This window comes from Camellia sinensis, chromosome 6, assembly GCF_055761805.1.
Source record: "Camellia sinensis isolate YWXY chromosome 6, ASM5576180v1, whole genome shotgun sequence".
In the NCBI taxonomy this organism is placed as follows: domain Eukaryota; kingdom Viridiplantae; phylum Streptophyta; class Magnoliopsida; order Ericales; family Theaceae; genus Camellia; species Camellia sinensis.
The window spans coordinates 148,147,742-148,291,920 of record NC_138966.1 but is presented as its reverse complement, the minus strand read 5'-3'; the positions used below and the strand labels follow the sequence as shown (position 1 = coordinate 148,291,920).

At 39.0% G+C, this 144,179-nt stretch overlaps 2 protein-coding genes, 1 long non-coding RNA gene and 1 pseudogene across 5 annotated transcripts; all 4 read left to right on the top strand.

Annotated features, from left to right (window-relative positions):
* The first annotated feature begins 20,938 nt into the window (after positions 1 to 20,938).
* On the top strand, positions 20,939 to 22,418 carry LOC145792424 (uncharacterized). The gene is made up of 3 exons (XM_082873135.1): positions 20,939 to 21,526; positions 21,609 to 21,707; positions 21,918 to 22,418. The coding sequence occupies exons 1-3, from the start codon at positions 21,122 to 21,124 to the stop codon at positions 22,338 to 22,340; spliced, it is 927 nt and encodes a 308-aa protein (XP_082729261.1). The 5' UTR covers positions 20,939 to 21,121; the 3' UTR covers positions 22,341 to 22,418.
* Positions 22,419 to 38,936: 16,518 nt separating this feature from the next.
* LOC145793687 (uncharacterized) lies at positions 38,937 to 123,090 on the top strand (annotated as a pseudogene). Its single transcript, XR_014333913.1, has 5 exons — positions 38,937 to 39,215; positions 40,776 to 41,393; positions 51,747 to 51,902; positions 52,079 to 52,441; positions 122,774 to 123,090. The product of XR_014333913.1 is annotated as an uncharacterized LOC145793687 (transcript).
* On the top strand, positions 56,092 to 59,942 carry LOC145792961 (disease resistance protein RPM1-like). Of its 2 annotated transcripts, none has more exons than XM_082875080.1 (2): positions 56,092 to 56,331; positions 56,879 to 59,942. In XM_082875080.1, the coding sequence occupies exon 2, from the start codon at positions 56,893 to 56,895 to the stop codon at positions 59,755 to 59,757; it is 2,865 nt and encodes a 954-aa protein (XP_082731206.1). In that variant the 5' UTR covers positions 56,092 to 56,331; positions 56,879 to 56,892; the 3' UTR covers positions 59,758 to 59,942. The 2 variants fall into 2 exon arrangements, with proteins under 2 accessions (XP_082731206.1, XP_082731207.1); XM_082875081.1 differs by having other exon boundaries at positions 56,107 to 56,331; positions 56,884 to 59,942.
* On the top strand, positions 93,916 to 98,517 carry LOC145792423 (uncharacterized). Its single transcript, XR_014331828.1, has 3 exons — positions 93,916 to 94,074; positions 97,761 to 97,913; positions 97,997 to 98,517. It is a non-coding gene; the product is annotated as an uncharacterized LOC145792423 (long non-coding RNA).
* Positions 123,091 to 144,179: the final 21,089 nt, after the last annotated feature.

The following is a 144,179-nucleotide window of genomic DNA, read 5'->3' as shown; positions in this document are numbered from 1 at the left end:
TAATTTTCTTTGTTAAACTAACTTAGAATGGAAAAGAGTGAATTAGAATGGATTTAAGTTATGTATTTTGAATGGATTTAATTCATGTTATTTCAAGTTACACAGTGATGAACAAATTTTGTTCGGACATACAGTGCTGACAGGATCATTATTGTTCGACAAAACAGTTATGAACAAAATACATTTTTTCGGCTACACAGTGGTGAACAAATTGTTTTGGGCTACATTCAGAATTTTGATGGCAATTCAGACGATGATTATGTTTTTCCTCATCTTGCAAACGGTTATGCAAATCCCGTAGAGATTGGAGTATCTTCGATCGATCTCGGCGATGACGAAGATACAAAAAGCAACGAAGAAGATGATGATGAGAGGACAAGAGTTGTCAGAATGCTTCGTTGACGGTCGAGATGACGACAAGAGTGATGGAGGGTTGGGGTCCAAGAATTCTACACTGGACCAAAGCTCCAAACTCTGAAGATTGAGTGAGTCAAGGAAAGAGAGAGATGAAAAATTAGGTGGGTGTGCATTTCGTTGTGAAAATATTATGAATATGGATAGATTTGGTAATAAGTGGGGTGCTCAAAAAAATATTATTAAAATTTAGGGTTTAGGATTGGGGTCCAAAGAAATGGGGAGTCTAAATAATTTTGGTAAGTGCTAATAGCAGCACTCTAATTTTTCATTAAGTGTGTGTACTGAAATAAGTAAGTGTGTGTAAATAGATTTTTTTTTTTGTGAGAGAAGAAAGTGGATTAAAAGTTGGGAAATGACTTTTAACTCACTTCCCAAAATAGGCCTTAGTGATTTGTCCACAGTGAGGTAAGATTTTGAAATTTGATTGAGTTTGCTTTTCAATTTAAATTTTGGCAATTATAACATCTTGTGGCCAGCGACAAACTTCACTGCGAGTGAATATTAGTTGATGTGCACGTTAAACTGGCAGGACACCTCGTGGGAAATTACAGAAAATAAAAGAAAAAACTCAAATAAAAGAACATTATCAAAGTGTACATAACAAAGGAAAATCTTTCGTAACTTGAATTGAGCTGTTTCGAATGGGTCAAATCACTATTTACTGGTCAACCAGTCAGACAATTACTCAAACGGCCAAGTAAAATATTTTTTTATCGCGATTGTTATTTTATCAATTATGACTAGCAGCATTTTTACCGAACGATCGGTCAAACGACCGACTAAATGACTAACTAAATGGTTGAAATTTTAACCATTCAAGGACAGCACAAATTCGAACTAAACAGCCAAGCTCTAGTAAATAATAAAAAATGTGTGACCAAAATTAGTAAAGTGAAATCACATCTAGGCAATTCACCCTCACTCGTGTCGCGCCCATATAATCGGCGAGTTGAACCAACCAACCAGTGCATATCTCTCTCTCTCTCGTTCTCACAATCCCTCTCTGTTCTTTGTGATCTTAAGAGGTAGATCGTCCAAATCGCTACGAATTTTGAGTAAGTTTCTTTCTTTTATTGATTCAATTCATTGCAAGGTAGCTGATTTTTTAATTCAAGGTCTGTTTGTTTCTGAGGAAAATATATTCCCGGAAAATTTCCACCTCTCGTACTCAATTGACATAGATGGTGTCTTTGAAAGAAAGTTTCTTTGTAGATGGATTGAAGATACATAGCAAATTCTGGAATTTTGTTTTTGTCTTTCTCATTAATTCATGGCACAGCATTGAATGTGAAACCCTAAAGATCGGATGTGTATATGTTAAAAATATGGTGATTGGTTGGGCTATTCATGTAAAACTTGTCGTTTGGCTTGGTAATGCTTGTGGGTCTTATATAATTTGAGGTTATTAGGGCTTATACGAGTCCAACTTTGTGTTTTTGTTTGCACCAATCTCGTATGATAATTCTTTGAGGTCTTACAAATCTATATTTTCTTGATTTGCTAAGCTTTATTTTCCCTCTCTGTCTCATAATGTTTTTGCTCAATTCATTTTTTGTTTTTGCTTGGAAATTTGTGGTTCCTAGGGATTTGAATGTATTTACTCTGTCTGGTTGGTGGGAGCAAGATAGAACTCCAACTTTCGATTGTGATTTATATTTTCATATGCTTTTCTGAACACAATATCTGGAATTTTTTGGTAAATTTTGTAAGTGGAATTTCATATGGGCGGGGAAAGTCACTGTAGTTTTAAAAAATTGAAAAATGCAAGAAGAAAAATTCAAAGTTTTTCAATCATAAAGTTCAGTGTTAGTGACTGAATAAGATGGAAACCTCTCCACTAGGCCTAGCAAGATTGTGTTTTATTATCTGAGCAATTTAAAATTGTGTTGAGTTTATGCGGTCCATTAAAAATCAAAACAACATAAAGAATTGAAAGTTTGGATGCGGGAGTTGGCCCAAACTCTGATCACAATCCACAGAATAAAAAAATAATCTGCGGAAAGTAAAATAAAGCAATCAAACCAACTACCACAGGTCTGTTACAAAAAAAAAAAAACCAACTACCACAGGAACTCACAGATTTACATGGAAACCTTGAAGAAAACTATCTCTGCGGTAAAACGGCAAGCACCTTTTTAGCAAGTCAATCCATTATTTTTTTGAGTAGGTAAGGAGTCTCGGACTTGAGTATATTTGAGGAATGTGACCTAAACCGTTACAATTATCCCTAGGGAGTGACAAGTCAATCCACTATAATAAGCGATATTACATGACTTGTAAGTCGATTTATACCTAACCCCAGACACGCTTATTCTATCCATGAACACTCGTTTGATCTCCACTCCAGTAGTGGCTCCAACCTATCCTTAAGTTTTGGCTATAGAAATTGCCATCCTAAAACTGGTAAACATGTCTATATCTTACAATATTTTCATTTCCTTGGTCTTTTCCTGCAATCAAACGGGGGTTAGGGGTTAGGGGTTATTACGATCTTGTCAACAATGGAAAGATACTTGTGTCTGATAGCTCATTTGAACCTCAAAGGTTCTCTAAAGGTGAAGCCATACATAGGCTGAAGAATGAAGGTTAAATTGAATGAAGCTCAGCAAGATAAATATTTTAAAGATTGACTCAACGGTGACTGTTGATACAAAGGTCTTCACCTGGATGACAAAGTTAATGAGATTTCACTCAGTTCAAAATGTTTTTGTAGGCTTTCGTTTGTTAAAGGAAGGTGAATTGATTTTTTTTCCCCTTGTGCTTTGTAGTGCTCATTCTTTTTTTGGTTTTCTTGATGAATTTAGGTTTCTTTTCTTTTCGTAGAATATTTTGTGTATAACATGCTTATTAGTGATGCCGCAAAATTCTCACGTGGATAATTTTTATTAATGATAAGGAAACAAAATATATTAGGTATTACTCATAGTTGGAATTTATGATTGATAAATGTAATCATTGAATGACTGCTTTTATTGCAGTGGATTTTGAGGTTGATAGTGATGCCAATGGTGAAGTGGTGGGTAATTCTGTTGATGTGGAATACAGAGCTGGTGATGAAAATGGAATGGGTGGAAATTCTGTAGAAGAGTTATTTCATCAAAATCAGGATGATAAGGTGACTCAAGTTCTTTCTGGGAAGGAAATGATTCCAGTTGATGAGACCCAAGCTCCAGTAGACGAGCCCTATCTGAACCAGGAGTTTGAATCCGTGATAAGAATACAGTTCTGCTGCACCTGCAAGACCAAGAAAACAAAGATGAGTCAAAGATGAGTTAGCTATGAGTTAGCTATTGCACCATCACAGCAGAACAGAGTACACGCAGCACCAGATTAATTCTCATCCATCATAACTACCTACTAACCACTTACTGTTACAGAAGTTAGTTTCTTAGTTAGGATCATAGTTATGTTAACCGTAGTTGAGTTAACAGTTGTAACCATCTTCTCTATAAATTGTAATAGTTTCATATGAATTCTGTGTGAAATAAAAAAGATTCAAATTCAAAATTTTCTTTATGGTATCAGAGCTACGAATGCTCTAGCGAGCTCAAAGGTCCTTCCATGGCTTCCATGGATTCTTCATTTCAACTTCCTGCAAATCTAAAACTTTTGGTTTCAAACCTGAGTGCATTTGTCACTGTAAAGCTTGATGTTAGCAATTTCATTGTATGGAAAAATCAACTCTTCAATATTCTTCGTGCTACTGGATTGCTTGGATATGTGAATGGATCTCTTGTTCCTCCTTCTGAAATGATCACTGACAAAGAAGGTGTGAGTGTTCTGAATCCTGAATTTGCACATTGGCACACTGTTGATGCTCATCTCTTGAGTTGTATCACTGCAACTCTTTCTCCTTCAATCTTTACTTCTGTATGCCATTGTAAAACAAGTTTTGAAGTTTGGTATAATCTTGAGAAGCGATTCACCTCTCTCTCAAGATCACACATTCATCAGCTTAAGAATAAGCTGCATAACATCACCAAAACTTCTTCCTCAATGGAGGAATATCTTGCACAAATCAAGGATATCGCTGATCAATTGGCTTTGGCTGGATCTGCTGTTGATGATGAGGATTTAGTTCTCTTGACTCTCAATGGTTTGCCAACAGAATACGGTGCATTCAACACTACAATTAGAGCCAAAATAGATCCAATTTCAATGGATGTTTTATCTTCGCTTCTCTGTTCTGAGGCTATTCATATTGAAAGTACTTCTAAAGCTTCTTCTAGTTCACACATGGCTTACTCTGCTTCCAATACTACTTCTTCACAGTCTCGGAATTCTGGTTCTCGAACTACTTATCGAACCAACTTTCACAGAGGAGAGCGCACTGATTCACGAGGTGGTAGGTTTTCTTCTCGTGGTCGCAGAGGTGGCCGCTCAAATTTTACTTCTGTCATCTGTCAAATTTGTGGCAAGAATAATCATAGTGCTTTCAATTGTTGGCACCGATTGGACTCTTGTTTTCAGCCATCTGCTTCTTCAATGCCTTTTCATCATTCATCCGATGGATCAAATAAAGCCTATGTTGCTTCTACATCACATCCTCCTGAGAACTGGTATTTGGATTCTGCTGCTTCCAGTCATATCACGCATGATCTTCAGAACTTGAATATGTATCAACCCTACGAAGGTCATGATCAGGTAATGGTTGGTGATGGTGTTTCTCTTCCCATTCAGCATAAGGGTAATGGTCTTCTCCCTACTCCTTCTTCTTCTTTCCAGCTTCATAATATCCTTCATGTTCCACAAATTTCAGCCAATTTGATTTCAGTTCATCAATTGGTTAATGATAATAATTGTACTATAACATTTGATGTTGATCATTTCATTATTCAGGACAAGACAAGTAAGGCTGTCTTGTACAAAGGTGTTTCCTCTCAAGGCCTTTATCATCTTCCAGCTGCTCTTCCTAAATCTCTTCCTCGTCAAGCATGCTTCAGAACTACTACTTCTTCTCATGACATATGGCACTCTAGACTTGGTCATCCATCTACTTACAAATTTAGAGTTCTTTGTAATAGGTTTCAGTTGTCTGTACCTAGTAATAAAACTTCTGATGTTTGCTCACCTTGTTGTGTTGCAAAGAGTCACAGGCTGCCTTTTAGCCTTTCTACTACTGCTGTTAATAAACCATTTGCTTTGATTCACAGTGATGTTTGGGGACCATTTACAGTTTCTTCTTCTCCTTCTCCATACAGATTTTATGTCTTGTTTGTTGATGAATATAGCAAATTTACATGGATATTTCCTTTGCATTATAAAAGTGAGGTTTTTTCCAAATTTATGGAGTTTAAGGCTTTTGTGGAAAATCAATTTGAGGTTTCTCTTAAAATTTTGCGCACTGATAATGGTTCTGAATTTCTTAGCACTGCATTTCAAAATTTTCTCAAGAAATTTGGTATTGATCATCAATTAGCTTGTCCCTATACACCAGCCCAAAATGGTGTTGCCGAGCGTAAGCATCGTCATATTGTGGAAACTGCTGTTGCTCTTCTGCATCAATCCTCTGTTCCACTCACCTATTGGTTTGACGCAGTTGCTACTTCTGTTTTTCTTATAAATCGCATGCCTAGTTCCAAGTTACACGATCTCACTCCTTTTGAAAAATTATTTCATAAGTGTCCTGATTTTTCTTTACTTCGTGTTTTCGGCTGTCTTTGTTATCCTTGGTTGCGTCCTTATTCTGTTCATAAACTTCAACCCCGGTCTGCTCCTTGTGTTTTCTTAGGCTATGTTCCTGCAACTAAGGGATATCGGTGTCTCGACCCTTCTTCCCACAAAATATATATATCTCGTCATGTCACTTTTCATGAACACATTTTTCCTTTTTCTTCATTGTCTTCTTCCCCATCTGTTTCACCACCTGGTTCTTCCTCCTCATCTTTCTTTTGGCCAGCTTCTGTTCCTCCTACCAGATCTGGTGTGTCATCAAAGTCTATCTCTTCCTCTGTGTCTGCTTCGTCCAGTTCTGTTCCATCTATTGCTACTCCTACTACATCTCCTATCTCTGCTGGTTCCTCTTCTGTCTCTCCTCATTCTGCTCCCTCTTTATGTGTTGATTTCTCATCTTATTCTCTTCCTCATCCTTCTTCTCCTTCTGCCAATGTTCATCCTATGACTACTCGCTCTAAAGCTGCCTCTCTTACTACTCCTCTGTCCTTTGCTGCTATTTCTTCTGATCTTCATGAGCCTTCCACTTTTAAGGCTGCTTCTCTTTCTCCTGCTTGGTCTGCTGCTATGGATGCTGAATTTCAAGCTCTTCAGCAGCAGCATACTTGGTCCTTAGTCTCTCTTCCTTCTGGCAAGCAGGCTATTGGATGTAAATGGGTCTATCGGCTTAAAAAGAATTCTTATGGTTCGGTTGCTCGGCATAAGGCTCGTTTGGTTGCTAAGGGTTATCTTCAAGAGGAAGGTTTGGATTATCATGAGACATTCAGTCCAGTTGCCAAGCAGCCTACCATTCGGGTTTTGCTTTGTCTGGCTTTACATTTTCAGTGGCCTATTAAACAAATGGATATTTCAAATGCATTCCTTCATGGTATTTTAGATGAAGAAGTGTACATGACCCAACCTCAGGGGTATGTTGATCCTAAGAATCCTCAGTTGGTTTGTCATTTACACAAAGCCTTGTATGGACTTAAGCAAGCCCCAAGGGCTTGGTATTCTACATTCTCTAAATTTCTTCTCTCCACTGGCTTTGTCATTAGTTCTTCTGATTCTTCTCTCTTTATTCAACATACTTCTGATACTATTACAGTCCTTCTTGTCTATGTTGATGACATTTTATTAACGGGCAACAATCCTTCTCATCTTGCTGCTCTTATTACTTCCATGCACACTTCCTTTTCCATGAAGGAGTTAGGAGATATTACCTATTTTTTAGGCATTTCAGTTGTCCATTCTTCTGCAGGCTACTTCTTATCTCAGTCTAAGTATGCTCTTGACATTCTTGATAAAGCTGGCTTAACCAACTGTAAACCTTGTGCTGCTCCTATGTCTGTTAAACCCTCTTCTACTGCTTCTCCTTCAGTTCCTTTTTCTCAGCCATCTCTCTATCGGAGTCTTGTGGGCGCTCTGCAGTATCTTACCATCACCCGACCTGACATTGCTTTTGCTGTTAATCATGCTTGCCAGGCCATGCAGTCTCCTTCTGAGGCTGATTTTGCTGCTGTTAAACATCTTCTTCGATATTTGAAGGGGTCTCTTTCCCACGGCTTGCAGTTTGCTTCGGGTTCTCTTGATCTTTTTGCCTTTTCTGATTCAGATTGGGCTGGCTGTGTAGTTGATCGTCGGTCTACTACGGGGTATTGTGTCTTTTTGGGCCCCAATCTGATCTCTTGGTCCGCTAAAAAACAACCCACCGTCTCGCGTTCATCCACTGAAGCTGAGTATCGTGCTTTAGCCCAGGTGGCTGCTGAGCTTTGTTGGCTTCAAATGCTTTTATCTGAGCTCAAGGTTCCTTCTTGCTGTCCTATTATTTGGTGTGACAATTTATCTGCTATCTCTCTCAGTTCTAATCCGGTGTTTCATGCTCGTTCTAAGCATATTGCTGTGGACTATCATTATATTCGTGAACGTGTTGCTGCTAAACAGGTTGTTGTTCGTCATATTTCTTCTTCTGATCAGCTGGCTGATCTTTTTACTAAGCCTCTCCCTGTGTCTCGCTTTCAATTTCTTCTCTCCAAGCTCTTGCCGTCGTCCCCTCCTCTGAGCTTGCGGGGGCATGATAAGAATACAGTTCTGCTGCACCTGCAAGACCAAGAAAACAAAGATGAGTCAAAGATGAGTTAGCTATGAGTTAGCTATTGCACCATCACAGCAGAACAGAGTACACGCAGCACCAGATTAATTCTCATCCATCATAACTACCTACTAACCACTTACTGTTACAGAAGTTAGTTTCTTAGTTAGGATCATAGTTATGTTAACCGTAGTTGAGTTAACAGTTGTAACCATCTTCTCTATAAATTGTAATAGTTTCATATGAATTCTGTGTGAAATAAAAAAGATTCAAATTCAAAATTTTCTTTAATCCGAAGCAGAAGTTCATGCATTTTATAATTCTTATGCAACAAGAGTGGGTTTTGTCATCCGTGTGAGCAAGCTCTCTCGATCAAGGCATGATGGATCTGCCATAGGTAGGGCACTTGTCTGTAATAAAGAGGGATTTCGCATGCCAGACAAGCGTGAAAAAATTGTACGACAAAGGACTGAAACAAGGGTTGGTTGCAGAGCAATGATTTTAGTTAGGAAAGTAAGCTCTGGGAAATGGGCTGTTACGAAGTTTGTAAAGGAGCACACTCATCCTTTGACTCCTGGAAAAGGTCGAAGGGACTTGGTCTATGATCAATGTCCGGTTAGTTCTTGCTTCTTCATTATAAAATTTTGTTCATAATATTGTTAAATTTTCTTTATATTATCTTGCTGAAAATACTGTCATAAATCAGCTTTGAAGATTCACAATTATTGTGGTCATCTATGTGGAACTGGGGGAAACCTGGGTAAGCTCGTGCAAAGTTTCTTTTAAGGCCAGTATCTTCTGCGAAGATACACTATATAAAATACAAGCAACAAACAAGTCAAGAAGCTACTCTATGTAAAAAAAATTAAAAAAATTAAAAATAAATAACAATAATAATAATCTATGAGAGAAAAACTTATACTATTTAATAATCTCCTAATTTGTCATTATCTGAAATTCCCAAGTGTTAAATAATCTCATGTTGAATGGCAAAGAGGAATTAAATTCTTTGTTTAATCTAGGTTTGCTCTTCAATTGTAATAACGTCAATTAATATTGTTGGCCTATATTTGTATTGCATCTTACTTTCTTGTGCATCTTGTTTTACAGAATGAACGCAATAAAATTCGGGAACTGTCCCAACAGCTGGCCATTGAGAAAAAGTGAGCTGCAACATATAAAAGGCACTTGGAGATGGTCTTTGAGCACATTGAAGAGCACAATCAGAGTCTCTCAAAGAAGATCCAAGGCATAGTAGACAGTGTAAGGGAGATGGAGTCCAAAGAACAATAAGCCTCCGTTTGGCAAGGGCTTTTTCAGGCTTTTTTGGCTATTTTAGCCACAAAAAACAAAATAGACTATTTTAGCCATAACAAACAAAACATCACATCCAACTTATAATCATTACATTCTTCTCTCACAAAAAAAATAAAAAAAACCAAAAAGCCAAAAAGCCCTTCCCAAACCAAGCTTTTTAGCCCAGGCTAAAATAGTCAAAAAAGCCAAAAAGCTAAAAAGCCAACCCACTTCCCAAACGGAGTCTAAGTCATTGATAGTTTTCTACATTATTTAGGTTTTTGTTTTCAATCTTATTTTTATATGGTAAACAAAACAAGGAAAAAAGCATGGGAAAGGCTATTGGATAAGGTGTACATTACTATGATCATGGTTTTGATGTTACTATTTTTCCAGCTTTGTTCTGGCTTTTGTTAGAGTGGAATATTCTCTGTATAATTATGCTCTTTTTAGGAAAATAGGTGGTAAATGTATATTCAATTGAGCTGATCCCGGCACCAATTGTTCCATGAAATTGGATAATTTACATGGTTTTTGATGGAAAAGTTGAAATAAGCCTTTCCAGTTTTTTTCCCCATTGTATTTACATGATTTTATTTGTTCTTAGTAGCTTTTCATATTCATTTAGGCAAATGTTCTAAAGATTGTTGAATACACAGTTTTTTCTTGTCTTTGTTTCTTTGGGTCTCTAAGAAAACCACACAGGTTGCTAGATTTTGCTCTTTAAAGTTGTTTTTGTTTCATATATATATATATATATCATCTTTGTTTCATATTTATTTATTTGTTTATTTTTGCCCTCAAATTCACAAGTTTCACTTGCTGTGGAGAAACAGGGTTTGAAGACTTCTATATATTAGGAAAGAACTAAAAAATTGGACCTGATGATTGGATCAATTTTTTTTAAAAAAATTTAAGAATACAAAAATTAACACCAATTGAATATATGCTTTGTTACGTGAAGTGGGTCTTATGTTTTTATGAATTTCACACGCATGTGTGAGGAGGCTGTGTCCAATTGTGATTAATTTATGTGTAAATAGGATAATTGACTCTGTTCGGTGTGATTTTTAGAATTTATTTTTATTTTTTATTTTAAAATGATTAAAGAAAATTTGGTGAAAAAAAGTCATATATGATTTTATTTTTTTGAGAGAGAAAACAATTTTAAAAATATTTTTTAATTTTTATTTTGGTAAAATTAGCTTTTTTTAAAAAAAAATTGAAAAAATAAAATTCTTTGTGGGTTTTTTAAGCTTCCGTTTGTTTCGATGTAATATATATATATATATATATATATTTTCTAGCATTTGGTTAACACTTGAAACTAAAAGAATTTATTGCCAAAAAGAGAAACTTTAATTCAATAAAGTGTCATTCCTGACTTTTTAGTGAGTTAAGATATTTATTTAAAAATGCTAAATGCATTGAAAAAGTAGTAAGTAACAGTCAGCTTTGCAAAAATTGATTTACAAAAATTTTAAAAGTAAGCCATCTTTGAAAAAATGATGTAAAAATATTTTTTTAAAAAAATATTTTACTTAATTTTTGTTCAACCAAATAACAAAAAATGAGTAAAATATTTTTGATCAAAACAATCGGAGCCTTAGTTTTGAAATATTCAAACTGGAAGAGACTGTGGAAAACACTATGGTGTATATGTGGCGTAACTAAAGAACTCATCCTGATAACTAAAATAATGTTATAATTAAATAAAAAAATTGATCATGACTATATGGTATACCCTTTTTAAATGGTGTGAGAAGGGAACCCAACAAGTTTAATACTCTATCCATACCAAAATTTTATGTAGCATTTGATAGAGTTTTAAAATTATGATTTGAGCATATAGTTGTATTTTGAGTTTGTGAGTTTTGAAATTATGATTTGAGTGTGAAAAATTTGTTTGGTTATGAGTTTTGAAATTTTTTTTGAATTGAGTTTGAAATTTTTGATGTAACATATTGTAGACGTCCCCCGAACGCCCCGGGAGGGTTTAGGTCCCGTTCTGTTCATTTAGGGTCACTACAGCTCGGACTCTCGAAATGTCACGGTTCTAAGTCTGAACCAAAGAGTCCAAATCCGGCAAATCGTTTTAGGAAAACAGATTTTTGAAAGAAGTGCCAAACATGGACTGCTTTGCCAGATACAGAGTCGCCACCTAAATATTTTATTTTGGGAAATTTAGGAAACCCTGACTCGGTGCCAAAAGGCCACGTGTCCGTCATCACCAAAGTTGCCTCGGCTCGGGAACTTGGGTACGATTGGGGAAGGTCACTTCGTGAGCACCCCCGCTCGCCCGGTCATAGACCGGCCTCTACTAACCATGATATCAATTTTTGAAAACATTGTGAGTTCTTATACTGGTTATTAGCCTAGGTTACTATGTGACGCGCACAGCATATAAGTATAGACCGGGTCGTCCGAATTGGAACGAAACATTTCATGCTTGTTTTTTAAAAATGGTTTGTTACCCGCAGGTAGGCTTGAAACATTTTGATGATTCATTCCAATTCAGATAACCCAACCTTCACCCACAGGCATTCAGGCAGATATATCAGATAAGCACATAGCCTCATGGTAAGCATGCTATCATGACATTCACTCACACGCATGCAAGGATGCTAAAGCATAAAGCTTACCGAGTACTCCAAGCCAAAAACAGAAACTACATTAGAAATCATGCATGATCCTAAGTATACAAAAATGCTTAATGCAACACATGCAAAATGCAACTATAGTAGGCTCGGCTATTCTAAGATGGCATATGAAATGCTACAATTAACATGTATTCAACTTTGAAATTGAAAGTACAATGCAGTTAGTATGATGCGCCGAGCCCGGTGCATGCAATACAGATGAATGAATGCAAACATGCTGTCATACTGTATGCCAATTTAAATATGCCCTAATCTAACCATCGTAAGCGGATAAATAAAAGGGAGAAAGACGTGGGGTTGGAAGACATACATCACACTCACGCACACTTATTACAGTTGTGCCCTCACTCGGAGGGTCCGAATAAATAATACAGTCCAAATATTACAGTCCCCAAAATAAAAGAATATTACAGTCCAAAATATTACAGAATTCTAATTAATTAATGAATTAACTAGAAAGCAAATAAACTGGCGTGCAAGCCAGGGACTGTCTTGCTTCTGGTGGATGATGCATGTCCGGGTTGTCTTGCGCGGAAATCCACCGGAATGCCCCAATTAGCCTCTGTTTACATCTGTTCTTGAAATGCGTGCCAAGTCCTGAAAAATTACTGATTCTTCGTCTTGCTGCAACAGAGAGCAGGAAAGGGGCATAGCAATGTATTTGCACAGATATATGCATGTCTCGATCCTCGTGCCACCAATCACGCATACCGAGGCATAATGGCCGAGGAGTCGAAATGCACAACTCAATATAGGATGAATGCACATGAAATTACAGCTAAAACCTAACTCCATCATGGATAATCCGGAGTGTCGGTGACTGGGGGAATTGAGACACATTCCGTCACTCGGAGTACGAAATGTACCTCGTTTCCCGTGCCCGGGCTAACTCCTATTCCGGACACGATGCAATATGCATGATATGCATGAAAGGCAACTAAGATATAACCCTAACATACACAATGCTATGGAATGACATGCCTCGAAATGCGTGTCCACGGGCACGCGAATCGAGAAAATGACAGAATGCTGAAAATGAAGTGCCTCGAAGTGCGTGCACACGGGCACGTAAACCGAGGCGATGATAGATACAATGAAAATGAGATGCCTCGAAGTACGTGCACACGGGCACGCAAACCGAGGTGATGATAAACATGATGAAAATGAGATGCCTCGAAATGCGTGCACACGGGCACGCAAACCGAGGCGATGGCAAATACAATAAAAATGAGATGCCTCGAAGTACGTGCACACGGGCACGCAAACCGAGGTGATGATAAATATGATGAAAATGAGATGCCTCGAAATGCGTGCACACGGGCACGCAAATCGAGGCGATGACAGATATGATGAAAATGAGATGCCTCGAAGTACGTGCACACGGGCACGCAAACCGAGGTGATGATAAGTATGATGAAAATGAGATGCCTCGAAATGCGTGCACACGGGCACGCAAATCGAGGCGATGACAGATATGATGAAAATGAGATGCCTCGAAGTACGTGCACACGGGCACGCAAACCGAGGTGATGATAAGTATGATGAAAATAAGATGCCTCGAAATGCGTGCACACGGGCACGCAAATCGAGGCGATGACAGATATGATGAAAATGAGATGCCTCGAAGTACGTGCACACGGGCACGCAAACCGAGGTGATGATAAATATGATGAAAATGAGATGCCTCGAAATGCGTGCACACGGGCACGCAAATCGAGGCGATGACAGATATGATGAAAATGAGATGCCTCGAAGTACGTGCACACGGGCACGCAAACCGAGGTGATGATAAGTATGATGAAAATGAGATGCCTCGAAATGCGTGCACACGGGCACGCAAATCGAGGCGATGACAGATATGATGAAAATGAGATGCCTCGAAGTACGTGCACACGGGCACGCAAACCGAGGTGATGATAAAATGACACGGAAATGACAAATGGGCTTATTCCAACATGAGTGAGCCTCGGCCACACTCACATCGGATGCCGATGGCAGAAAATGAAGTGCCTCGAAATGCGTGCACACGGGCACGCAAACCGAGGCAATGCATACGCAATGCAAATGACATGGAAAATGACAAATGGGCTTATACCAACACGAGTGAGCCTCAGCCACACTCACATCGGATGCCGATGGCAGAAAATGAAGTGCCTCGAAATGCGTGCACACGGGCACGCAAACCGAGGCAATGCATACGCAATGCAAATGACATGGAAAATGACAAATGGGCTTATACCAACACGAGTGAGCCTCAGCCACACTCACATCGGATGCCGATGGCAGAAAATGAAGTGCCTCGAAATGCGTGCACACGGGCACGCAAACCGAGGCAATGCTAAAATGACATGCAACATGGCAAAAATGATATGCAAGCATACTAACAGAATTTCAGCAACAAAATGTGGGGAAAAACAGTCCCGAAATGTAGCGAAATGATATCGAATGCACGAAATTGTCCCGAAATGCAACATTAAGCACCCGAAATGGCCTATAGCCATGCCAAACATGCACAATATGGACATGCAATGCAAAGACAGAAGCTAGACAGTCCCAAAAGACGCACTTTCACGGTTATAAACATGGCCAAACAGCAAGCGTAGATAAGGGAAACATAGCATGCAAGAATAGGGGCCAAAAGAGAGGTAATGAAGCAAGTGGTATAAGCAAAACTCAAAATGAAAAATTTCCTTCTATAACATTGAAGATGGACCAAAAATATGAACATTTACAGTATATGACAGCCTCAAAATCAGTATACAAACATGCTAAAAATATGATGCAAAATAAGGCTCAAAAGGTGCTAAAACATGAAGTGTATAAAATAATCACCAAACAGAAAAAAAGTGTGAATGAAACATGAAGTATAGGCCAAAATAAGACCACTTTCAGTTTGGACCAAGGTCCAAAAACAGAAGCAAAGAGGGCTATCAATTTATACAAAAAATGGGGCCAAACAAGAGATTGAACTACAAGTGCCACATGGAAACACCAAACAATGTTGAGCCCTTCTCCAATGTTGAAGAGGGGCTCAAAATATGCCTCATATCAGTTTACAACATGCTCGAAAATAAATTTCTCATAGGTCAAAAAAAGCATACAAAATCATGACATACAACATGGTCAATGAAGCAAGTATATTATGGAGGGCTCAAACAAGGTTGAGCCCTCAATGAGAAGTGAAGATGAGCTCAAAATATGGCCCTTTTCAGTTAGGACCGAAGCTTGAAACCAAAAAGAAATGAGGCTTAGAAATAGATCAAAGGAAAGGGTCAAAAGGATCAAAGTGTAACTTACCCTTGAAGATCTAGACTTTGGTTGCTTTTTGGATGGATTTGCTGCTCCTTTGGCCTTCAAGAACCCTTCCTAGCTGCTGGAAATGAGATAGTGGTGGTAGAGCTTGGTGGTATAGAAGGAATGGAGGTTAATGGACTTAGGGTTTTTGAAGAATTGAAGAAGATGGAGATGGAATTGGCTATGGAGTTCTTAAGATCAATTTTTCTAACCCCCTAGAAGAAGGTCCTCAGCTGGTTATAAGGTCAAGAAAGGGGGTGTAAAAGGGGGGTGCAAAGGAGAGCAAAACTCTCTCCCAAAATATCCCCCGGATACAGAAAATATCTGGGGGATATTGCCTCACAGCTGGAAGGGACACAGTGAGGGGAGCACGGCCGGCCGCTTACTTTTGCTGGAGGTGGCCGGCCGGCCACACCCCCTAGCCGGCCGGCTAGGGGTCAAAAGGGTCAACCATCTTTTCTGGCCGGCCAGGTATTGGGGAGGTAGGCCTTTGTGTGTACAACACAACCATGTAATTGAAATTCCAAGAAAGTGGGCCCAAGGGGTTCAACAGTGGCTCGGAAAGAGGGGTTCAAAAGGGTCAAGTGACCTTAATGGCCGGCCATGAACTTTTAGTGGCCTCTCAGGTGTGTACATCACAGATATGTGGTTGAAAGTTGGAGAAAAAGGGTCCAAGGGGTTCAACATTAGCCCGGAAGAAAGGGGTCAAAAGGGTCAGGTGACCTTAATGGCCGGCCATGAACTTTTAGGGGCCTCTCAGATGTGTAGATCACAGATATGTGGTTGAAAGTTGGCAACGCTAGCTCTAAGGTATTCAACATTAGCCCGGAAGTTGGAAAAACGGGCGCCGGGAGGCTCGGGAGGAGAGATAACTGGCTGTCGCAACAATTGCTGGCCTCCCACCCTTCAGTGACCTTCCCTGTGATAAAACAGAGGTACCTGCCAAAAACGAGCGAAAACCGTTGCAAAACGAATGTTCCGGAGCCAAAACACGCAGTTCGGGGTCCCGGAAATGGGCTGTTAAGCACCGAAAATTGTATTCGACCTCGAAGTGGGTTTCTCAGCCCCCAGTGTCCCTCAAAATGGATGAAATAGGATGTATGCCGAAAATCAGAGCAAACGGAGGTGGTTAGGCGGTCCCGAACCGAGGCACACGGCTCCGAAAACCGGGAACCGGACTCCGAAATGGGAAAAATGGCCTACGGCCACCAAATGTAGCCTACGAACATTGAGAGATGGTCTACGGGACCTCTCTCTCCCCTCAGGAAAAGAAACAGGGAAAACCGAGTCTGGTTCGCAAACCGAGACAAGGCACAGAAAAGGGTTAGGGAGTCCGGAGGCAGGGCTCACGGCCGCGACTCTGAAACTTCTGAACAAGCACATTATGCAACATCACCAAGCGCTCAATCGGTGACGTCTGAGTCTTAAGGTCGGTCAAAAATGGGGTGTCTACAGTTGCCCCTCTTTGACAGAACTCGGAAGTCACAAGTGACGGGAGTGAATGTCAAAGCCAAAAGACGACCCATTTTTGACAAGGCCGAAGACTTAGACAAACATACAGGATAGACAGAAATGTGCCCGCAGGCATGCCCGCAGGCAGGGGGCAAAATGCAAATGATATGCAAGAAGCCGAAGGTAGCCCAATGATCGTGCAAATGCAGCTAGCTGTAATGAGGCAAGTATTCGCAAATAGATGCAACAATTTTAAGCAAGAATGCAAAGCGACAACTACATTTCATGTAGTTAAGAACGCGGAGGATTATTCAATCCCCGCCATGTCTCACACGGAGAAGATACAATACCTGCGCGATTTGCCTGGTCGCACCAGCCTCAATTGAACCGTACATACAATATCGTGCCTGCAAGAGAGAAATTGCAACAAGCACAATATGCTAACAACATATATTCAATGTGATTTCGAAAGTTTGACAGATGGAGTGCTGGTGAGTGGATGCATCGTAATGCAAGAATGAGATATGTGTGACGACGCATGCTGAAACACAGAGGTATACAAATATCGAGAAATGTACATGACAATGCGAGTATGTCTATGAGAATGCAAGATAGTACAAAACGAGCATGAAACAGGGTGTTCATTTGTCATGAAACAACGAGTACGGAAACGCGTATTTCGGCGAAGGTAACTCGATCACGACCTCTGATCTGCTTCTTTGAAAGGTTATAGCTCATTCAAAAAGGATACACTTTGATTTCGATGAATGATGATGAGACACATGTCAGCACTCGAAACCGAAGTCCCGACGGAGCAATTTCGCGACCGGAAGTGTACTTTTCTTCAACTTTTTTCAGGTCCCGGGAACTCCGATCTTCCTCAAAATTTGCAGAGAGCTAGGTGAGCATGTGGGGAGCATGGCCGGCCGTTTATCTTCCCAAGGGGGGGTGTCCAACCGTTTTCCAAAAAAGCTAATGGCTGGCCGGCCATTTCTGCAAAAAGCAGATGGCTGGCCAGCTATTTTTTGAGGCCGGCCGGCCGTGCCCTTTTCCCAGGGGCATTTTCGTCTTTTTGCCTCCTTTTTGCATGCATTTCATCCAAGGCTTGAAGCCTATAAATGGCAGCCGAACCCCATTTCATTCCTTGCCTCTTTCAACACTTTTCTCTCCAGTTTTGAGTTTTACGCGCGTTTTCCAACGCCTCGCGCAAATTGTTTTCGTAAAAACACTTAGTTTTAAACACTTTGGAGCGATTAAATTCCGGCTTCGGAGCTTCTTTTTGCATTTTCAACACTTGAGGTAAGTTCATCTTAAAATTCAGAATATTTTCCCGGGAGTTGACTTTTGTTGACTTTTTCCAATTTCTGCTCATTTTGCTCATTTTTGCTCCCCTTTTGCAGATTTCTGAAAATGGCGGGTACTTCTTCCCATGGTGGCGGTTTTTCAGGTGCTGGGGGGGATTTCGATCCCACGACTCTACCTCCGAGGACCCGACCTTTTATGCCTGAGAGGTACCGTCCAGCAGTGCACGTCCTCCCTCGTGCCGTTTTCCGTCATTTTACCAGTTTCGACGAGAGAGCACCCGCAGATCTGCTTCTTAGAGAGCCAGAGCAGCATCTCTCTCATGAGGCTCGAGAGGTATTTACCTCATCTTCTGTATTTTACATTTTGCGTCCTTGCCATGTTTAAACAATTAGCTTGTGACATAGTACTTTCCTTACATCTTTGAACATGTAGTTTCAACACTCAAACTCCTGAACACTCGGTTCATTAATTCATTGCGAACACACAGCCCACATTAAAACACATGGCTCAAACACTGATTTGTTGAACACACAGCCCGAATTCGAAGGTGAACACACAGCCCACACTTTAAATGGAAGTTGAACACGCAGCCCAAACTTCAAATTTTCTGAACACACAGCCCACACTTTAAATGGAAGTTGAACACGCAGCCCAAACTTCAAATTTTCTGAACACACAGCCCAGATAGATAGTGAACACGCAGCCCACAATTCAAATGCTCTGAACACGCAGCCCAAGTAGATAGTGAACACGCAGCCCACAAATTAACTGAAAGTTGAACACGCAACCCAAAATTCAAATTCTCTGAACACGCAGCCCAGGTAGATAGTGAACACGCAGCCCACAATTCAAATGCTCTGAACACGCAGCCCAAGTAGATAGTGAACACGCAGCCCACAAATTAACTGAAAGTTGAACACGCAGCCCAAAATTCAAATTCTCTGAACACGCAGCCCAGGTAGATAGTGAACACGCAGCCCACAAATTAACTGAAAGTTGAACACGCAGCCCAAAATTCAAATTCTCTGAACACGCAGCCCAGGTAGATAGTGAACACGCAGCCCACAAATTAACTGAAAGTTGAACACGCAGCCCAAAATTCAAATTCTCTGAACACGCAGCCCAGGTAGATAGTGAACACGCAGCCCATAAATTAACTGAAAGTTGAACACGCAGCCCAAAATTCAAATTCTCTGAACACGCAGCCCAGGTAAATAGTGAACACGCAGCCTACAAATAAACTGAAAGTTGAACACGCAGCCCAAAATTCAAATTCTCTGAACACGCAGCCCAGGTAAATAGTGAACACGCAGCCCACAAATAAACTGAAAGTTGAACACGCAGCCCAAAATTCAAATTCTCTGAACACGCAGCCCAGGTAGATAGTGAACACGCAGCCCACAAATTAACTGAAAGTTGAACACGCAGCCCAAAATTCAAACTCTCTGAACACACAGCCCAGGTAGATAGTGAACACGCAGCCCACAAATTAACTGAAAGTTGATCACGCAGCCCAAAATTCAAATTCTCTGAACACGCAGCCCAGGTAGATAGATTTTCTGACAGCTTATACATCACACCTTGAACATACAACTCACGCATTCTGCTGGCACGCAGCCTATTTGTTTTATTGGCACATAGCCCAAATTTCTGTTGGCATACAACTCATTCATTTCATTGGCACACAGCCCATTCACTTTATACTGACGTATGTATTCATTCTGAATGCAGGGTGGTTCCCGCAGCGTGCGAGGATATGGTTCTACCATGGCACGAGATTGGTATGCAGAGCTCCCGGAGGGCGTCAGGGATTTGGTAGACTTGGCAGGGTTTGGGCCTTTCTGCACCGGGTTGTCACGCTGTCCTGCCCGGAGGACCTTGATGGCAGCTTTGGTAGAGAGATGGTGGGACACCACCAATTCCTTTCATTTCTCTGCTACCGGGGACATGACTATGACCCCTTTTGATTTTGCTGTATTGACCGGCCTTGATGTCGGAGGTTGGGCCATCCCATATGATGAGGATATGGGCGAGTGGGAGGCCGCCTGGATGTATTTGTTGGGGGCTCGCCCACCCGTTGACAGGGTCTCTGGGAGAGTCCGTTATACTTGGTTTTCCTCCCATTTTCGGCGGGCTGAGATGATGCCCGAGACTCCTGAGGAGACAGAGCAGTATACTCGTGGCTTCCTGATGTTCCTCTTCGGGACTACCCTGTTTGCCGACAGAGGGAACACCATTGGGCTATATTTGTTGAGCGCTCTGGTTGACCTATCACAGGTCAGTAGATATGATTGGGGTGGCGCTGGCCTGGCTACCCTCTACTTTTACATGAGCGCGACCTCCCGCGGGCGGGGCGATTTGCTTGGCGGCTACTGGAGAGCTTGGGAGGTACTTTCTGTCTCCTTGATTTACATTTCTGCTCTTTATTACTTGTACATTGCACATACAGCACACTTTTACAGTCTGCATTTTGCTCTCATCATTTCGTACTTACGTTCTGCACCGCTTTTCTCAGCTATGGGCTTATGTATACTTTCCATCATTAGCCCCAGTGCTGGAGGTGGTGGGGATCCCTGTGACCCCATATTCATTGATATTTGAGGGCCCGCACCGGGCGAGGCCTCGAGAGACCCTGGTTCGCCTACGACAGTACTTCGACACTGTGCGACACTCAGAGGTACTTCAGAAGTTTCAGTCCTTTTCATTTTTGATTTGCTCTGTATATTCTTGTTCTCTGATTGGTTTATACATTTATCATCCGCAGATTACTTGGCAGCCTTGGGCACCTCTGGGTGATGATCTCTTACTTCAGTATACCGGAGCATCAGGCATCTCCCGGTATAGGGTCCTGCTTGAAGGGCCAGTCGGCAGAGTCTGGTTCCTGGGGGAGCGCTTTCTATGCCAGGTACGGGGGTATCTTTCCCAGGATGTTCCCGCGGTACCTCCGGCTAGTATGCGGACCGCTGACAGGCTCTCTTACTCAGAGGTAGTCGGCGCCATGCTAGGCAGCGATGCTTTGTTATATGTTGCGGAGGGGGACTACGCCACCTATCGTCACATATATTTGATGCCTCCATTGACAGAGGCTCGTATTCCGATGATGAGACCTGCCGGCATGTCATCCTCGGATCAGGCTCAGGCTCGGGCTACAGACATCCCTTCTTCTAGCAGGGCTGGCACATCTAGGGGTGGGAGTAGACCGTTTCCTCCGAACCCGTCGATTCATCCTCATCTAGGATGGCCAGATATGCCTACTGAGTTGATGGCGTGGCAGTATGGGACTAGCTCTCCGATTCCAGTTCCACTAGAGCCTCGGATGCCCAGTGATCGATATGCCATTGATCCGGACTCACCGCCGGTACGCTCCACTTTCGTCATTCATCATTTCAGATGTTTAGATACTCATTTGTTCACTGATGATTATGAACTCATTTTTGCAGCCATCGCGAGGGTACATGGAGGAGATGGTTGAGCTGGTGGCCACACTCGAGGGCATGGTCCTACGCAGGGAGGCACAGTTGTCTGTTGCGGGCATTCAGGTACCCTTCAGTTTTTCCTGGCATTTATCATACTTCTGATGACATGCTGATTTCTACTGCATTGATAGACTACCTGTGTAGAGCACATCTGACACACACATCACTTGTACACTGTATTTACACGCACCCATTTCATGTAGCTTTTGCTCGTATCTGTATCCGATGTACATATTTGGACTGATGTATTTGATTTGAACTCCTTGTTTTCAGATGCCTACATGGTCCGGTCAGCCGCAGGCCAGGCCACCTGGGCCTCATTGGGGAGCTGGGCCATCCGGGCCTTATCAAGGAGCTGGGCCATCCGGGCCTTATCAGGGGGAGGGGCCATCTCGGCCTTCCCGAGGAGCCGGGCCATCTAGGCCTTATCGAGGAGCTCGAGGAGGACCGGTCCGCAGGCGCAGGGCTCATGTCGTGGAGGTGGAGCCTGATGAGGAGGAGGAGGAGGAGGAGGAGGCTACCGACCGCCAGTTCGAGACATCTGTCGAGGAGGGAGGCTCCGGTTTTGGCTCGGGGAACAGAGGCGAGGCTGAGGAGGATCCTGAGGATGACAGCTCCGACTCTGACGATGGTGTGGAGGTTGTCCCGCAAAAGAGGACTAGGCGTGCTTCTCGTTCCCGCTCCCGAGGATTTTGATGCTGCTATTTCCATGCTTTATTTTTCTTTTTACTAGTAGTTTGTAGCACTTTGCACATTGTTAGGCAGTTTTATTTTTGTAAAACCTGTACCTTTATTTGTTGTAAAGTATGATGAAATGAAATAGCTTTTGGAAAAGTGTTTGTATTTTTAGCATCGTATCGCATCAATTGTTTTGCACAAGAAATGAAATTGAATGGTAATGCGCATTGTAATCACCAAATCAGGTAGTGAACCGACGCAACAAACTAAACAACCCAACTTACTAAGATATAACAGGATCTTTAGCAAGTTTACAACTCGATAAGCAAAAAGCAACAATGCAAACAAACAAGACTTTAACAAAACTTGCTTAAACAGAGAGCAAGGACTCAAAACACAAAACACGTCCGCTCGACAAACAACTCGATAAGCAGAGTACAACAACTCGATAAGCAAAACTCAACAACAAAAGGTGTACTTCTGACGATCTGGGCATCGGCACGCGTCTGAAATGAAGGCCTTCGGCTCTCCTGTTGTATGGTAATGTTTGGAGTTCTCCTTCGAAGAGCAAAACAGGGCCGAGAAGACACACTGCAACATTGCCAGTCATCCTTGGGAGCTGGCCGGCCAGAGATATGCCACGGCATGGAGGACTAGAGAGTTTCTGGCCCCTGCTTCAACCTTCAGTTGCACTTTGTTAGATGAATGTGTGGATTGGCTCAAAGAGGAGGTACAAGTTGGGCCCAGCTTGGCATCAGATATCCCGTCCAGCTCTGGAGGGGGACACGGAGATACTTGATTCAACTATGCCCCTAATTTATTGCTTATTAGTATTTTCAAGTTTTCTTTATGATTGTACTAAAAAGCAACCTCGATTGTAATGCAAGAGCAGGAGAACTCCATTTTGAAATCAATGAAATTGAAAGTTATGGTACTGAAAATTTTCCACTTTTGGTCCAAAATGGTCTTAGTCGTAAAAAGATTGATTTGAACAAAGTCAACTTTTATTAAAACTTTTCAAAACTATTTTCGATGTGGATCAGAATTGGACACGCCGAAAGTCTGTCACTGAAATGCACAACCCCAGATCCCTGCAACTGGAAAGTTGCCCCTAGTTTGAAGAACAATGCGGCATTCCAAAGCAACGGAAAGTTGCCCCTAGTTTGAACAGCACTGTACCGGGGATCGTGATAAATGCTGATGGATAAAGATGACTGAGATGATTAATATGGACAGAGTTGATCGGGGAAAAGTTTATGACTGAACTTCAGGACGAAGCTGCCTACGTATCCCAAAGATGGGAATCAAGTCTTACGTAGTTCAGGCTTAGGTTCGCTCGAGTATTTTCACTCTCCTTTTGCGCTCTAACTTTTGCCAAGGCCGCCCTTTGCGGGTTTTCAACCTTGCGAGCTCTGTTTTTATATTTTCTAATTTTTTTGTGCCCTAAATCTTGCCTAGGTCGCCCTTTCGGGTTTTCGGCCTAGCGAGCCTCTCAAGGATAGTATTTCTTCAACTTGTCCATATTGATCGGTTGTGAGAACTCCAAGCCATCTAGATCCATCAGAACCACAGCCCCACCTGACCAGATAGCTTTGATGATGTAAGGACCAGTCCAATTAGGTTTGAACTTGCCCCTTGGGTCGTGGATGGGAGCTCGGTTGTCTTTGAGCACCAAATCTCCTTCTTTCAGATTCCTGGACTTAACCTTCTTGTTGAAAGCCCGGGCAATTCTGCGTTGATAGCCTTGGATGTGGTACAGTGCTTTCAGTCTTCTTTCATCAAAGAGCATGAGTTCTTCGAATCTGCTTTGCTGCCAATCTGCCTCGGCTATCTGGCATTCAGCCAATACTCGTAATGATGGGACCTCAATCTCAATGGGTAGAACAGCCTCCATTCCATAGACCAATGAATACGGAGTTGCTCCAGTAGAAGTTCTGATTGAAGTCCTGTAGCCCCATAGGGCAAATGGCAGCTTGTCTGGCCAATCTCGATAGGTTTCCACCATCTTCTGTAGTATATGCTTGATATTCTTGTTGGCGGCCTCAACTGCTCCGTTGGTCTGCGGCCTGTATGTAGATGACTTACGGAAAACCACATTGTATTTCTCCAATAAGTCTATCACTTCTTTCTTGAAGTGGGAACCATTATCTGAAATTATCTCGTTTGGCACCCCGTAGCGACAGATGATATTGTTCCTGATGAACTTTGCGACATGCGACGCCTTCAACACTGCGTATGATTGGGCCTCGACCCACTTTGTAAAATAATCTATCGCTACCAGGATAAACTCATGCCCGTTTGACCCCTTCGGGGTAACAGCTCCGATCACATCAATTCCCCAGACTGAAAAAGGCCACGGCGAAGTCATGTTATATAGTTTTGACGGTGGGATGTTCATGCGATTTGCATGAATTTGACATTTGTGGCATCGCCGAACAAAACCAATGCAATCTTCCTCCATGGTTGACCAGTAGTAGCCCTGTCTGAGGATCTTTCTGGCCAGCATTACTCCATTCATGTGTGCACCGCACTCCCCCCCGTGGATGGCTTCCATCAGGCGTTTTGACTCTTCAGCTTCTACACAGAGCTTATGCATTCCCAGATGGCCCCTTTTGTACAAATTTCCCCCGCAGATAATGAACTGAGCAGCCATTCTTCTGACAGCCCTCTTATCCTTGGCATTTGCCCCTAGTGGGTATGTCTCCTTTTCCAAGAAGTTCCAGATGTCGTAATACCAGGGGTTGCCGTCTTGAACCTCATCTATGGCGGAAATCGACTCATATGCCGGCGCAAACTTTTGATCAATAATGACTGGACGCATCCGGACTCCGGACGGGATGTCTATCATAGAAGATAGAGTTGCTAATGAATCTACAAACCTGTTGTTCTCTCTTACGAGGTGGGTGAAATTTAGCTTCTCAAACCGAGGAATTAACAAATCCAAGGTTTGGTGGTAGATTATCATCCTTTCCTCTTTGACCTTGCAATCTCCTTTTGCTTGAGACACAACAAGGTTCGAGTCCCCAATGACGTCCACTCGTCTTGCCCCTAGTTCCAGGGCTGCTTCCAGGCCAGCAATACATGCCTCATACTCTGCTTCATTGTTGGAAACTTTGAACCGGAGCTTGAATGCTAAAGGAATACGGGAATCATCAGGCGCTATCAGCAACACCCCTATCCCATACCCATACTGGTTTGACGCTCCGTCAAAGTACATTGTCCAGGTTTCATCTTTAACGTGCAGAATTGCTTCATCCGGGAATAGATACTCAACCGCTTCATCCCCCTCAACCGGGTGGTCGGCAAGGAACTCCGCTACCGCTCTGCCTTTTACTGACTTGCGCGTTACATACTTCAAATCAAATTCGGAGAGCAACAGCAGCCATCGAGCCAGCCTACCCGTAAGTGCTGGTTTCTCGAAAAGATATTTGATGGGATCCAAACGCGAAACCAACATTACAGAATGAGCTAACAGGTAGTGCCGCAGCTTCCTGGTTGCCCATACCAAGGCCAAACAAGCCTTCTCCAGCGGTGTATAGCGGGTCTCGTAATCCAACATCTTTTTGCTCAGATAGTAGATGGCTCTTTCCACTTTGTCTTCTGACTCCTGCGCGAGCATGCAGCCCATGGTAGTCTCAGTTACCGAAAGGTACAGTATCAACGGTCTCCCCGGCTCTGGCGGTGACAACACGGGTGGGTTCTGTAGATATTCTTTGATCTGCTCAAAAGCTGCTTGACATCGGCCGTCCCATTGGAATTTCTTTCCTTTCTTCAGGAGACCAAAAAGTGGTTCACAAGTTAAGGTTAATTTAGAGATAAACCGTCTTATGAATTGCACTTTACCCAGAAAGCCTCGCACCTCCTTTTCAGTCCTTGGTGGTGGCATTTCTAAGATGGCCTTGATTTTGGAAGGGTCGACCTCGATGCCCCTTTGTGTGATCAGAAACCCTAACATCTTCCCTGCTGTAACACCAAACGTGCATTTCTGGGGGTTCAGTCGCAGCCGAAACTCTTTGATCCTCTGAAAGAATTTTTGTAAGGCGGTGTAGTGGCCCTCTCTATCTTTGGATTTGACAATCATGTCGTCCACGTACACTTCGACCTCCTTATGGATCATATCATGTAATATTGTAGTTGCTGCCCGTTGATACGTAGCTCCAGCGTTTTTCAACCCGAATGGCATCACTCGATAACAATATGTCCCCCACGGGGTAGTGAACGCAGTCTTCTCCCGGTCTTCGGGTGCCATCACTATCTGATTATAGCCTGAGAAACCATCCATAAACGAAAGCAAGGCGTGTCCTGCCGTGAAATCCACCAATTCATCGATGTGCGGCAAGGGGAAGTCGTCCTTCGGACTGGCCTTGTTCAAATCCCTGAAGTCTACACAGACCCGAATTCTGCCGTCCTTCTTTGGCACTGGAACTATGTTGGCCAACCAAGTTGGATATTCAGATACCAACAGGAACCCTGCGTCAATTTGTTTGGTGACCTCTTCCTTAATCTTGAGGGCCCAGTCCGGGCGAATCCTTCTGAGTTTCTGTTTGACAGGGCGGGCCTCTGGATCAAGAGGGATCCGGTGCTGTACAATCTCAGGATCGATTCCAGGCATGTCTTCATAGGACCACGCGAAAACATCTTTGAAATCTTTTAATAAAGCGACTAAGCGCTCGCGCTCCTCTGAAGACAACGTGGACCCGATCTGGACCAGCCGCGGGTCCTTCTCAGTACCAATATTCACAGAAGTGATTTCATCGATTAACGGTTTAACAAATCTTTCCTGCTCTTGATCAATTAATCGTTGCAAAACTGGAGGAATTTCTTCCTCACTATTTTCATCAAAATTTTGAAAATCCTGATTTAAGCAATAAATTAAAGGCACAGAAAAATACTCAGAAACCACATCCACATCATTCTCATTAAATACTTCCAAGCCGTCAGATTCCTCTGTTACAACAGACTCAAAAGAAAATGAAAAAGACGACCTAGACAGGACTGTGGTATCCGGGTTATCACCCCCAGGAATACCGGACTCAGACTCAGTCGAGCTGGAATCTGATTCTGACGCAGAAGATTCGGTAGAATCAGATTCCGGCTCACTACCTGACCCGGAACTGCTAGATAAAAAGCCTTCTTCATACTGCCAAATGAGAGAAGGAGCGATAGATGCATCCAAGATCGGCGCTGGGAAGCCCGCGGCTATTTCATCTCCAATCACAGAAACCGAAGAGTTATCCCCCAAGCACTCTTGGCTGATCGGAGGATCTGATAGTAGACTCGCCAGTGCTACCCCCATTTCCAGCTCTGTACTCTCGGGATCCACTGCTTTACATTGCTCAATCTTGGTTGGTGGGTCTGTCTGCGCCTCGGCAACGTCATCCCCAGATAATTGTATGTCGAAGAAGATTTCAAAACCAGGCACGCGCTCCCCCTTCGCGTTTAGCCATGGCTCCGGGAAGCCGCAGAACGGAAAATCTTCCCCCTCCCGGACGAAGCGTCCGTTTAGGGTACCCCAGATGGGCCTGTGCATTAAATCAAATGGCTTCCCGGCCTTCTTTGCTCTGGCCCTTCCGGCCATTTCTTTCCCTTTCCTCACCCAATCTACCTTGGTGGGCAGATAACCCAGTCCAAAGGCGTGGGGGTTGTGTGGCACTTCGGCCAATACTGAGACGCCTTTCCGGCCGCTTCTCCCTAATCCCATCCCAGGGGTATGTTTTAGCTTGTTCATGAGGTATATGGATTGTGCACTAACGTACATGCCCTCATTCGCAGCCATGACATTCTGCACCACTTGAGCCTCGGCCAAAGTGAACCCCGACAAAAACACATCCTCCGTGCCGTGCTCGATCTCCAAGACAGGTGTAGACACCTCCGGCGGTGGATGGATCGATGAATTTCCAAAAACGATTGCTACCCCTTTCCCGTGAGGGTATTTCAACATTTGATGAAGGGTGGAAGAGACTGCTTTGACCTGGTGCAACCACGGTCGCCCCAAAAGTAAGTTAAAGGTTGCGGGAACGTCCAAGATATGAAATTCGATATTGTGTTGTCCTGGACCAACCTTAGTTTGAATTTTAACAGTCCCCATCACCTCTCTGCTGGTATTGTCATATGCCCTGATCACTTGGGTGGTTGGGACGAAATCTACGGGCTTCAACCCGATTGCATATGCCGTTCTGGTCGGGCAGACGTTAATCGCAGACCCGGTATCAACAAGTACCACCGGTATCCACTTATCTCTACATTCCACAGAGATGTAGAAAGGCTTATTATGATTTGCGCCCTCAGGCGGTAGCTCTTTGTCTGAAAAAGTTAATGCCGGGGAACCTCCTCCCGGAAAAACCAGCCCAACCAGCTGTTCAGGCGTGGTGTCTATAGAAAGTTTCGACTTGTCCATGGCAGATAGGACAGCTTCCCTGTGCACTCGTGATGCCATTAGCAGTCCCCAGATGGAGATGTCTGCTTGTATTTTCTTTAATTGTTTTAGCACAGCTTCCTCTTCAATCTGTTTCTCCTTCTGTCTCTCTGCTTCTCTGTCTTTCCCGGATGCTTCGGGTTGGTCTAGGTGTGGGGGCTTGAAGTACCGCCCACTTCTTGTCATATGGTCCACTTCATCCAGATACCAAGTATCATCCGGTTGGTTATTTCCCCAGTCCTCATCAGTGTGGGCAAGACACAAATCGTCATCTTCCCACCACATTCCACTGGCAGCCAACAGGCACCTGTCTGGCTCCGGTCCAATCGCATTTTCAGTGTTCTCTGTCCATATGTTCGCAGCATTGCTTGTTTTTGTGCGCACAGAATTTTCGGTCCCCTCAGGGCCTTTTGCCTTTCTGGCTCTCTCAGTTTCCTCAAACCTTCCCTGTTCCAACTGCGTCAGTACAGCTGTTTGTTCAATAGTTCCCACATCCGTAATGCCCATGTCCTGAGCGGAATTCTTAACACCGGCGCTCTCCGGCGGTACAACTTGATTTTCGGCCGTTCCGGCCATAACTGATATTTCTGCCCCTGCCGGGCTTTGTTTTGGTTGAGCTTCCCCCACTGCATCCGGTTGATCTTCGAGCCATCCCGTGGCCTCCTCTGATCCCTCATAATCATTCCAGTTAATGGACGCATCCTCCAGCTCCTGATCATCGAGAAATTGTAAGTTAGCAAAGTCCTCTTCTACGGTTGTCAGCTCATCTGCCCATAACTCAGATCCCTCCCCTCGGATCATGCATAGTTCTCCTGTCTCGGGAAATTTTACACTTAGCCTAGTTCGGCTCGTTGATAGGATGTACTTGCTTGGATCATAAGCCCTCTCAGCAAAACTCTGCCCAGTCCCAGATTCAACAGACTCGGTCTCTCCCAAAATCTGCCCTGCCCTGCCTTCGACGGTCACCACCATCGGTTCTGGTTGGGTTTTGGAGGTGTCCACCATGCACAAGAAGTCAGTGCAATCGGGGAGGAGCACCTCTGGCTTGGGTAGGTGGGTGGGGGTAATGTAGATGCTAGGGTCGTAAGATGCGACCCCAGTCTGGATAAAGTTAATTCTTTTGGGAGGAGGAGCTTGGTTATGTGATGGGAGAGGGTTGGTCGTAACATTGGGTTGGTCGGGAGGTGCAATCACCTGTTTGTCAATAAGATCTTGGATCTCATGACGCAGTCTGTAACAACGGTCGGTGTCATGACCGTGTTGTTGGTGGTATGCACAGTATTTTGATGAGTCATATGAGGGGGGAAGTGGATTTGGTAATGGCTTTGGTTCCAGGGGTTTCAAATGATTCTTTCTGATCAGTATTCCTAGAACTTTGGTCAGAGGCATATATAGTGGAGTAAAGGTTCTTTGGCCTCGGGGTTGGAATCGGCTGTTTTGTGAGTTGCTTCCGGACGCGCCGGAGAATGGTGTGGCAGTCGTGGGTCTTGGAGGGGGAGGGGGAGTGGTGGTGACCATACCAACTTCCGAGGCTCTCGTATTTGCAGCGCCGCTCGGGCCTGCGTTGTTGTTGCGATTGAAGGTCCTCCTTGGTTGTTCTCTGTCCTGGTCAAGCAGTCCTTGCCTCATAGCATCTTCTATTTGCACCCCCATATCATGTAAATCTGCGAAAGTAGGGAAGGGGACCACAATCATTCTTTGCATTAACTTGGGGTGGAGATTGCGCACAATCATCCGAATTTGATCTCTGTCAGTGGGCCTTAAAGTCATCGTCGACGCCTTTGCCCTCCATCGGATCACAAAGTCCGAGAAAGATTCCTTAGGCTCTTGCCTGGTTGTTTCTAGATCACGGGTTGTGATCTCGATCTGCGTATTATAGGAATATTGTGTGACAAAGGCCTCAGCCATCTCATCCCAGTTTTTCTTCACCTCATCCGATAATCTTGCGTACCAATGGGAGGCCACACCCGACAGGGTTCGGCCGAATAATGAGAGCTTCTGTTGTCGTGTAAGGCCCATTGGCCGCAAGACATCCGCAAACAGTCGGATATGAACCATGGGGTCACCAGTCCCGTCAAAACGGTCTATTTGTGGCATTTTGAACCTATCGGGGAGTGTCACGGCCTCCTCGGTATATCCATCTCCGATATCCGGCATAGCCTTAGCCCCTTGGGATTTCTTAAAGAGTTTCTCCAATTTGCTCAATTTCAGAGCCGTAGGATCAACCTCGTCCTCAGATGGAGAGTCCGGGTGATTGGATGTATGAGCCTTGGACAGTTGTGGTGGAATTGGGGGTGGGACAGGCCCCGTTGGAAGACTTGTGTCCTCTTGCAAAATTTGGACAGCCGGTACAGTATTCGGGGTGTTGGGAGGGACGTCCTGAATAACAGGAGCCTTCTCGGGTAATGGGGCTCCTGCTGGAGGGGGGATTTGTGAGGCAGACGCTGTGTTCTGTTGTTGTAACCTGGTAATCAACTCAGCCTGTTGGGCCATAACTGTGGCCTGCTGTTTGGAGAATTCTGCTTGACGGGCGGCATCATCGTGCATCTGTTTCATGCTTTCCTGCATTTGGCGCATTAGAGCCTCTATCCCTGATGTATTCTGTTGCTCCATCTGTCTAACTGGTATGTCTATTTCTGCAGCAGTAATTGAGACCTCAGTCCTATAGTCCTCTGATGGAGTAACCCACTGCCTTGACAACCTCTGTTCCGACACACTACGCCTTTTCGGCTTCCTTCTGATAACAGGGGGTAGAGAATAGAACACTGGCTGTCCGTCTATCAGATCCTCAGATCGGTGGAGTCGACGACCTCGTGTCCAAGGTGCTTGGGGAATGCCTGTTGGTTCGGAAGCAATCGTGCTAAAACTGACCCTAGCAAAAGATAAATAAAGCGAAAAGGAAATAAATAAACAGATAAACGGGCAGCATAACAGCTCAAAACAAAATGCAAGACACATAGTCGGGCATAATCAACACACGGTCAATAAGCTGAAATATACACTGTCCTCAAACACTGATTATCATCCCTGTATCACTGTTCCCCAAAACAGAATCTGATATCCGCAGATAAATAGTCCTCAAACACTGGCTGATGCCCACAGGCTTGATACCCGTAATACAAAACTGATGCCCGCAGGCCTGATGTCGACGATACTGAACTGATGCCCGTAGGCCTGATACTGCCAATACCCTGAACCATAGCCCGCAGGCTTGATATTCAATACTCATATACTGATCTGATGCCCGCAGGCTTGATGCTGACAATTCTGAACCGATGCCCGCAGGCCTGATGCCCAAACTCATATACTGATACATGCATTCCTGTAGAGACGCACTCTAAAGCACATAACAGATAAGTGAGAGCCAAAACACCCCTATGTTGGGGTAAGGTTTCCCTGTCCTATTTTGTCAGGAGCTAGGGTTTCACTATGCACACAGCGGTTTCAAACAACTTATAAACGGGTAAGCAGCCTGTCCTAATTTGGAATGGTCACTATGGATCCGAATATGCACTAGGCCGAATGGTCAAAGAGGGTGCCCCGGTAAAACCGGGGTTTGTGTTCCCATACTGGCAGAGCCCACAACCGGTCAGCCTTATGGTCATGCCTTGACAAGACAAGCCTCCGGCAAACCGTTCAGGAATAGCAGATGGCAAACACGGTGTCCTAGGCGCACCAATGCAAATGCAATGCAAAGAAACACACAAGTGTAGTCAAAGACAGATATCATGAGTTCGAGTTAAGTTCTCTAAATCCCCAGCAGAGTCGCCAGAAACTGTAGACGTCCCCCGAACGCCCCGGGAGGGTTTAGGTCCCGTTCTGTTCATTTAGGGTCACTACAGCTCGGACTCTCGAAATGTCACGGTTCTAAGTCTGAACCAAAGAGTCCAAATCCGGCAAATCGTTTTAGGAAAACAGATTTTTGAAAGAAGTGCCAAACATGGACTGCTTTGCCAGATACAGAGTCGCCACCTAAATATTTTATTTTGGGAAATTTAGGAAACCCTGACTCGGTGCCAAAAGGCCACGTGTCCGTCATCACCAAAGTTGCCTCGGCTCGGGAACTTGGGTACGATTGGGGAAGGTCACTTCGTGAGCACCCCCGCTCGCCCGGTCATAGACCGGCCTCTACTAACCATGATATCAATTTTTGAAAACATTGTGAGTTCTTATACTGGTTATTAGCCTAGGTTACTATGTGACGCGCACAGCATATAAGTATAGACCGGGTCGTCCGAATTGGAACGAAACATTTCATGCTTGTTTTTTAAAAATGGTTTGTTACCCGCAGGTAGGCTTGAAACATTTTGATGATTCATTCCAATTCAGATAACCCAACCTTCACCCACAGGCATTCAGGCAGATATATCAGATAAGCACATAGCCTCATGGTAAGCATGCTATCATGACATTCACTCACACGCATGCAAGGATGCTAAAGCATAAAGCTTACCGAGTACTCCAAGCCAAAAACAGAAACTACATTAGAAATCATGCATGATCCTAAGTATACAAAAATGCTTAATGCAACACATGCAAAATGCAACTATAGTAGGCTCGGCTATTCTAAGATGGCATATGAAATGCTACAATTAACATGTATTCAACTTTGAAATTGAAAGTACAATGCAGTTAGTATGATGCGCCGAGCCCGGTGCATGCAATACAGATGAATGAATGCAAACATGCTGTCATACTGTATGCCAATTTAAATATGCCCTAATCTAACCATCGTAAGCGGATAAATAAAAGGGAGAAAGACGTGGGGTTGGAAGACATACATCACACTCACGCACACTTATTACAGTTGTGCCCTCACTCGGAGGGTCCGAATAAATAATACAGTCCAAATATTACAGTCCCCAAAATAAAAGAATATTACAGTCCAAAATATTACAGAATTCTAATTAATTAATGAATTAACTAGAAAGCAAATAAACTGGCGTGCAAGCCAGGGACTGTCTTGCTTCTGGTGGATGATGCATGTCCGGGTTGTCTTGCGCGGAAATCCACCGGAATGCCCCAATTAGCCTCTGTTTACATCTGTTCTTGAAATGCGTGCCAAGTCCTGAAAAATTGCTGATTCTTCGTCTTGCTGCAACAGAGAGCAGGAAAGGGGCATAGCAATGTATTTGCACAGATATATGCATGTCTCGATCCTCGTGCCACCAATCACGCATACCGAGGCATAATGGCCGAGGAGTCGAAATGCACAACTCAATATAGGATGAATGCACATGAAATTACAGCTAAAACCTAACTCCATCATGGATAATCCGGAGTGTCGGTGACTGGGGGAATTGAGACACATTCCGTCACTCGGAGTACGAAATGTACCTCGTTTCCCGTGCCCGGGCTAACTCCTATTCCGGACACGATGCAATATGCATGATATGCATGAAAGGCAACTAAGATATAACCCTAACATACACAATGCTATGGAATGACATGCCTCGAAATGCGTGTCCACGGGCACGCGAATCGAGAAAATGACAGAATGCTGAAAATGAAGTGCCTCGAAGTGCGTGCACACGGGCACGTAAACCGAGGCGATGACAGATACAATGAAAATGAGATGCCTCGAAGTACGTGCACACGGGCACGCAAACCGAGGTGATGATAAACATGATGAAAATGAGATGCCTCGAAATGCGTGCACACGGGCACGCAAACTGAGGCGATGGCAGATACAATGAAAATGAGATGCCTCGAAGTACGTGCACACGGGCACGCAAACCGAGGTGATGATAAATATGATGAAAATGAGATGCCTCAAAATGCGTGCACACGGGCACGCAAATCGAGGCGATGACAGATATGATGAAAATGAGATGCCTCGAAGTACGTGCACACGGGCACGCAAACCGAGGTGATGATAAGTATGATGAAAATGAGATGCCTCGAAATGCGTGCACACGGGCACGCAAATCGAGGCGATGACAGATATGTTGAAAATGAGATGCCTCGAAGTACGTGCACACGGGCACGCAAACCGAGGTAATGATAAGTATGATGAAAATGAGATGCCTCGAAATGCGTGCACACGGGCACGCAAATCGAGGCGATGACAGATATGATGAAAATGAGATGCCTCGAAGTACGTGCACACGGGCACGCAAACCGAGGTGATGATAAATATGATGAAAATGAGATGCCTCGAAATGCGTGCACACGGGCACGCAAATCGAGGCGATGACAGATATGATGAAAATGAGATGCCTCGAAGTACGTGCACACGGGCACGCAAACCGAGGTGATGATAAGTATGATGAAAATGAGATGCCTCGAAATGCGTGCACACGGGCACGCAAATCGAGGCGATGACAGATATGATGAAAATGAGATGCCTCGAAGTACGTGCACACGGGCACGCAAACCGAGGTGATGATAAAATGACACGGAAATGACAAATGGGCTTATACCAACATGAGTGAGCCTCGGCCACACTCACATCGGATGCCGATGGCAGAAAATGAAGTGCCTCGAAATGCGTGCACACGGGCACGCAAACCGAGGCAATGCATACGCAATGCAAATGACATGGAAAATGACAAATGGGCTTATACCAACACGAGTGAGCCTCAGCCACACTCACATCGGATGCCGATGGCAGAAAATGAAGTGCCTCGAAATGCGTGCACACGGGCACGCAAACCGAGGCAATGCATACGCAATGCAAATGACATGGAAAATGACAAATGGGCTTATACCAACACGAGTGAGCCTCAGCCACACTCACATCGGATGCCGATGGCAGAAAATGAAGTGCCTCGAAATGCGTGCACACGGGCACGCAAACCGAGGCAATGCTAAAATGACATGCAACATGGCAAAAATGATATGCAAGCATACTAACAGAATTTCAGCAACAAAATGTGGGGAAAAACAGTCCCGAAATGTAGCGAAATGATATCGAATGCACGAAATTGTCCCGAAATGCAACATTAAGCACCCGAAATGGCCTATAGCCATGCCAAACATGCACAATATGGACATGCAATGCAAAGACAGAAGCTAGACAGTCCCAAAAGACGCACTTTCACGGTTATAAACATGGCCAAACAGCAAGCGTAGATAAGGGAAACATAGCATGCAAGAATAGGGGCCAAAAGAGAGGTAATGAAGCAAGTGGTATAAGCAAAACTCAAACTGAAAAATTTCCTTCTATAACATTGAAGATGGACCAAAAATATGAACATTTACAGTATATGACAGCCTCAAAATCAGTATACAAACATGCTAAAAATATGATGCAAAATAAGGCTCAAAAGGTGCTAAAACATGAAGTGTATAAAATAATCACCAAACAGAAAAAAAGTGTGAATGAAACATGAAGTATAGGCCAAAATAAGACCACTTTCAGTTTGGACCAAGGTCCAAAAACAGAAGCAAAGAGGGCTATCAATTTATACAAAAAATGGGGCCAAACAAGAGATTGAACTACAAGTGCCACATGGAAACACCAAACAATGTTGAGCCCTTCTCCAATGTTGAAGAGGGGCTCAAAATATGCCTCATATCAGTTTACAACATGCTCGAAAATAAATTTCTCATAGGTCAAAAAAAGCATACAAAATCATGACATACAACATGGTCAATGAAGCAAGTATATTATGGAGGGCTCAAACAAGGTTGAGCCCTCAATGAGAAGTGAAGATGAGCTCAAAATATGGCCCTTTTCAGTTAGGACCGAAGCTTGAAACCAAAAAGAAATGAGGCTTAGAAATAGATCAAAGGAAAGGGTCAAAAGGATCAAAGTGTAACTTACCCTTGAAGATCTAGACTTTGGTTGCTTTTTGGATGGATTTGCTGCTCCTTTGGCCTTCAAGAACCCTTCCTAGCTGCTGGAAATGAGATAGTGGTGGTAGAGCTTGGTGGTATAGAAGGAATGGAGGTTAATGGACTTAGGGTTTTTGAAGAATTGAAGAAGATGGAGATGGAATTGGCTATGGAGTTCTTAAGATCAATTTTTCTAACCCCCTAGAAGAAGGTCCTCAGCTGGTTATAAGGTCAAGAAAGGGGGTGTAAAAGGGGGGTGCAAAGGAGAGCAAAACTCTCTCCCAAAATATCCCCCGGATACAGAAAATATCTGGGGGATATTGCCTCACAGCTGGAAGGGACACAGTGAGGGGAGCACGGCCGGCCGCTTACTTTTGCTGGAGGTGGCCGGCCGGCCACACCCCCTAGCCGGCCGGCTAGGGGTCAAAAGGGTCAACCATCTTTTCTGGCCGGCCAGGTATTGGGGAGGTAGGCCTTTGTGTGTACAACACAACCATGTAATTGAAATTCCAAGAAAGTGGGCCCAAGGGGTTCAACAGTGGCTCGGAAAGAGGGGTTCAAAAGGGTCAAGTGACCTTAATGGCCGGCCATGAACTTTTAGTGGCCTCTCAGGTGTGTACATCACAGATATGTGGTTGAAAGTTGGAGAAAAAGGGTCCAAGGGGTTCAACATTAGCCCGGAAGAAAGGGGTCAAAAGGGTCAGGTGACCTTAATGGCCGGCCATGAACTTTTAGGGGCCTCTCAGATGTGTAGATCACAGATATGTGGTTGAAAGTTGGCAACGCTAGCTCTAAGGTATTCAACATTAGCCCGGAAGTTGGAAAAACGGGCGCCGGGAGGCTCGGGAGGAGAGATAACTGGCTGTCGCAACAATTGCTGGCCTCCCACCCTTCAGTGACCTTCCCTGTGATAAAACAGAGGTACCTGCCAAAAACGAGCGAAAACCGTTGCAAAACGAATGTTCCGGAGCCAAAACACGCAGTTCGGGGTCCCGGAAATGGGCTGTTAAGCACCGAAAATTGTATTCGACCTCGAAGTGGGTTTCTCAGCCCCCAGTGTCCCTCAAAATGGATGAAATAGGATGTATGCCGAAAATCAGAGCAAACGGAGGTGGTTAGGCGGTCCCGAACCGAGGCACACGGCCTGACGGCTCCGAAAACCGGGAACCGGACTCCGAAATGGGAAAAATGGCCTACGGCCACCAAATGTAGCCTACGAACATTGAGAGATGGTCTACGGGACCTCTCTCTCCCCTCAGGAAAAGAAACAGGGAAAACCGAGTCTGGTTCGCAAACCGAGACAAGGCACAGAAAAGGGTTAGGGAGTCCGGAGGCAGGGCTCACGGCCGCGACTCTGAAACTTCTGAACAAGCACATTATGCAACATCACCAAGCGCTCAATCGGTGACGTCTGAGTCTTAAGGTCGGTCAAAAATGGGGTGTCTACACATATGATATTTAATTCAAAAACTTACAACTCATAATCAAACACACAATCCAAAATTCTATTCAAAACTCATGATTTTTTTAAAAAAAAGTTCAAAAATATTTGTTATTTGAAATATAAAAATAACCGGTGCTAAAAAAAAAAAAACTATTTTGGTCAACCGACCGGACGTCCGGAGGACATCCGGGAGAATGATCGGGTAGACATATTTTCAAAAGTGGGTGTGGAATCAATATTTAAAAATTCTAACCAAACACGTCACTAAAACCAAAGTGTAGCATTAAGTTTTCAAAACTCCACCAAACACAGCCTGTCATTTTTAAGGAATTTAACATTTTTTTTGTAGTACAATTATTATACTTCAAAAATATTAATTTTTTAAAATTATCCTTTGATTTTTTTTAAAGGATAAATTACAATTATACCTCCTGAGATTTGGATTTCATACATATCATTCATAATATTTGGAAAATCACACTAACTCTCTTGTCATTGTAATTATTTAAACAGAATGAAAACATTGAACTCATGCACTATCTCTTTTCTTGTTTTGCTTTACTTCCTTTTTTTTTTTTTTTTTTTTTTTTTGTTTCTTTCCTTTGATTTACCTTTTTTTTCAATGCAATTTCTTTTATTTTTTTTTACTAAGAGTTGTTGCCTTTTATATAAGTAGGAGAATTGTGAAATGAGACTATTAACTACAAGGGTGAAAATGTAATTTTCAAAATGTCAAAATTGAAATATAATTAGTCCAAATCTCATGAAGTGTCAGTGTAATTTACCCTTTTTGAAAATACCAATCGCCATAATTATACTTTTTGTGTATAAATTTAAAAGAATGACAAAATAAAAAATTTATATTATTTTAATTATTAATTTAAAAAAAAAACTAATATCTAAAGATAATGAAAAATACAACGGGTACTATATTTCGAGAGGACGGAGTAACTCTTTGAATCCCAGCCGTCGATGCATGTTGCCTCCTCTTTCGCGCCTCTCTCGAAGTCCATCACATAGCAGCAGTACAGCATCTCTCTCGCCTCTGTCGTCAAAACTTCACCCTAACCCTAACCTTAACCCCGCCTACACTCTCTTCTCCACTCTCATCCTAGAAACCCTAACCCTCAAGCTCTCGGTGTCACTCTCACTCGCACTCTCCGGCGATTACAGTGAGTTCACGCTCCACACCCATATCAGCCTCAAGCTCAAGCTCTCAGGCAGTGATTGTCTCTCTCTATCTCCGTCGACTACAGTAAGTCCACACTCCACATCCACTGATTGATTCCCTCAAGGCCTTACCTGAAAGAAACCCATAATTTTTTAAACCCTAATTTCTTTAAAAACCATAGTTTTTAGAAAAGCCTTAATTTTTTGAAACCCTAAGCTCAATTTTGTCCGTAAAATTTCCCCAAACTTATCCTCATGAATATATTAAGCAAAAATCAGTGTATCATTGTTTCCAGATGTTGTTCATGCTTTGATTGAACTGTTGATATTTGTTTTGTTTTTGGTAAGTTTAGTTTTTATTGTCTATTGAAAAAACCAACCACACCAAACCAAACCAATCAATTATACAACAAACAGTTGGATATAGTTTTTGAATAATGAAAATTGAAACCTTCCGTTCGGTTTTGATATTTTTTGTTAATTATAAAAATGCCATTGCCACATGATTCAAATAATTTTCCTTTTAGAATTAGCTTGTTCACAAATTAGATAATAAAAAAAGTAGTGGATAAGCTTTCTTTAGATGAACAACAGAGTCTTTAATTAGAAAAGGAAAAGAAAGAGTTATGCTAGGGATCCCAAACAAATTACCAAATTTTCTACCAAATCTCTCACATGAGTGTGGGACCCACACACATTTGGTAATTTGTTTGGGGTCCATAGCATTTTCGGGAAAAGAAATTAAACAATTCTTAATCTAATTGAAGAAGTTAGATTTAGAATCATCTCTTGGAGGCAGGTTCAGAATAACTGGCAACTCTGCCTACCTTGGAACATATGTCTCATGCAAGAATGAAGAACTTGCTATTTCCATTAAGGGGTACCATGACATGTTTATATAATTTTAGTAACCCAATCCTTTTCAATAAAAAAAATATGTAAAATAGGATTTTGCGTTCCATATAGTCTTTTTGTTTTCTAGTTGAGATACTAAAATTTTCATTTACTGTTTTGAAGTCAATCTAGTATACATAAAATAAATAAAAAACAAGGTTTTGATTTAAATAATTTAAGTCATCCTTCAGTTGAATAAAAACAAAGTCACCCTATTCAATTGAATAAAAACTATGTCAAATAGGATTTAGGGGTCAATATAGTCATTGTTTTCTATTTGAGATAGTCTAAAATTTTTATTTACTATTTTGGAGTCAATCTAATAAATAAACATTAAAAAAAAGATATAGTATTTTTAAATTGGAGAAATGGGTTACAGTTTAAATAAAACCATTCATTTGACTCCAAAAATGGAGTCCTCTCAAAAACAAGGGAAAAAAAACATTTCAAATCTTTTAATTGACAATTGATGTTGACAAATTGAAGTTCAACCTTTTCTAAGAAATCATCTCAACAAAAGCCTTCTTTCGCCTTACTTTTGATTCAATTTATTTCCAACATTGAGCCCATTTTATTTTTTTCCACTACAATGCTATTATTGTCTACGTTCATGTTACAACTTCATAATCACTACTGGCACCTCCAATCGTGCAACACACGATGCCTCGCTACTAGTATATATATCTATTCGTGACAGAGTCTCTTAACTATGTATTTTTTCTTCCCAGATAACAGGAATACATAATTTCAGTTAAACTCATCAACCAAATTTGAAGACATTGTTGGATTTGAGTCGGGTATATTATTCTTAAAGCTGAAGAAGATGATAGCTCTAGGGTTTGTGGGGTCAGCCAATAAGATTGGTGTTGGGGTTGTGACCCTTGATGGCTCAATTTTATCAAACCCAAGACACACCTATGTTACCCCACCAGGGCAGGGATTCCTTCCCCGAGAAACTGCCCAACACCATCTCCAACACATCCTGCTGCTTATCAAATCTGCTCTCAAGACTGCGCAGATAACCCCAAATGACATTGACTATCTTTGTTACACTAAAGGACCAGGCATGGGTGCGCCATTACAGGTTGCCGCTGTTGCTGTTCGGGTTCTTTCACCGCTTTGGAAGAAACCCATTGTTGCAGTAAATCATTGTGTTGCTCATATTGAGATGGGAAGGGTTGTCACTGGAGCAGATGACCCTGTTGTGTTATATGTAAGTGGTGGGAACACATAGGTGATTGCATATAGTGAGGGGCGGTATCGGATTTTTGGTGAGACTATAGATATTGCTGTTGGGAATTGCTTGGACCGGTTTGCGAGGGTTCTAACTCTGTCTAATGATCCAAACCCTGGGTACAACATTGAGCAAGTATGCAATTGGAAGCAAGTTTCCTTCACCTATATTAGTGGTAGATTGACATAGAGACTGGCCATTAATAGTCATATCTTTTATATGTTATTGTGTTGAAATGCCTTCAAACTTGAGGAAGACAAAAAAATAAATTGAGCTGCTATTTGTTGTTTTACTTTTTTAATTGTAGAAGTTTGTTGATTTTTTTTTTATAGATCTGTTCTCTGCCGACTGGTTGAGAAAACTTTATTCCTTACTCTGATTTAGTTTTGCATTGTGTTCTAAGAAGCACGAACACAGATATGTGACACGGCATGGATACGCATGGACATGCCGACACGTCAATTTTTCAAAAATGTAGGACACAACATGTGGAAGACACGCACGAAATATATAAGTATATATATTTATTATATGTCATATATATGAACTAGAAATAACCCGTGCTTGAAGGCATGGTCAACAATTTTTTTGGTATCACATCTAGGCACGGTCAACAATTTTTTTGATATCACATCTATTATGGAATTCAATTGTAATAAATTAATTCAAAATAATAATATTATTTCAATTTATAACTTCATAGATAAGAAGTTGAAATTGTTTTTACACATTGAACTGATAAAAATATTCGTAAATCTCAAATAGCAAACTTCAAAAATAAAGTCCAAATAATGAATTCTATATTTCAGTGTAGCATAAGCAAAAGAGTAATCAATTTCAGGTTTAAAAAAAGCACCCCTAGCTTTTTTAAAAAAGGAAGAGATTAATCATCAGGTTTAGAATGAAAGAGCCAACTATCAACACACATAGAAAAACAACACAATTCCATCATTTGTGAGGTGGATTAGTCACCTGCAACAAAATCACTCCAATGCTTGAATTCACTTTAAAAAATCAATTAAAAAAAATCATAACAGGAAAAATCATATTACCTTTGAAAAACTGAGAAACCAATAACTGTGAATGAACAAGAATTGAACATACGATCAAACACCTTTCAATTTAGTTCCCAAGTCTCTTGATTAGTGTATATCATGACTTGTGAGTTCACATGTTGTTGCTTAATGAATATGAATATGAATATGAATTGTATCGGAAAGAAAAAAAAAAAAGAATATGAATTGCTAAGTATAACTCTTCTTTCTTTTCTTTTTTCAATTCAGCACAAAAAATTTAACAATTTAAATAATACACGAAAACAAATGAAAATAAATAATTATATCTAATTTGGAATCCCATTACAGGCAGGCTCATGGCAAAAAGCTTTGCCCAATTAATTATTATACAACAATTTACTCAAGATTCTCATTATCATTGTTTTTCTTTAATATACTCATCATAGCAAAAGAATGCGTAATGAGAAACCCAATAAAAAAATCTAAATACAAAGATGTTACCTTCTGCAATATCATGGACAATTGCCACTTTTATACACCTGAAATTTGAAGGAATAAACAAATTTAAAATTCAAAGTCAAAATATATCACTCTAATCGAGTGCCAAGGATTCACAAAAAACAAAACAATTACATGAGATCGAACAATTTGTGTCATAAATTATTATATTACAATTTACTAGGTAGTGCCTAATGAAACGATTAGAAGGCTTTTTTAAATTCAATAATTAGAAAGCTTAACTATAAAGTGAAAATTACCACCACCTCAATAAGATAAAAAAATTGGAATGATTGAAGAGATCGTACTTGAGTGCTCAAAGTTGTGATTTAAAACATTCCTTACAAAAACCATGCATGTTGTATAAAAAAAACTTGAATGTGTTTCTTTTTTTTTTTTAAAACTTGGAGTGCCATAGGCACAGGTGGTTCTTTTACGATGAAATGTGGTTATTTTATGATGAAATCATGAAACTGTCCTATTTATACTCAAAAGACAGTATAAGTTGATTTTACTATTACCCAATACTATCAATTTAATTGAATTGAATCAATCTGATAAAGACATGAGTTATTGCATATTGTTTTTCTATGCATTTTGTTAGTTTCTTTAGACCAAGAATCAAATCATCTAATTCAAGCAATCAACCAAAACCACACAATAATATAAAATTCTAAACATGTCAATATCAATAATATAAAATTTAAGCTAAAGATGCACTGTTTTATGTCAATATTAATAACCTGCCAATCAATAATACCAAGAACAAAAAGAGATTAGATTCCACAATAAACATAGCTAAATCATTACACTGAAAAAAATGGAATTTGAAAGTAGACTAACAAATAGAAGGCTTTTCTGTTAAATTAACTGGTAATGATGAAATTATAAATAACCAATTAGAGGATTTTATGTAAATAAGTAGACTTTTGTTAATGAGATTAATCAAAGATTGAACAGGAGGATACTACAAATCCAAATAATTAAGTTATGAAATTCAAAACCATTTAACTGAAAAAAAATTCAAATATCTATCATTAACACAAGAAGCCATGAATTTGAATCTTAGTAAATATAAACTCCGACTCAACTTCTATAAGTCTAAAACAAATTAACTCATGAATTTATCTTTTATGTCAATAACTCGTGCCAATTAAACAATATCAATAACTCAATAAACCAAAATTTTATAGATATTGAATTTACATTTGGTTTATTGAATTTACCGTCTTGCTTACATTGGTAAAGTTTCTAATTCCATGGAAATTGAATACATTTGTACTAATTAAACAAAACCAAAATTTTAACTGAGATAGGGGGTGGGAGTGAGTGGGAATCATTCCATTATGAATCTTCAATCTAAAAAAATCCAAACACACGTGGGCTGAACTGGGGGTGTATGATGAGATTACAAATATACATTAAATATTAAGGGGAAAAAACAAAGGTTGCACATTGTTTTTCTATGCATTTTGTTAGTTTCTTTGGACCAAGAATCAATTCATCTAATTCAAGCAATCAATCAAAACCACACACGTAATAATATAAAATTCTAAACCTGCTAATATCAATAATATAAAATTTAAGCTAGAGATGCACTATTTATCTCAATATCAATAGCCTGTCAATCAATAATACCAAGAACAAAAAGAGATTAGATTCCACAATAAACATAGTTAAATCATTACACTATGGAAAAAGATAGAATTTTAAAGTAGACTAACAAATAGAAGGTTTCTCTGTTAAACAAAGTATTGATTCTATTCACAGGTAAATTCAGCACTGACAAAGTATCCTAATTTCTTAAATTTTGGGCTGAAGTAAAACCTCATGAGGAATGAACAAATATAGTCATGTTGAAGAAACAAATGTAGTGATGAGAGCTAACCTATTGAGCATTGAGAAACTGATGATTAAGGCCAAGAAAATCCTCTCCTCCGATTTGTTGTCGCGATGTCGCTGATTTGAACCTACTGATCTAGCAAGGCTAGCACCCAACAAACCCACCGATCTAAGGATAACCTGTGCCTGAAGGCACTGAGAACAAATTTTTTTTGATACGACACGTGCTACGAAATTCAATTATAATGAATCAATTCAAAATGATAATATCACTCCAATTTAAAACTTCATATAGAAAGAGGAACAAAAGATATAAAGAAAATTGAAATAAATAACCAATAAATTTCAAATCTTTTATTTCCTAATGAATTTATCATGAATATAGGCTTCCCACTTCATTCACATAATTCGGGTGGTGCTTTCAAGAGTTCCCACCTCATTCTTTAACATATTTTCAAAATCAACTCTGTTTAAGGAATAGTTCAAATCAGCCTAATAAAACATCAAATATCAATAGGAATAGTTCAAATCCTTCCAACTTTTTCACAGTTTCAACTGACTACTTATAAATAAATGAAATAAAACTAACCCAAGTTACTTTGAAGACTAACGTTATTGTTGATACCAGAATATCATGGATGATACAACAAACCCAAGCTACTTGCACAACCAGCTGTGTTAGAATGTCAGAGGTCCTGAAAAGATAAATGAATTCAGAAACAAACCATGAAAATAGTGCATCAAAATAAATTGGTATTTTTTAATCAAGAAACATAAAATTCATAACCATGATCAGTGTAGTGTAGTGTAGTGTGGTGGGGTGGGGGTGGGGAATTAAGTGGCAACAATACTATAACATCCTCCTCTTTCAACCCACTAATAAATTATTCTTTTTCAATGTAACTCTAACATCCTGCACAATAGACACTAAATTTACACAAAAATCTATGTCTAGCATATGTGACTTCCACCAAAATATGCAAACATACTAAATTAAATTGTTGCAATTAAATTTAGTGAATTTTCAAGGGCACTTTACAGTCCACAATCAATAACCATCCATAAGGTCTAATATTTTACATTGATTAGAGACTTCGCAAAAATATTAGAAATCTATTGAAGTACATATCAATAGGAAGCTTTACAAAAGTGGTTAACATTAAGGATATACTTTACAAAATATTTGTCAACTTTGCAAAATGTATGCCATATAATGTCTTCAAACTTGTTCTTTTACAAAAAAGTACTTGGACGCCTCTAAAGCGCTTGGACGCCATCAAACTTGTTCTCCATCACATTCTGAAATGTCCATGTATCAACTTCTGTGTACTTTTTCCAGTGAGGAGCATGCACAACAATCTAAAAAATAATAACATTAGTATATTGAAACAATAAGAAAAATAGATATTGAAACAATATGGAGTAAGGATACCTTATTACAATTTCATCGGAGTAATGTAGTCTTATTTATCCTCTCCAGCTCCATAGCTTTTTCAACCCAATCCTACAAAAGTTTGACCTGATCATAATTTAAACAAAATTTTAATTAAAATACACTTTAAACTTTAGTTACTTCCCTCTTCTAATTGGAAAATTTTATATCTCTTTGTAAAAGATCCTGCATAATTTTTTCTAGTGTATTATTTTTTAAGGATGCATAATTTAGTTTGGAAATTAGTAATATTAAGGATTAAAAGCACCATGCCCATCTTCGCAAACTTTACAGTAAAAAAAAATTACACAGATTATGCATGCTTCAAAATATCACATTCCCCCATGATTTTTTTTACACATGCTCCAAAACAAACTTGAAACTAACCATACCGCTTGTGTATTTTTTATTCCCTTTCTTGAGTAGTTTTCCTTTCCTTTCCTTTTCCTTTTCCTTTTCCTTTAAGCTTATCATTTTCCTTTGCCCTTACCTTTACCTTTCAAAAAATAAGCAAAAATTATTAAGGAAAAATATGAGAAGCAAATAAGTTTGGTTAGTGAGCTTACCCCACGAATACAGAGGACATTGAAGCCCTGTTCATTATGTATCACACCATTGACATTTCTGTTTTGAAGAAACTGAATTTCTGTATATATAGAAATGCATTTGAAAGGTAAAAGAAAAATTATATTAAGGAATGTAGATTAAAAAAAAAAATTGAGCATAGAGAGCTAATATTACAGTTTCCTCTAACATATCATCCACCTGTAAAGAATAATATGAAAGCATTTGATTATGAGAAAAATTATAAATAATAAGTACGAAATTAAGTCTCGATTTATCAACTGTAAACTAAACATACATAACCAAAAATATGAATGTTGTCTATGATTTGAATTAAAATGAACTCCAAGGTTGTGGAAGAGGTTGAAATACCAGAGACCTGTAGTGAAGAAATAAACTCATTTAATAGTGCTATAAATAGATTGGGTTTAAATAACAATGGGTTGTACAATGACTATTTGATTACTTAATTGTGCCATAAGTTGAGTACAATGAGCTATTTATTTCTCACTATAATTCTAAGTTTTAACAATCAAATAAAAACAAAAGATCACAGAACATTACTTTTGATGTTAAAAAAGGAAACTCAATTCACACATTTATCAAAATCACCGAAATCATTTATCAAAACAGTAATCAAGTGACTTCAATCTCATTTATGTTTTATTTGGTTCACTAGAATGAGATGAAATGAAATGAAATCGTTATTCCTTACACTTCAAGCTGATAAGTTAGTTTGGTCTGCCACAAAATCAGGTGACGGATTGCCACTATGGAATAAATATATTATACATAACCTGATTAGAGAATAATAAATATTGTAGATTTAAATAAAAATAAAAAAGTCCCATCAAGAATAAATATTGTAAATTTAAACAAAAGTCCCATCAAGAATAATAAACAGAGCTTCCTTGGCTAGGGAAAAAGAATAAAAGACATGAAAGAGAATGTGCTCAGACTTCACCATTCAAAAATCCATGCATAACACAATCCTAGTGAAACATAACATGACTAAAGATATAAAGGAAGACATCAGGGAAAGATAACCTGTTTGTGGGTAAATGTTAGCGCCAATTTACACAACCTGTTTGTGGGTAAATTTCATAACACAATCCTAGTGTATAATTAACACCAATTCAAAAATCCTAGGGAAAGAGAATGTTAGCACCAATTCAAAAATCCATGCGTAACACAATCCTACTGTACATAACCTGTTTGTGGGTAAATGTTATCACCAATTTACAAAACTCATCCATGTCATAATGGGTATAATTAACCACTAATCAGGGAAAGATCCATGTAAGAATGATATTGATAGTCAAATTAAACAAAATAGTATAGCAATTTATGTGTTACTGAGATAATATACATGGAAACAATATTTCTAATTAGCCCCCGATAATAAGGACACATCAATGCTAATTGCAGGTATTTCTACAGAGGCCTATTAAAATCTTTAGGTTCTTTTGCTTAAGGCCCAAAACACTGCTTAAGGCCCAAAACACTAAATATTAGCCAGGGAAAAAGAATAAAAGACATGAAAGAGAATGTGCTCAGACTTCACCATTCAACAATCCATGTATAACACAATCCTAGGGAAACAATGTAACGCCCTCAAAATTAACCCATTATATATCATTGACATGCACTATTTAAAGAAGACAAATTATTAATTCATTCATCAGAGTATTACTAAATAAAGCATTACATGTAACATCGAATAAAATGCCCTACAGGCTTACATCTTTCCAAGCCAACACTTGGACACAAAAATACGAGTTCTAACTCAATTACAAATAAAGCCCTAGGCTTGAGTGTTTACATGTACTAACAAATAAAAGCAAACAACTGAAAATAATCTTCAGAATCCAAGTCCTTCCAAGCTAAGTCCTTGGAGGTAGCTTATCGCCTGAACCTGAAAATGATGTTCCCATAAAGGGTGAGCCACAGCCCAGTAGAAATATACTAAACCACATATAAGCAATGAATAAAGCAATAGCATTCAACAGATGGTTAACCAAGGTAATCAATTACTTCATTTACAGTCTCATGACACTATTGCCTAAGATACGTTTTACTTTCCAATTTTATCAACATGGCTCAGAACCTGGCCAAACTTACAACAGTGAATTACATATATCATATTCACATCCTTCCAATATCAACAAACAAATGAGTCTCAAGCTCAAATCAAAACACTTCATACTTCCAGATTGATACACATTTTAGTGCTGTATCAATAAAACACTTCTATATAAATAAGCACACATAAAAGTGATGCTAATGGAGTCCATCCCCTATCTCCTCCCAAACAAAATCCGGTTTAGAGGTCCATCCCCTATCTTCCCCTAAACCGTGGAGTACATCCCCTATCTCCTCCCACACACAAAACAATGTATGCAAATGCAATGCTCAATCAATACACGTATTTTCTGTATCAATGCAATAGTCAAAATTTATGACTTAATCAATGTGATTAGTTTCAGTTATTCCTAATCCACATGCAATGTCTACAACAATCACCACTATCCTCCACCGATAGCCCAAAACAGTTATTTCTACACTGAAAATAACTATGTCTACAATCCAATAGACAAATTATTCAAACTATCCAATTATGCCATTTAATCAATGAATTCCCCAATTCCATGAATTTCTTTTACAAATCAATTCAATAATTCAACTAAGGTTTTTCCCAAAATTTGCCAAAGTATTCCCAACATATTAAAATACCAAAACTTAGAACATAACCTATAAAATGGAGTAGGAAATCCCTACCTCAGAGAAAACAACCCAAATGGTAAAGACAGAGATGAGTGCCCCAAAGACCAAAATGCTCCAAATTGCCAAATGTCCAGATTAAATGAAAGCTCTCGACTCCCTCTATCTTTTAAATAAAGCAACTAGGGTTGAAACACTCTCTAAACAGATCAAACCTAAGAGAGAAGGTGAGTAGGGAGAGAGAGAGGTCGAACCTTAGGGTTTGGAATCAAAAGAATATGAAAAAGACTGATCAAATCCCGCTGCTGTGTATTTAAACTGGACAGGCTCGCTCGAGCGAATACTTGGTCGCTCGAGCGACCAGACACAGAGAATATACGCTCGAGCCAAGGAAGACTTGCTCGAGCGAACAACCCAAAAGCTCGCTCGAGCGAAAGAAAGCTCGATCGAGCGAAGAACTCAAACCCTCAGGTCTGAAACCAGACTCACGCTCGAGCGAAGGAACTATTGCTCGAGCGAAGAACAAACTAACTCGCTCGAGCGAAGAAAATCTCGCTCGAGCCAAGAATGCAAAGCTACAGGTCCATACTGGACGCCACCTCTCGCTCGAGCGACCAACTCCTCGCTCGAGCGAAGAACCAAAAACCTGGACAGCAACATTTGGTTTCTAAACCCAACCAACCTGAGACAAACCTGCCCAACACATCCTATAATTCCAAATGAGAAAATAAGGGACAACAACAACAATTATACAATGACAGAATCTACGGAACCTAAGTCCGGATACAATAATCAAAATGGAAAAAGACCGGGGTCGCTATAAACAAAACTCATTTACAAAACACAATTCTAGTGAAAGATATAAAGGAAGACATTACACCAAGGAAAGATACATGCCTTGTTTGTGTGTAAATGTTAGCACCAATTTACAAAACTCATCCATGTCATAATGGGTATAATTAACCACTAATTAGGGAAAGATACATGCCCTGTTCTTAAAATCTGATTATCTACAAAGGCCTCGTAAATGCTCGGATATGGAAAAACCCTCAAAACCCATATGGAAAAATCCATTACCAGTACTGTAACCCATATGAAAAATAATTCAAATTTTGAACAATTTAAACTAAACAATCAACCAAAATTTCCCAAAATTTCAGCAATTTTTTCATAAAAAAAACACAAACTCTGAAACCCATTTCAAAAAGAACATATCAAAATTCATCACCAAATTCAAGCAAGAACCAAAAATGCACACAGAGTCCAAAATCTCTAAAACCCAATAAAAATCCTCAAAAAATGAACCAAAACCCATGAACAGTACTGTAACCCAAATCCAAGAGGAGAGAAACCTACAAAAATATCATGGATTGCAAATTTGTAAGTTGTAGTTTATCTCTAAATGGTTGTGATGTCATTGCAAGATGAGAGAGGCGAAACAGGAGGGCGAGAGAAGAGAGTCGGTGGTCGAGAGAAGAGAGGACAGCAAGAGGCGAGGAGAGGTGGTCGGTAGTCGGTGAGTAGCGGTGTCGTCGTGAGAGGAGAGGGAGAGAGAGGAGAATATGAAAGAGGGAGGATTTCTCTGAGGCGTTTATTTTTAATCTCAGGCGGGTTTGAGATATGAGAGAGTTAGTGGCAGATGAAAGGGCTAAATTTGCACCATCCAAAGTGAATAACACATTGATCTCAACCATTGAAATGTTCTCGTACAATATTTTCAAACTCTGCCTTGTTTTCAAACTCAACCATTGGATTGAATCAATTTGATGGTGCATATTTTGACAAATAGACAAAAGTCCCATAAAAAATGAAAAACAGAGCTTCCTTGTTGTATAGATTTTATATACAATTCAACTTTTGTGCTTCTTGTTCCATTGTGAGTTTGGTCAGTGAGCAGTAGATATTGGTGAATTTAGTGCAAGGTTCAATTAATTGTTAGTTCTTGTTCGATAAAGGTAATAGAAGCTTTATCTGTCTTTTTTTTGATGTTTCTCCTATATATTTAGTCTACCTTCATCTTATTTGATTAGTTCTTATTATCATATTTTAAAAATGTGTTTAACTACGGGCTTTTATTATATCTTCATCTCTCTGTTTTTGTTTTTCTATATTTTAGCAAAGCACTGCGTTGATATTACATGATTGATGTGTAGTTTTAGATTTTTTGGGTAAGTTGAGATTGTGTCTTTGAGATTCATTACAGCTCTCATTTATGAGGGTTCTCTCTGGGATTTTGGTTTGCTATTTTATGCTTATTTTTTGTTTTGGAGATATTCTAAATTTTTTTAGATAGCCTTTAGCTCCTGTCATGCTGTTATGTGCTATTTTTTCACAAACAAAATGTTCTTGAAATGATGCAATAAATAAATGTTTTCTCTTTCATTTGCCTTTTTTATTTTTTCCCTTCTTCATCAGCTTGCAAAGAAAGGAGAAAAGTTTATAGACCTTCCCTATGTTGTCAAAGGAATGGATGTTTCGTTTAGTGGAATACTGGGTTATCTTGAAGCTACTGCTAAGAAAAAGCTAAAAAATAATGAATGCACCCCTGCAGATTTGTGCTATTCCCTTCAGGTAATCATTTGGAATGCTTCCAATATTTTTTTAAAAAAATGCATATTTTGTGGTGATAAAAAGGTTTTGTAGTTGGTAATTTGGTGTGGCTGTTTTTTGTAAATTGCAAGTATTAGTTAAATATTTACACGATCTAGTTGTGGCTCAATTTCTACATTCAATTTAAATTGTTTTAGGAAACTGTGTTTCCGATGCTTGTGGAGATTACAGAACGGGCAATGGCACACTGTGACAAGAAAGATGTTCTCATTGTTGGTGGTGTGGGCTGCAATGAGCGCTTGCAAGAGATGATGAGAATCATGTGCTCCGAGAGGGGTGGAAGGTTGTTTGCAACTGATGACAGGTACTGTATTGACAATGGGGCAATGATTGCGTATACTGGTCTCCTAGCTTATGCTAATGGGATGTCAACTCCACTGGAGGAATCGACATTCACACAGCGGTTCAGAACTGATGAAGTACTGGCAATCTGGAGAGAAAAAATGGAATCGTCAAATGGTCTCATGGAAAAAAGTGTCTAATTACCTATATGTTTCACGGTATGTGTTTTCTATTCTTTTCCCATCTTTTTTCCGGCAAGATCATGGATTAGTTGCTTCCTAATTTATAGAAGGTATGAGGCCCTTCAGCAAATGATAAATAGGCAAGCTATGGACAATCCATGGTATCTCAAGGCAATTTGCTTTCTCTACCTATCTGCATGGAAGTCCCTGTGTATCCAACCGGGCAAGCTTCGGCCCATGAAATTTGGAGAGCTTCTATTTCCACACGCTAATTTTTCTCAGTGCATACACTTTTTTGGTTCGGATATCATCTTCTGAACAAAATTACATGGTTCGAAATCATTTAGTTTTGTTTTGAAATTGATTAATGGAAGAAAATTGGTGTGTGAATTGAGAGAAAGTGGTATATGGAAATAGTAGCTCCTAGAATCAGCTTCTTGCATTGCTTGGAGAAGCATGAATTGTGGGAACCAGGCTGGATCAGGGTTGGGATTTCGCATTCTGAAGTGCCTGGGTTTTCATGTTAGGAAGTTTGGGAGTTGAGGTAGGTTGAAACCGTATATGTAGTTATATACAACAGTGTTATTCTGTAAAGCAATATGTTCCCATGTATACTTCAGTACTCATTGAAAGGTTTTTAAGACCCATCAAAGTGCGAAGCCCGAAATTGATATGAGAAAGTAGTTGATATTTTGAGAATTTTTTTTTTGATAATGTTATATAAATATTTGTAATGAAACTAATACTAAGAGGAATAAGTTATGTTTTTTCCAAGTAGTAGTAGTTATACAACATCCATTCTTCCTCAACATGGAATTATGCATGTTGGTCCAATTTAATTTTCATCAGTATTCTATTTTTAGTATGTGAATCCTCTTGTTATTTAGTTGTTTCCTTTCCTTGCTCTGTTTCTCTACTATTTCTTGTCCTATTTGTTTTCTATTTTAAATTTTAAACCATGAACTTATGAGTAATGAGTAGAGAGGTCACAACCGCTTGGTTGGGCAAGATGGCAGGGTAACCGTTTCTCTAGTGATGACGGGACTAGGTATTGCATGGAGCGATTTTGTGGATATGGTTTCTTAGTTCTTCAAATCAACTGTTGTCTCTTCATTTCAAACAATCCTAGTATATCTTCTGTGACCTTGTGGGATATCAGTTTAGGCATTTGGATTCCCAATGGGTGTCGGAATAAAAGGAAGTTCGTTGGCATGTGGCTTTGGATATTTTGGTCCCGTAATGCATATTAGTGGTTGAGTTGGCTTCCGTAGACTCAAGAGGTCTGGCATGTGTGCACCTTACCACGTGTCATATCCTCTTGACCTTATGTATTGAAAGATTTGACCCGTTCACATTTACCAATAGTCAATGACAACCAAGTTTAAGAATGTTGACACAAGGATTTGTAATTCTAGTTTTGGTTTTCAATTTATTTGGTTGTTCATCTTTTATCTGTATTTATTGATAATATATTTTACACGATTATTTTGGCTAAAAAGATTTGTTTTATTCTCAGGGCATGCAAATTTAGGGTGGTTATTGGCAACAGAGGGAGTAATTTGCCTGGTAGCAAAGCAATATACATCCAAGAGAGATTGATGAAGAAGATCTGTTGTGAGCTCTCACTATGAGACAAGTTGTGTTCTATTGGTGAAATACTAAAATATGTGTTTCTAAGAAGTTGAATAGTTTTTCCTTGGAAGACATTAGTAGAGACAACTTACACCATTAGGAACAATTATATATATATATAATCTCGAGTACTATTTTGTTGCTTCACTAAAACATGTCTGCCAAACAGGGGGCCAAAGATTAAGTTCTTGGACATGAAATATGCTGATCTGGTGTGACTCGTTGGATTGGCTTATTTATCTGAAGATGACTTAGATGAGTGTAGTTTCTCATCTTCACTTGGTCGATTTTATGGCTCACTTCATAAGAAAACATGTATATATCAACAACAGTTGAATATAAATAGGGCCAACAATTTAGTGGAACGTAGTCTTTAGCACCTTTTTTGTGGTGCGCAATTACGTGGAATGTGTGTAGTGGAAGTAGTGATAGTGGTTGTGATGATAAGAAGGGGGACACTTTTTCGATACACGTGATGATTTGCTTGCTTTTTCTTGTATTTTTGCTTTTATCCTTTTAAAAGCAAGACTTCTGAGACAAAATAAAAATGCTTTTCTCCTTTCTCCTTTTAAATGCAGGTTCATGAGCTGAGTAGTCATTTTATTTTACTTTATTTTCTCCATATTATTCACTCTTTTTTTTTAGTTATTTTTTGGTTATTTAAATTGAAAAAAATAACTGTTTGGGTAATTATTATTATTTTTTGGTTATTTAAGTTAAAATAAGTAACCGTTTGGCTTTGGTTTTTTTAACTAACAATTGAGATATTTTTATTTTATTTAATTTTTTAACAAGATTCAATTTTCTTTGGCAACTGCTAAAACAATTATATATATTTTTGTAGAATTTGTCTTTAGTGAAAATATTGTATTATTAGTTTTTTAAAAAATTTTCAGACCCTTCTAGTCTAGATTAATATATATAGAAGGTTAAAAAAACAGAAGAAAAACAAAATCTAAAAACAGATCACTAAACACCCAAAAATTAAAAATTACAACTTTCCAAATGAAAAAGCCATTTTCTTAGAATTTGTTGAACATATCAACTTTTTTTTACAACTATTTTATCTTAAAAAATAAAAATTTAATAAAAAAGTAATTGTCAAATCCAATTGATGAGTGTAGACCAGATGAGTGTTGCTGAGATGAGAATACTAAAGTAGATGTGTGGCAAAATTAGAAAAGATAAAGTTAGGAATGAGTATATTCTAAAATGGGTAGAAGCAGTATCAATAGAAAATAAGTTGAGAGAGAATAGATTGAGATGGTCAGTAGATGGTAGTGTTAGGGGAAGGGGTAAAATTAGATTGACGTGTAATAGTGTGAAAAATATAATTATTTTTCATGTTTAGTTTACAAATTAGGTAAATTTTTTTTTTTTGATATTAAGATTTTTTTAAGATAAAGGACTTATAATATTTTTCATAATAGTTGGAATTTTTTAACATTTTCACAGAAATTTCAGTATAGAAAAATTTATATTCACAGAAAAAATTTAGCTTTTCAAATAGAAATTTCAACTTCACGGAGAAATTTCAAAAATTTTATAAAGAAATAATAGCTCGTCATAAAGAAAATTCTCTGTAACAAACTGAAATTTCTCTATAAAATATTATTGGGGGACCTTAATTAATAAAAAAAAATATTAAACCTCTCATATTATTAAAATTTAAAGATAGATGTTTCACTAATTTTTTCTAAAACAAATTGTGAGAAATACAACTCTCTAATAATGTCATATTCATTTCTCACCAAAAAAAAAAAAAAAAAAAAGATTTGGTGAGAAATTAATAGAGTCGACTTTGATTTTTTTTTTTTTAGGACTCACAGCAGTAATAATTAATATGGAACCTTATATACATATATATTTAAAATATATATATCAAAAAAAATATGATCAAAAGATTATATGTCCAAAAAATTGTAATAGCCAATTGACTGTATATATATTTTATAATATCAAGATTATCCATCAAAATATAAAATAAAAATAAAAAATCTCACCCATATTTCTCTTTCACTTTTTTTCTTTGTTTTTGTCTTTTTTTAACCATCTTTCAGTTGTCACTCCCCTCCGTTTTCTTTTTTTATCTTTTTCCTCCTAAAATACCCAAGTCGTCTACAAAGTCAAGTCTTTCTTCTCCAAAACGAAGCCTAATTCATTCATAGAGTGAAGCTTTTGCTGAAATCTGACAAAAGCAACAAAAGCAATTCCTAGGGTTTGGTTGAGTGTAGATCTTCATATCCATTTCTTCTCTGCAGAGTTGCTCATCATCGATCTCTGCTTGGTTACTGGTATGTATGTTTCTACAACCCATTACTATCTTTTTCTGTTTTAGATCATGATTTAAGTAACTCATCCACAAATCTCTACTCAAATCTATGTCTTTTCAGAAAATTTATAGAGCTTGTAATTTTTTCAAACTCAGTCGAAATCAATGGGATTTATAGTAATTATTATTAATTTTTCAGTTTGATTGGACCATCTAATTACAAGGTCACATGGCCTGACTTGTTGCCTTAATTATGATTATATTAGACCCTGGGAATGTTGTCGTGCTGGTTTGGTTTGATTTGATTTTCATAATTAATTTTCTGAATTTTTTCCAAACAAATTAAAATAAAAATATAAATATTTTGGTGAAAAATTAAAAAAAAAAAGAAAAAGAAAAAAGGCATCAATGATAATAAAAATGTGGACCAATCATTTTTTTTTTTTTTAAAACTTTATAAATGACTTTACCATATACTTTAGACGACCCAAACTCCATCTAATTTTCTTTCTACGTGGACACAATCACACACTAAGCATAATTGGAACTAATCGTGATGGTGTGTTTAGTGCAGGGATAAGTAATGGCAGAAAGAGCAGTGAGCTCTATTATTCAATATTTGGCACCATTGTTAACTGGAGAAGTAGAGTTGTTGAAGGGTGTTTGCAAGGAAATTGTTAGTATCAAAGCTGAATTGGAGCGCATACACTCTTTCTTAGAAGATGCAGAATCAAGAGCAGAAAAGGGAGATAAAGGCGTGAAAACATGGTTGAAACAAGTAAGGGACGTTTCTTATCGGATAGAAGAAGTTATCGATGAACACATTCTCTTGGTCCTGCCAAAACAACGTGGACTAGTCGGTTCCTTGCGTAAGGTTACTCGAACGATCACTAAGCTAAAGCCACGACATGAGATAGCTTCTCAAATCCAAGACATCAAGACTACAATCCGTGAGATCCAGGAAGGAGCTGTTCGATATGGATTCAGTACTAGTACTTCCTCAGAACATAGCAGCATCACCAAGGACAACATGTGGCGTGACCCTCGACTGGCTTCCCTTTTCATAGGGGATGACGAAGTCGTTGGCATTGAATCTCCCAAATATGAACTGATAAGCAGATTAGTTGGCCAAAATCAATCACAACGAGCAGTGATCTCGGTGGTTGGCATGGGTGGAATTGGCAAGACCACTCTTGCCAAGAAAGTTTATGATAGCCAAGAAGTGGTTGCACACTTCAATTGCAAAGCGTGGATCACTGTCTCTCAATCATACAAGCCAGAGGAGCTCCTTAATAAAATGATAAAGCAGCTATCAGGAAACGATGTTCTACCTGAAGAGGGAATTGAGTCACTCATTGACAAGTTAAGAGGATATTTATCCAAAAAGAGGTACGTCGTTGTGTTTGATGATGCATGGGAAACTGATTTTTGGGGATCCATAAGACATGCTTTACCCAAAAATAGTGACGGCAGTCGGGTAATCATCACCACGCGCAGTGAACAGGTTGCTATATTTTGCAAAGAAACTTCAGTGGATCATGTCCACGAGCTTGAAGCCCTATCCGAAGAGAAGGCTTGGGAACTCTTTTGCAAGAAAGCCTTCCAATTGGACTTTGGGGGTCATTGTCCCCCTGAGTTGGAGGAAGTATCGCATGCAATTGTTAGAAAGTGTCAGGGTTTGCCACTTGCAATTGCAGCTATAGGTGGTCTCTTGTCCACCAAAAACAAGGGTATATATGAATGGCAAAAATTCTATGGTAGTATGCACTCTGAATTGGATAGGAATCCTAATCTTACAAGCATCAAAAAAATTTTGTTGTTTAGTTACAATGATCTGCCTCACTACCTCAAATCTTGCTTCTTGTACTTTGGCATAATGCCGGAGGACCACTCTATCCGTTGTGGAAGACTAATTCGTCTATGGATAGCTGAGGGTTTCATTGAAAAGCAGAATGGAAAAACATTGGAAGAAGTTGCAGAAGAATACTTGACTGAGCTGATCCATAGACGCTTAGTTCAAGTGTCAACAACAAAATTTGATGGAAGAGTAAAAAGGTGTCGGGTACATGATGTAGTGCGTGAGATTATTCTCTCATTGTCTGGGGAGTTTAGTTTGTGTCAAATTTTGGAAAAAGAGAATTCAAGTTTCAATCACACAACTCGGCGGCTATCTATGCATATGCATTTTTGCAACATGGAGAAGGTTATGGAAAGCATTGGCAAATCCCCAGTTCGTTCTGTTTTTCTTTTTCAAGAGGGAGAGCTGCCAAAGAAGCCCTTATTGGGTACAATAGCTGCAAATTTCAAGCTTTTGAAAGTGCTGGATCTTGAGGTTGCTTCTTTGTATCAACTTCATGAAGAAGTGGGAAATCTATTTCTTTTGAGATACCTAAGCATAAAGAGAACATATGTGAAGATAATTCCAAAGTCCATAGGTAAGTTGCATAACCTACAGACTTTGGATCTGCGACATTCCCTTATAAGAGAGCTCCCATTTGATATCAGTAGGCTCCGTAAGTTGCAACATCTTCTTGCCTATTCTCTTAACTATGAATGTGAATACTTGGTGGGTTTTATAGTAGGAGTGAAGATACATGGAGGGATTGGTTGTTTAGAGGAGCTGCGAAATTTGTGGCATGTTGAGACAAATCATGATGATGGGCTTAGCCTAATTAAACAGCTTGAGAAGTTGAGGCAGCTAAGGAAGTTGGGAATTACCAAATTGGAAAGAGGACATGGGAGGGCTCTATGTGCAACCATTGAGAAGATGAAATACCTTCAACATTTGAGTGTAAGGGCCTCAAATGATGATGAGATTCTGGATTTACAGTATATATCGTCATCATCTCCACCTCAATATCTTCAACATCTCGAGTTGGGTGGACGTTTAGAGAAGTTGCCCGATTGGATCCCAAAACTTCAAAATCTAGTTATATTACGTCTAGGGGGTTCAGGTTTGACCAAGAACGATCCACTAAAAGCCCTTCAAGGCTTGCCAAGTTTAGCACGTCTTGTTTTTTGGGATGCATATGATGGGGAGCAGTTGTATTTTAAGGTCGGTAGGTTTCAAAAACTTAAGGAACTACGTCTCATAGGGTTGAAGGGATTGAATTCGGTGATAATAGAGGAAGGAGCATTGCCTCTTCTTGAAGAGCTAACGATTGGGCCTAGCCCGCAACTAAAGGAGGTACCATCTGGCATCCACCACCTCAGAAACGTCAAAAATCTTGATTTTGTTGGTATGCCAGAAGAATTCATAGATAGAATGGAACCCAAACCCAACCAAGGAAAAGACTACTGGATTGTCAAGCATATCCCTCATGTCGTGCTCTGTTCCCGAATCGAAAAACAAAATTTTATTACTATTATCGGCAGTCTTCAAGAATATTTCAGTCGGAAGGTGAAAGAAGCAAGGGTTAGGGAATATAAAAATGAATCTCAAAGTTGAATTCCAGTTCAATTAACTTTCAGTTTGCCCCCAACTGAATTGTTGTGTTTGTTTATTTCAGAGTTAAAAAGAGTAGATTTAGGATAGTAGAGTTTTTTGGATGTGTTATTTGTCATTTTAATTTTGTCATTTTACTTTTTATATTTTAATTTTGTCATTTTACTTTTTATATTGACAATTGTGATAACTAAAATGATGAAATTAAAATTTAAAGGACTAAAATAACAAACAATGCATATTTTAGGGACTAAAAATGTCACGTTTTAAAATAAATTATCATGCTATTGAGGCTTCGTTTGAATAGAAAGAAATAAATGATAGAAAGTAAAAATGAGTGAAAGAAAAGAAAAGGAAAATAAAATAAAATAAAATAAAATTTTTGTATGAATTTGATTAGGATGAAAATTTAAGGGGTTTTTTTTTTTTTTAGGGTCCCTGGTATTAAGATTTTATAGCATCTAAGGTTCCTCAATTTGATCTAGAGAAATTTCATCCAAAGAATTTCTTTGGGCTTCCTCGAGAAATTCTCTCCAACCCAGAGAAATTCTCTGTTTCTCTCTAGAGAAATTTCCAGATTATGTAAAGAACTGACAACTATGATTTTTAACTCAAAAAAAAAAAAAAAAAAGGGGCAAAACAACACCACCACCACCAGCAGCACTGATGCAAAGAGAAATGTGCACACCAGACATATCACATACAAAATTATTGCATTGAGTACAACCAAGAAACAAAATTTCTCTGGACTTTCAAATTTCTCTGACCAACTCTCTAGAGAATTTCTCTAGCCTTTCCTTCTCTCCAGAGAAAATTGAAATTTCTCTGAACAAAATTGTTTGCTTATGTAGAATCCTTTCTTTGGGAAACCAGAGAAAATTCAAAATCTTGTACCAGAGAAAATTGAAACTAGAAAAAATTCCAAATCCTTTACCAATCAAATCCTTTATCAGTTGAATAGAAGAGAAAGAATGTGAAGTGTAATAAATTTACTAATTGTACACAACCAAAGTAAAGTGCTCACTATAGAAAATTCTGGACCAGAGACTGAAACCCAGAGAAAATAGGTCTTCTATTGATTTGAAAAGTTATTGCAAATAAATTGCTCAAATTCATACATTTCGCACTACCAATGCCCTAAATCTAGAGTTCCAAACTTTCCCAAATAGTCAAATTTTCATGTAAACAATAAAAGACCTATTTCACAACCCCACAAGGCATAATATATATATATATACAAATTGAGTAGAGTAATAGAACTTACTCTTTCAATGGAGGACTCAGTGGAGCGAACAGCTGGGTTGCTACTGGGGCTGGCTAGGGCGTAGTTGATGCCCTTGTCAGGGACTTTAGAGGATTGGGAAAAGGGCTTTGACGAAGGATTGGAGGACACAATGGTTTCACATGAGGACGATGATGATGATTCAGGGGATGCTGCTGATGAGCTCTGAGAAGCAAGTAGAGGGGATGACAAGTAGCGTCTGTCTTTTGAGTTGCCGATCGGGGTTGCGATTGTGGTCACCTGGTCTCACAGCGGTGGAGGTGAAGGCGGCGGCCATTGAAGGAGTGAACTGAGGTTTGGATTTAGAGAGAGAGAGAGAGAGAGATGAAATAGAGAAGGTAGAGAGAGAAATGAGGTTTGATAGAATGAAGATTGGAAATAGAGAGAGAGAGAGAGAGTCAAATTTCTCTGATATGATATATAGGTGTGGGATTAGGGACCTTGGACATCAAAAAATAATATTGTGGATCTTTTCCATTACTAAAAATGAGAGAGCGACCTTAGACTAATTTTCTCAAAATTTAACAACAAAATATTAAATCAAATATTAAACAATTCATCATTTTCAATTCATTCAATTATCTCATTATCAATTGAATCAAATATTAAACAATTCATCAAATCCATTTTATTCAGTCTTATGAGATGAATGCATATGCCATGTCATGCTCAAAATATTTTTCTCATCTTTTGAAAATCTTACGCACAATGCCAATTTGAAAACACATTAATCTAACAATTTCAATAAAATTTCAATATGGTAAATACGACTCAGGTAATCCGTAGGCTGGTGTCTGCAAGTAGACTATACAAGTACTACCAATTTGTCATTTTTACCAGTATTAATTGGAAGGCTCGACACCTGTAATTTGTCATTTTTACCAAAATTAACTGGAAGGCTCGACACCTGTAATCTGTCATTTTTACCAGTATTAACTAGAAGGCTCGACACCTATCATTTACACCACCTTTCAAGACTTACCACTGTATTTACCCCAAAATCATTTCATGAAAACTTGTTTCCCAACATTCCTTTCTCAATGCAAAGTTTTCAAATCAAATTTCAAAGCTCATCATTATCAAATGAATTCATATGCCAATGCAATGATTAATAATACAATGCAATTTTTCTTCCACTTTCAATACTTCCACACAATTTTCCCATTGTGATCAAAATTCTCATTTCTCATTTCAATATAATTTCTCAAGATGATTATAAATACTTTTATTCCAATTCATCCATGGGACAACAAAATTCCCACACTTAGAGTAATCTCAACCATTTAGTCACTTCAAGACTATATCAACATTTTGAACAACAATTTTCAAAATTTTAACAATTCTCATATTCCATGAAAACCATCATTTTTATGTAAACAAATAAACAATTTAAATATCAAAAAAATTTCAATAAATACAATCTATTCCACATCTCATCAAATATGAACCACTACACTAGTTTTCATATCACAATCACGTCCGGTAACCTCACAAGGTCTATTTCTAACCGTGTCGATTTTATTTCAGCAGATACATTAAACAAAATAATACCATTAATGCCCAAGAAAACATAATTTTCTTTCCAAAATCATTCCCCAAGCATTTTAATTATGACATACTATTTTGATTAAAAGCCCCAAAAGTTAAACATAATTCCTTTGTTTTCTTTAAAAATGCTCTTTTGGTCACAAACCGGTAAAAATTTCAAAACCGGTCGAGTTGAAGTCCGTTTTTGTTCAAATTTAAAACATAGCTCTTTCATAACCTTACAAACATATTCCAAGTTTACACTTTCGCAATTTGGGCATCAACTCTTTATTTTTCTCAAAATTTCTCTTTTAAGCAAATAAATCACAAATTTTTCAAAAATTCTAATTAAATTATATACAACTCTAAGCTCCCTATAATTAAGTAAAAGTTCATAAAGAAGTATAGGAAAAATCCCTACTTAAGCATTTACTCCATATTCCTCAACATTAATTTATTTTTCTCAAAAATAAATTTCAAATCAAAGAAAAAAAAATTAACTTTATATTTCTCAAAATATATCATCTAATCATAATATGATGTAGATACAATCCATACAACTATTAAATTTTATTTTTGGATTTCTTTGCAAAATTATCAACACAAAATGATTTTTCCAAATCAATCTCAAATGCCAACAGTCTTAACATTTCAACATAAATTTTCTTCCAAAAATTACCAAACAAAAATTTGAATATATATATATATATTGTACGGGGAAGAAATAATTCTCCTCGTATAATCCTGTTGACTAAGTCCACGCTCCTCCGTACGACGTCGCTTTGTCACCTGAAAACAGAAACGTGAGCTAGCCGGCGGGTGTGTGCCGGAAACCTCTCCGATGCCTAAGTCAGAAAACTTGACAAATAGACAAAGCTCAATGTATTCAGGAAGCAAAATTGTATGTTGTGTAATGTTACCTCCTCCAAGGTGATGCTTGTGAGCTTTTATAGGTTTCGAGTGGACCAATCCTAGTAGGACTTTTATTTCTCCATGCAGAGTCCTCCTAGGATTCATGCTCCTAAAAGATAATGCTTATCCTTTTACACCCCTCCCAACTGCTTAAACCAAGTGGGATGGTTTTCACCATGGCTGAACTACCATTTGACCGAAGTAAACTGGCTAAGCTGAGTCACGAGGTAGGCCGAACTATCCTTAGTTCGGCCCTTCCTTTCACTCCTTATCTCGGTTCTCCCATGTATAAACCATGATATGTTGGGACCGAGCTACCGAATAGCAAGGTCTTGACCGACCTATCCAGAATACGTCATGACCGGACTAACTCGGAGACCGGACTAACTCAAGTTGTCCAAACCGAACTAGCTTTACAATTCCTCAGCCGAAGTAACTTCATCTCTTTTGACCGAAGTAACTTTATTTCTCATGGGCCGGAGTAACTTCTCGGCCCATTTTACCTGGTCCTTCGTACTTTGGGGCCATAAAGTCCATTTCATAGCTCGGCCCAATTTTCACCAAAAATTACCCTCTCAATTGCCTCTTAATTCCATCTGCACGGCATGATTGGGATTACCTAGTGACCAGCCGAGCTAACGTCTATAAGCTTTTCTAGCCGAACTAAAAAATCACTTAGCCTCTCCAGCCGAGCTTATTTTACTTCGGCTCTATGCGTTCGGTCAAAACGTCTCTTCAATCACTGACTGTCACGCTTCACTTTCCAATGACACGTGGCAGGCTCTGATAGGCTGTGAGCAGCTGTCACGCCGCCCTCGTACCACGAAAATTTTGAACAGTTCCCGCTTTTTTTTTTTTTTCCCTCTCTCCCTTTTCACAAAACAACTCCTCCAGTCTTGAATCACTCACCCATGCATCTTACCCTTTCCTTTCTTCGTGCTTCTGCTCTTCTAATCCTGAGTTCGTTCTTCTTTTGCTGCAACAGTTTTCATCTTCAGTCCCCTTTTCTTTAATCTGGTAAGCAAATCTACTTTCCCTTCATGTTTTTGCTTTCATATTTGCTCTATGCATCTTGTTTACTGTATTTCCGTAAAACATTTTCCTCCATTTCTGCTTCGCTTCTGTTCTTTCATGAAAAAATTAGTAGAACTCATGCGTGTATGAACTATTCTATAGAAAACTGGTCTTGGATCCAAAATCATGTAGCAACCGAACTAGGATACTGTTTGTCCTATATAGGCAGATCACTTTAGATAATAACCGAACTAGAACTCTAGAAATCAGTACTTTCAGTAGGTTATCAACTTCTGAATAACTCTAGCCGAGATAAGCCCACCGAACGCAGTTTGACTTTAATAAATAAGGAACCTCGGTCTTCAACCGAGCTAAGCTTTTGGGGCTAAGCCAGCTTTCCTAGTTTCTAAACAAAACTCAGAAAGCTACCCCTAGAGGCTCAACCGAAATAACAAAACTCCAAATTCAACCGATTTAGGCCTTTGGGGCTGAGCCAACTTTCTTAGTTTTTTAGACCGAACTCAGAAAGCTGCCCCTAGACTATGAACCGGTCTAACAAAATTGTTTCCAAAGCCAGTATGCCGAGATGCCGCCAAGATTTGGCTAATAAAAACCTTGCTCAAACCGAGCTACCAAGCATTTTGCTGAACCGAGATAGAACCCGTCCATAAAGCCGAAGTAGGACTTTTTAACCTCGCTTTTAATTTGTAGCACGGTCCAATGATCTGTGCTTAACCCGTGTTTTCTACTTTGCAGACTTAGGTTGCCCAGGCACTCCTGCGTGCGCTCAACCGAGCTAATGAGCACAATATTTGCACTGAAATAACTTATTCTTAAATTATACGATAGATGGGGAAGTATAGATACTTAGTAAATACTCCGGGCGGCCTAGCCGAATTCAGGAAAGACTACCAAATACCTGACGACGTCCATCTGGTCCTGGCCGAAAAAGACGTCATTCCCTGGGGCAATGAAGGCTTCGTCCCCTTCACCCTTTTATCCATCATAGAAATCGGACTACGGTTTCCAGTCCAGCCATTGATTTGCGAATTCCTTAGGCAAACCAGGCTACGCCCAACCCAACTATCTACTAACTCCTACCGCATCAATATGGGGATTGCCGAACTGAACCGCCAAGCCGGACTAAACCTTGGCCTGGCCGAAATCTTCCATCAATATTCCATTGGCTTAAAAGAGGATGGGTGGGTTTATTACCTTAGAATACGTCGCCGCCGAGAGAAGATAATTAAATATACACCGGACAAAGACGTAAATGACGATGATTTTTTCTGGGTCTCTGGGAACTTTGAGGATTTTAAAGCCCAAATTCCTGGCCGACCAATAAATTAGAAAAAAGGAGAGCCCGGTAACTTAACTTCGGTCTTCTTCCTTGCATTTTTTTATTTCGGTTTGTTAGTGTATCAATCGAACTAACAGTTCTTCTTTCGCAGATTCTGCCCACCTTTATTCTTTATACGGTTATCCAAACCTTGCAACTTTGCGAGCCGCACTACGATATCCAGGACGTAGCTGGGCCAAATTGCTGCAATTCGAGCCGACCTACCGATACAACGGTCGCTAGAAAGCCAGAGTAACTGACTTTCTTCTTGAAGACGCCCCAGAACCGGACCCCTCCTTGCCTGAGATCAGACTGATCCCTCTGACAGCCGAAGAAGAGATGGTGAAAAAGAACAGAGTCAGGGCTCTTTTAACCGAGACAACCAGGCCCGAAGTAACGCCACCCAGCCAATCGCAACCTGCTGTTGTGGCTCTCCCTTCTCAACAGCCGTCCTCTTCCCGCCGAACCAAGCGCGCCCGGACTGCTGAAACCGAACAAATTTTGGTTGATGAAGCAGAACCTGCACTTCCACCGAGCTTGCCACCGAGCCCCCAACCGGAACCTTCTGACCGAACTACCGGCAGCTGGGCCCCAAAGCTTACTTTCAACGATCGAGACATCCGAGATACAGACTCGGTTGTTGCTGAGAAAGACCGCCTGTTGGCCATCAATCTGGCCAAGAGTGTGTGTCTGCCCAAAGACATGGAGCACCACCACAAACAGTTAAACACCGAACTGAAGGCCATCCGGTCTACGACTAAATCCATGATTCTGGTAAGCAACTTCGGTCGTTTTTCTGTCTACTTTCTTTTTTCAACTTCTACTTCGGCTAAAGGGAAATCTTTGCTTTGTCAGGCCATTCAGAAAAACCAAATCACTCATAGGAAAGTGCTGGAGCTTAGGAAAGTAACCAGGCAAGCAGCGGCAGAAGCTGAGGCAAAAGCGGCCGAGCTGGAGGAGGCCAGAAAGGAAATGGCCGAGCTACGAGGTGAGATCGGCAGACTGACCGGGCTGGTTAGTTCGGCCGAAGCCGAAAAGCAGAAGGCTGCCATTGTTCTGAAGGACAAATACTTGCGCGAGCTGGTAAAGCTTGAAAAGAAGAAAGATGCCGAAATATCCCAGGCGAAGGAGAGCGCAAAAGAGGCCGAAAAGAAAGGCTTTAAAGAGGCAGAGGATATATATGTCAAACAGTATGGGGCGGCCAAGGATCTGTTCTTTAAGTGCGGCTGGAGGGGAGCCGTTGAGAAGCTCGGTCATGATCCACAGACCGAGGTTTTCAACCCTCCAGCCTACTTTATACCGAACTCCCTCATGGAATATGCAAATGCCATGCAGCAGCAGTTTCTTGAGGGCTCAGACTCTGATGAAGACTCTGCCCCTGAGGATATTTCGGTTGCGAATGTAGATCAGGTAGTTCGGTCGGAGCCCACGGTGGAAGATCTAACTATTGAACAACCAGGTGAAACCGTGGTTCCGACCGAAACCACTCTTGCGACTGAAAACGTCCTTCCGCCTGAAACCGGTCTTCAAGTTGATGCCGACGCTGCCTTTGATGTCGAAATTGAAGATCTTTTTTTCTTGATTTTGCACTTTTTTTGTTACCTTTTGTCTTTGTAACCGGGCTATGCCCCTTTGTACTTGCTTTTCAATGAATGAAAATTTTGTTTGAACTTTTATTCCGGTTTTGATGTGTGCTTGCACTTGTAATGTTTTCTATTGTTCCAACTGCTATTCCGGTTTCAAATGGTTAATCTATGCTTATCAGCCAACCACTCCTTAGCCGATATAATTACTTCGGCTGAGGAGTACGATGAGTCGGTTTTGTAGCCAACCACTCTTCAGCCATACCCATACTTCGGCTGAAGAGTACCAAGAGTTGGCTTATTCCAGCCAACCACTCTTCAGCCGTACTCATACTTCGGCTGAAGAGTACTGAGAGTTGGTTTTATTCCAGCCAACCACTCTTCAGCCGTACTCATACTTCGGCTGAGGAGTACAAAGAGTTGGTTTATTCCAGCCAACCACTCTTCAGCCATACCCTTACTTCGGCTGAAGAGTACCAAGAGTAGGTTTATTCCAGCCAACCACTCTTCAGCCATACTCATACTTCGGCTGAAGAGTACTAAGAGTTGGTTTATTCCAGCCAACCTCTAAGTTAGTTTTTTCCAGCTAACTTAGAACATTGTTTGGTTATTCCGACCAAACGTTCTGCAGCCTGGATCCTTATCCTGGGCTTAGGAAGGGTGTTGGTTTATTCCAGCCAACCACTCTTCGGCCATACTCATACTTTGGCTGAAGAGTACCAAGAGTTGGTTTATTGCAGCCAACCATTTTTCAGCCATACCCATACTTTGGCTGAAGAGTACTAAAAGTTGGTTTATTCCAGCCAACCACTCTTCAGCCATACTCATACTTCGGCTGAAGAGTACTAAGAGTTGGTTTATTCCAGCCAACCTCTAAGTTAGTTTTTTCCAGCTAACTTAGAACATTGTTTGGTTATTCCGACCAAACGTCCTGTAGCCTGGATCCTTATCCTGGGCTTAGGAAGGGTGTTGGTTTATTCCAGCCAACCTCTAAGTTAGTTTTTTCCAGCTAACTTAGAATAAAAGGTTTGTAATATTCCTATCTTTACTAAAACTAACTTTTACAAAGAACAACTCATGCTGAAAAAGAATTGATTGTTTTATTGAGGAAAGAGAAAATTACATATGTTTGAAAGAGAAAAAGCTAAAAATAAAACAACTTGAGATTGGCCGTATTCCATGGCCTAGGGATTGTTTTGCCGTCCTTGTCTTCTAGGTGGTATGCCCCTTTTCCTGCTAACCCGACCACTTTGTAAGGACCTTCCCAGTTTGGTCCTAACTTGCCATCTCCTGGTACCAAGGTGTTTCCCATTACTTTGCGCAGTACCCAATCGCCGATCTTGAATTGTCTTGGATGCACCTTTTTGTTGTATTTTCTAATCAACTCTTGTTGGTATGAAGCAATGTGAACCAGTGCTTTTTCTCTTCTTTCTTCTGCAAGGTCGAGTTCCAATGCTATGGCTTCTTCATTTAAGTCTGGATCAAAGTTTTCGCTTCGAATTGTGGGGAGGCCAACTTCCAGTGGGATTACTGCTTCTATTCCATAGGCTAAGGAGAATGGTGTCTCTCCTGTTGATCGTCGAGGTGTGGTGCGGTAAGCCCATAGAACATGAGGAAGTTCGTCCGCCTACTTGCCTTTTTTCTTCTCTAGTCTTTTCTTAAGTCCATCCAAGACGACTTTATTTGATGCTTCTGCTTGGCCATTCGCTTGAGGATATGCTGGTGTAGAATTGTAGAACTCTATCTTGTATTCTTCACAAAAGCTTCTGAAGATTCTGCCGTCGAACTGAGTGCCATTGTCTGAGATTAGGGCTTTTGGTATGCCAAACCGAGTGATGATATTCTGCCAAACGAACTTCTTTACATCTTTTTCTTTGATTGATGCCAATGCTTCTGCTTCCACCCATTTTGTGAAGTAGTCTGTTGCTGCGATAAAGAACTTCCTGTTGCCAGATGCTGTTGGAAGCGGTCCTACTATGTCCAAGCCCCACATTGCGAAAGGCCATGGACTGGTCAATGGTAGGAGTTCTCTTGCTGGTTGATGAATTTGGTGTGCGAATTTTTGGCATTTCTCACACTTCTTTGCATATTTCTCTGAGTCTGCCTGCATGTATGGCCACCAGTAACCTTGTGAAATGGCCCTGTAAGCTAGCGATCTTCCACCTTGATGGCTTCCGCACACCCCTTCATGTATCTCGTACAGGAAAGCTTCTACTTTGCTGGGATGTACGCACTTTAGGTAAGGTCCTGAGAATGACTTCTTGTATAATGCTAAGGATGGGGAGAGCCAAAATCGCTGTGATTTCGCTCTTATTCTGTTGGCTTCTTTTTTCTCTTCTGGTAGGATACCGTCTTTTAAGAACAGGATGATGGGGTCCATCCAAGAGGGGCCTAGTTCTGTGCAACATACTTCTTCTGCTTCGGGGTCTTCTATGCTTGGTCTGGGTAGGTAGTCGATCAGTAGTGGATGGGGCATGGAGGTATCTGCCATGGAGGCGAAACCTGCTAGTTCGTCTGCTCTGCTGTTTTCCTCCCTGCCGATTTGCTGTATCCTTACTACTTCAAATTTCTTGATCTCTGTTCTGACCAACTCTTGGTACTTGGCCATCCTATCATCCTTCGCTTCATAGTCACCAGAAATTTGATTTACCACCAGCTGTGAGTCGCTGTAAACCATTAGTTCGGTGGCCTTCATGTAGTATGCTGATTTGAGTCCTGCGAGAAGCGCTTCATACTCCGCTTCGTTGTTTGATGCTGGGAAGCCAAGGTTGATTGCTTGCTCTACAACCAGGCCGTCTGGGGAGATGAGGACTATGCCAAGCCCTGCACCATGCCGGTTGGATGCTCCATCCACAAAGAGCTTCCACATCTCTCCAACGAACAACTTCCAGCACGTGGAGGGGTCAGATGATGTTGTGGGGTCAAGAATGGTGTTTTCTTCAAGGTTCATGCTTGCTGTCTGCCCTTCGTCATCTGATTGTATTGTTGGTGAGCCTTTGTTTGTTTCTTCCTTGTTGTCCTTAGTCTGGTCTGCCTTGGAGTTTGATTGAGTACCTTCTACTAGGGGTTGCGCTATTCCGGCGTCAACTTCCGTCCCTAGTTCGGTTGTGTCAGTTAGGTCGACTGGGCAGATACGATGACTTCCAGGAGTAAACTCTGCGACAAAGTCTGCCAAAGATTGGGCTTTTATTGCGGTCCTGGGTTGGAACTTGATGTCGAATTGTCCCAATTCTACTGCCCACTTCAAAATTCGTCCAGAAAAGTTCGCCCTCTCAAACAAGGCTTTTAGTGGGAAAGCTGTGAGGACGACTATGGTGTGGGCGTGAAAGTAGTGTGCCAATTTCCTAGAGGCCATCATCAAGGCCAATGCCAGTTTTTCCAGTGGCAAATACCTTGTTTCGGCTCCCAGCAGCGTCTTGCTGACATAATAGATAGGCAAGTGTTGGATTCTTTCTGCACGAACCAACACTGCGCTAACTGCGTGTTGAGAGACCGCTAGGTATAAGAAGAGTTCTTCACCAGGTACTGGAGTAACAAGCAGTGGTGGGGAAGACATGTACTCCTTCAAGCTTTCCAGAGCTCGTCGCATTCTTCATCCCACTCAAATTTGGCTTTTAAGGCATGAAAAAATGGTCGTAGTCTATCTGACGATCTGCTTATGAACCGGTTGAGTGCAGCTGCCATGCCGGTGAGATGCTGTACTTCTTTTACTGAGTTTGGCCTCTCCAGATCTTGGATTGCCTTGATTTGAGAGGGGTCTGCCTCTATACCTCGGTTGGTCACGAGGAAGCCCAGGAATTTGCCAGATCCTACTTCGAATGCACACTTGGACGCATTGAGGCGCAACTTGTGCTTCTTCAGGATTTCAAACATCTCGCCTAGGTCCTTAAGATGGTCATTCTCATCCTTGCTTTTGACCACCATGTCGTCGATGTAAGCTTCCATTGTTCTGCCTAACAAGGGCTCAAACATCTTAGTGACCATCCGTTGGAATGTTGCCCCTGCGTTCTTCAGGCCAAAGGGCATGACCTTGTAACAGTATAGTCCTCTTGGAGTTGTAAAGGACGTGACCTCCTGGTCTGGTTCATGCATGGCGATTTGGTGATAGCCTCTGTATGCATCCAGAAAGCTAAGTCGGTTGTGCCCTGCGGTTAGGTCCACTAGTTGATCTATCCGAGGTAGAGGAAAGCTGTCTTTTGGGCACACCTTGTTGACTATTTTGTAGTCGACGCAGACTCGCCATTTGCCATTTTTCTTTGGCACTACGACTGTGTTGGAGATCCATCTTGGGTAGTGCACTTCTCTAATTGCTCCTGCTTCCAGCAGGTTGCCTACTTCTTTCGCCACTATTTCCGCGTGGTGGAGTGCCGATCTGCGTGTGCGTTGAATGACTGGTCTGGCGGATGGGTGGACATTGAGTTGGTGACTGATGAAGTTTGGATCAATGCCTGGCATGTCGTAGGGCGTCCAGGCAAACACTTCGATGTTAGAAGTCAAGAATTCCAAGACCTCTATTCTCTCAGTGCTGGACAATGACGAGCCAAGCAAGAAGAACTTATTCGGGTTCTTCTCATCTATTTTTACCTTCACCATGTCCTCCACCGCTTTCTGATCAGCCTGTTTGCCGACGTCCGCGAATAGTTCATTGCTTTCAGGTTCCTCCACCGAATGAACGTATCCTTTGGCAGCGCGGCTGCCATTTACCGTGGCGAAACATTGTTTTGACATGATCTGATCTCCATATACTTCTTCAATTATACCGGTGTCGTTGGGGAACCGCATTACCTGATGGTAGGATGACGCTACCGAACGCATGGCGTGCAGCCATGTTCTGCCCAAGATGATGTTGTAAGTGGAGGGGACCTTCAATACCCAGAACTCCACTTGTTTTGTTACGCTTCCTGCTCTGACTGGAAGAATTATTTTGCCGACGGGCCACTCTGGCATGGAGTTGAACCCAATTAGGGGAGAGACTGCAGGCGCCAAGTCTTTGTCTTGTAGCTTCAGTTGTTTAAATGTGTCGTAGTACATGATCTCACATGAACTGCCCTGGTCAATCAGAATCCGCTTGACGTCAAAGTCCTTGACTCGGAGAGTGACGACCAGAGCATCATTGCGAGGACAGTATATTCGATCCAGGTCCTTATCCGAAAAAGACATGACGTTTGCTGCTTCTGTCTTTCCCTTCTTGATGGCAGGTTGGGCACTTAACACCTCTCTAAAGTGCTCTGCCTTCTTGATTGATCCCCTGAGCTCGCATACACGCTCAGGTTCAAAGACTCCATGTATTACATTGATAACGCCTTGAGGCGGGGCGTCAATTGGCATTCTGTTGGGGTTATTGTGATCCTGGGGGGCTGGTTGCGTTACTCCTTCGATGTACTTATCCAAGTGGCCTGCTGCCACCAATTCCTCCGAGTGTTGTCTTAATGGTGTGCAATTCTCAGTGCGGTGCCCTTTTTCTTTGTGGAAGGTGCACCGTGATCTCTCGTCATAGTCCTTCTGAGTTTCTCCTAGCTTGGCTGGCCACTTGACGAAAGGCTCATCTCTTATCTCACTTAGAATCCGATATATCGGTTTCTTGAACACCGTGGTTATGGCAGTGCGGATTCTCAACCATCTCTTATCGGGGTCTTCTCCGTTATCTCGTCTGCCACGTCCGTTTCTGTTACTTCGATCTACCGTGTTGACCTTGGCTGAGGTTTTCTTTTCTGGTATTGCGGTCGCACCAGATTTTGCTTTGGCACGTGCGCCATCCTCTTTTACCCTGATGTGCTGATGCACTCTTTCCATCAGGGCTTCCATAGTGAGGGGTGGCGTCATGGTAATCGAGTCCCTCAGTCTGTTCCCAACTGGAAGGCCTCTTTTATATTGTGCAATGGCGAGATTGGTGGGGCAGTCCCCTATCTGATTGAATGTCTCCCAGTAGCGACTGTTGTAAGATCTGAGGGTCTCTTTTTCACCCATGTCGATGGAGAGAAGCTGGTCGATCTCCACCGGGGTTTTAGTGTTCGTTCGGAACCTTGTTACGAATGCTTCTGCCAATTGCGCCCAAGAGGCTATGCTGCCCTCAGGAAGTTTCTCGAACCAAGTCAAGCCTAGGTCGCCAAGGCTAGACGGGAAGAGTATGCACATTAAGGCCTCGTTTCGTCTGTAAACTGCCATGACTTGGCGAAAATGGCTTAAGTGTGAGTAGGGATCCGTCTTCCCTTCATATGTAGTGAATTTCGGCTGAAGGAAGCCTGATGGTAGGGGCGCGTTTTCGATTGCTGGAACAAACGGTGAAGTCTGCAGCCTTGCTAATGCCTTGTCCGTCGGTTCATAGGCAGGGCGTGGTATTGGCATTCCAACCTCGACGCTTCCATGCGTCCGAGGAGCCAACCGCTGCAAGGCTGAAACTCTATGTGGATCCCTTGCCTTGGCATCCTCCTTGCATCGTGCTTTCTCTTCGAGCACGGTTCGTAAGTCGGATGATCTGGGTAATTCCGTCTATTTAGATCTGGTTTGGTGCGAATGCGAGGGCCAATATGTGCTTCCTTCAGTGTATGACCTTTCAGACCTCGTCCTCTCAGACCTGGAGTGACGAGTTCTGGAAGACTAGGATTGAGTGTCGCCTGTCCTGAGGCTTCTGCTCTCTCCTTGCGAGGGTGTAGTATTCCTACTGCGATTTTCTGAGTGGCGAGGGGGCGTCTTGTTTTTGCGCCCCTCTCCTATCGCCACTTCTTTTTTCTTCATCTGGCGTTTCAAGGCCTCCATGTCCGCCGCCATCTTCTTTATCAATTCATCTTGCTCTTTCACGCGATCTTCCAGAGCTTGAGGGTCAATCCTCCGTCTTTGCCTGTCGGGACTTTGAGAATGGGATTGACAGGGGCTGTGAGTCCGTCTCCCCCTAGCATCCCTCCTGGAGATATGTCTTTGGGGCTCCAAGTCCACCATGGGAGGGATAGAAGGTAATCCTTCACGCCTTGCGCCCCCTTCTGGAGTTAGTCCGTCGACGGCGGACTGCGGCAATTCTTCAATGTGTGCCATTGAATGTCAAGGGGAGAAGCTTTAATCAAGAGGTTTTGTTCTTGTCTGTAATTCCCACAGACGGCGCCAATTGTACGGGAAAGAAATAATTCTCCTCGTATAATCCTGTTGACTAAGTCCACGCTCCTCCGTACGACGTCGCTTTGTCACCTGAAAACACAAACGTGAGCTAGCCGGCGGGTGTGTGCCGGAAACCTCTCTGATGCCTAAGTCAGAAAACTTGACAAATAGACAAAGCTCAATGTATTCAGGAAGCAAAATTGTATGTTGTGTAATGTTACCTCCTCCAAGGTGATGCTTGTGAGCTTTTATAGGTTTCGAGTGGCCCAATCCTAGTAGGACTTTTATTTCTCCATGCAGAGTCCTCCTAGGATTCATGCTCCTAAAAGATAATGCTTATCCTTTTACACCCCCCCCAACTGCTTAAACCAAGTGGGATGGTTTTCACCATGGCTGAACTACCATTTGACCGAAGTAAACTGGCTAAGCTGAGTCACGAGGTAGGCCGAACTATCCTTAGTTCGGCCCTTCCTTTCACTCCTTATCTCGGTTCTCCCATGTATAAACCATGATATGTTGGGACCGAGCTACCGAATAGCAAGGTCTTGACCGACCTATCCAGAATACGTCATGACCGGACTAACTCGGAGACCGGACTAACTCAAGTTGTCCAAACCGAACTAGCTTTACAATTCCTCAGCCGAAGTAACTTCATCTCTTTTGACCGAAGTAACTTTATTTCTCATGGGCCGGAGTAACTTCTCGGCCCATTTTACCCGGTCCTTCGTACTTTGGGGCCATAAAGTCCATTTCATAGCTCGGCCCAATTTTCACCAAAAATTACCCTCTCATATATATATATGCAATACCTCTTATAATGATATATTTTCTCAAAATAACCCTAACATAGCTTTAATGTAATAATATGAAGAAAGTCCCTACCTCAAATAATGAAGAAGAGCAGATCTGGAAGACAAACATCGCCCGATCATGAATCCGAGATCACCATTGCGAAGATCACGACGAGCTCTCCGACTTTCATTTACAACACTTTTGCAAAATCTCACTCTAATGACTCCCACTCTAAGCTCAAAGATTGAGTATCAATGGAGGGAAAAAAAGAAAGAGAGAGAGAGACAGAGAGGGAGATAGACGTTGTGAGAGAGAGGGAGAGAGAGAGCACTTAGCTCTCTGCCAATTCCAACCAAAACAAAAGAAAAGAAAAGCAAAGGAAAAGAAAGAAGGGACAAGAGAGAGAGGGAGGGACATGGAGACAACCCCACATGGGTTCAATTCCCCAAAATATTTTTTTTTTCAAAAAAATAGAATATAATTTTTGTAATAATACCTCAAAATTTTATAATATAAATTATAAAATGATATAATTTTTCTCATCACAAAATATAACATTTTTGTACACCACAAAATATAATATTTTATTCAGTACGAAATGTACATATTTTCATTCTTTATAAAATATATAATTTTTCACCATATGGTACACACCATAAAATTAACTATCAAATATTTATTATAATCCTATATAATAAATAATAACAACTCCCAAGGTGGTTACTACCAATTACATAATTAAAAAGGACTAAACAGTTAAACATGAGTCATTAAACAAACTCAATTTAAATTAAATCTAAGTCATGGGTCTTGAATTAAATTCTCACCCATAAGCCAAACATGGCCCAATTATATACCAAAATAGACCTAACAAATTTATCTCAAGTCATGATCCGAACACCCAAAACTCAATTTCAAATTTTGCTATAAATTAAACTGAACACTAATCAGTCCGTGAATTTTCATAAAATAAATACTCATCATTTAATTCTGAAATTTTTATCCAACGTGCTAGACTCATATGGGAACAACATATAAAAATTTAATAATTGTTGGAGATCGGGAACTATTTGTAAAAAATACAAAACCGAACTATTTTCGTACAGAATTTACGCAACAATCAAATTCAAAAATTTGCTCAATTAAATTATGCGCTGGCTATTTAAAAAAAAAAATTCTGGGTCATTACAAATTATGCCTCCCTTGTCCTGGTCTGTTATTTGTTTCAAAAGTTGGATTATAATGTGACTTTCCTTCTAAGGCCTCTCTTTAGTTTGTGCCCCTTAATTGACGTTGATTTTAGTTTCCTTGTAAGTTTGATTGGGGTTAATTTGAAACCTCTCTTGTTCCTCTTCTTGACGAGTTGGAGTCTATAGAAAGAGGTACTACCTTGGTGAATTTTACTAGTCTTAGGGGTTTGAAATTGTACCTTAGTTACATGTGTTTCCAATTTAGCTGGTAGTGGAGGACTGGGAGTGGGGCTGAATCCCCAAGCATTCTAAGCTTTGCCCTCATATTTTCAGTGAGATGCCCTGGCCTCATGTCAAAGTTGTGGCCAAGCTGGACAATTATTTCCTCTATCTATTCAACAACCAGGCCATGGTATTGGCCCTTATTAGTTGCATCCTAACCATCTCTCAATTTTCCCTCGTATCTAGCTGCCACTAACTGGCTGTTTGCAATGACATCCATGTCTTCCCCAAATTCAGGGAAACCAATAGGGACCCCTGTGACCTCAGCAGGTGATGGGTCGTTGAACACACCAAAAATAAACACTAAACTATACCAAATTCCTTAGAATAATTTTAAGTCGAGGTATCGATCCACAGGGATAATTGTGAAATTAAACTAATTTAAATGCTAAATTCCTAAATTAATTTTGATTAAAAGTTTGATTGTTCATAATCTAATTTAATAACAAATAAATTAAACAAAGTGATTAAACTAGCAATTGTAAATAAAATTGGATTTACTGATTTGGGGAAAAGTCTAGGGCAATGAGTTCACCACTAATTATGTAAATAAGGCTTCAATTTGAAATCAATTATGCTACTGTTCGAACAGAATAATACTTCGCAACTACAAGTTCGAAGCATTTATCAAGAAAATCATCACGTTCAATGTGCGGGCACGAACCATCTCAAGTAGTATGAATCGTTCGCTATAAACTAGGGCAGCAAAACGACTCGTCCCTTGTAGTATGGCTTGTCTCATACTTTGAACATGAAAGAAGAGAAAACCATTGTATGGATAGCATTCAACAATCATAGAAAGCCGAAAACTCAAAGAGATAATAAAAAAAAATGTATTTGAAACTTCTAAAGCACCATACAATTGTTCAAACCTTTACACAATCAAAAATAAAAAAGAAGACCTCATTACATAGCTAGGGTTTCATCAAAACCCTTGAAAAGAAGAACTTAGCCACTCATGGAGGAGTGGGAAGAGGTAGATAGAGAAGAAGCCACCATGGGAGACATGCTTAAAGCTTCAAGTTCCTCTCTTTCCAAACCCTAGCCTTTCTCTATTTTGAATCAATTTCAAAACCCTAATCCAGCCTCCTTCTTGCTTATTTATCCTTCTGCTTCCTTTCAAACAGGTTTAAAACATCGGGCTCGTTTTCCAAGAAAAGTCCACGCACATGCGAAAAAGTCAACGCACGTGCAGTAAAAGTCAACGCACATGCGGGAAGCTGTTTTCTCTCCAAATTCTAAATTTTTTTTTTGCCCATTCTATGCTCTGACTATGTACAACCTGATGAACATTAAATACACATAAATATACAGTTTGACAAGCAAGTAAAGTTAAGAGATCCTAATTAACGGCCTCAATGTTGTACAATTCAGCCTTAATCAACAGGCCTCTTACTTGGATCACCAAGAAGGCCTGACTCATCAGTAACTCTCTTGCTAGCATCAGAGGTCTTAGTTTTTTCAATTTTCTTCTTCATGATTAATCCAAGTTAGAATGGTCTCACTAGGCGTACCAATTTATGTTGGTAAAAATTTAGTTCAAGCCCAATCGATAATGATTTGATCGACAGACTTAAAGCAATTTTTAAGTAAACACAAGAAGATCAGGCTCTGTGGTTGAGTTTTATGCTTTAAACAGCTTAAGGACTTCTCTGGAAGTAATTAGGCAAAGAAGGTTTCAAATTGAAAAGAATATGTATTTACTCAGTCAAATTGTCACTTGTTATAATCACAAGAACTAGAACAAGAACAAAGAAAATGAAAAAATACATCAATCGATAGAAGACAATAAGAGAAGTGGGGGGTTTGGAGAAACCTATCACTAATTTACTCCTAACAATGCTAAGTTAAACTACTCCTAGATAAACTCTTCACGAGTGTGGTTGATGATTGAGATGTCCTCTTTTGTCTGCCTTCAGCCTTCTTTTATACTTGTTTCTTGACCTAGCTCTTTGATCTCGATCTTCCTAAATTCTCTGATTTTTGCATGCTTATCCCCTCATTCTAGGAATTCGAATTTCGAAATCTTCTTTGATCAGTTTCTTCCTTATCTCTTATCCCAGTACTTCGTTTATGCTACACTAGTCAACCCTTTATACTTTTTTCCACCTCGTCTTATTCCACGTCAACCCTATATCCTGTAAACACCCTGTCGACAGAGGACTCTATATTTTAGCACAAACAATGGCCTAGTTAAATTTTTTCAAAAATTTTTACTGGTAAGCGTGTTTCGTTTAATGACTGTTACCAATCAGAGATTTCAACTATCTGATCCAGTTAAAGTTTTAAATAGAGACAAAATATTCCTAAATTTAAACTACTAATTCTTCAATAAATTATGGATAAATAATTATGAGATTGTGTAGAAAAAATTATTGATTAATCTTAAGATAATCGATCACAATTCATGCTGCCTCCTATTCTACACTCACCCAACATGAATTTGTGATCCGCCAACAACTTCTTGGTGAGTAGTTTGTTTATTTCGCCGTACGATAGAGGCACGTGTAGTTCCAAACTTCCAAGTCGTGCCCTCTTTCGAATGAAAACTGTGAAAACTTTGCAAATCAAATATCATTTCATCTCATCTCACTCACAGCACTCAAATTTAAGTTTCAAAGCGTCACTCTGACAATTTAACTCCAAATCAACCCTCGAAACCCACTAAGAACTTCGATTTCAGTAACTCTCTCTCCCTCTCTAAATGTATATATATGATGATTTTTGTATATGTATGCAATTTGTTTTTGAAGATCAACACACATTTCTGTGATTGGAACCCTAAAATTCAGCCAATTCGAGCTGTTGATCTGCATTTGGCTTAAATTTTCAGAAATTTTGTTCTACTTTTTTTTGTTGTTGTCAATTCAGGGCTTTGGGCATGGGAAATTAAATGGGCATTTCTTTCAGGTAGCGCAAAATTGCTTTGTTCTTGGTCCTTATTAGATCTAGTTTGGTTGCTAAGAAAATTTGAGTTTTGAGTCATATACTTATGTAGCACCGCTGAGAGTATTTTTAAGGAGAAGCAACAGATAGAAAGGTGCTAACAAACAATTTTACTGTCACTGAGCCTTACACAACCTTTTCGCTTAATTTCGTTGATATTTAATTTTGTGGGAGCAAATCAATTAATTAAAATGCATTTAATTTTTAATTTTTTTTTGTATTTTCATGATGGGTTACATGGGTAACTCAAATTTGTTTATTTCATCATTCTTTTGGGACTGCTTTTAGGACAAAATACAACAATTCCAAAGTTGTGACAAATTTAATTAAAGAATTTGGAGAAAAATGCATTGCAATGACCCTCACTAACCATTTCTTTATGTTGACTGAATATGTTCAGTAAATGAGATTAAACCTATGTATATAGACTCTTCGAAATAAATCAAATACCCGTGTCGGAGAGCCGACACTCGGACACGGATATGAGATATGCGTCGGATGCATTTAATTGGACACTTCTTATATAATTGTATTTAACACTATTATTATATATGTACATATTGTTTGTTGTATAATTGCTATAGATGTTTTTTTGACACTGTAAGTTAGATATAACACTATTTTATTTCACTTACTTGATTAAAAATATAAAAATATTACATTTTTTTGCCAAGTCTATGTACCCTTGAATTTATGATTTGATGAGTCCGACCTCTAGATACATACCCACACCGAACACTGATACGCGAGTTCATGTAACATAGGATTAAACTAAGGTAAGCATGGGTCTTGGTGACCAAATTTTAATTGATTTGTATAAATATATGAACTTCAGATTTGTTATATGAATTCAATTACTTACTTTGTACCGTGACTAATCCACATTACATTCAAAATTCTATGTCGTTGCTACTGCTAATGTTGAGTTATATAAAAAAACTCATGGTTAGGCCAAAGCCAAATGCTTTGCAGTATATTTACTGTTGTGCTAGATGATTGCATTGTTTCTACATTTTATGATTTTTCGTCATGAAAATTTTCCCTTTTTGGTTAGTTTTGCATGTCTTTGTTGCTGTTTAGGTAATAATAATAATAAAAAATTTGTTTGGTGCTTTGCACAAAATTAATTGGCTAGTGGTTGACACAAGCAACTCTGGTATAATTTAATGTTATTTATAGTTATCTTTTCATTGATGTTGTCGTATCCCAGTTATATTTATCTGAAATTAGGAGCCACTCTTCTCTTAATCTTGATTTACAAATTGTTATTTTAATATATCAGTTTAAAAAAATTACATTATGTACAATAGTTTCATTTTTTATTTCCTTTTTTGGTAAAGAGTGAATAGCTGTTAATGTTGTTGAGTGTCATTGGATGGGCATACCCAAATGGATGATGGTGCTGGGAGAATAGAAACTTCTGTAGGAGGGAACTAAGTTCATGTGAATCTGATAGAAATCAAGAAGCATAAGAGGGGATGCTATTTGAGTTGGAAGAAGCTGCAAGAACATTCTATGATGAATATGCCACTCATGTAGGATTTGAAACTCGTGTTTTATCTTCCCGAAAGTCAGTGCGTGATGGATCAGTTATTTCGCGTGGACTTGGATGTCGAGCAAGTCCTGATAATAAAAAATTAGAGACAGAGTTACACTTCAAAAGTGAGACAGGCGATGAGAAGGTTATACAACAACGATTTTAGTGGAAAAAGAGAAACCTAGGTGGGTTGTCAAAAGTTGCCAAATAGACACCTTTTGTAACTAAATTGAAATATTTGCCCTCATCTGAAGTTTTTAACACATAGTTCAATAGTAAAATCTTGAAATAATAATTTTGAGGTTATGAGTTCAAGTTTCGGGACCATCACTTTGTACACTATGTCAAATGTTAGGTGTGTATTCAATTTTTTTTTTTCTCTCAAATGCACATTAATGTGTACTAATTGGGCATTATTTTTTTTTTACTCTTTTGATTATTGTTTGTTTCAAGGTAAAATTTTCAGTGATTAATTGTTGTGTGTAGAGTTTAGCTTTATCCTTTCCTTTTCCTTTTCCTTTTTTTATTTTTATTTTTTTTATTTCCTTTCTTTTTTTCTTTTTCAATTTATGTTGTAAGAATGAAAATAAATGTATATCGATCATTATCAATGCCTCCATGCTGTCGGAAAACTCATCAGATCCGAATCCCGAACCTGGTTTCGAGCCATGCGCCGATTTTCTCGACTGCGATAGTTTCTCGACAGAGATTATTGAGAGTATATCATCGAAAAATCTTCAACTAGCGGTGAAGATTTGCATCAACGGTCTCCGATCGCCGTTGACCGCCGTGAAGAAATCGGCGGCAATGAAACTGAGACTCCTCGTGAAGAACTAGTCTGATAACAGAGCGTTGATCAGGGAGTCCACTCCGATTAGAATCATAATCAGAGACAAGCAAAGCTTCCTTCGCTTGTGTAGCTTAACTTTTCGTGCCCCCTTTCGGAAGACGAATAAGCCCTACAGTATCGGACTCCCGCGGTTCTGAATCTGATCTCATAAGTGCAATGTGAAATAGATAAACACCAAAGAGTCCAAATTCGACAAATATTTTGAAAAATTGATTTTGAATCAAAATGCCAAAAATGGACTGCTTTGCCAAATACAGAGTCGCTACCTAAATATTTTTGGAAAATTTAGGAAACCCATGACTCGTGCTAAAGGCCACGTGTCTGTCATCACCAAGATTGTATCAGCTCGGGAACTTAGGTACGAGAGGGGAATGTCATGAATTGAGCACCCTGCTCACCCGATCAAAGATCGACCTCTACTAATCATGATGTGAATCTTATTTACATTATATGCTCTTGTGCTGATTTATTAAGCTAACTTATTATGTGATGCACACATACACAAGTATAGTCTAATTTGCAAGAACTGGAACACTTGATCTCATGTTTGTTTTTGAAAAGAGTTTGTGAATGTGCCACTTGAAAAAGTAGGCTCAAATGTACATTAATCAAACTATCCCAATTCGAGCAATTAGCCTTCATCCATAAGCATTCAGGCAATTTATCAATTAAGCATTTGGCCTCATGGCAAGCATACTACATGGCAACACTAACATACAAATGCAATATGCTAAAACAAAGAAAAGCTCACCTAGTACTGCAAGCCCAAAAAGATGACAAAGTTAGAATAATGCATGATCCTAACTATGCAATATGACTAATGCAACACATGCGATATGCAATTACTAGGCTCGGCTACTAATATGGCATATGAATAAATTTGATAGCATGTGGTCCAAGCGCGTATTCAAAGAAGTATGTTAACTAATAATGCAGGTTAGAATGATGCGCCGAGCCCAATGTATGCAATACAAGTGGATGCAAACATGTAGTATGCTAATAAAACTTGATGTTTTTAAACTAACCATCATAAGCAATTAAATAAAAGGGAGAAAGATGTGCGGTTGGAAGAGATACACATTATTACAACATTGCGCCCTCACACAGGAGGGTCCGAATGAATAAACTAGCTAACTAATTAAAGCTAAGCTAATTAATTAACTATTACAAATCCAAATAAATAATTTAGCTAAACTACTGAACTAATTATTACAACAAATTAATTAACTATTCTAGCTAACTAATTATTACAAGACAAAATTAGCTAACTAATTAATTACAAAATGAAGTAACCGAATTAACTATTCTAATTACTCATCCTCGGGAAATGTGGAATGCTCATGCATGCACGGACATTCCACCCGAAAAAGCCACTGTTTCTGCTGCCAAATGTCTCTGTTGCACAATAGAACACTTGCACTGTTTTCCACTTCCAGACCAACTCCGTTCTGCTTCAAAAGTACACTGCTGAATTTTGGACAGGTGGCCGGCAGATGGCCTGCCATCCACTGATGGTGGCCTGTCGGCCATTGATGACTTGATTGTCTTGCTGCAACAGAGAGCAAACAGAGCAGGGACAGGGTATTCTCAAGGGTTTGGTTGCACAACTTACCTCTCATTATCATTTGAACAGCTCAAAGGAGTAGTAAGTTTGATTCACAAACCATCAATGGATGCAATATCATTGCATGATGGCTTAGGAATCAAAGTGTGCAAGTTCAATAAATGCAATACACATAAGACTCTCAAAACCACCTCTCTATCATGAATGATCAAGGGGAATAGTTGACAATGAATGTTGAACCGTTTTCATCACTAATGAGTATGAAACTTCTCAAGACTCAAGGATTCAATTAACGTCCGACTGAACCCAAACAAGTTATTATCTTACAACTTTTTTATTCACCAATTTTATTATTCCATTTTAATTACCTTTCAATTCTTTAATCAATTAAGTCCATAAGTGAATTTTAAGTCTTCTAATGGAAAGAGTGCTCAGACCAAGTGTTGCTTTGGGCATGAAAGAGACATCATACAGTTGGTAATGAACCTCCAAAGGGATTAAACCATTAAGCATGACACCTTAATCTCATGCTTAGACAAACAAATAGTTTGAAACCACTTTCAAAGCAAAGTAAAAGCCAAGAAAGGAGGGAGGTTGTAGAGGTGATTAAAGGTGAGAATAAGTAAGAAAAGCACTAAATACATGCAATCAACTCAAATAAGGTGGTGTCTAAGACCTAAAACACCAAACTTATGAGGACAATCACACTACAAGCATGCAAGTTTGATGTCATCAAGTTTGAAGCCATTATTAAACTAATCCATTAAATCAAAATTTTTTAAAACATTTCGTATATTAAATATATCAATTATACATTAAAAGCCTAATAACCATCCATTACCTGATAACAATTTAAAAATATTTGTTAACAACAAATATGTCACGCCCCGTATTTTATTACTTGGATAACATTACCAATATTTATTAATTAAGTTCATTTACAAATGACAATTCATGCTTGGATGAAAAGATGAATAATTAAATATACATGTTCCCTCTCGTTATAATACAAAGACATTTACATACAAATAAAAGAAATGCCCAGAGGCTTACAATAAAAGAGAGGACACTACTCTTTACAAAAAGATAGCATTCAGCCAAATAAACAAATGAAATAGTACAATCCATCACTACATTACACTTATGAATGGTAAAACCCATTGTTTGATTTTCAAATCCGAAAAACATTTCCTATACACATGTGCAGATAGGGGGTGAGCAACCACTAGCTCACTAATCAATCTCATATTATAACATTAGAAGATATGCGGGTACAAAAATACTCATATACATACGTGAAATCATATCATGTCAAACCATAGAATTTTATTACTTAATTTCCTAAATCCAATTTATTTAATTAACCACAACTAGTTAACTTAAATAAATAAACATGCTTCAATAGTAATAGGACATCCTTTTCCAATTCGTTCAATTATCCTATTGCCAATTGAATCAAATTATTAAACCATTCACAATGACATCTAACAAAGCATTAAATACATTTTTATATGTTCTTATGAGATGAATGCATATGCCATGTGTAGACACCCCATTTTTGACCGTCCTCAAGACTTGGACGTCACCGTTTGAACACTCGGTGATTATCCATGTTTGTGTTCGTTTGGAGTTCCCGGAAGTCTCGGCTCGCGCGCCTTGCTTCAGGATCCCCGAACTCGATCGTTTAGTGTCTGGTTTCACACCAAACACTTTTGTTTTGCCTTGGAAGGGCAGGGTAGGGCTTGTAGACCATCCCCACCCACCACCGGCAGTGGCTAGAGGCCACCGGCTGGTGTTTGCTGCCACCGGCAATGTACATTGTCGGCCGGCACTGTTTGTTGCCGGTCAGCACTATTTAGTGCCGGCCGGCACTCCTTTTGTCCAAGATGGCATTTTTGGCCGGCCGATTGCTGTTCATCTGCTTTTGCAGATATTTTTAGACAGCTGTCTTACTTTTGCTCCCCTCCATACACGTGTATGGAGGGATCTCCCTCTTGTAAAGCTTGTCTTGTAAGCTTTACAAGACAATATAGAGAGAGGCTCTCCCTGGGAACAAAAGGAGAGACTTGCTTAGAAACTTAGGATATTTTAGAGAGGATATACAGCCATTGTTAGGGTTTGAGTTCTAGGGTTAGGGTTTGTTACACCTTATCTCTGTCTTTCTCTCTCTTTTGTGCTCTTGTGTGTGTTTTAGTCCTTACTATTGCACAAGAGCACCTAGTATTTCACCTTCCTCTTGGAGCTGAGGTTCTAAGGGACTGATTTTGAGGTTTTGGTGTTGGATTCAAGCCAAGGGAGGCCATTGGAGCACCATTGTTGAAGAAGGCTTCAAGGGTAAGAATTTCACCATTTTATTCCCCATTTTTGCATCTCATTTCTACCTGTTTTAAATTCGTTTTTATGCTTAGTGTATAACACAAAAAAATTCTGTTTTTAAGCCCTCTTTATTGTTTATTAAGAGTGTTTTGTTGTTTGAGGGTTGTTGACCACCCTTAGGCCTTGAAAGGCCTCTTTTTGAGCCATTTTGTGCTAGCTCCGGGATTTTGGTGTTGAGGTCTCTTCACCACTGAAATCTTGAGGGATTTCAGTGGTGAAGATGATGCTTTGAAGTCCCAAGAAGGAGAGGGCCACCCCCTCTCCTTGTTGTCCTTGAAAAGGGCATATTTTGGCCTCTTAAGGAAGCCTATGCTTGAGTGTGTGTTGAGCATGTTTGGGCTGTTTTTCATGTTTATATATCCATAATATAACATGATTTTAAGTTGGTTTTGGAACTCCATGCATGTTTAGCATAGTTGCCATATAATGCCTTGTTTATGCCTTAACATGTCCTAGGTTGTTAGCCTTTGTTGGAGCATGTTTTTGGCTTAGTCTTGTGAAGATTTTGTGCTTATCTTGCCATGTTTTAGGTCTGTCCATAGTCGTTTGGGTTGATCTTTGCATGCTTGACATAGCTCCTTTGTATTTGGGCTTGTTGGCCTTGAGTATGTGCATGTGTAGCATGATATCTTTGCATTGTTTTGGTGATTTGGGGTCACTTTATATGTTATTTCAGTCCCATTTCCATGCTTGTTTGATTGCCTTGCATGTCTCTTTAGTGCTTTGAAAGCATGTGTAGTAATGCTCCATGTTTTGGTGTTTATGCATGCCTTTGTTCTTGAGTCATTTAGATGCCATCTAAGTGGTCCTTTGGGCCTTATGTTGTGTGCTAAAACTCTGTTTTGGTCAATGAGTGCATGCCATGTTTGATCTTGCTAAGTGTAGTTCAATGCCCCATTGGTTTGCTTTGAACACTTGGACTATTTGTTGTATGTTTTGGCTTGATTTTGTTGCTTGGTTTGGCACCATCCTAACATGATTTCAATGCTTATGCTGCATGCTAATTAGTCCATGATTCCTCCTTTCAAGTGTGCTTGAATGTTGCTTATTTTGTGCCTAAGTGTTGGATCTTAACATGTGCATGTGTGCATGTGTTTTGGTCTCTATTTTTGGGCATTATGGCCACTGTTTTAGGCCTATTTAGAGCTGCCTAATTCATGTTTAAGACCATCTTGGCATCCATTTGCATGCCTCTATGTATGCTTTCATGATTGCATAAGTCCATTGCCATGCCATGTTGCATCCTTAGCTTGTATGCCTAGGTCGCATTACATCTTGCATGCATTCCTTGTCCCTTGACTTGGGTGATAGGGATTGGGAGTTGTGTTTGATTGGTTTGCATACATTTGAAATCAAAGTTGCATACTTGGTTCTTTGGGCCATCATGCATGAGAATGCGTGATTGGTGGTCCGAGAATCGAGGCACATGCCCCTTTGAGTCATTACAATGATAAAGGACATGGTTGGTGCATACATGCCTTGAATTGTGCTGCCATGCTTTGTTTTGGCCTCTGTTGCTGTGAGTTGCAGGTTCTGCAGGCTTTCTTTGCCGACCGGCAGTGTAAGGTGCCGGCCGACAATCTTTCCTCTGCCGATAGACTCCATTTTGTGCTGATGGCCACACACAAGTGCCGGTGGTAATTCCACTCAGCCGGTGGCACTCCCCAGTGTCCAGGGATGCAGCCCTGAGGTTTTGACAGCCTCCAGAGGAGTAGAGGAAAGAAAACAGAGGCAGCCCATGCATGGTGGCGCGCTTCCCGAGGCGTTTTCCTGTTTTAATTAATTTATTTAATTCATTAAATTAGTTAATTTGTAATATTAATTAGCTTGTGTAGTTAATTAATTTGTAATATTTATTCGGTCCCTCCGAGCGAGGGCAAATCTGTAATAAGTGTGTGTGGGTGGTGTGTATGTCTTCCAACCTCACTTCTTTCTTCCCTTTTACTTACCTGCTTTGATGGTTAGTATTAGGGCACGTTTAATTTAGCATACCTTATGCTATGCATGTGTGCATGTATTTGTATTACATGCATTAGGCTCGGTACATCACGCTAACTGCATTTGTACTTCAAATTCTAAATTGAATATGTGATAGTTGTGCATTCTCACATGCCATGTTTAGGATAGCCGAGCCTGTTCTAGCAACATTTTGTATGCGATGCATTAGGCACTTAACATGGACTTGGATCATGCATGTTTGCTAACAAGTTCTTTGTTTTGGCACGGAGTACTATGTGAGTATTTTCCAGTTTTAGCATATCGCATGCGTGTGAATGCTACCATAACAGCATGTTTACCATGTGGCTAGATGCTTATGTGTTAAACTGTTTGAATGCCTGTGGGTGAAGGTTGGATTGTTTGAGTTGGAAAAACTCATTGAAATCCGCATTTTAGCCTACTTGCGAGTAGCAAATTCCAAAGCATTTTCAAACCAAACGGATATGCGATGTTTCTTTCCAAATTAGGCAATCTAGTCTATACTTGTTTGCTGCGCGCATAATATAGTGATTCTAGGATAATAATTGGAATAAGAACACACAACGTTTTCAAAATTGGATATCACGTTTAGTAGAGGCCGGTCTTCGGACCGGGCGAAAGGGGGTGCTCATAGCTGACCTTCCCCGATCGTACCCAAGCTCCCGAGCCGAGACAAACTCCGGTGATGACGGACATGTGGCCTTCAGCACCGAGTCAGGGTTTCCTAAATTTTCCCATTTTAAAAATATTTAGGTGGCGACTCTGTATCTGGCAAAGCAGTCCATGTTTGGCACTACTTTTTCAAAAATCTGTTTCTCAAAACGATTTGCCAGATTTGGACTCTTTGGTTCAGATTAAGAACCGCGACAAAAAAAAATCACGAGTCCGAACTGTAGCGAAGGGCCCCTCGCCGCGGGCGCGTCTACACCATGTCATGCTCAAAATATTTTTCTCATCTTTTGAAAATCTCGTGCACAATGCCAATTTGAAAACACATTAATCCAACAATTTCAATAAAATTTCAAGGTGGTAAATACAACTCAGGTAATCCTTAGGCTGGTGTCTGCAAGTAGGCATATTGAGCACTACCAAATCTCCACTTTACCAGTCTCTTACCGGAAGGGCAGTGGTACCTCCTCTGCGTGTGTTTTCGGTCTTTCACCCTGCACACTGAGGCCAACTTAACCAATATCAAACTATACCTCCTATCCGGACTTACCAACGTATTTACCTAAAACAAATCAAAATGATCTCGTTTCACAAAAACAATTCCTTTCTCAAAACAATGGTTTTCAATTTCAATTCGAAACCCATGATAACAATAGAATGACAATGCAATATGTAACAATGCATTAGAATAGTTCCAATTTCAAATCCACCACACAATGCTCCATTGTGATGAAATTCCATATCTCTATCAATGTAATACCATGATACAATTTCAAGAGATAATCCAACAATATCCACATTCATATAGTTTCCACTAGTTAATCAACATTTCCAATTTAGTCATTTCAAGACAATTCTATAACATACTATATATCAAACTTCCAAAGTTCCAGCATTTCTCATCCTTCCAAGAAATCCCTCATTAAATGTAACATGATAAATTTCCACCGATAGTCAAAATAGTTACCTCTAATGTATTAATTAAAAGATAACAACATGGATGTACAATCCAACATATAACCATAACTTGGAATCTACTATGATTCCCAACATTTAGAAACAATTCAGATTCCACATTTTAAAGACAAATTTTCAAGACTTATATAACTTTCCATTAAACTCAACATTTTAAAGGAGTAACTAATATTCGATAATCCAAAAGTTTCATAAATGTTTTCTGAATCAAATCCTCAATTTTGAAACTGAACCAAATCCTTTCTCAATAATCCGACAACTCCCAAAACATTACCATTTAGGATTTTCCACAAATTGGGACTTTCTCACTTTCAAATAACCACATGTAATTTTATACACAAAAATGCATTAAATAGCAAGGTTGTGAGTAATCAACTCCCAATTTAACCAAACCCTCAATTTACAATTCAAATGCCTCATATAAAAATTTGATGTTCAAAAACAACATATTAGCATACTCCAACTATTAAAACTAATAATCAGTTTCTCAATTATCTTGACTCACACAGAACTTTCAATCAATTTTGTTCCACCACAATCAAGATAACCAATATGATTTTTACCAAATCCCATACTTACTAAATATTACCATTTTCATCCTACTATATCAAAAGTTATGGTATAATCTCAATAACACACTTTTAACCATAACAGATATAACCTTTTAACCAAAACTAATTTAATCCACTAAATTAGTAAGTTTATTATATTCAAAAAATTTCAAATTTACAATACCAAACGTAACTTCACATGCCTCATCTCTCACACATAACCATATTTCAGGCCAAGATACTTAACAAGTTAATTTTCTTCCCAAATCCTCTACTAATAACAATTTCTCAACTTTTTCTAAAATTACCTAATCAACATGATATTTACATCAAAAATTATGAAATATGCCCAAGAGTAACATTTTCAAAGTTGTGAGTTCAAAAGTCCACATTTCACATTTTTCATTTTCACAAAAATAAACACAACTTAATCATCAACATATCACTTTTCATAAAATATCATGAATATAACACCTTTTAGAGTTTTTAATCCCAAAACAACTCTAAAATCCCAACTTAATTTACACAATATTCCTCAATATCAATTTATTTTTCTCAAAAAAATAAATTCCAAAAGTCAAGGATGAGATAAATATTTCAACATTATATTCTCAAAATAAATTATTTAACCATAATATGAGGTAGATACAACCTATACAACTATAAATTTTATTTTTGGATTTTTAACAAAATTATCAACACAAGATGATTTTCCTAAATCAAGTTCAAAATATCAATGCCCTTAACACTTCAATATAATTTTTCTTCCAAAAATTATCAAACAAAAATCTAAAATATATATATATATGCAATAGTTCTTAAAAAGACATACTTTCTCAAAATAACCCTAACATAGCTTTAATGTAATAATATGAAGAAAGTCCCTACCTCAAATATGAAGAAAAGAAAATCCAAAAATGCAAACATCGCCCCATCATAAATCCGAGACTATCATTGCGAAGATCACGACGAGTTGTTTGACTTTCATTTACAACACTTTTGTAAAATCTCACTCTAAAGACTCTCATTTCAAGCTTAAAGATTGAGCAACAATGGTGAACATGGAGAGAGAGAGAGAGAGAGAGAGAGAGAGAGAGAGAGAGAGACACGTTGATATATAGAGAGAGAGAGTTGAGCTCTCTGTTCAGTCAAAGAAAAGCAAAAAGAAGGAGAAAGGAAAGGGAGGGGCGTGGGGGACAACCCCACATGGGTTGTCTTCCCAAGAATGGTTTTTTGTTTCAAAAAAATAATTTAATTTTTGTAATAATACCTCAAAATTTTATAATATAAATTATAAAATGATATAATTTTTCTCACCACAAAATATAATATTTTTGCATACCACAAAATATAATATTTTGCTCATTACGAAATATACACATTTTCATTCTTTACAAAGTATATAATTTTTCACCATATGGTACACACCATAAAATCAACTATCAAATATTTATTATAATTCCTATATAATAAATACTAACAACTTCCATGGTAGTTACTACCAATCATATAATTAAAAAGGGCCAAACAGTTAAACATAAGTCATTAAACAAACTCAATTTAAATTAAATCTAAGTCATGGGTCCCATCCATAAGCCAAACATGGTCCCAATTATATACCAAAATAGACCCAACAATTTATCTCAAATCATGGTCCAACACCCAAAACTCAAATCTCAAATTCTGCTATAAATTAAACTGAACACCAATTAGTCTGCAAATTCTCATAAAATAAATACTCACCATTAAATTCTGAATTTTTTTTTATCCAACATACTAGACTCTTACAAGAACAACATAATAAAAAATTTCATAATTTCTGAGATCGAAAATTATATATATTCTTTTTAAAAAATTTATTACAAAAATTAAACTATTTTCGCACATAACTTTACACAACACTCCAATCCAAATATTACTCAATTAATTTATGCATTGACTATTTAAAAAAATATTTTGGGTTATCACAAAATATAACCATCTATTATATGATAACCATTCAAACATATGAACAAAAACAACCGCCCATTACATGATAATCATCCAAACATATACTAAAAATTAATTTGGTAAAAAAAATAAAAAATAAAAAATGTAAAAGATTTATTATTTTTATATAATTTTATCTTTGGTAAGTAGAAATAATTTTTTGACATTTATTTTTGCCAAGCTAATTTATATTTTATCAAATTGACGACTTTGCCTCTTGAAATGGAGCAACAATGTCTTTAATTGTCCTTATTTGGAACGAGATGCAAAATTCAGAGTCAAATGTATCATAATTGAAAAGTCAGAGATCAAAATGACACAAGTCTCAAATTACAAAGACCATTAATGTAATTCACCCAAAAATATATTTATATATATTGTGGACTTCTCTCATTAGAGAGATGTTAACCTAAATATTTCTAAATTAAAATGTGTCTAGTTTTTATTCTTATTTTTCAGTATTTTCATGATGGGTTACATGAAATTTGTTTATTTCATTATTCTTTATTCTTTTGGTTTTACTTTTTGGGACAAAATTCAACAATACCGAAGCAGTACCAAATTGGATTAAAGGATTTGGGGGAAAATGCATTGCAATGACACTCGCTAACCATTTCTTTATGTTGATTGAATATTTCAGTGAAAGAGATTAAACTACGGTAAGCACTGATTTTGGTGACCTAATTTTAATTGATTTATATAAATATATGAACTTCATATTTGTTATATGAATTCGATTACTTACTTTTTTGTTTTTTTTTGAACAACAATTACTTACGTTGCGTTTGGTAGAGTTTTAGAATTATGATTTGAGAATAGAATTGTATTTTGAGTTTGTGACTTTTGCAATTATGATTTGAAAAGAGAAAATTTGTTTGGTTATGAGTTTTGAAAAGATTTTTAAATTGAGTTTTGAATTTTTGATGTAACATATGAAATGAGAAATTTGTTTGGTTATGAATTTTGAAAAGAGTTTTCAGAACTTAATTCAAAAAGTTATAACTCATAACTAAACACACAACTCAAAACTCTATTGAAAATTCTATTCAAAACTCATAACCAAACTCTTTTTAAAATTCAATTCAAAAAAAATAATTACTGAAAAAAATAAATTTTTTTATTTAAAAAATTAAAAAAATTCTGAAAATATTTTTTAATTTAAAATATCAACAGGTGCCAATTCTCAAAAAAAAAAAAAAAATCCGATCAATTGGCCGAACGACCGGCCAAATGTCCAGGGGACGACCGGATAGACCCAAAAAATTTTGAAAACTGATTGGGAGGAGCTTTACCAAACGTGTTGTGAAAGGTGTTTTGAAATGTGAGGTTAGAATCAGTTTTTGAAAACTCCATCCAAATAAAGGGTTCACGTATAAGGGTGGAACTAGGATTCCAAAGTTACACCAAACACAACCTTAGTTTGGTACCGTGACTAATCCACATTATATTCAAAATTCTAACTAGTTGCTGTTGATGTTGAGTTATATAAACAAACTCATGGTTAGGCCAAAGCCAAATGCTTAGCTTCCATTTGGGAAGACAGGTTTGGGCTAAATTAGCCACTACCGTCCAAAAAAGGCTAATTTAGTCACTACTAGAGAAAAGGCCTTCACATGGTTACACACAACCTGGCCAGGGTGATTTTACCAAACTACCCCCCTCCCACTATGCTTCACACCAGCACCGCCTCACCACACACACACACAACATTGAAATTTTGTAGGGCATACACAGGCACGCTGAAGCGAAGAAGGAGATTCGCTGACGCTGAATGGCGAAGACATCTCGCCAAGCTTGCCAAAGCCGAACGCCACCGGACTGCACATTTGTGGCGTTGAAGAAGATCTCACCATCTGCAAAACCCATCGATCGTCAAGTACTGAACAGTTTCTGTTTTGTTTTGGTTTTTTTTTTTGTTTGTAAATCCGTCTCCTTCAACTCGATCTGGTTAATTCATCCGTCAAACCCATTCTTGTGGGTGATTACAAATTTTCCTCTTTGGTATGTCTATTTTTTGTTTGGCATCTGGGAAACCCATTGCTCTATCATTGAAATTATGCCCAAAACCTCCCTGTTGTTTTTTTCTTTCTAACTACAAATTCTAGTAATCAATGGAGGCTATGCTTCTGATAATTTTTTTTGATGTGAAACTTAGGTTCATGTTTTTTTTATTTTTTTTTTCGTGAAACTGAAGATCTGATAATAAATTTTTTTCGAATTCAGTTTTTTTGCACAACTGAGGTTTTGTAAATTCTTGTTTGTTTTTTTGTTGGGTTTTTCGATTTTTTTTTTGTTAAACTAAGGCTATTGTAACGCCCTCAAAAACAAACCCATTAAATTTATATAACATCAACATGCAATGTTAAAAAGGAAACAATTCATTATAACATTCATCATAGTCTTACTAAGTAAAAGTATTACAGGTAACATCAAATTAAATGCCCTACAGGCTTACATCTTCCCAAGCCAACACCTGGACACACATGTATGAGTTCTAACTCAAATACAAATAAAGCCCTAGGCTTAAGTGTTTACATGTACTAACAAATAAAAACAAATAACTAAAAATAATCTTCAGAATCCAAGTCCTTCCAAGCTAAGTCCTTGGAGGTAGCTTATCACCTGAACCTGAAAATGATGTTCCCATAAAGGGTGAGCCACAGCCCAGTAGAAATATACTAAACCAAATATAAGCATTGAATAAAGCAATAGCATTCAATAGATGGTTAACCAAGATAATCAATTACATCATTATATAATCTCGTGACACGTTTTACTTTCCAACATTATCAATATGGCTCAGAACCCAGCCACACTTACAACAATGAACTATATAAATCATATTCACATTCTTCCAATGTCCACAAACAAATGAGACTCAGGCTCAAATCAAAACACTTCATACTTCCCGTTTGATACACATTTTAGTGCTGTATCAAATAAAACACTTCAATATAAATAAGCACACATAAAAGTGATGCTAATGGAGTCCATCCCCTATCTCCTCCCAAACAAAATCCGGTTTAGAGGTCCATCCCCTATCTTCCCCTAAACCGTGGAGTACATCCCCTATCTCCTCCCACACAAAACAATGTATGCAAACACATAACATTTACAACACACAACCAATACACATAATGTCTGTATTAATTCAACAGTCAAAGTTGATGACTTAAACAATGATTAGTTTCAGTTATCCCTAATCCACATGCAATGTCTACAACAATCATGACTATCCTCCACCGATAGCCCAAAACAATTATTTCTATACTTGGAAATAAATATATCAACAATTCAATAGGCGAGTAATCTAAATTATCCAATTACACCATTTAATCAGTGAATTCCTCAATTCCATGAATTTAACCAATTTCCCCAATTCCCTTAAATTAATTATACAAATTAATTTAATTAATACAACTAGAGTTTTTCCCAAAATTATCAAAGTAACCCCCAACATATCAATATACCAAAACTTAGAACAAAACTTATAAAATGGAGTAGGAAATCCCTACCTCGAAGAAAATAACCCGAATGGAGAAGACAGAGATGAATAACCAAATTCCAATGTGCTCCAAATCACCAAATGTTCAGATTAGATGGAAGCCCTCGACTCACTCTATCTTTTTAATAAAGGATCTAAGGTAGAAACTCACTCTAAGTAGATCAAACCTAAGAGAGAAGGTGAGTAGAGAGAGAGAAAAGTCGGTTCTAAGGTTTTACAGATCAAAAGGGAGATGAAAAATGATCCAGAAAGTCGGATCTCGGATTTATATAACAGTCGGCCCGCTCGAGTGTGGAAAACCCCGCTCGAGCGCCACTCACAGACTCCCGCTCGAGCGGAGAATGCACACTCCCAGAAGTTTTACAAAACCAGGTCTCCGCTCGAGCTTCCAACTCCCCGCTTGAGCGGCAATCACACAACCCCGCTCGAGCGGCCAATCCCACGCTCGAGCGTCCAACACTGCACAGGAAATACTGGATGGGTGCAATTCCCGCTCGAGCGCCAAAACCCCCGCTCGAGCGGACAGGTCAAAATCTGGGCAACTAGTATTGGCTTCTAAACTCAACCAACCTATAACAAACCTGCCCAACACATCCCATAACTCAAATACAAAGAGACTAAAGGGTAACAACAACCAATATATAATGACAGAATCTACGGAACCTAAGTCCGGATACAATAATCTAAAGGGAAAAGACCGGGGTCGCTATAGTTATGATAACACATGTCCAAATTTTTTGAGATTGGGCAACTGAGGTTCATGTTTTTTGTTTTGTTTTTTTTTTTTTTTTGCGGTGAAATCTTGAATTCCTGTTTTCTATTTTCCTATGCTGATGAAATGATGACAACAGAGTTCATTGGCCCTTTGAACATGAAGGAACAAGAAAAAAGAACAACACTGATGAATGTATTTTTCCTGTTACAATTAACCCTTTCAACCCACTGGAACAACACTGAATTTAAATAAAATTATTTTTTTCCCAAAATATATTTTTTGGCCAAAATTATTTTGTTTCCTCAATTGTAAGGAACAACATGAACTAATTTTATGTTTGCCAACATGAATTCATATGATTTCGTTTAAGTTCATTCTCTACTCCATGGAAATGTTGGGTTAGGTTCTCCATTGTCTCTTTAATTTTGTGAAATTTGTAGTTTTTCTGTTGACTACTGTCATGGTTTGGATTAGGGTAATTCTCTTGCAAATTTTGGGTTACGGTTTTTATTACATATTGCTCTTGGAACGTTTGGATTACGTTTTTCTGACTTTGCTCCATAGCAATGTTGGCTTAGCTTTTCGATTGTGAAATTTGTATTTATGTAAACTGTCATGGTTTTGACACGGGTTTGACCTTATGTGACATTTCTATTTTGTGAATTAAAATGTTTTTTACAAGCTCTCAATTAACAAGACAAAATCAATTCATGTTGACGGTTTTTGTAAATCTCAATTGTAAAGGAAGAGGAATAATACACCTTCGATTTAACACATGGAATTTAATAGAGACTTAGAGAATTGAACACATGGATTTAATACATGGAATTTAGTTGCAAATATGTTATTTGCAAATTAGAGAATTTCACAATGTCAATTCAGGTTGAGAGTGTTTGTAAATCTCAATTCATGTTATTTGTAAAATAGAGAATGTCATATGTTTTTTTGTAAAATAGAGAATTTAACCAAGTCAATTCATGTTATCTTGGTTAATTGAGAATTGCTAACACATGGATTTTAGTTTCTAAAATAGAGGAAATAATTCATGTTGAGGGCTTTTGTAAATCTGAATTTGTATCTTTATTTCAAAGGATAGAACAAATTAATATGAATTGTACATTACTTCATAATTGGAAATGGAGACACGTGATCATTTATTTTATTTTAGTTTTATAGCAAAATGCTGAAATTTCACATTCGGAGATATTTCTAATTGACAACTTACATTTTGCCAATTGTAAAAGGCCATTTTTAAATAACAATTTGGGGACATTCCTAAATTTTCAACAATCTGATAATTTCCTGAACTGTGACTAATATGCCACCTACATGTTACCATTAGTGTTTCACCCGGTCAGCAAACATAGCATGGCTTCGTTTACCTCTATTGCAACTTCCAGTACATGATGTGTGCTTGTGGCTATGGCCACTATATTGTTAAGATATCCAGGTTGACCAAAAATCCAGGGCGTCCATACTTTGCATGTCCCCTGTGGTAAGTGCCCAATTCATTAACGGTCATACCTGCATGTCATGCCAAACCAATTGACTAATACATGCGTCATTTTCACTTGTCAGCCCTGTGTCAGTTGGATTGGTTAGTGCGAAGGACTAAGGAGGCAGAGCACGGATTTTACCTCATCCAGTAACGACATTGTCATGCATTTGCGGGATGATGTCATACACATTCAACAGTCATTGCGTCTCCTTAAAACAATTGTTTCTGTGCTATGCATTGTGGTTGTCATTTTGTTATTGCGTATGTAAGGAAACTTAGAATGTTCTTAGGAAACGTGAGAGCAACGACTAACGTTGTCTTGCTTTAACTGACTAGTTTGGGGGACACATTAATGACTACTTGTATTTACTATTTGTATTCCACTGTTAAAATTCGTACGTTTATGTCTACTTTTATGTGATTGTAATGCTATGTTAATTAATGTGCAATGGTTATATACTGTTCAATCTAGCATCCACTTTCTGTGTTTATTGTGCAATGGCCATAAATTGTTCATGTGGCGACCAATTTAAATTCTTCTGCTATGGTCTGATATGTATAGATATAATAACAATCAAGATGGTGATGGTGATAATTTTGTCCCGTAAATTAGTTGCCTTAGCTGCGTGCATGGTCCAAATGGTTTCCATACGTACTTCACCTTATACCCAAGAGAAAAACAAAGGCACATCTCTAGAGAAGTCAAGCAGTGTGGAAAAGACACAGAAGCAGTTAAACCACAAGGCCTCCTGGGACAGTGACTCCATCTAAATTTTCCTGCAGCTGATTGCCAATGAAATTACAAAAGGAAATCAGCCATTCCTAGTCCTAAGCCAAGCTGGGTACAAGTCGATGGCAAGGAAATTTGAGAAAAAAACTGAAAGAAAACATGGCCTCAAGCAGTTGAAGAATAAATACATGAGTTTGAAAAAAGAATGGAATGCTTGGAGGAAGTTGATGGATTCCAATCAAGGAGTGTCAGGGATTGGCTTTGACAACGAGACTGGTATGTTCCAAGCGTTTGATGAGTGATGGGACAAGATGGAATCGGTAAGTACAATGTAATTTCCGTATGTTTGTTTCGTTTCATATTTGCCGCTTACCAATTATTTTTTCTTGTATTTACTGTTAGTAAACAATTCACCTGTTGCATGTACTGAATGGTTTTTATTTTCAATGTCAAATTTTGTAGACAAACAAAGGCCTATGCGAAGTTCAAGAAAAAAACATTGGAACATTGCAACTTGATGGAGACGGTCGTTACAGGGGCATCAGCTACTGGTAAGCACCATTGGACCCCGGGAGAGAAAGTTGCTAAAGCTGCCAACGTCTCCTTCGATTCTGTGGACAGTCTCGGCACCCAGCCATTTGTTGATCTGATACTTACACGTGCAGAGGACGTCAATTTAGATTCTTTACTCGAACCTGTGCTAACTATTAATGACAAAAGGAAACGGATTCCGTCAACAAGTTGTGGCAAGTCGAAGAAGGCCACAAGTGGAGCGTCAGTTATTGCGGAAAACATGAACAATCTGACAAACGTGGTGCGTACCTAGAATCAACAAGTTACGGTCATGCACCTCACAGGTAACGAATCACTTTACACAATTTCGGAGTGCATGCACCGGTTAAGGAACACTCCTGCCCTTCTCAGTACACCGCTGTTCTATTTTGCCTCGACATTGACGGATAACGCAGATTACTGGGAGGTGATGATGTGCCAGCCTGATGACAACCACATTATCGGTTGGCTCACATAGAAACAACTGCAGTGTAGTATGGGGGCGCCATTTACAAATCTGTTTGGGGCCCGACGGATTTGATATAGCGGTGTCATGCTGAAGATACTATCCCATTATCTAGCTTTGAAAAAATTTTACTTATGTTTGTGTTGGACGTGTAATAAACAGGATGGTTGTGCGTGTTTTCTTCATTTCTTTTTTTTTTTTAAATATTTTCCCCAGTTTGGTAAAAAAAATATTTGTAGGTTTGTCTATGTTTTTCGACGATTACAGTTTCGTTTGTGTGTTTTTGTGCGGATAAAACACGATGGTTGTGTTTTTATTTGTTATGGGAATTACATCCGCAACAGCGGGATGCTGTGTTTTACCTGTTTATGGAGTTATTTATTTGTTTATTGGTATAAGTAATGTTTTCGTTGCTATGGTTGTGTTCGTAATGCAAATGATGTTTTATTGGTATAAGTAATGTTTCCATCCATGTGTGTAATAGGTAATTACAAGTTTTTATTACCTTTACCCCACTGCATCACGTGTAAACTGATTCAAACCGTCCTACTGTTATAGGTTTCGCTTGAATCAACGTGATAAATCTTGGGGACGGAAGCAACAATCAGGATTTAACTAAAATGCTTAACCAAATGGCCATACAGCTTCAACAACAAAACAATTGGACAATTGTAGAAGCATGCCGATATGTGCAAGAGTGATATGAAAAACACATGTCCAAAATGCCATGTCGCACTTCAATTTTGACTGGGCATGCACAGATAACCTAACTATATACGGGCCATATAGGTTGATTTCAAGAAAATGTGTGCATGCTGAAGGAAGTTTTTGCGGCTTTGTGTCACACATTAGTAACTGATTTTGGGTTACAAGTACCGCAATGTCCACATGGCTTAGCTGTTGAAAAAAGCGTTGCAATGTTTATCCACGTGTTGTAAGGGTTCCAAAATTGGCAAATCCAAAAACAGTTCCAACATTCGGGGGAGACTATGTCTCGGCACGTGCATAATGTGTTAACGGTGATGAAAGAGTTCACTGTTGTACATTGCAGGCCCACATCTAGTCAGTATCATATACATCCATACGTGCGGTCTAAACGGAAATACCTACCGTTCATGGTACTAGTTAAAAACCTAACTTAGTATATTTTATTGGACGTGATGTATGAAAACTAATGATTACTTGTACTCCTAGGAGTCACTTATTTTTTGGGTTGTTTGCAGGATTGTATCGGAGCCATAGACGGAACACATGTAAATGTATGGGTTACGGGGCCAGTGTAGACACCCCATTTTTGACCGCCCTTAAGACTTGGGCACTACTGATGGTTTGCTCGGTGTTGAGAGATGTGCAGGGCAAAGAATCAGTTTCTTCGGCTAGAAGAGAGGCAAATCTTTCAAAACACTTTGTTTAAGGTTTTGGAGTTGAAGAAAAGAGGAAAGGAGAGGAGAAAACTAGTTTGGGAGAAGTTCGGCATGAATCCGGGTAGAAGCGAGTCGAGCAGCCCTCGCTGAATCGGGCTTATCTGTCTGTACACTTGGAGTTTAGCTATGAGGCCACCACCGTCGGAAAGCTTACTTCCGGGGCTTCATTTTGCACTCAAGAATCTCTTAAAGCCAAGTCCGGGTGGGGGAGATATGATTGATTGAAGTTGGGTATCATCCCGGTTGGATCGAATCTGCGCGGCTTTACCAAAATGGGCATAACTTTTTCCACAGGAGGAATTTTAATGCAAGGTTTGCTCCATTGGAAAGCTAACTTCCGGGGCTTCAATTAGACACCAACCGGCAGTTTTTTGACCTTACCGGCCATCCACCGGCACTATATTTATCCGGCCGGCAATTTATTGTGCCGACCGGCACTTTATTTTGCTGACCGGCAATTTTTGCTAGCTGACGACCTTCCGGAGCATTCTGCAGATTGAGTGGATTCCAGCTGTGCCAGCTGGAATGCACAGAATTGATCCCCCACGCACATGTGTGTTTGTTTTGCACCTTGTGAGCCTTTGAACCCCCTAACCTTCTAGAAGCTTGAACCTTTTGGCCAAGCTTCTTGGAGAAGCTTGGCCAGCTGTTTTAGCTTCCTCAATAAGCCTTGACCTCCCCTTTAAACCCCTTTGACCCTTTGAAGCTTGTCTTAGAAGCTTAGTATTGCCTATATAAGGAAGCCATCCTCCTCCATTGTTTTGGTTGAGCAAAAACCAGACCTAATACATACATATAACATATCTATCACCCTCTCTCTCTATATCTCCCTCTCTCTCTACATTTGGGTGTGTTAGAGTGATCAAACACCCTTGTTCTTGGGCCATTTCTTCATCAACTCATAGCACAAGGCATCCAACGCCCATTCCAGCAGCTTGAGGCTGTTCTCCAGAGCTTAGGAGCACCTAAACTTGGTCCAAGAGGTGCTGGTTCATTGGTCTACAAAGGTGAGTCCTCTTATTCCCTTTTCTAGCCTATTCTTGCATCATATCTAAGCCATAGTTTCTTGCATCTTTGGGCTCCGACCCAAACTTCAAATCATCATATTTTGAGGTCCTCTTCATGTTTGATTGAGGACCTCTTGCTGTTTGAGGACAGTAGCTAGCACTTCCTTCATTAGCCCTCTTTATGCCATAATTTTGCATGATATTTTTGGCTTGTGTGTGATCTGTTTTGAGGTATGTTATAAACTGTGAAGTTGCTTATTTTGAGCCCTTCTTCAACATTGAAGAAGGGCTCAACACTATTTGGATACTCTATGTGCTACTTGCTTTGAAATCCATGTGTTAGCCCCGTTTTTGTATGCCATTTTAGCCCTATCTTTGCTTGCTGTTTGGCCATGTCATAAACTGTAAAAATGCTTGTCTCAGGGCTGTCTTGCTTCTGTCTTCATGCTCCATGTCCATATTATGCATGCTTTGTATAGCTGTAAGCCATTTCATATGCCTAATTTTGCATTTCGGGATTCATTCCATGCGTTGAGTGTTGTTTCGTTATGTTTCGGGGCTGTTTTGCATCACCTATCGCCTCTGAAATTCGCATGAAAATTGTCCATGTTTGTGCCTTTCAAATGCGTCGAAAAGTTGCTTCATTATGCTTAAGTCTTGGACCATGTATCTATGCATGTTTGCATGTCATTTGCCTCCATGCACTTAGCATTTTGGCCACTGTTTTGGGCCTAACTAGAGCTGCCTAATTCATGTTTAAGACCATCCTTTGCTTATTTGCATGCTCACCTTGCATGTTTGCTTGTATCAGCATGTTGCATCCTTAGCTCGTATGCCTAAGTTGCATTGTATCTTGCATGCATCACCTTGCCTCTTGAGATGAGTATGATAGAGGTTAGGCCCCCTTGTGTGTTTATTTGGTTTGCATGCATTTTGAAATTGAAGTTGCACATTTGATTCTTTGGGCCATCATGCATGGAAATGCGTGATTGGTAGTCCGAGAATCGGGGCACATCCTCCTTTGAGTCATTAACATGATAAGGAATGTGATAGGTGCATAAATTGCTTGAATTGCATTGCCATGCAAGATTTTGCCCTCTGCTACTGTGAGTTGCAGGTTCTGCAGGAATTTATTGCCGGCCGGCAGTATTTAGTGCCGACCGGCAGTCAATCGATGGCCGGTGGATTTATTTTGTGCCGGTGACTAAATGCTACTGCCGGTGGAAATTCTGCTCAGCCGATGATATCCCCCAGTGTCCTGAGAGGCATCCCTGAGACTTTGGCAGTTTTCAGAGGAGCAGAGCAGGGAAAACAGAGGCAAACTATGCATGGCAGTGCAATTCCGAGCCAGTCCCGAGCATGTGCTGCATTTGGCCCTCGCCCCGAGGCGGTTTACCGTTTTTCTTTAGTTTAGTTAATTTGTTAATTAATTAAGCAATTTGTAATATTTAATTAGCTTGCGTAGTTAATTAATTTGTATTATTATTTTGGTCCCTCCGAGTGAGGGCGTGTCTGTAATAAGTGTGTGTGCGTGGTGTGCATGTCTTCCAACCTCCACTTCTTTCTTCCCTTTTATTTACCTGCTTATGATGGTAGATTAGGGCGCATTTATTTTAGCATACCTTATGCTATGCATGCGTGCATTCATGCATTTGTTGACATGCACCGGGCTCGGTACATCATACAAACTACATTGTACTTTTCAATTCCAAGTTGAGAACTTGTTAGTTGCAGCATTTCACATGCCATCTTTAGGATAGCCGAGCCTGTTTAGATTGCATCTTTGCATGTGTTGCATTAGCCATTTATAACATGAACTAGAATCATGCATATGATTACTGACTAGTTTCTGTTTTGGCTCGGAGTACTAGGTAAGCTTTTATGCTTTAGCATCCCGCATGCGTGTGAGTGTTGCCATGACAGTATGCTTAACATGTGGCTAGATGCTTATGTGTTATAAATTGTTTGAATGCCTGTGGGTGAAGGTTGGATTGTTTGAGTTGGAAAAACTCGTTGAAATCCGTATTTTAGCCTACTTGCGAGTAGCAAATTCCAAAACATTTTCCCAAAACAAACGGATATGCGATGTTTATTTCCAAATTAGGCAATCTAGTCTATACTTGTTTGCTGCGCGCATAACATAGCAATTCTAGGCTAAAAATTGGAATAAGAACACATAACGTTTTCAAAATCGGATATCATGGTTAGTAGAGGCCGGTCTTCGGACCGGGCGAAAGGGGGTGCTCATAGCTGACCTTCCCCGATCGTACCCAAGCTCCCGAGCCGAGACAACTCCGGTGATGACGGACATGTGGCCTTCGGCACCGAGTCAGGGTTTCCTAAATTTCCCCATTTTAAAATATTTAGGTGGCGACTCTGTATCTGGCAAAGCAGTCCATGTTTGGCACTTCTTTTCAAAAAAAATCTGTTTCTCAAAACGATTTGCCAGATTTGGACTCTTTGGTTCAGATTAAGAACCGCGACAACACAAATAGAGTCCGAACTGTAGCACGAGGCCACACGGGCGCGTCTACAGCCAGATGCCGCAACATATTTCGGTAAGAAAATACTGTCACATGTAAAATATCATGGCCGCGTGCGATTTTGACATGTGTTTCATCTTCGTTTCGCTTGGATGTGAAGGAAGTATGCACGATAGTCGCATCTTCAATTAGATAGTAACAAATGACAATGTCCCATTTCTACATCCTGAAGAAGGTAACACAATAATTTGGAAATATTTGGCTACCTAATATCTGTGAAAACATCGTTAATTTAAAATTAAACACAATTGGGTGGTTTGTTTGAAAATATGGTACTATCTGCAGGAAAATATTATCTTGTCGATGCTAGCTATCTGAACTGGGTAGGTTACCTAGCACCTTTCAAAGGTAGTCGTTACCACCAACAATAATTCCACATTAGTGAACAGAATAGGACAACAAACACCCCTAGGGAATTATTTAACAAAGTTCACTCGTCGTTACTCAATGTGGTGGAACGGACTTTCGGTGCCTGAAAAAATTGATGGGGGTTTATTAGAGACATGTCTCGGTATGATTTTGAAAATGTGCAAGTTCAGTTAGTAGGTGCGTCAATGGCATTACATAATTACATACGTCGAAATACAGGCAATCCAATAACTGTTAATCCCCATTTCAACGAAGAAGAGGCTATGGCTTTTGTAAAGCCATACTAGAAGTTGAACATGACAAGGATGGTTTAATGTTTGGGGATGAGGAATCGCATATGGCATTGGGGCGACTTCGCATATGGGACAAGTTAGTGTACATGCATAATAACGGCTTGTTAGGAAATATATAATAGTTTACCTAATATTCGTAGGCGTATAACATTGGTAGGCCACGCGAAAGAGGTTGTACATAAGTATATTATAATGTACAATATTGTGATAACCCAACTCGATAATATGCCTTAATCCTCTAAATGTATAGGTGATTATACGTTTGGTGTGAAATTGCATGTGTAATTATGTAAATGATATGATCTTGATTTTATATCTGTCAGTAATAGGAAAACTTGTTGAAGTTACAATTTTAAACTAAAAATTTAGGACCTTAGAGGTGCCAGAAAACAAAACTGATTAGATATTTATGATTAGCATGACTTTTAGAGCCTAGTATGAAGTTTTTTAAAAATCTAATTCAGAATGAATTAAATTGATTTTATTAAATATTATATCTTCTAGTTATATATATATATATATCTTCTATATATATAGATATGTAAGTGAACCTTAGTTGAAAAAGACTCAAAAAAAGAAAGGAAAGGAAAATTTTGGAGAGAGAGAGAAGCAAGAAAGAAACAATAACAAAAGAAGAAGAAACATGAGGCATATTGAAGGAATTGTAAAGGAATTCAAGAGATTGGTTCAAGGTATGTGTAAATCAACTAAAACTCTTGGAATACCTCTTCAATTGTGTAAAATCAAGACTTAAATTAGAGATTTCACACCTAATTGAGTTAGGGTTTGAAGTCTAAGGTTAATTGGGCTCTCTTCATGGAATTGAATTTTGATTCTTTGGATTTGCTTGATTTAAGAGTCAATTTCCTTAAATTTGCTTGACTTGAGTTTGATTGTGAGAAGTTGAGCCTTAATCTTTAGCTTTTGAATGATTTGAGATCATAAAATCATAGACAAGATGAAGATCTATGTGAATTTGGAAGAAGAAGTTTTGAAAAAGAACTAAAACAAGTATTTTGATCTTTCTTGCTCGAAGATTCAGTGTATTTTTGATGTTTTGATTTGGAAAACAATCATAATCTCATGTTTTCTATTAGTTTTACATGTTTTTGAGTTATTTGGGTTGAAACCTAGCTTGGAAAATGGAAGAACAAGTGATAGAACCAACATATATTTTTGGCAGCAGGATTTTGCCCAGAACCGCACGTGCACGTGCGACGGGGCTTACTGCACGTGTGGAATTCTATTTTCAGCAACATGTTGTATTCCGAAACAATTTCACATGCCCCTGCACGTGCCTTGGCTTTCTCGCACGTGCGGTTTTGGTCCTGCACGTGTGGAACTCCCCTGTTTCAGCCCAACTTTGAATAGGAATATCTCCTTCATCCAGAATCCATTTTAGGTGATTCTTGAACCTAAATTCAAGCCCCGGAAGTCTAGTTTACAATGGTGATAGTCTCACATCCAAATTCTAAGTACACACCCAAATATGCTCAAATTAGTGAAGGTTGCTCATTTTCTCTTTAACCATTTCATGCCATTTCTTACCCGAACTTAGTTTCCTTTCACTTCTTGCTATTTCCTTAAACACATGAGAGGAATTAAAGAGAGATTAGAAACGATTGAATGGATACGTAAGGAATAAATCGATTGAGTAAATTGAAGACAATGTGTTTTGAAATGTTATGCTTGGCTATGTTTCTGCAGGTTGAGTCGTTAAGGTGGATCGTCTGACCAAGCACTGTGAGTAACAATCTCGTAAAGATATGTTTAATTATAAGTATTTTCTGACTTATGCTATACTCTATTTCTGAAATGGTGCTTTTTGTTTAAATGAATGATTGTTATATTTTTATAAACTGTATTTGTGGCATCTTTAGCATCTGTTTATTATTACTGTTACAGAGATCTCTGTTAGTTCTAATTCTTGGAACTCCTGTCTACTGTGTTGATGGCCATCATTTATGACTGTTCGGTCTTCATGACTGTCTGTATTGTTTTGCTATTGGATGTACCACGTATAACTATTATTCTTTCTATATGAGACATGGATCTGCTAAGTATATGCTTTTGATTTTCTGTTTACTGTTAAAATTGACAGATTGGGATTACAGTAAGGACATCATTCATAACCTCTTTACGTTGTTGTTATTCACTGGGCTTTGGCTCGCTGTATATGTTTATGTATGTAGGTGATCAAGCGTGGGACCAGGCTTAGAGGTGCTGGCTTGGAATATGTTGTTGTCAGCCAACTTATGTGTCTCCCGTGGAGGTTCCGGATATGTCAAGTGCCAAGGCTATGTGATTAAAGTTTAAGTTTTTGTTTATTCTGTATATAGGGCTAAGTTCCTTTTGTCTCATCTGTATATATATACAAAAAGTTCAAACATTTACTGTCTCATATAAGTTTGCATAGCTCAATGGACGATATATGTTTGCATTTTGCTTCCGCTAGCCCCTAATAGTATGTATATGTTTAAGAGGCCTTCGGTAATCTTAGGATCACTGGCTGGTCATGATGTTAAACCTATAGGGGTGGGTTTGGGTCGTGACAACTATGTATCTCTGTACACGATAAATAAAATCGAAATTAGCATTGTCCACGTCATTTAAAAAAAAGAAATGGAAAAAAGCCTTTTTAGAAAATAGGGAAAAATAAAAAATCGAAATTATCATTGTCCACGTCATTTGAGGAAAAAAAAACACAAAAAGCCTTTTCCAACCAAAAAATAAATAAATAAATAAATAACGACAAAAAAAAAGAGACATTAATGAAACCGAAATTAGCATTTTTGTGCGTAAAATTAAAAAAATAAAAAAAATTGAAACAAATTAATTAACAAAATAAAAAAGATTGAATCAAATCAATAAAAAAAATAAAAAAATTGAAACAAAACCAAGAAACAAATTAATAAAAAAAAAATTGAAACAAATTAATAACACCTTTTCCAAAACCAAGAAACAAATTAATAAAGAACTATGAAAAAAACAACAACAAAATAATGCCATTGTGAATTCATTTTCCACATAATTTTCAAAAAAACAAAACCTAAAGAGCCCTACCAAACAAAGAAATAAACAAATTGAAAAGAAAAAAAAAATATAACCAAACACTAGGCTGGCGTGTTTGTCAGTCGTTTGTGCAGTTTGGAACTTCCACCTCAGGGGCATTTGGGTCATTTCACATGTGCCCACCTCACAAAAAAGTCAAAAAGCCTATCCCAAACCAAGCTTTTTAGCCCTAGGCTAAAATAGTAAAAAAAGTCAAAAAGTCAACCCACTTCCCAAACGAAACCTTAGTATTTACTGTTGTGCTAGACGATTGTATTGTTTCCACATTTTATGATTTTTCATCTTGGAAATTTTCCCTTTTCAATTAGTTTTTGCGGAACACTATGTACACCTTATAATTAATATATATATATATATATATGACTTTATATCTTTTAAGTTATAACTAAAAAAAATTATAATTAAACATAACATGAGGTATAATTAAAAAATTTATGAGTCATAACTAAAATAGTATCATAATTAAAAAAAATTACATAAGTAGAAGTATACTAGAATTTCCCACGTTTTGCACATCTTAGACTATCTCCAACATTGCACCTTTTGCTTCATCAAATTTAAAATTTGATGAAAAGAGGTGTCTTTTATTGCTCCAACGCTTTTACCAAACAAGTATCAAATCTAAGATATGTTAAAGTTTTCATCAAATTGAGAGTGACTATACCTTTCACCAAGTTATTGTTTATAAGCGTTTGAGTTGCAGGTCGTACAGCACCACTAGACTACTGGCCAGATGTCCACATGATCATATTAAGCAAAATCAGTGTATCATTGTTTCTAGATGTTGTTCATGCTTTGATACAATTGTTAATATTTGTTTTGCTTTGTTTTTTTTTTTTTTTTGTTACACGAAAATCTTCTCACTCTCCTGTAGGTTTAAGGTAGTGCCCCTTGCAGAGATCACCAAGGTGTCCTGTTGTCCGTTTCGAGTTAGGAGACTATAACTTGAGAACTTGCCCTGACCTCCCCTGTAAGTTTAAAGTAGCGCCCCTTGTAGAGATCACCAAGGTGGCCTGTTGTCCATTCCGAGTTAGGAGACTATAACCTGAGAACTTGCCCTAACCTCCCAAGACAAGTTCTGCTTAAGTTAGGACCCACGCAGTGGGGGACCATTGAACCCACACCAAGTGATGTGGAAGCAATAACTTGAGACTAACCTCCTAACTAACTGCGCTACGCCCAGGAAGTTGGCCCAAGGAGTTTTGAACTTGGACCTGGGATCTTAACCCCTAGGCCTTTACCAGCCGCACCCTTGGGTTATATTTGTTTTGTTTTTGGTAAGGTTGTAGCAACTGTTTTCATTGTCTATTGAAAAATCTAACCAGACAATAGCACTTGGACTTGATTGATTTCACCCCTTCTTTCTCTTTTAATATTTAATTCGTTATTTTTTTGTTAATTATTTTTTATTCCTTTTGGATCGAGAGAATGAGATTTCTTATCGTTTTATTTGAATGATTAATGAGGTGAGTATTATGAGAAACACAAATAACAACAAACTTTTTGTTTATCACCAAAAAATAGTGACATTTGACGAGAAATAAAAATTACTCTTTATAAAAAATAAAATAAAAAACTAAAATACCTAAACTACCCCTCTAAATACAAAACAAATAAAATAAAAAGACACATGTATCCTCTTTTTGTAAAGACCCAAATAAAATAAAATAAGATAAAATAAAAATGTGGTGAAAAAAAAATTATTTGAAAGGGGCTTGCTCACTTTCGGTGGGAAAGTGTTCAAAAAAAATAAATAAATAAAAGAAGGAAATATATGTGTGATGATGTTTCGGTGGTGGAAATAAAATACAATATATGTTTCGGTGGTGAAAATAAAATACAATATATCTCTCCCTCTCTCTCTCTGGGTGTTCAATTCGGTGGAGATTTATTATGTTAGAGGGAGAGTGAGTTGGTGGACTATGCACTGAGAGAAAAAAAAAAAAAAAAAAGAATAAAAAAATGGGCTTTGTGTAATGGGGCCAGTGATAATTCCTGGGTGCATAGTTCATTGTTTTGGTGTAATTACTGAACACCTTTTTAAGGATGTTGATAACTTACTCCTTGGAGCAGCACAGGGTCTTGTTCTTTCTGACCCTTTCCGCTGCTGTGGGTCTGCAAAGTTGAAAAATGTATCAGTTCCAAATATTTCTGTGGTACCCTCACTGCCATTGCTAGTGTCACACGTTGTAGGTGGTGATGGAGCTGTCATTTTATATGAAGGTAAGATTCGTGATGTGTGGATTAGTCTAGCTAATTCTGGTACTGTTCCAGTTGAACGGGCACATAAATCACTATCAGAAAAAAAAAAAAAAAAAACAAGGGTCTGTTTTATCAGCCCCTTATGAAACTTTTAAAAAATGCCCTTCCTCTGAAACCTGGTGCGGAAGTGGCAACACCAGTAACCTTAAAAGCGTGGCAGCTTGGTTTGGTTGACACTGATGCTGCTAGCAAAAATTTATCTGGAAGCACAGGGATCCTGGTTTGAAAGAACTGCAGAATAGGGTACTCAACCTATCTGGTAGCTGGATTACTGGACAAGAGACGGTTGAGCACCTTGCTGAGCTTGTCTGCAATCACATGGGAGGGGGGGGGGGGGGTGTGTAGCTTCTGGGGAAGATTGTTTTGCTGACGGCTGGAAAAAGTGCACTGGGCTTTTGAAGGGCTGCTTTAGCTCTGTCGTGCTTCCAATGGGAAGCTTGTCTGTTGGCTTTTGTGTTCATAGGGCTCTCCTGTTTAAATTGTTGGCAGACATGGTTATCTTACCATGCCGTATGGCTAAGGGATGTAAATACTGTGGGAGGGATTTTGCTTCTTCCTGTCTTGTGCGATTTGGTAATGACGGAGAATATATTGTTGATCTGATTGGAAGGCCTGGATCTTTAAGCCAGCCTGATTCATTGCTTAATGGTACATCTTCCATTGTGGTTTCTTCACCATTATGTCATCCAAAGTGTAGAGCTTGGTGAGAGCAACATTTTGATCGGTGGAGATCAAAATCCGGCAAAAAATCGAAAATTTGGATTTTTGGCTTGTTTCCTCTTCTAGCTTGAGGTAGGGATAATCTACTCATTTTTATGAGTTTTAACATAAATGTTGGGCATTTGTATAAATGTAGGGATTTTGAAAAGTTAGCGTTTGATTTGAGATTATAAAAGCGGGGTTCTTGATTTTGGACTCTATTGTGAGTGTGAGGTTTTGAAATGGGGTTATGGGTGTACAATTGATGAAATTGAGCCTTAGAAGCGTTGTTTAAGAAAGAGGGAAAAATGCCCTAATTGGGATTAAATAAATTATTTGTCAAAATAATGAAATTAATTATGGGAATGCATAATTGAATTGGAAATGATGAAATTGGGGGAAAATGTAATAAATTGGTATAGTTGGATTGAAAATCGCTTACCTGTGGAAAATGTATTAATTTATCTGTTTGATAAATTTAATTATCTGTTTAAAAATAACTGTTTTGGGCTATCGGTGGATGATAGCCATGATTGTTGTAGAGTTACATGATGATTAGGTAAACTGAAACTAATCAATTAGAATATGTCATTGAATGTAACAGTTGGAATAACACATTGAATATGTGCACTAATTAATCATTGTATATGATAAAGTGTTTAAATACATTGCATATGTATCTTTGTTTGGAAGGAGATAGGGGATGGACTCCATTGATAATTATATAGCGACCCCGATCTTTTCCCTCTAGATTATTGTATCCAGACTTAGGTTCCGTGGATCCTGTCATTATATATTGGTTGTTGTCGTCCTTTAATCTCTTTGTATTTGAGTTATAGGATGTGTTGGGTAGGTCTATTACAGGTCGGTTGAGTTTAGATGCCAAAACTAGTTGCCCAGATTTTTACCTGTTCGCTCGAGCGGGAGTTTGACGCTCGAGCGGGGTTTCTTTTGTTGCTTGTCCGCTCGAGCGGGGGTTTTGGTGCTCGAGCGGGATTATCACCCATCCAGTATTTCCTGTGCAGTGTTGGACGCTCGAGCGTGGGATTGGACGCTCGAGCGGAAATGTGTGAGTGCCGCTCGAGCGGGGAGTTGGTCGCTCGAGCAGGGACCTGGTTCTGCAAAAGTACTGGGAGTGCGTATTCGACGCTCGAGCGGGAGTTTGGACGCTCGAGCGGGGAGTCGACTACATCAGTCCGAGATTTCACTTTTTGGATCACTTTTTGACCTACTTTTCTTTCTTAACTTTTAAAAACCGCCCCTTGAGAGTCTCTCTCTCTCTCTCTCTCTCTCTAAACCTGTCTTCTCTCTAAGAATTGATCTACCTAGGGTGAGTATCTAACCTTAGTCCTTTATTAAAAAGATAGAGTGAGTCAAGGGCTTCCATTTAATCTGAACGTTTGGTAGTTTGGAGCACTTTGGAATTTGGGTCTTCATCTTCGTCTTCTCCATTCGGGTTATTTTCTTCGAGGTAGGGATTTCCTACTCCATCTTATAAGTTTTGTTCTAAGTTTTGGTATTTTGATATGTTGGGAGTACTTTGGTAATTTTGGGAAAAACCCTAGTTGTATTAATAAATTAATTTGTATAATTAATTTAAGGAAATTGGGGAATTTGGTTAAATTCATGAAAATTGAGGAATTCATTGATTAAATGGTGTAGTTGGATAATTTAAATCACTCGCCTATTGAATTGTTGATATATTTATTTCTAGTCTAGAAATAACTGTTTTGGGCTATCGGTGGAGGATAGTCGTGTTTGTTGTAGACATTGCATGTGGATTAAGGGAAATTGAAACTAATCAATTTGTTTAAGTCATAAATTTAGACTATTGAATTAATACAGAAAATACATGTATTGATTGAGCATTGCATATGCATTTTGTTTGGGAGGAGATAGGGGATGTACTCCACGGTTTAGGGGAAGATAGGGGATGGACCTCTAAACCGGATTATGTTTGGGAGGAGATAGGGGATGGACTCCATTAGCATCATTATTATGTGTGCTTATTATATTGAAGTGTTTTTACATGTTATTGATACAGCACTACAATGTGTATCAAACGGGAAGTATGAAGTGTTTTGATATGAGCCTGAGTCTCATCTGTGTTGTTGACATTGGAAGTAATGTGATATTGGAAGTAATGTGAATATGATATATAGTTCACTGTTGTAAGTTTGGCCAGGTTCTGAGCCATATTGATAATAATGGGAATTGAAACATGTCATAGACATTAGTGTCATGAGACTGTATTAAGTTATAGTTGATTATCTTGGTTAACCATCTATTGAATGCTATAGCTTTATTCAATGCTTATATTTGGTTTAGTATTTTTCTACTGGGCCGTGGCTCACCCTATATGGGAACATCATTTTCAGGTCTAGGTGATAAGCTACCTCCAAGGACTTAGCTTGGAAGGATTTGACTTTTGGATTTTGAAGACTATCTTCAGCTAGTTGTTTTTATTTGATAGTACATGTAAACATTCAAGCCTAGGGCTTTACTTGTATTTGAGTTAGAACTCATCTTTTAGTGTCCAAGTGTTGGCTTGGAAAGATGTAAGCCCGTAGGGCATTTAATTTGATGTTACATGTAATGCTTTTATTTAGTAATATTCTGATGAATGAGGTAATGAATTGTTTTCTTAAAATATTGCATGTCAATGATAAATATATAATGGGTTTTTTTTGAGGGCGTTACAAATTAAGTTGGCCGGAGTGTCTAGAGTGAAAGTCCTGAAACCTTATATACATTTGAATGATGTTGATGAGTTGAAGTGTTGATATTATGAGTTGTAGTCTCATTTTGAATTGTTGATGAATTGAAGTGTTGTCTTTATGAGTTGTAGTCTCATTTGAATTACTTGGATAAATGAACCATGTCAATAAAGTGAATTGGAAATAGAAATGAAACCGGGTTGAAAGATGAATATAAATGTTGGTAAGTTATAGAAACGGTGTAAAGTGATGTACATGTGGTGAACATTTATCAGATGCTAATGTTTAGTTATTTCTCATATTTGGTTTAGCATATCTCTACTGGGCTTTGGCTCACCCTACTTGGGATATCATTTTTCAGGTATAAGCGATATGCCACCTCCAAGGGTATAGCTTGGGAGGTTTTGGAGCTGAAGGCTTCATTTTGTTGTACTTAAATGTAAATCTAAGTCGAGGGCTTTACTTGTAAAAGAGTTAGAACTCTTCTTTTATGTAACCAAGCAATACTTGGAAAGATGTAAGCCTCAGGGCGTTCTATTATTTTTGTAAACATTTGGAATATATATGAAATACCCTTTTGTAATATTAACTCTGGTACACGTATAGAAATGTGATTATCTATCATGAATATAGAACTGTTAAATGATGGGATTATGTATTATTTTGAGGGCGTTACACTTTTTGTCATTGTCCATCCGAACAAGAAGGTAAGAAATCATAATTATTTCTTGGGAATGGCTTCCCTCCAGTTGGAGTGGAGGGTACTGTTGGGCCCTTGGAGGCCCACTATGGGTCCCATTTCAATAATTCGAACAGTTCAATATGTAGAACTCATCGAGTACTATATGCCTACAAAAAATCACGTTGATCGGATATCGATATCTATGTGATCATATCAGTTTTGTATGAAAAAAATGGACGGTGAAAAATAAACGGCTTACAAAAATCTAATTTGAACACATAGCTATCAATATCCGATCAACGTGATTTTTTACAAGCATATAGTACTCAATAAGTTCTACACATTAAAAGGTTTGGATTATCGAAACGAGACCCGTGGTGGGTCCCCACGGGCCTAACAATGCCCTCCAGTCCGATCACAAACTGGAGGGAAGCCATTCCCTATTTCTTTTATTTTCTCACCTAGGTGAGAAACTCTAATAATTTTCTTTCTATTCTCATCTCCTGATCCAAACGGAGAGTATAATGCGGCCTTTTTTTTGGTCTTTTCATTTCAAGCCGAAGCATCAATAGCTCATAATTATAAAAATATCATTGCCACGTGATCCTGGATGGGCTTTATTTATACAATTATGTTTCTCCAGAATGTTTCACTTTATGCTTCTACCTATTATCGGGATATACCAAGAAAGATGTACGGTCTAATGAGGCCACTATGAAATATTTATTCATGAGTGAGGCAAGCTCTTCTATTCTGGTTCATGGTTTCTCTTGGCGTAGACTGGCAGGTCCAATTTCGAGTTCCATTCTTGCAAATAAGTTGGTGAGCATATATACGATGCATTCTTTGCAACCAGTAATAGATAACCCACTAAAGAACTTCATTCATTGGCCAAAGCTAGCTCACTTCATTCCTCATAGAGGAGAAAACTCTAACTCTTCCCTTTACACTTTGTCCTAGAAGCTCGGGACTAGCATTAATCGAGTATTTCTTCATTTTAATTTTGCCAATTTCGTGATTCAAATCTTTTAGCATTATAACTTGTTTTATTATAACTATCATTTATTCATCTTCATTACAAAATTAGCTTGCTCGCAAATTAGATAATAAAAAAAGTAGTGGATAAGTTTTCTTTAGGTGTTGTAGTTTGCCATGAAGTAGTGGATAATTTTATTATTTTTTTATTTATCAAAAAAAATGTACGGAAGTAGATGAACAAGAGAGTCTTTAACTAGAAGAGGAAAAGATATTAAACAATTAATATTCTAATTGAAGAAGTTATATTTGGAAGAGAATAATCATGGAAACTGGTAACTTTGCCTAGCTTGGAATATATATATCTCATAAGAGCATGAAGAATTTGTTATTTTCATTAAGGGTGCGATGACATGTTTAAATAGTTTAAATAACCCATTCTTGTTGAATAAAAAAATATGTAAAATAGAATTTTTTGTTCAATATAGTCTTTTTGTTTTCTGTTTGAGATAATCTTATATTTTTCATTTACTGTTTTGGTGTCAATCTAGTAAACAAAAAATAAACAAATAAAACAAGGTTTAGTTTAAATAATTTGTGACCCTATCCAGTTGACTAAAAAATATGTAAAATAGGATTTTGGAGTTAATATAAGTCTTTTTGTTTTCTATTTGAGACGATCTAAAATTTTCATTTACTATTTTGTAGTCAATCTAATAAATAAACATAAAAAAAGGTATAGTATTTTTAAATTGGAGACATGGGTTTGAGTTTAAATAAAACCATTCATTTGACTCCAATAATGGAATCCTCTCAAAAACAAGGGGAAAAAACTTTTAGATTAGGATGAATAAAATAAAATAGATTAGGATGATTAGAAAGAAATAAAGGATAGAAAGTGAAAATGACAGAAAGCAAAATGAAAGAAAATAAAATAAATTTTTTATATGAATTTGATTAGGATGAAAATTTTATAAGAAAATAGGAATTTTTATTATACATAATTACTTTTACAAGAAAATCAATATTTTCTTGATTTGCTAAGCTTTATTTTCCCTCTCTGTCTCTTAATGTTTTTGCTCAATTCATTTTCTGTCTGTGATTGGAAATTTGTGGTTCCTAGGAATTAGAATGTATTTACTCTGTCTGGTTGGTGGGAGCAAGATAGTACTCCAACTTTCGATTGTGATTTATATTTTCATATGCATTCTCATGATCGGAACACAATATCTGAAATTTTTTGGTTAATTTTGTAAGTGGAATTTCTTATGGGCGGGGAAAGTCACTGTAGTTTTAAAGGTTTGAAAAATGCAAGAAGAAAAATTCGAAGTTTTTCAATCATAAAGTTCAGTATCAGTGACTGAATAAGATGGAAACCTCTCCACTAGGCCTAGCAAGATTGTGGTTAATTATTGATCAATTTAAAATTGTGTTGAGTTTATGCAGTCCGTTAAAAATCAAAACAACATAGAGAATTGAAAGTTTGGTGGCGGGAATTGGCCCAAACTACGATCACAAACCACAGAATAAAAAAATAATCTACTGAAAGTAAAATAAAGCAATCAAACCAACTACCACAGGTCTGTTCCAAAAAAAAAAAAAAAAACCAACTACCACAGGAACACACAGATTTACATGGAAACCTTGAAGAAAACTATCTCTGCAGTAAAATGGTGGGCACCTTTTTTTTTTTTTGATCAGCAAAGAAAAATTTCATTAATTAACATGAAATTAAAGGTACAGGAAGATGAAATGCACTGAAAGAGATTCGGAAAGTACAAAATACCCCTACTACTGTTACTCGCAACCATACAACTAACCCCTCGGCCTCACGATTTTTTTTTTTTTGAAAAACAAAAAAAGTTAAGGAGGACTTAACAGAAAATAAAATAGGCAAGAAGTCCATCCACTATTTTTTTGAATAGGCAAGGAGTCTCGAACTTGAGTATATTTGAGGAATGTGACCTAAACCGTTACAGTTTTCGCTAGGGAGTGACAAGTCAATCCACTATAATAAGCGATATTACAAGACTTGTAAATTGACTTATACCTAACCCCAGGCACTCTTCTTTTATCCATGAACACTCGTTTGATCTCCACTCCTGTGACGCCCTCAAAATAAACCCATTATATATATATCATTGGCATGTAATATTAAAAGAAAACAATTCATTATCTCATTCATCAGAGTATTACTAAGTGAAAACATTACATGTAATATCCATTTAAATGCCCTATGGGCTTACATCTTTCCAAGCCAACACTTGGACGCAAAAATATGAGTTCTAACTCAAATACAAATAAAGCCCTAGGCTTGAATGTTTATCAAATAAAAACAAACAATGAAAGATAGTCTTCAAAAATCCAAATCCTTCCAAGCTAAGTCCTTGGAGGTAGCTTATCACCTGGACCTGAAAATGATGTTCCCATAAAGGGTGAGCCACAGCCCAGTAGAAATATACTAAACCAAATATAAGCATTGAATAAAGCAATAGCACTCAATAGATGGTTAACCAAGATAATCAATTACATCATTATATAGTCTCAAGACACTAATGTTTAAGACACGTTTTACTTTCCAACCTTATCAATATGGTTCAGAACCCGGCCACACTTACATCAATGAAATATATAAATCATATTCTCAATCTTCCAATGTCAACAAACAAATGAGGCTCAAGCTCAAATCAAAACACTTCATACTTCCCGTTTGATACACATTTTAGTGCTGTATCAAATAAAACACTTCAATATAAATAAGCACACATAAAAGTGATGCTAATGGAGTCCATCCCCTATCTCCTCCCAAACAAAATCCGGTTTAGAGGTCCATCCCCTATCTTCCCCTAAACCGTGGAGTACATCCCCTATCTCCTCCCACACAAAACAATGTATGTAAACACATAACATTTACAACACACAATCAATACACATAATGTCTGTATTAATTCAGCAGTCAAAATTGATAACTTAATCAATGATTAGTTTCAATTATCTCTAATCCACATGCAGTGTCTACAACAATCACGACTATCCTCCACCGATAGCCCAAAACAGTTATTTCTAGACTTGGAAATAAATATATCAACAATTCAATAGGCGAGTGATTTAAATTATCCAACTACACCATTTAATCAATAAATTCCCCAATTTCATGAATTTAACCAAATTCCCCAATTCCCTTAAATTAATTATACAAATCAATTTAATTAATACAACTAGGGTTTTTCCCATAATTATCAAAGTACCCCAACATATCAATATACCAAAACTTAGAACAAAACTTATAAAATGGAGTAGGAAATCCCTACCTTGAAGAAAAGAACTCGAATGGAGAAGATGACGAAAACCAAGTGCTCCAAACCCAAGATTGTTCAGATTAAATGGAAGCCCTCGACCCACTCTATCTTTTTAACAAAGGACTTAGGGTAGAAATACACTCTAAGTAGATCAAACCTAAGAGAGAAGGTGTGTAGGGAGAGGGAGAAGACGGTTCTAGGGTTTTAAAATCAAAAAGGAGATGAAAAAATGATCCAGAAAGTCGGATCTCGGATTTTTATACCAGTCGCCCCGCTCGAGCGTGGAAACCCCCGCTCGAGCGCCACTCACAGACTCCCGCTCGAGCGGCGAATGCACACTCCCAGAAGTTTTTGCAGACAGGTCCCCGCTCGAGCTCCCAACTCCCCGCTCGAGCGTCACTCACGACTTCCCGCTCGAGCGTCCAATCCCCCGCTCGAGTGGCCAACAATACACAGGACATACTGGATGGGTGTATTCCCCGCTCGAGCGTCCAAACCCCCGCTCGAGCGGACAAGCCAAAATCTGGGCAACTAGACTTGGTTCCTAAGCTCAACCAGCCTGCTCCAAATCTTCCCAACACAACCCAAGACTCAAAATAAGGATTAAAGGGTGCAAACAACATACTCTCAACAACCAGCTCCACGGATCCTAAGTCTGTATATAACAAGTAAAGAAAAGGGAAACCGGGATTGCTATAACCTCCCCCCCTTAAAGAATTTCGTCCCCGAAATTAGCACAAGAAAAAGTTTGATTTCAAAATGACAATTCAATAGTGCACAACTTGACCCAAAACTGGTCATTTCATCTCTTTATCAAGAAGCATCTTACAATATATATATAAAACAACACATATTTTGACCTGCATCACTATTATGCATTATTCCTTCCAATGATAGCAATTTCCATATCATATTCAATTGCATGATATATACAACACGTTCAACAATGTAATCAACATATGTAATGTTACACTAAACTTCTATAATGAAGCAGGTTTCAAGATACACCCATTTACCAAAACATACTCAATGTTTTACAACTTAAGACATATGTAAAGCTCTTAAGTTCAACAATATTACAAAATCTAAATACAAGATTACAAATCGATAAACATGTCCGAGTATTTTTCGCGAACTTCCAACTCACGTTCCCATGTGGCTTCCTCCACTCCGTGATGTTTCCACAAAACCTTAACCAAAGGGATGGTCTTGCCTCGCAAAACTTGATCCCGTCTATCCAAAACCCGAACCGGTCTCTCCTCATACGAGACATCCTCATCAACCATTAAATCAGTCCAATCCAACACATGTGATGGATCCGGCTCATACTTCCGAAGCATACTCACATGAAACACATCATGTACTCCGGACAACTGCGGTGGTAAAGCTAAACAATAAGCAGCCTCGCCGATCCTCTCAAGGATCTCAAAAGGACCAATGAACCGAGGGGACAACTTCCCGCTTTTCCCAAACCTCATCAATCCCCATCTTGGTGATATCTTCAGAAAGACATGATCACCCACCTCAAACACCAAAGGCCTCCTCCTACGGTCGGCATAAGATTTTTGACGACTCTGGGCTGTAACAAGCCTCCTACGGATAAGCTCAACTTTCTCCGTTGTCTCCCTAACCTCTGTGGAAACCCCCGCTCGAGCGCCACTCACAGACTCCCGCTCGAGCGGCCAGACTCCCGCTCGAGCGGCGAATGCACACTCCCAGAAGTTTTTGTAGATAGGTCCCCGCTCGAGCTCCCAACTCCCCGCTCGAGCGTCACTCACGACTTCCCGCTCGAGCGTCCAATCCCCCGCTCGAGCGGCCAACAATACACAGGACATACTGGATGGGTGTATTCCCCGCTCGAGCGTCCAAACCCCCGCTCGAGCGGACAAGCCAAAATCTGGGCAACTAGACTTGGTTCCTAAGTTCAACCAGCCTGCTCCAAATCTTCCCAACACAACCCAAGACTCAAAATAAGGATTAAAGGGTGCAAACAACATACTCTCAACAACCAGCTCCACGGATCCTAAGTCTGTATATAACAAGTAAAGAAAAGGGAAACCGGGATCGCTATAACTCCAGTAGTTTCTCCAACCTACCCGTAAGTTTTGGTTATAGAAATTGCCATCCTAAATCTGGTAACAAGAATAAACATGTCTACATCTTACAACATTTTCATTTCCTTGGTCTTTTCCTGCAATCAAATGGGGGGTTAGGGGTTATTACGATCTCGTCAACAATGGAAAGATACTTGTGTCTGATAGCTCATTTGAACCTCAAAGGTTCTCTATAGGTGAAGCCATACATAGGCTGAAGAATGAAGGTTAAATTGAATGAAGCTCAGCAAGATAAGTATTTTAAAGATTGACTCAACAGTGACTGTTGATACAAAGTTCTTCACCTAGATGACAAAGTTTATGAGATTTCACTCATAGTTCAAAATGTTTTTGTAGGCTTTCATTTGTTAGAGGAAGGTGAATTGATTTTTTTTCCTTGTGCTTTGTAGTGCTCATTCTTTTTTGGTTCTCTCAATGAATTTAGGTTTCTTTTCTTTTTGTAGAATATCTTGTATATAACATGCTTAATAGTGATGCCGCAAAATTCTCACGTGGATAATTTTTATTAATGATAAGGAAACAAAATTTATTAGAAACTACTCATAGTTAGAATTTATGATTGATAAATGTAATCATTGAATGACTGCTTTTATTGCAGTGGATTTTGAGGTTGATAGTGATGCCAATGGTGAAGTGGTGGGTAATTCTGTTGATGTGGAATACAGAGCTGGTGATGAAAATGGAATAGGTAGAAATTCTGTTGAAGAGTTATTTCAACAAAATCAGGATGATAAGGTGACTCAAGTTCTTTCTGGGAAGGAAATGATTCCAGTTGATGAGCCCCAAGCTCTAGTAGACGACCCTATCTGAACCAGGAGTTTGAATCCGAAGCAGAAGCTCATGCATTTTATAATGCTTATGCAACAAGAGTGGGTTTCGTCATCCGTGTGAGCAAGCTCTCTGTTGATCAAGGCATGATGGATCTGCCATAGGTACGGCACTTGTCTATAATAAATAGGGATTTTGCATACCAGAAAAGCGTGAAAAAATTGTACAACAAAGGACTGAAACAAGGGTTGGTTGCAGAGTAATGATTTTAGTTAGGAAAGTAAGCTCTGGGAAACGGGTTGTTACGAAGTTTGTAAAGGAGCACACTCATCCTTTGACTCCTGGAAAAGGTCGAAGGGACTTAGTCTATGATCAATGTCCGGTTAGTTCTTGCTTCTTCATTATAAAATTTTGTTCATAATATTGTTAAATTTTCTTTATATAACATTCAGTTTATCTTGCTGAAAATACTGTCATAAATTACCTTTGAAGATTCACAATTATTGTGGTCATCTACCTGGAACTGGGGGAAATGTGGGTAAGCTCGTGCAAAGTTTCTTTAAGGCCAGTATCTTCTGTGAAGATACACTGCATAAAATACAAGCAACAAACAAGTCAAGAAGCTACTCTATGTAAAAAAAAAAATTAAAAAAAATTAAAAAAAATAACAATAATAATAATCTATGAGAGAAAAACTTACACTATTTAATAACCTCCTAATTTGTCATTATCTGAAATTCCCAAGTGTTAAATAATCTCATGTTGAATGGCAAGAAGGAAAATGATCTTATTTTAAATTCTTTGTTTAATCTAGGTTTGCTGTTCAATTGTAATAATGTCAATCAATATTGTCGGCCTATATTTGTATTGCATCTTGTTTCACAGAATGAACGCAATAAAATTCGGGAACTGTCCCAACAGCTGGCCATTGAGAAAAAGCGAGCTGCAACATATAAAAGGCACTTGGAGATGGTCTTTGAGCACATTGAAGAGCACAATCAGTCTCTCAAAGAAGATCCAAGGCATGGTAGACATTGTAAGGGAGATGGAGTCCAAAGAACAATAAGTCATTGATAGTTTTTTACATTATTTAGGTTTTTATTTTTAAATTTATTTTTATATGGAAAACAAAACAAGGAAAAAAGCATGGAAAATGCTATTGGATAAGGTGTACATTACTATGATCATGGTTTTGATTTTACTATGTTTTCAACTTTGTTCTGGCTTTTGTAAGAGTGGAATCTCTGTACGGTTATGCTCTTGGTAGGAAAATAGGTGTCAAATGTATATTCAATTGAGCTGATCCCGACACTAATTGTTCCATGAAATTGGATAATTTACATGGTTTTTGATGGAAAAGTTGAAATAAGCCTTTCCAGTTTTTTATCCCATTGTATTTACATGATTTTATTTGTTCTTAGTAGCTTTTCATATTCATTTAGGCAATGTTCTAAAGATTGTTGAATACATAGAGTTGTTTCTTGTCTTTGTTTGTTTAGGTCTCTAAGAAAACCACAGACGTTGCTAGATTTTGCTCTTTAAATTTGTTTTTGTTTTTGTTTCATATATATATATATATATATATATATTCAAATTGGTATATTCATCTTTGTTTCATATTTATTTATTTTTGCTCTCTAATTCACAAGTTTCACTTTGCTGTGTATAAACAGGTGTGGGTGCTGATTTTTGACCACACTGCCAAACAAGAACTCCGCAAGAGAGCACAGGCAGAATAGATTGCGCCCGAACAACCTGTCACAGAAGGATAAGATTTCGGCGGTGGTTCGTCCACCCGAGGGCACTCCGACAATCAAGTCAGTACTCAGTTGTCTCTCAAAGATAGCAATTAGTGCTTAACTCACTAGCCAGAATATAAAAAGTGTACCTTAGACCCACGAGGGTGCCTTACTTTTATAGCCAGCACTAACCTGATCCCTATAGAAGCCTAGCTTCAATGGACTCTGACTTAATGCTCATCCTGGACTCCCAGCCAGATAGAGATAAACTCCCTAAGAGCCTTATCCTTATCCAGGCTGAGGTCCTCTCTCATTCTAAGACTATTGTCCTTTTTCCGCTCATCCCGGATTCCAGTATCTCCACAGATAACCTCGGCCTAGGCAAGATCACCTCGGCGCCATGACCACGACACGTGGCACCTTAGCTAACACTTCGATGCCACCTTGGCCACGTATTGTCATTCACAAAATATGTCCCCACAACTGCCCCCTAAGTTTTATTACCTTGGCATCTTGAGGTGATGGCACTACAACAAAATTGAATTTTATGGCTTGCAATGCATGCCGTAAAAACTCTTTCACGACATGCACACAAATGTCGTTATATGACATGCCGTGGAAAGTTGGACATCATTTACGACGTGCAGGTAAAGTTGTAAAAAGTAATAAATTAAACATTAATGACATACTTTGTATGTCGTATATAACTTTTTACGACATTTCTGTCATGCCATAAATCATCGTACTTTTCATGGCATAATTTTGCATGCCGTAGAAGATCATTTTTAATATATTTATGACATACTTTGTATGCCGTATATAATATTTTACGGCATTTTCTTGCATGTCATAAATCATCACACTTTTCACGACATAATTTTGTATGCCGTAGAATGCCATTTTTAATATATTTATGACATACTTTGTATGTCGTATATAATTTTTTACGGCGTTTTCTTGCATGTCATAAATCATCACTTTTCACGACATAATTTTGTATGCCGTAGAATGTCATTTTTAACATATTTATGACATACTTTGTATGCCGTATATAATCTTTTACGGCATTTTCTTGCATGTTATAAATGATTACACTTTTCATGACATAATTTTATATGTGGTAGAAGGTTATGTTTAATATATAATATATATACAGGGATATTGCCTTGCCTAATAATATGTAGACAGTAGCTTATAAAATACAACCTGTTAATAAACCAAGCCGAAGCAAAAACTATGAAGTAAGCAAAAAAATCAAATATTCATACACCAAACAACCTGCATACTAACTTTTATCCTCAACTTCTATCATATCAAGCTGATAACAACATCAAACATACAAATCAAAAAAAATATCCAAATCATAAGATTCACTAATCTCCAAAATACGACTTTAAACATCCAAAAAGTACTACAAATCATAAGATTCACGTTTCAGTTGGATGAAAACCGTGCTAGAAAGCTATGTATGCCGGTGTAGGACAAGAAATAGATTACTGACTACCAAGACTATCGTATGTGGCACACAATTCTGTGTCTTCTATCTCGATACATATGATTATGCATCAAAATTCACGTATTTCAAAATAGTCATCATTTATTACAGTTAAGAATTCATTGAATTAGAGAATACAACCCTAAATGCAGGAAACACAATGTGTTCCTTCTGAGACCATTGAGCTATTATCCAAAGAGCATCACAACAAACGTGCTAGAAAGCTATGTATGCCGGTGCAGTCATGGTACTGATCTTTTGCTGTTACACAACAAACAGCCCTTCAGATATCAACATAAAGGGAACAGGTGAAAAATTGGCAAAGAACAAAATTCTTATTTTTTTTGCATTACCTTCAACTCTTGGACTTCTACAATTTCTTTCTCTAATCTTTCAGACTCCTTCAGAGATGTTGCTTCTACTTCTTTCAGTTCCACCAACTGTAACTCAAAACATACTTCTTTGTTAGATGTTTCACCTTGTTGCAAAGAGACAAAAATCGATTCAACCAAAATCCCAACCCAAATGCTTAGTTACCCAAAAGGTAAAACATATTTCATTTGTCCTTTTTCGACAATAACTTCAAAGATTTTTGAAGTTTTTAGTGAACAAACAACTTTACAAATAGATTACTAAAAAAAAGGTTTGCCCAGTTTAGTCCCCATTGGATGGAGGTCTTCAATAGATTGACAATCAATCAGGGAAAAAAAAAAAAAATTCTGAGTTCTCACCAGGCATCTGTCACGCCCTCAGAATGATACATAAAACCCATCACTTTAGACATGCAATGATGTACGAGAAATAAATATCTTTCTATTAAACAGAGTTGCTTTTACAGAAATATTACATCACTGCTAACAACAAATTGCCCTACGGGCTTACAGCTTTCCAAGTTAACACTTGGTTACAAAAGAGAAGAGTACTAACTCAATACATCTTAAGCCCTTGGCTTGAATTTACATATAATACATCAAAGAAAGCAAAACAACAAAAGCAGTCTGTCTGCCTCTTGCCTCCCAAACTACGCCCTTGGAAGTGGCATGCTTCCTGTACTTGAAAATGATGTCCCATATAGGGTGAGCCACAGCCCAGTAGAAATACACTAAACCAACTATAAACAATGACTAAGATAACAGCGTTCAATGGGTGGTCCACACTTATATCCCAATTTATACCGTGTTATAGTTTCACCTTCTGTTTCTTATCCAATTCTCAATTCATATAACTATGACTTAGAACCTGGTCAAACAACCGATATGAGACAGATACTCATATTAAGCATTTACATTTCGCAATAGATAAGCATACTAGCTATATCAATACATCAACAGATAACCATATAAGCTGTACCAATACATCAACAATTAAGCATATTAGCTGTATCTGCACTTCATTAGATAAGCATATGAGCTGTATCTACATAACACAACTTCCGGTTTAGAGGTCCAGTCCCTTTCTTCCAATAAACCTTTCGGTTTAGAGGTCCAGCCACTTTCTTCTAATAAACTGTGGAGTACAGCCCTTTTCTCCTCCCACACAAACAATATATATAAACAGTTATCATATACAATCAATCAATACATAAAGTTAATGTATTATTCTAATCGCTATATTCAATGGCACACTAAATCGATTAGTTTAAGTTTGCCTAATCATCATGCATTGTCTACAACAATCACGACTATCCTCCACCGATAGCCCCAAACAGTTATTTCTAAACAGAAATTAAATGCTCCAAATAAGTAAAATATTGACATTTCAATTTGGTGAGTGATGAATAATCCAACTACACCCTTTAATCCCATACATCCCCGATTCCCACATTTTCAATTCCATTTCTCATTTCTCACATTTATTTCACAAATTAATTTAACAATGCATTTAGGGCATTTTCCATAATTAACAAAACAACCCTGAGGTTTCATTCCCATCAACAGTCCAACATTTATCTCATTTTTCTATGCCCAATCATGCATATAGGTAATAATAAATGAAACCCCAACTTTTGTAAAAATTACACAAAGACCCAAACTTTCTCAAAATTACCCAACGACCCCAAACATATCAAAATGCCAAAATTCAAAGACAAAGCTCATAAGATGGAGTAGGATATCCCTACCTCAAATTCGGAGCTCAAAGGGAGAAGATGACAAAACCCAAAGTGCTCCAAAACTCAATATGCTCGGACCAAAACGTAGCCCTCGACGATCAACACAACTTTTGTAAAGGCCAAAGGGTAGGAGAACAATCTAACTAGATCAATCCTAAGAGAGAAGTTGAGTTTTAGTGAGAGAAGCTCTTGAATGGCTTTTTTTCGGAAAAGTAAGAGAGAGAAAGGATGTTGAAAAGTGATGCAAGAATGCCCAGCTACCAACTGATATACGCATGATCCGCTCGAGCGGAGAATAGAACACTCGAGCGTCAAGCCCAAAAACTGGACCCGCTCGAGCGCAATAAGGCCCGCTCGAGCTCTAAGACACAAGAACAAAAAGTATCCGCTCGAGCGCGAAAACCAGTTCGCTCGAGCGTAGATTACCCCCTCTTAGAACTTTCGCAGACAATGTACACCCCGCTCGAGCTCCAACAGACCCGCTCGAGCGTGACCCGCTCGAGCGTAAGGAAACCCGCTCGAGCGTGAAAAACACATCTGCAGAAGTTTTGCAGAGGCACCGATACTGGAAGTGTGAAAACTCCGCTCGAGCGTGATATGGTCCGCTCGAGCGTACAACCAAAAATCCACCTCCGCTCGAGCGCAAAGGTACCCGCTCGAGCGTACCACCAAAACTCTGGGCAACAAGGGAAAGGGACTAAGGCTCAACCAGCCTGTTCAAAACACGCCCAACATATCCTGAAACTTAGACATACGAGATTTAAAGGATGACAACAGGACATACAACCACCAACTCCACGGAACCTAAGACCGGAACACTGCACATAAAGGGGACAAACCCGAGATCGCTATAACCTTCCCCCCTTAAAGAATTTCATCCCCGAAATTAAGAAAACAACACAATTACAAGGTCAACCGACCACAAAACACTCAACCCCCTAGTATTTAGGGAAGAAACTATTCTCTCAACAAATTTGTAGTTAACTCTCACAAAAGAAAGGACTAACTAAGGAAACACGTTCCAAAGACAACACTCAGGCACAAAAGACCTCAACCAAACTAAACTCTTCCCGAGATAAATCACCAAAACACCCGACTAGTGCTCCCAGCTAAATCACTACTCAACACTCAAAATTTCAAATTAAACAACCAATGCAAATCTTTTGTACAAATATAAAGGAATTTATTTTCTTGTTCATGAGGTACTTCTCCAAGAAAACTCAAATTTTCAACGTTAGCGTTCCAAAACAAACTTTGCATTTTCCATGTGAAACTTACATGTTTTGTAAACATTTTTCATAAACACGGCGTCATACATAACACATGACCATCCACAATTCACTTGCCAAATACCTCTCATTCAAATGTCTTATAACGTTTAAGTTAAATCAATTTCTCAACAATATTACAATTTAATATTTAACAACCTGACCCATTACTGGTCACCTCATCCCTATTCAAGGGGCCATTTACAATATATGCTACAACATGCATTCCTTTCAAATCTAAAAACTTCCAATACACACGATTCACAATTTCATAACACAATTAAAGTTCATGATATATTTCCAGTTCCTCAATACATTCTACGCGGGCAATATTACATTAAACTTCCATCTCAGGGTAAGTTTCGAAATATTTCCATAAACTAAAACATATGCAATGTTTCACAACTTAAGACATGTCCAATGCTCTTAGATTTTAACAACACAACAGAAATACGGTATATGCTCAACATCCATAGATAGTTCCGGATTTTTTTTTTTTTTTTTTTTTCTTTTTTTCACGGACCTAAAATTCACTCACCCAAGTGGTTTCCTCAACCCCCATTACGTTTTCATAATACCTTACGAATGGAAAAGTCCGGCCTAGCCAGACTCGATAACAATGATGATAGTAAGACACATTCAATCACTACAGTGTTCTGAGACATCCACCACGTCTCGACTACTCACAACACTCAAACCAGTATTTGGTACTTAATATCCCAATAAAGGAAACACGGAAATGTTTGTACACAAGGCTTCCAGTCAACTCTCACGAAACACGTATATAAGACGAAGCACGGGTAGGAAACAACATTACGGCACAATACTACCCTACTACTTCAAGGTCTCGCCAAAATCACACAGCATAAAACCAGCAACTCAGGCTAGGTCGAGTCTAACTTCCCGTAAAATATTCAAGTTCGTAAGGCAACCACTAAACACGTCATTTACAACTGGCCATAGCCGAACTCAAAGATTTCTCTCAAATTATTTTTGCCGAAAATAAGGGTAGCGAAACTCACGTTTCGATTCAAAAATCATTTAAGTTTATGAAGAGTACTCAATGACCCCTGAGTGAATCTCAGCACAGCCATTCCACAAAACCCGCCATACTCACAGTGATGACACAATACCCAAAATCAGAATTTCCATAAAAAGGGCTCCTAAACACTTAAAATTTTTAATAACATAACGACACAAAGGATAACATTGTACACCCCCGTGCCTTGCACGCACAAACAAGGGCCAAACAGGTCAAAACGACTCTAACAAGGTGCCTTGCTCACTTTTCACAACTCTACTACCTCGCTTGAGTTACCACTATCCAAACTGGACAACGGATACTTATGTCGAAGTGACCTGACTTAACCAAACATCCAACCTCTCGACTTCAATAAGAAACCACACCATTACCTTATCAAGGTATTCACCTGGGATTTTCTAGGACTGATCCCCTTCTACACATCATCTAATAACAACCTACGAACCACACACACTAACACGTACTGCACTAAGCAAAACCTCCTTATTTTGCGAGCTATCTTACTCCCATACCGAGTCCTTCCATGACCCATAGGGTCCACTCTTTACCCCGCATCTTAGTTGTCACTTATCCCGAGAGTACCATCAAGAGGCCCAGCCTTCGTGCCAAACCACTAGCCAATGCTACCGCTAGACAACCACCATGAACCAAACCCCGACATCGTCGCCTGCCGCCGACAAGGCTTTCACAGATTCACCATTCTAAATTTCTAGAGGAGTAAAAGTCCTCAACCTTCTCATTATCATCCCAAACCTTTCTTCGCAAAGACCAAACCACAGTGACTCTACTCACGGTTCACACCCAAACCATGGGTTATACACCCAACCAATCCTGTCGTTAGCATCACTTGACCTACCCGGTATTAAGGTACAAACCTATCGTATTCTACCATCAAAAGGAGTCTGGGAACTCAAGAAACACCCATTACTCCACCGCTCGGGATATAACACCAGCTGCTCACCACACACCACTCCCGATGCCAATAACCACTATCCTATATAGGGTCTCACACTCTCTCTAATCAAATTACCAGTCGACAGATGCAAATTTGGCGACATTACCTATCATGAAGGGATAAGTCTCGTCCTAACGAAATTATGCACTATGACTCCGCAAAGCATCATGTTAAATATATACCACACCTGGTATTAATCACACACTTCACATCCTCTCAAGGAGTTCTCCTGACAAGAGACCAAAATCTCTACCACAAACATAAGGTCAAATGGGTAGCACCCATGAAGTTCTGGATACTCGGCGAGTACAACTATTCAAGCCCCAAAATAGCCCCACAATAGTCTTGATTAGGATACGCATCTCTCAATTTTTCCCAAACCAAATCACATGCATCTAAATGCATTATTACTAGAATTATTTATTTATTTATTTATTTTTTTTTTATGGTCTTACAACAACTTATTGTATTAATAAAACTTTAGAGCTACTACATGCTCCAATCCACCCAATCCAAGGAAGTTAACAAACAAAGCATATTTATATAGATAAGCAAACAGTTTTAGATGTTTCAACATTCCCAAAACACATTGGTTACACAACAGAACCCAATGATTACAAAATGATAATTCACCAATTACAAAATGGGTTAGTCAAAACAAAACCATCCCCTCAGTATTACCACCACTACCGTCCCTCACTGGACCGCCAAAGTTGGTCATCCCCAAACATAAGATAACCTACGAGCTTACAAGACACGGACAAGAACTACTGGTGTGCCCCAATTGGCCACACCTGGAACAACTGCAAATTTCCCCAATTGGGACTTGGGAACTCGACTCACCAATGGCCCTCGAGCTCTGGCATGACTGGCCCCCAAAATGGTATTGCTCTTGTCCAGTCAAATAAGGTTGGACCCGACTAGGTTGCGAGGCTTCCAAAGAAGCTCCTGGCCAAGTACAAAAACGCCTGATATGACCTGGCTGATTACACACCCAACAAGTAAACGACTCCCAAACACGAGACTGGTTCAAAGTCTGAGCTGATGAAGGCCCCAACAACTGTTTCCCCACTGAACATTCAATTGACCCAAAACCTAGTTGGCTAGATGATTTTGGTGGTGCAACTACTGGTAGAGCTGCCAACCCTGCTCTCTTCTTCTGGGGACACACTGAAGACTTGTGGCCTAACTGACCACATCTGAAACAGCTAGCAGATCCCCTACTCTGAGGCTGGCCTGAAACCCGGACCTCTCTAGACCCCTCAACAGAAGAGTCCGAAACCCCATACGAAGAAAAGGACAAAGCCTGGGACTGAACACACTTTCGCCTCCACCTCTTACTGGGCCTAGAATACCCATAAGCCGTAGGAGTTACCGAGATGGCCTCCTCCCTACTCCCACCAACATTCCCAACCATGGTCTCTTCCCTATTTTGGTCCATAGCTTGCACTGCTGCCTCCATATGGGCCGCAGCCCCGACAAGCACACTATAGCTCCCATGCCAAAACCCAGCAATCCTTTCCCGAATACTATCGCACAGCCTACCCTCAAACTCTGAACAACGCAGTTCCTCCGTCTTCACCAATTCCGGGGCAAACCTTGACAGGTTAGCAAACCATGACTCAAACTACACCAAAGGAGTAGTACCTTGGCGTAATTCCACAAACTGTTTCCGCAACTCTTCCCGTGCGGAAGAAGGGAAATCATAACTCCCTCGTCTAGTCATCCTAGTAAAAATAACAAAGGTATTAGCACAACAGCAAAGGTGCCGAAACTATAATACTAGCGTCCTAACATGATGGACAGCTGTAATTCATTCCACGTAAGCACATAAACAACTAAACACTTACGAATTTCATTTCCGGATAATGATAGTCCCGAGGCGTTACTAGCGTTCCAGTTAGAAACAGCATTGATCAGGTGCCTTTCCAACAGGACTCCCTGAAACCCAAGGATCCAATCAACATCTAAGAAACTTTATTCCATACCCACACAGTCACAAAAACATGTTGTCACATAGGCACATAGCATTACATCTAAGTCTCTAACAAGCGAGACAAACCCATTGTGATACTAATCACTTCTCACGTACCCAAAGTATTCGAACCCGGTACGCTCTGATACCAAGTTGTCACGCCCTCAGAATGATACATAAAACCCATCACTTTAGACATGCAATGATGTACGAGAAATAAATATCTTTCTATTAAACAGACTTGCTTTTACAGAAATATTACATCACTGCTAACAACAAATTGCCCTACGGGCTTACAGCTTTCCAAGTTAACACTTGGTTACAAAAGAGAAGAGTACTAACACAATACATCTTAAGCCCCTGGCTTGAATTTACATATAATACATCAAAGAAAGCAAAACAACAAAAGCAGTCTGTCTGCCTCTTGCCTCCCAAACTACGCCCTTGGAAGTGGCATGCTTCCTGTACCTGAAAATGATGTCCCATATAGGGTGAGCCACAGCCCAGTAGAAATACACTAAACCAACTATAAACAATGACTAAGATAACATCGTTCAATGGGTGGTCCACACTTATATCCCAATTTATACCGTGTTACAGTTTCACCTTCCGTTTCTTATCCAATTCTCAATTCATATAACTATGACTCAGAACCTGGTCAAACAACCGATATGAGACAAACACTCATATTAAGCATTTACATTTCGCAATAGATAAGCATACTAGCTATATCAATACATCAACAGATAACCATATAAGCTGTACCAATACATCAACAATTAAGCATATTAGCTGTATCTGCACTTCATTAGATAAGCATATGAGCTGTATCTACATAACACAACTTCCGGTTTAGAGGTCCAGCCCCTTTCTTCCAATAAACCTTCCGGTTTAGAGGTCCAGCCCCTTTCTTCCAATAAACCGTGGAGTACAACCCCTTTCTCCTCCTACACAAACAATATATATAAACAGTTATCATATACAATCAATCAATACATAAAGTTAATGTATTATTCCAATCGCTATATTCAATGGCACACTAAATCGATTAGTTTAAGTTTGCCTAATCATCATGCATTGTCTACAACAATCACGACTATCCTCCACCGATAGCCCCAAGCAGTTATTTCTAAACAGAAATTAAATGCTCCAAATAAGTAAAATATTGACATTTCAATTTGGTGAGTGATGAATAATCCAACTACACCCTTTAATCCCATACATCCTCGATTCCCACATTTTCAATTCCATTTCTCATTTCTCACATTTATTTCACAAATTAATTTAACAATGCATTTAGGGCATTTTCCATAATTAACAAAACAACCCTGAGGTTTCATTCCCATCAACAGTCCAACATTTATCTCATTTTTCTATGCCCAATCATGTATATAGGTAATAATAAATGAAACCCCAACTTTTGTAAAAATTACACAAAGACCCAAACTTTCTCAAAATTACCCAACGACCCCAAACATATCAAAATGCCAAAATTCAAAGACAAAGCTCATAAGATGGAGTAGGATATCCCTACCTCAAATTCGGAGCTCAAAGGGAGAAGATGACGAAACCCAAAGTGCTCCAAAACTCAATATGCTCGGATCAAAACGTAGCCCTCGACGATCAACACAACTTTTGTAAAGGCCAAAGGGTAGGAGAACAATCTAACTAGATCAATCCTAAGAGAGAAGTTGAGTTTTAGTGAGAGAAGCTCTTGAATGGATTTTTTTTGGAAAAGTAAGAGAGAGAAAGGATGTTGAAAAGTGATGCAAGAATGCCCAGCTACCAACTGATATACGCATGATCCGCTCGAGCGGAGAATAGAACGCTCGAGCGTCACGCACAAAAACTGGGCCCGCTCGAGCGCAATAAGGCCCGCTCGAGCTCCAAGACACAAGAACACAAAGTATCCGCTCGAGCGCGAAAACCAGTTCGCTCGAGCGTAGATTACCCCCTCTCAGAACTTTCGCAGACAATGTACACCCCGCTTGAGCTCCAACAGACCCGCTCGAGCGTGACCCGCTCGAGCGTAAGGAAACCCGCTCGAGCGTGAAAAACACATTTGCAGAAGTTTTGCAGAGGCACCGATACTGGAAGTGTGAAAACTCCGCTCGAGCGTGATATGGTCCGCTCGAGCGCAAAGGTACCCGCTCGAGCGTACCACCAAAACTCTGGGCAACAAGGGAAAGGGACTAAGGCTCAACCAGCCTGTTCAAAACACGCCCAACACATCCTGAAACTCAGACATACGGGATTTAAAGGATGACAATAGGACATACAACCACCAACTCCACGGAACCTAAGACCGGAACACTGCACATAAAGGGGACAAACCCGAGATCGCTATAGCATCAAACTTGGGTTTGTATTCAGGAGTAACGGTGTCCACATACTTTGGAACTTCAACGGCTACAGAGCGATTGATAGTTAAACAATGCAATGTCAAGCCCAAAATAGTAATAAGAAATATGAAACCATAATCTACGCCATTTTTGAATACCAAACACAAGTGGAATTCGAATTCTACTCCTAAGCTTCACTTTAGCCAAAAATGTGGCTTTGAATACCAGTGAGATGTAGAGCCAAACAAGGATAGATTCTACCAGATGACTGTGTAAACACCATAAAACTGCTACTAGTGCACCAGTAAACATGAACTAGGAAATAGGAGTTCAATCACACAAGTGTCTCTCTGGTGTACAAAACTAGTAGTGGAGAGATGTATATGGTTGGCCAAGTTTATTCAGCTTTCATAAACACTATGTCAGAATTTATTTAGGCCACTACTTCCACAATGCACGAAGTAGCCTACCAAAGAAACAATGCTCTTACTTGGTAGCCGAGATACAAAGTTTTTATTGCCAACTGGCAAGATCAGCACAACAATCTTATTCCAGTATCTCATCTTTATATCAGCAAACTAATTACTGATAAAAGACATTAGATATCTTAAGTTTAAGAGCTTAGAGACCAAACAAAATAGCATTATCCATAGAACTATTTAAAAATTCAAGGAACCTACATTAATTTGTTTCCTTCCCTTGCATGTAATATTAATCTACACAAGCCATTAGTTATCTATGCCCACTTATGTGCACACAGGATGCACAGGTGGGCAGGATGTGTCTTAGACAAATTATAAAGGGAAAATAACACAACAGGGTAACTTTTCAACAACGACACGTTAACTGTTATGTGGTTCACCCATACTGTTACGTGTTTAGGACTCATCTATCTGGTCCTGCACAAAGGGCAAGCTTAACCTTCCTTCCCTTGCAATGTTTGAAAGCAAAAAGCTCTTATATATCAATCTCTACTGGAAGGATATCAATGGCTTGATGATCTTTCTGAAAAATTCAATTCTCCACAAAATCAAAATGGGGAAAAAACAGAAACCTTAATATTCGACAGAAAATAATCACAAAAAATTTAACTTCCCCTTCTTACAGGTAAAATAGAACTGGATTAGTTTGCACCTCACTATATGAACCATATGAACTTCATGAATCTATGATTGTTAAGTAGAGAGGCAAATCAAATAAGCTACCTAGTACTAGAGAATCATCTCACATAAAACATATGTTTTGCAACTAAAAAATGGAGAAGACAATAATATAAATTTTGTAATTAATTAAGCTACTTAGTACTGATAGTATACATTAAAAATGTTTCCTGTTTTTAAGAAAGATTTTCATAAAAAAGCACAAAACTACACCTTCATATCTATTATTTCCTGCAAACATGAAATTCACGCACATTATTGTCCTATAGTACTGTTGATCATCCCAACCTGTTAGTGATAAAATGAATAGTCTATTGTTCACAATCAAGAATGATTAATACTCGGTCAAGCAATACAAGTAACAAGGAGTTTGATTTTGTGCTCTACGCTCTAGTAAAAACTATCCCATTTCTCTCCATTTCATGAACGCACAACTGAAGCATGGATACTAAACTCTTGTTGTTCCATTCTTTCTCTTTGATGATACAGATTGCAGGAATACTCCAAGTCTCATTAGCATGGTCCATCAATGTAAGAGCTGTCATCGAAAAGTGCATTTACAAAGCCATTCATCTCAGCTTTCCTTCACAAGAATAATATAGTTTAAATGATCGCTGTTCCTATTTATTGCTGACACTTAACATTAAAATTTCATCATTTGTTATTGATAATAACATTTTCTATTAGATTGTTGATCATTAATATATTGCTAGATTAGATCATTTTGCCATTTTTTTTTTATTTATCAAAATGTGTTTATATGTTGATATCATATGATGTTCTTGATCTTTAACAATTCTAGCTTAGATTCTCCACATACATTATCATTATAGACCTGCCTCCAGCTACTTTCAAACTTCCTTATAGTATAACCTGGGCCAGTGAATGAGGCAATAATTTGCAGATAATTTTATTCATAAACTTAACTGAAACAGAGAGCAAAACACATTAAATTAACTAGCAGTCTGAATATTGTTCATTTTACTCGTGAAGAAAATAAAAATTTCTAAATATTTATTTCTATCATCCCATTTATAAAACTGATTGCAGCACTTCATTTTCAACCCAACAGAATCTAAAAGAGGAAAAATAAATAGAAGATACAAGTCAAAAATTCCTTAAGAAGCAAATTTGAGTCTCAAACTCTTACGGGAGGTCATAGTGTGGCCACCTGTTGCCCGTGTACATAGGGCCCTCCCATATCACATAGAATGTCAAATTGGTTTTAGAGATCCCCTGAATCTTTACTCAAACATTAACAATTATATGATAAATTTGTTTTAAGAAAATTGATTATAATTTTGGATGAAATTGTGACAAATTTGATAAAATGAAATGTTGAAATCACAAGAGTGAGTCCACAATAAACTTCAAACCGAAAGGCAAATCAAGAAGTTGCTGTGACTTGGACGAAGAAGCAAGAACATGAAGCATGAACATGAAACAGGAAAATTGGAGTGGAATTTAATTGAGATTCCATCAACAAATTATCATACAGCAAATTGCTCAAACAGCGAAATTCTAAAATCAAATGCATTGGTTTCGTTATCTGACCAAACTCGATGGGAAGGAAGAGCTTGAGAGAGAGAGAGAGAGAGAGAGAATACGAAACTGTGTGTGTGTGTGTGTGTGTGTGTGTGTGAGAGAGAGAGAGAGAGAGAGAGAGAGAGAGAGAGAAACGGTGGTGCTCACCTTAGTAGATGATGGTGCTTGCTCCCCTCGCCGGTGCAGATGGTGGAGGCGGTGGAGCTTCGAAATCTCAAAATCGAAATTGCCAATCGCTCTGAGATTGGATCTGAGATGAACCACCAATTGCTCTGAGATTAGATCAAACGGGGCTGAAGAAGGTTGATTCAATCGGTTGAGAGAGATTAGGGTTTAGAGAGGGTTGAAAGAGAGAGAGAGAGAGAGAGAGAGAGAGAGAGACCCAGAGAGTGAGTGAAAGCGTAATGGGGCCTCAGTTTTTTGTTTTAGTTATTGCATGTTTTTACATATTTCAAATAATTTTTTGTTTAAAATTCAAATAATTTACGTATACTTAAAAGAAAAATATTTTAATTTTTTTTTACAAAAATCACTAAATTCAAAAAAATATAAAATTTAATACGTTTCATATATATTATATGTTATTATGTTTTTTTACAAATATTTTATTTTTTAGTTGTATTCAGATTAGGCACATCTAAAAAATAAACAATAAATAAATTATTAAAAGAAGGAAAAATATCAAATCAAGGTAATTTTAAAAAATAATAATTAGAAATTAGTGAAAAGCTATATAAATATTAATCATTAAAATTATAAATTTTTTCATGAATATGTAATTTTTTTTTTCCAAAATCCCACTGGGTGCAATTTTCCCTTAAAAGAGACACTAAATTATAAAATAATGTATAAATTATTTTTTATGTTGTCCTTAATTAGGAAAATTTAAGGTGAGAAGCTTGATTGGAAATTGTTAGCTTTTTTAAATAAAATAAAAAAAAATTCGGATTGAAATTTTTTTTAATAAAAGTTTTTATGACATGCTAATGCATGTCGTGTAAAGTTCTAATATTTTACGACATGAAATGTATGTTGTCTTAAGTACAAATATTTTATGACATATTTTTGTATGCCGTGAAAATATACATTTTTTACAGCATGCTTTTGCATGCCATAAAAAAAATTTGGATTGAATTTTTTTTTTTTTTCTGCAGAAGTTTTCACGGCATATTAATGTATGCCGTGTAAAGTTATAATATTTTACAACATGAAATGTATGTCGTCTTAAGTGCAAATATTTTACGACATATTTTTGTAAGTCGTAAAAACATATATTTTTTACGGCATACTTTTGCATGCTATAAATATATGAATCAACGACTTACATTGTATATATGCCGTTATTGACAAAACATTAACGGCTTGCAAAAAAAAAAAAAAATGCCGTAGAATATGCTAACTACGACATGCATTTATGCATGTCGTAAACATGATGCCGTAAATAGTTAGTTTTGTTGTAGTGTGGAACCTACACCGTTTGTCCATATAGCACATCGACTAGGACCTACCCTATCCTTCATGACCGAGATCATCACACGTTGGCATCACATGACCAAGACTTTGCAGTCTACTTTTTTAATGACAAAGAACCAAGTTCCTTAACCAGGATCGTTCCTCGAGCTGAGGTCCTTGCTCCATTAAATCAAGAACTCCAAGAGTTCAATCTGCACATGAGCTGTCACGCACGGTTTTCTCAATCGTTTTCGCCAAGCGTCCTCCCTTCATTGATCCGTATAGCGATCCCGGGTTTACCCTTGTTGAACAGTGATCCGGACATGTGTCCGTAGATGTTGGTAGTTGTTTATTGTCTCGTTTGCATCCTCTTTACTTTATATATTGAGTTATAGGATGTGTTGGGCAGGGTTTGTTACAGGTTGGTTGTGTTTGGGAGCCTAGTGTTGCTGCCCAGATTTTTGGACCTTCGCTCGAGCAAGGAGTTTGTCGCTCGAGCGAGAGATTGCGCCTGGTTCTGGACCTGAGAGTTGCCTTTCTTGGCTCGAGCGGTCTGGCTTGTTCTTCGCTCGAGCAAGAAGTCTGTCGCTCGAGCATGCTGGTAGCAGACCTGAAGGTTTGAGTTGTTGGCTCGAGCGAGAATTCTTTCGCTCGAGCGCACTTCTGAGTTTTTGGCTCAAGCGAGAACTTCTTGGCTCGAGCGAGAGTTTTCTGTGTCTGGTCGCTCGAGCGACGAAGTCTTCGCTCGAGCGAGCGTGTTTTATATCAGCGGACAGTAGCGTTTTTGAACATCACTTTTTCACTCTCTTTTTCTTTCAAACCCTAAATCCGAGACTCTCTCTCTCTCTAAAATTACACCCTCTCTAAGAATTGATCTCCCTAGAGTGTGAATCTAGCCTAGGGCCTTTGTTAAAAAGATAGAGGGCGTTGAGAGCTTCGATTTAATCTGAAAAAGTTTGGATTTGGAGCACGTTGATCTTCGAGTCTTCATCTCCTTTTTGGCTCAAACTTCGAGGTAGGGATATCCTACTCCTCTCTATGGATCTTGTCTTTAAATTTTAGCATTTTGAGATGTTGGGTTTGGTTTGGTAATTTCGTGAAAGTTCGGGGCTTTTGTGTAATTTTACAAAAGTTGGGGTTCTATTCATAATAAACCTAGATGCATGTTTGGCATGAAAAAAAAGGAATAAATGTTGAATCATTGATGAAAATGGGACCTAAGGGTTGTAATGTTAATTATGGGAATTGACCTAATTACATTGTTTGATTCAGTGGGATAATTAATTGTGAGAAATGAGGAAATGAAATGTCGATTGAATATCCATTGTGCATTTATTATCTGTTTAGAAATAACTGCTTTGGGCTATCGGTGAAGGATAGTCGTGATTGTTGTAGACAATGCATGATGATTAGGCAAACGGAAACTAATCAATGGAATGTGTCATGGAATTTGACGGTTGTTAGAATACATTAACTGTATGTATTGAGTGATTGTATATAGAACCAATGTGTTTGTATACGTTATGTGTAGAGGAGGAGATAGGGGATGTACTCCGCGGTTTAGGGGAAGATGGGGGATGTACCTCTAAACCGGATAGTGTTGGGAGAAGATAGGGGATGAACTCTGTAGATACAGCTCATATGCTTGTCTAGAGAAGTGAAGATAGAGCTCATATGCTTATCTAGTGAAGTGTGGATATAGCTTATATGCTTATCTGTGTTTATGGGATATTGTTGTTATACATATCTGTTGAGAATGTGGATACAGCTTATATGCTTATCTGTGAATGTGGGATATAGTTTATATACTTACCTGTTGAAATGATGATAGAGCTAATATGCTTATCTGTTGAAAAAGGGAAAATGAAATGTAGTTTGGACTCATAAGTCGTATGACATAAACTGTGATTTATGTGAATGCATCGGTGTTGGCCATCTATCAATTGCTATTATTTTAGTCATTGTTCATAGTTGGTTTAGTGTATTTCTACTGGGCTGTGGCTCACCCTATATGGGAATATCATTTTCAGGTACAGGTAGCATGCCACCTCCAAGGACATAGCTTGGGAGGCTAGAGGCGGACATACTTTTGTCACTTTCTTTTGATGTATTACATGTAATTTCAAGCCAAGGGCTTAATGTGTAATGAGTTAGTACTCTTTTGTTGTAACCAAGTGTTAACTTGGAAAGCTGTAAGCCCATAGGGCATTTGCTTTTGTTGTTAACATGTAATACTTTTTGTAATAAAACTCTGGTAAATGGAAGAATGTAGTACTTTTACATATCATTGCATGTCTTATTTGATGGATTTAATGTTATTATTTTGAGGGCGTTACAATCCGTACCTGACACGGGCCCTCAGGTCGCGTCGCTTCTGTGCACCTGACAGGCACGTCATCCAAGGCACATTCATTGTGATTTTGCCGCCTTTTCGTGTTTTAATAAAAATACTTTCTTCCTCTCCGTCTTTTCACTTTACATCTTCAATTTTGCTCAAGCTTTCTCTCTCTAAAGCTTCTCTCTTCCAAACCGCCATTGCCCAAGTTCTCGAGCTCTGCAACTTGCTCCGATCACCTCTTTCAGCAAAGCACTCACTGTCCTGTTCCACTTGCTGTCACCGTCTGACTCCGGCGTACATCATACCGGCGTCATTCTCTTCAGTGAGTCGCTATTTTCCCCCTTTTCAGTCTTCAATTTATTTCAAAACTTTGTTGCCACTGTGAATCCGTTTGTGTTTTTGAATCTTCGTCTATGTTTTAAATTTCATCATTCGTGTGTTGAGTATGTTTGTTTGCGATTTTTGTGTTTGTCCAATCTTTTTCTAGGTCTACACATGCACATACGAACTGCTCATACACTTGATGTTTTTGTGATTTGCCACTGTCCTTGGCTTTTGCATGTCTGCACATACTTTATTTAATGTTCTTAAATTTCTATTCATTTTCTTGAGTTTGAACCATTGTTCTTTTTTGCTTTTCTTGCTTTATTTCCAGATTCTTGCCTTTGATTCCTGTATCCGCATAGATTTAGGTTTGAGATTTGATCTAGAACTCTGTTCTTTAGGAAAACAGAACCAAAATCCCCTTAGATTCTCAGAAACCTTTACTCTATTGCTCTCTAGGGTTTAGCCGAGATAATTTTCCCATTCCAAACCTCTCACCAAAAAACCCGAAGTTGAACCCACTTTGGCCGAGATAATGGGCATGTTCAGGTGGAGAGTTGACACCCCTTCTAAGCTAGAGTACTTTAGGAGAGAGTTCTCCATCCCAACCGATGTTCACCTTAGGCTGTCAGGGGAGGAGGACTCTATCATGCCTGATGGGGACTTTATGCCTTTCCCCGTAATGGCTTTCATAGAGTGTGGACTTAGGTTCCTTCTCAACATCCTTTTCCGCCAAGTCTTTCATTATTACAAACTTAACCCAATGTAGCTAGCCATTAACTCCTACAGAGTCATTAGCGGTATAATTACCCTAGCCGATATCCAATACTGTTATACCATGTGTGGCTTGAAATCCGAAAAGGGCTACATCTATTACCTCAAGCCGAGATCCACTGAGTGCAAACTCATAGCCGACCTCCCAAACTCTAACAAAGGTGCTGGAGATGATTATTTCATCGTCTCAGGCAACTAGGAGTTCCCACCTGATGATGACCTCCACCTCTACCCTTTGAGCCGAACAGTGTTTAAAGAGGGTAATGGTAAAAACCACGTGTCACTTTACATGCCTTTAAGTTTTTATTACTTTATCCCCTTTATATGTTCTAATGTTTGATTTTTGTACTTGCAGCTCTTCCTCAGCCACCAAAATACTTCCGCAAAACCTTCTATCCTAGCAAGGACTTTAAAAAGATGCTGGGCTTGCCAGTTGACCAGCGCAAAGCCCCTCTGCTGCTCAACTATATTCCAACTATATTCCAACCTACAAATCCGCGCTACCCGACGTCCCCAAGAAAAGCAATTCTCTACCTTCAGTAATAACTCCCCTTACCACTTCATCACCATGGCCTGATGAAGCCTCAACCTCTGATCTAGCGGAGCAGCTATCAACATCTGCTCCATAATTGATTCCCCCTGCCCAGCGCCAACACCGACGCCGAGCTTCACTTTTCGCTCTTACAGACAGAACTCGTAGCCAAAAATGCCAATCCTCTGAGGCGTCGGCTTACGATCTGACAAACCCGCTAACTGCACTACCAACAATCCGCTTCGGGACCAAGGTTACTGTTGCCGTCACCGCTGAAGAGATGGGCTATGCAAAGATCATTACGGATGACCTTTTAGCTAACATCCCTGGGGTGGTGTCAGTCCACTCTTCAAGTCCTTCCCAAGCCTAGCCAAAACCCAAGGCAAAGAGGGTTAAAAGGGCCAAGGCCAAACCCACCGCCACTAAGGTGGAATTAGAGGATACAATACCCATTTCAAAATTGGCCGAAGTAGAGAAGTCAGCCGAGAAAAGGCCTTCCGAAGTCGAGTCGTCAGACCAACCCCAACCAAAAAAGCCAAGGTCCAGCAGTTCTTCTGAGCCTTCTGGGTTTCGTGTCGATGCTCCCTGGAATCCACCTATTACGGTCGGAGACCGACCACTTCTTGCTGGGGATAGTGCCCTTGATAGCTTGGAAGTTGGAGCCGTCATTTCTACTGCTGTTCTTCTCCCAACCGACATCAATCGGATGGCTAAGCTCTCGGAGTATGAGAACTATGCAATGATGATGTAGCATTACGTCTTGGTATATCTTGTAATTTCTTTTTTAACTTTTAGTTGTGGTTGTCATACTAACTTCCTTTGCAATCTTGCAGGCTATCCAGCAGGGTCACTCTCTGGTAGTCAAGACCAATGACTTTAAGAAGGAACTGACCCAAAAAACCAAGGAGGCAGCCAAGCTACTGTCCTCTTTGAACAAGGCCGGGGCCCGCATCCGAGGCCTTCTTGACCAAGCCAAGGTTACTGAGCTGGCCCTCAAAAGTGCCGAGGACCGCGCCGAGGTTGCAAAAAATGTAGTCGCGGTCACCAAGGTCGAGGCCAAAGAGGCCAAAGAGAAGGAAGCCGAAGCCTAAGTCGAGCTTTAAATGGCACTGTCTACAAAGAAGGCTGAAATCAAGGCGGCCGACAAAAAAGCCTATGCTAAGGGGACGGCTGATGTATGTGATGAGTACAAAAGGTAAGTGAAGCAGGCATGCAACAAGGGTTACACCATTGGTTGGAT

Coding starts and splice junctions, on each gene's coding strand:
- LOC145792424 (XM_082873135.1), top strand. CDS start 21,122: ATGCGGACCGCTGACAGGCTCTCTTACTCAGAGGTAGTCGGCGCCATG. Junction 21,527..21,608: donor TTGATCCGGACTCACCGCCG/GTACGCTCCACT, acceptor TCATTTTTGCAG/CCATCGCGAGGGTACATGGA. Junction 21,708..21,917: donor TGTCTGTTGCGGGCATTCAG/GTACCCTTCAGT, acceptor CCTTGTTTTCAG/ATGCCTACATGGTCCGGTCA.
- LOC145792961 (XM_082875080.1), top strand. CDS start 56,893: ATGGCAGAAAGAGCAGTGAGCTCTATTATTCAATATTTGGCACCATTG.